The sequence below is a fragment of the Nannobrachium achirus genome (assembly GCF_963921795.1).
Source record: "Nannobrachium achirus genome assembly, chromosome: 2".
Taxonomy (NCBI): domain Eukaryota; kingdom Metazoa; phylum Chordata; class Actinopteri; order Myctophiformes; family Myctophidae; genus Nannobrachium; species Nannobrachium achirus.
The window spans coordinates 74,131,367-74,275,545 of record NC_137811.1 but is presented as its reverse complement, the minus strand read 5'-3'; the positions used below and the strand labels follow the sequence as shown (position 1 = coordinate 74,275,545).

Genomic DNA, 144,179 nt, shown 5'->3' with positions numbered 1-144,179 from the left:
TTAGTAGGAGGAGGATAGAGCAGGCAAATGTAAGCTTAGGTCCATTGTTGAGGGGAGGGAACGATTAGCCCATAACAAATGTTAAAAGACAAAGAATACTAAACAAATAGAACACACTAGCTTGTATGACTTTAGGCTCAATTTAAATCTACAGCAATACTGTATCACTTTCACAACCTATTTTGGGCATTTCATAGGGGAATACACTGGGGAAAATACTGACTAGCTGGTTATGGTAGCGAAAGCCTACAGGGCTAGGAGACTTAGCCTCAAGGTAGTGAAATAAAAACTTCACGCAAAAACGTAGTTTCTTGCGGTCTTGTCCTAGTCTACGATCGTAAGCGTCTCGTGGCCAGGGTTATCAAGCCTGTCCTTGGTGAGACTATGTTGGCTATACGACCGGAAAAAGATGGGATGAGATTGTAATGTGTGCTTAGCTCAAGAAACTAATTGGAACTGACATGAGACCAACCCTGACACAGGAGTATAGCCGGAGGGCGGGGCCTCCGTTGGTCAGGTGAGTGTTGGATAATAATAATAATCCAACATCTAAGATTATCCAGAAGTGTATAAAGGTAAAGGTGATCCTGTGTTCACGTCAGAGGGCACTCTCATTTAGCAGTACATGTGATCTTACCAGGCTTCTCTGTGGTTGACAGCTGTGGTTGGTGTTGTTTGATAGCATTGTAAAACGCTGCTCTGACAGCTGTTCCACCAGGACCTAGCACTTTGGAAAACACTTGTCTCATCTGGCTCTGTCTGGTCTTCTCAGCTTCAATCTCGGCATAGATCTCAGGGTGGACCAAGGACCCTAGACTGTCTACTAGAGCCATGACGGTGGTCGCCTCTTGAATCAAGCGTGCCTTGTTCTGCATCACAAACTCTGCTGCTTGCAAGAGAGAGAAAATAAATACTGGTTGTGATAAATGCATTACAGAATCATAATAGAATTTCATTATGATTATTAACAATTAACAATGCAAATATAAAGCTCTGTGCATCTCTATATCCTCTGATGAATGAGTAATGTAACCACTGCTACATTAGTAGTTTTGTAATAAGATGCTGAGGTTGTAATGTATAACCTGGTAAACACAAGATAAAACCAGCTAAAATCCTCCTCACTGGTTAAACACTGAACTGTATTAAGGACAGAAGGACGGAAAGAACTCACCTTTTTCTGCATCATTTAGTTCTGAAGTCAAGCCGTCACCAGCATCCTGTTGTAAACCAGCATGTTAGAGCTGATAGTCAACACTATAAACAATAGGACATCCTACCATAGAGATGTAAAAACAACTTTTCAAGAAAAACAATTCTGGGTTCTTTTTGGTGTGTAATCTGTGTTCTTAGATGTTTTAGTATTTCATGAATCGCTGTGTTCGACTGCATTACTACAACTACTAGCATGCTTTGTGTACCACCATTGTAAAACTCCTCCCACATTTCCAGTGTCATGACATGAAGTAGGAGGAACGAGGACGTTTTCTCCTCCTGAGACTCAGGACCAGAGTCTGAGAATAACTAGATGCAATTGGAAATTGCAAGTGTGGTTGTCGTGACTATTCTGCAGCAAGTTAACTGTCATGTGAAGCTCAACCAATGCTTTTTCCATTTCCAATTGCATCTGGTTTCGATCAATTTACACTGGCAGTGGAAACGTCTACCCAGTGAAAGGTTTATCCAGAATAAAGTTTCCCCAGAACTTTCCCTTCAGGCAACCACACTGATAAAAACGTTGGTAGATCTCTGCATAGGTCATGTGGTGCTCCCATGTGTTGCCCAGGATTCTTCGCAGACAGCGACTGTGGAGAGCCTCCAAGGATCTCATGTGCATGTGCCGCATGTATGGTGTCCAGGCTTCAGAGCCATACAGTAGTGTGGACATACATACTGCCTGGTACACTGCTGCCTTGCCCTTCAGGAAGTTCAGGTTCTTGTTGGTGAAGACCTGTGACCTTAGGCGACCGCATGTGGCGGAAGCAAGATTGATTGGATTGAATGTCTGCATCAGCATTGCAACTGTCTGATAGGATATTGCCGAGGTACTTGAAACGTGGTACTGTTTCCAGAGGGGTTTTGTCAATGAAGAAAGTTGGTGTGGGAGTCTGGGTAGAACCTGGTTGGTGGACTATTTGTTTCTTCTTGATATTGACCTGAAGACAAACAGCTCTTTACGATGTCCGGGAGTGCCGGTGACCACACTACGTCAAAGTGACTACTGGCCAATGAAAGTGTGTCTTTTCCTTGACTTTCCGGGTCAATTCAATTCAACAGATGTTGCGTGAATCAGCTGTTCTTATAGTGGCTGCGTTCGAAAAGACCCGCCTCCTCAACGTCCGTGACAGTGACGCACATAGAAGTGGGAAACGACCGGTCGCCGAGTCCGCTTACGCTTATGTCCCAGAGCCGAAGGTCCTATTTTACGTGGGCGCCGCCTCCTTTTCTTGATTGGCCTTTGATTTGGAAAAGAAAAATCTGTGGCAACGCCCCTCTAGCCCACGTATCAATGTGAATACAGTATTATGCCTTCACAGTATGATGCCTTCAGGTTCTTGTTGATGAAGATCCGTGACCTTAGGCGACCAAACGCGGCGGAGTTGAGGAAATATGAGGTGCCAGGGCGTGTCCACATGGCAGTGGGGCAGTGGTTGGTGGGGTGCCAGGGGGTGTCCACATTGCACACCCCACCTCTAGGGACCACTGCTGCTCTGAGATCATGGACTCCACGACAGCTGGAGGTCCCCCTCTACTGCAACCTTCCTCCACCTTCACAGCCGTTCCCACTGGGCACAAGAACTATAAGATAACTATATTTCACCGTTGTAATCGTTTCATAGTTGGTGTGAACACTATGAACACTGCTATGCACTTGACTTAGAACAATTTGAAAACTATCATTTGTATAGCTATAGTGCTCAGTGTGAATGGCCCTATGGGCCTCTTTAAGTCTGACATCATTTTGTAGGCGGAGGAGAAATTCTGGTGCCAAGAGGCACCAGCGCCCGTGAATCTTTTTACTAGAAGCTAATTGTCTCCACCAGCCGAAGGCATGGGGGAGAGTATGTTTTCCCCTCCGTCCGTCCGTGTGTCCGTCCGTCCGTGTGTCCGTCCGTCCGTGCGTGCGTCCTCGCAGTTTGTGTGCAGCTAATCTCAGTCACCGTTGGCCCGGTCGCTGCCAAAGTGAGCACACACATTCCCTGGATGCCAATCTAGAACCTCTGCCCTAAATTTTTCAAATGGGCTTTTTCTAGCGCCACCTAGTTGTTCTTCTCTTTCTTGCTGACAGGAAAGTGGTATAGAATTATACTTAGTTGTTATTTTTGTCTCGGATCTGTTGAGGGACACAGCACTGCCCATATTGACAATAAATCTGCTTGGCACCTGACTACAAAATGATGTCACGGCTTAAGAAGCCCATAGTCCTTACATATAAAACATGCAGGCATATCCTATAACAACCAAAACATATGCTTTATGATGTTATACAGTATAGAGACAGACTATGCATACAACTTGTATCAAGACCATAGATATGTTTTATTAAGTCTGACTTTTACTTGTGTAAATATCTTAGGCCTATAGATACAAAGCTATAAAACACTATACAGTACATCTAAGATAGTCTTCATCCAATGCTAGTATGTGTATGCAATATCAGCAGTTTTCTTATGCCACATCGAATATTCAGCTAATTGATTGCGACCGAAGGTCGCAGTATACCATGAGAAATGTCGTAGCTTGTCTGTCTTTCCGTACAGGAAGTGATGTCACGTGTCTTTCTGTACAGGAAGTGATGTCTCGTGACATCACCTCATCAAAGACCAAACCCTGGATATTCATACTGTCACTGTGACATCACAGGTGATATCACAGTGACAGTCCATATATGGGTATCCCTTCTATGCCCATATATGAAGAACCCTGATGTCATTGATATATATCACTGGCCAGATGGCAAAGGCATGGCCCATATCTGTGTGGCTGGTTCAGATAGGGATCTCCATGTATGGGCATAAAATACATTGTATGTATATGGAAACATATTATTATTAATAAAGGATAAAATAAAATAAAAAGGTATCTATCAATCTACCCCCTTATACCCATATGGACATCCCCAGGCATCAAACTAATTAACATACGTTTTATGCCCATATATGGAGATTCCTATATTATCAATATTAACTCATTTAGTGCCACCCTAGTCACCACTAGAGGGCGCCCAGTGGCCATAGAAAATCCCATAGAGATATGCTGGTATATGCAGAAGCCCTGCAGCCATGACTTGCCTGTACACTTTCCTTTGTGCATGTACAGGAAGAGGATGAAGTTAGCTTGAAGTTAGCTATTGGCTACCAAGCATTTTAGAAGCCTTATTTTCATCAACTTAGCCATGATTAAACCTTGCACACCTCATGCATGGGAAAAAAACAGAGAAGAATGAGCTCTAAAAAATCCAATGCAATCCTGGATTGCATTGGAGTGGATTTGTGCAGTTTGTTCACAGCTTTCAAACAAAAAAATCCGATTGGAAATCCGTTCAGGCATTCTTGAGATAATCGCCATTATGTTTTACATGTTATGTAAACAAACATGGCTGCCCTGTATGTTAGATGGGGTTGTATGGGGGTGGAACATGCAAAATCGCGATTGAAATCATGTTCACTAGATTTGATGGGGTCCAAAAAAAAAAATTCAAAAAAATTTTTTTCAATTGTTTTTTTTTTTTTTTTTTTTTTTTTTTAATATCCCGAACTAGTTCGGGATAGGCACTCTGGGATGCGATAATATATCCCGAACTAATTCGGGATAGGCACTCAATGAGTTAAGGACATTATTAAGGATATTAAGTTATCAATATTAAGGACATATCTGGGAATGCCCATATTTGGTAATGCCGATATATGGGGATGTTTTGACATAACATTGTTGACTATCATGCAGGGGTCTCCATATATGATTAACTGGCCCCATATACATCACTGGCGAGATGGCCAAGAATTGGCGCGACCTCGACCTTTAGGGTGAGGTCGCATGTCACCCTGAGGTGTCTTATTAGTTACTGAATACAATAGATAATATGCAAGAATGTCTATTTTCCAATAAAAAGACAGTAAGACAGTAATACACCAAATGACATGCCACATACAGACCGAATCATCACTATGTCTAGTAAATGGTAAATGGCACATTTATATCGTGCCTTTGCCCAAGGCGCTTTACAGAGATTGTGCATTACATTCACATAGTAGTAACATTTTGGAACACATTTGTGGTCATGTAACCATTATATTTTGAAGCCCCTCCAATTTCCCCCTTGCCATGAAGGAGAGGACCTCATGGTGCTGTGGTAAACACGCTTTTTTTCACAAAAATATGTAGAAGATGTCGGTGCCTACAATGTTTAGACTACTTACTTCAAAGGCAACCATCCAGTTAGTTGTTCCAGAAGCTGTTCTAGTGCTTGTGTTTAATGTGGGTTGTTGTGGTTCAAAGAAACCCCTGTGTTGTTTATGCAGTGTATGCTCTGTTCGTGTGGTGTTGTTAGCAGACTTCATGTACAGTAGAGCTCTTCATAGGTCCAAAAACATTTCTTCCAATTTCGACCTGTTCAGAAATAATAATCGAATGACAAAACCAAACCCGAGTGGCCCGTACCGGTCTCGTCTGATTTTGTCCCGTTCCGACTTTCTTTAAACAGCAGAAGTTAAACACACTTCGGTTCAGTTCATTCATTGTGTTTCTCTCTGTGCAGCAGCGCACGCCGGCGCACACACATGCATCGATTGATTGCTTTATTAACAGTTTGCAAAAAAAAGCACAAAGTACACACACGTCACACACACACAGTACGGGTCTTCTCTTCTCGGACCCACTCAGTTAATACACATAATGATAAACAGCCCCGAGTTCTGAGGTAATGCGACCAAATCCGACCCGGCCCAGAGAGATTATGATACAACACTGACCGAAACCCGTACGAGTCTCTCATGTCTTCGTAGCCCTGAAACATGGCGGTCGTTGATAATCTGACGTACGACGTCATGGGTCAGGATTTTACGACGTCATGGGTCAGGATTTACCTGCGTTGGTGGTCCTTGGTGGAGGTGAATTCAAAAGCCCATACAAACTACACCAACAGTCAAATTTCACAAAGTGCTTTATAAAGTCACAACCAGTTATAAAGCTTGGCCGGCATTGTATAATTACTGGCCGGCATTGTGTTTGTTAATAATAAACCTTTTTATCAGATATATTTCTTTTTTCCCATGAATTTCCGGACTTTTGTAAGGCCACGCCCACATCTCAGTGTTCAATAGATGGGGTTGGTGCGCATGCGGAACACCAGGAAATGCAAGGGAAAACATAAAAAGATCTGATAAAAAGGCTTCTTATTAACAAACACAATGCCGGCCAAGCTTTAAAACTGGTTGTGACTTTATAAAGCACTTTGTGAGATTTGACTGTTGGTGTAGTTTGTATTGGCTTTTGAATTCGCCTCCACCAAGGACCACAAACGCAGGTAAATCCTGCCACATGACGGTCGTACGTCAGACTATCAACGACCGCCATGTTTCAGGTTTAGTGTCCTCGGTTAGTTTCGTAATCGCGGATCCTGTGAAGAGATCTAATGTACAGTACAACTGAACTGACTGCGGGGGTGGGGAAGAAGGCTGGACTGAAACTACACTGAAAGCCTGTCTCTCTTTTCAAATGACTACATTTTCTAAAAACAGCAATTAAACACCCCAAAGAACTCAGGATTGTGTTTCTTGTCTCCCAAACAACATTATAATAAGGTTTTGTTGTCTCAGGGGTGAAATGTCCCTTTAAATTGTAGTCGGATTAATTTAATATTATTTTCAGCAAGTAACTTGTAACTGTAGGGGAATACTTTCTGAAAGTAACCTTCCCATGCCTGCATTTGGAAAGGTTTTGTGAGTGTATTTTTTGACTTGGTGTTGTTCACACATGTGTTCTGTGTATCTGGGAAGCATTTATTAACAGCCTACACAACATATTGAGGACTTTAAGAAAAGAAACCTAGTTAACATCACATGGTCAAAAAAATAAATGGGCATCACATTTCTTCCACAATGTTTACGGCAGAGCAGGCCTCTCATTCTGTGGACCTTAATTGTCAAACTAATAGAAACAACAGTAAAATTATAGCATCCTGATTTATTTGTTCATTCTTCATTTTATTTGTAGATGAAGTCATTTCATATAATTTTCATTTATTTGTTTATTTCGACGGGACAATGCTGAACAAAGGCAAAGCAATGTAAATACACTGGATTTAGCAAGATGCAAATTTTCGTCTGTAGTCCCCAAAATCAACAATACTGGTGTACGTTGAATACCTTAGATGTGGAGTCCAGTCCTGTTTGATGTTCCTGAGCTGACTGACCACTGGAACCCTGAGATATCTGCTGCTGGTCTCTGTGGAGGACACACACACACACACACACACACACACACGCATGCACGCGCGCGCACGCACGCACGCACGCACGCACGCACGCACGCACGCACAGACACACACACACACACACACACACACACACACACACATCATTTTAACACTTTCTGTAGACTTTTTTAAAATAAAAATCTTCCTCCAAGTATAACCATAATACCTGATGATTATGTTGTAGGGGGAAAAAAACACAACACCCCATCTTTAAGGACCACAGCCTCAACGATATGTCGATAGTCATTAATTCTCCTTCTGAGTCTCCTACTGACCTATGACCTATTGACCTACGACCTGCTCATCACATCACTGGCTCAGGAATGAGATAAAAACTAAAACATTCATAGATTGATAGAAAATACATATTTTTGGGGGTGAACTGTTCCTTTAAGCCATATCTATATTGTGTCTTTGTGTGCTGGTGTCAAGCACTGAAAATAGCAGATCTACAAGCTCACTAATTCAAAAGAAATATTCTATATCTATTATAAGATATTGTTGATAGATATATTCAAGTTTTCTAATGCGCGGGGACCACCGCTGCCCGTCTCTATGACTCAGACATAACCCCGTCACAGCATCTACTGATGACATCAAGGTCCATATACTGTATATGTCCATACATGGGCATAAAGGGACAATGACTGACAGATACAGAGATCTTATTGCGACCGTAGGGAACATTTACTATCAAACCCTGCAGAACCTGTCCATCAGTGAGAAAGTATGTCAATGTCTGTAGCTGAACTGTTGTGACATCACATTGTTGACCCATATCTGGCAATGCCCATACAATTTACAATTTAGACATTTAACAGATGCTCAATCCAGAGCAATTTACAACGAGCAAGGTAATAAATAGAAATACATCAATACAATAAGCAAGGGAATAAATCAATGCATCAACATCAGTACATCAAATGCATAGAAATATCAATCTAGGAAAATAAATAAGTTATATTAAACCTAGAAAAAACGCTATCTAGCTTTCATGTATGGTTATTGAGGGTAGGCGAGTGCTAGGGTAACTGCTACAGGCTTAGGTGGAGTCTGAAGAGTCTGTGACCTCTGGTTTAACAAAGGTGTTTGAGAAACAGTAGTTTATTGAATTGATCACTAACTTACCCTGTAGTTGGTTGACTAGGATCCATGTAGAAACAGTAGTTTATTGAATTGATCACTAACTTACCCTGTAGTTGGTTGACTAGGATCCATGTAGAAACAGTAGTTTATTGAATTGATCACTAACTTACCCTGTAGTTGGTTGACTAGGATCCATGTAGAAACAGTAGTTTATTGAATTGATCACTAACTTACCCTGTAGTTGGTTGACTAGGATCCATGTAGAAACAGTAGTTTATTGAATTGATCACTAACTTACCCTGTAGTTGGTTGACTAGGATCCATGTTGCTGCTGTGATCTTGTCCTTATGGTCATTCACTCTGCTCTGATCAATGAAAACATTGGAAATAAGACAGAAGTTACCCACATTAAAACACAATATGGAGATAGTTGTAAGAGTTTAGACTCAGACAAAATACTTGGTGTGTGTGTGTGTGTGTGTGTGTGTGTGTGTGTGTGTGTGTGTGTGTGTGTGTGTGTGTGTGTGTGTGTGTGTGTGTGTGTGCACACTGAAGACAGTGCTTACTGTTCATCCCTCCATGGAACGTCAACAGGAAGTCCAGGCTCTCACATCTGGAGGCTCAACATCCTGCAGACTGAATGAAACACATGTTGTGTCAATCACCTGTTGTCACGGTAACACATCACACATACAACCATCATGATGTGTCAATCACCTGTTGTCATGGCAACACATCACACTTGATCCACTGAGTTCTCTCATCATCAAACTACGTACAGTATGTTTCACCTTCTGCCTTTCTGTCTCTGTCCGTCTCTCTACCTGTCTGTCTAACTCTCTGTCTGTCTGTCTGTCTGTCTGTCTGTCTGTCTGTCTGTCTGTCTCTCTGTCTGTCTGTCTCTGTCTGTCTCTCTGTCTGTCTGTCTCTCTGTCTGTCTGTCTGTCTGTCTGTCTGTCTGTCTGTCTCTCTGTCTGTCTGTCTGTCTCTGTCTGTCTCTCTGTCTCAGGTTGAGTGGTGCTGTCTACAGTACACAGCACACACTGTAAGATGTTGTCTTCACAATACACTACATAGACAGGTATTATTTAAAATCAAATTTAACGTATCCTATCAGCTATGAATATGTTAGGCATTTTCTGTTATGCCATCCTCATACCAGTGGTGGAAAAAGTACTAAAATATTTTTTTAGTGAAAGATTATCCAGGAGCCAACACTGTACAATACGTCTTGATATGATCTCTGCTATGCACAATACATTGGATATGTTTATATCCAATTAATTCTTGTTAATTGGATATAGTTAGTTGTAGTTAAGTAGAAGTATGAATACTGCAATAGGCCTATAGATATATTTTACTGCAATAATGTATTGAATATATATATGTAGGTATTCAAAATGTACTTGAGGAAAAAGGTATCAATATCAAAATGTACTTAAAGTACCAAAAGTAAAAGTACACTTTGTGCAGAATGTCTCATTTCACAAGTAAAAAAATAATTAAAAATAAATAAACAATCTACAAGCTCTCAATGTGTTGCACCACAACGCATTGTAGATCTGCTATTTTCAAATGGCTGAAACATATGAAGGGCTGAAGTGGTTTGTGTGTTTTGTAATAATAATCAAATTCTACAAAGTAATTAGAAACTAAATAGTTCATATAATTGTAGTGGAGTAAAAGTACAATGTTTTACACTGAGATGTGTAGAAGTAAAGGTTCTGACGTTTTTAAATACTGAAGGTAAAAAATAATTCAAGATGTTACAGTACAGAACTTAAGTACATGTACTTAGTTACCACTTAGTAACACCATTGGTACTCAACATGTGGGCCGAGGTCCTCAAATTATTTTGGGGGGACCCCAGACGATTAACTTAATGTGCAACATTGTTTTTCTCACTCAACAGTAAACAAAGTTTAAGTGTATAAAGGGTATCTACACATTTCTAAAGTAACAATTTAAGGACCTTTTAATACCTCTAAAATTGCAAATTGACATCGGCCAAACAGTCAAATATTAAAGGCTGAAACTGTGAAAATAGCAGATCTACATGCTCACAACGCCTCACAACGCATGTAGATTTGCTAATAGAACCGTTTTATAAAAAATGTCATGCCCCTGTTAAAACATGATTATTTTGGCGGTCAGGGCCTGAAAATGACGAGAAGCACTGCTTTACAGCACTGCCTCATACAGCCTATAGATCTAGCAGATACATTCATTCCCAGATCATTATAGCCCATGTTGTCTCACACTCATTCCTTAAGAACTCTCATGCACTCAATGAGGACATCATCACATTCACAGTTAAAGCCAGACTCAACCTTTCCATGTGGTTCCCTAACACTCAGCTCCATCATTACCTGCATCACCACACCACAGAACAGATCACTGAAACACTGTCACACATCTCCAATGGCTGCTATGCATACAGAGGGATGTACAGTACATAGCAGCACGCCACCATAGAATAGTGGAACTCATAGCAAAGCTGCAATGCTATTTATTAAATTAACAGCAGAGGTTTTCCAGTGCAGACTCTCTTCTATTCAGTGTTGCCAACTTAAGGGATTTGTCGCTAGATTTAGCTACTTTCCAGACCCTCCTAGAGACTTAATTTGTGAAAAACATCTAGTGACAAATCAAGCTACTTTTTCTGGTGATTTGGGGACACATATTGTTGACAGGAGCCAGAGATAACGCCCACATTTTTCTCCCTTTTCCCTCTCTCTGCCTCCACTTGCTGCCTGCCTGCTCCTGCGTGACGCGTGATTGGAAATGACACCCGAGCTCCAGGGAAACCCCGCCCACCGAAGCTTTTGATTGGCTGAAGCGGAGCTAGGGAGCGCTCGATTGTAGTCGCTTGGACAGGGCGTTTATCGTGGGCTTGCCCAGGCCTTACGGCCTGGGCATAAATATAATGATTGCATTCACCACGGCTTCGTAACTCGCGCGGCACTCCGCCGGCCGCGCGGCCCTGGCCCGCCCAAGGTCCGCTGGCCTTCGCGCCGCTTGCAGTGTCGTGGACAATCGAGCGGCTCGGGTGTCATTTCCAATAACGCCTCCGGGACACACACACAAACGTGCACGCCACGTCTCTCTCTCTGGCTTCCTCGCCTCGGCTCGGTTCCTCCTCCCCCTCTCTGTCTCTCTCTGTCTGTCTGTCTGTCTGTCTGTCTGTCTCTCTCTCTCTCTCTCTCTCTCTCTCTCTCTCTCTCTCTCTCTCTCTCTCTCTCTCTCTCTCTCTCTCGCGCGCGCGCGCGCGTGCACACACACACACACACACACACACACACACACACACACACACACACACACACAGGGCCTGGCCTCAGCAGTGCTCACTCACTACTGTTTGTGTGGAGTGAATTAACTTCCTCCCAAACAGGTAAGACAACTTTTTATAGTTACTGCCACAAGCTACTAGCTTCGCCACTTGCTACTTCCCTTCCTGCTTCTATTCTATGATACGTTTGCTTGTCTTGCACTGGGACAGTTAGGACCAATGGGAAGAAAGTCCCCAGGACATTTTTTGTGTTATCCTTTTAGCCTAAATGTCTTACTGTACCACCTCTCTGTTTACATTTCTGTTCAATCAATGGATTAAAGAGTCCAGAGAAGTGTCTGTATTAGAGATAGCAACTTTGACCCTAGCCTATAGTGCAGGGGTGGGCAATTATTTTTTCCATGGGGCCACATGAACAACAGAAAATATTGTGGAGGGCTGGGCCAAAAGGCAGTGCTCCCCGCAAACTAAACACCGACTTCAGTAAATAAATACCAATTTTTGTTGAAAACGCGGCATTCGGCATTGACTTTTCTTTTTTTAGCCACTTTAGCCATTTTTGATGGGTAAGATAAGGCAGGTCGTCTTGACCTGTGACCAGTCTGACCACCTGCTTGTTATTGAGACAACATCCAATGATCAACACACATGCTGATGTACGCATTGCGTCCATATGTACTTGAATAAAAAACTTCTAAATAAAAGCAATGCAGCTTTAGTCCATGCCCGATGTAAAATTAGAAAATGTGTTTATTTTGAAGCCATTAACGCTACACGGTCCGGTCATAGTGAACCAAAGGGCCGTACAGTGCCCAGGGTCTGCGATAGAGGAAGCAGCACCACATATGGAGGAGACACTTCCTTAAACCATAGAGTACTGAGTGACATGTTTATTGTATCATGAAGACATGACATGATTATATGAATGTAACCAGAACATCAATCTGTGAACATGCAACACAAAGCAATGTGACATTCACTCATTTGCGTGCACGAATAATTACAATTTGGCATGTATCACGCACACACGCACACGCACAGTACACACGGATGGAGATGTGGATAATTACTTTAAATGTATCTCAATATAACATTGAGATACTAACACTAGAATGCACTAAATCAATTTGATCAAAGTAATTTTAACAATTTATGCATCAATAAGTATTTGCACATCACTCAACTCCAACAAATTCACTCACAATTACAACGATGCACAACCCAGGTTGAATACCAGTAAGACTCTCTCTCTCTCTCTCTCTCTCTCTCTCTCTCTCTCTCTCTCTCTCTCTCTCTCTCTCTCTCTCTCTCTCACCGACACGAGCCACTGCAAGCAACACCAACCGAAGCACTGAAATGAAATAAACAAGCAAGCAAGCGAGCGCACGCGGGAGACAGACAGACATATTTTTTGTGGTTTTCTTTTAACTTTTTGATGTTGCTGCTGCTTTAGGTTCCACCTTCATTTGCAATTAAATTAAATTCTAAAACATTTTAATAACAATGTCTAATTGTTCCTCCATATGATAGGGAGAGCTAATCCCCACTATCCCACTGATACCATCAGCCGGTCCTGCAAATTTCTTACCTGGTGTTGTTGTGTTGCAGACAGTCTAAACCCACTACGCCTGTAGTGTCTCAGTGCAGGTATAGATGTCTCAGTGTAGTCTAGTATCGCTACGCCTGTACGCCCTCCCTCAGTGCAGGTATGTAGAAAGAGTCTGAACTGGTCTCCACACAGCTGTGTCAGGACATGTCAGCGCCTGCATGTGCATAACAGGAAAAACACGTTCTCATTTGAGGAAGACGTGGCTTCTATGTACTGTACACACATATCTTGGTTCCTCCATCTCATGTTCCAGTTACTTATAGTTCTGTTTTGATGACCACATAATGTAATGTAGACAGCATGCTATTTAAACTGACGGAACCGTAGACATGGTTACTAGGCAGTAAGGCTGTCAAATTAATATTCAAATATCGGATATTCCTCGAATATGGGGGGGGGGGGGGAATTACATTCGAAGCAAAAAATGTACATTCAAATATTGTGTGTGTGTGTGTGTGTGTGTGTGTGTGTGTGTGTGTGTGTGTGTGTGTGTGTGTGTGTGTGTGTGTGTGTGTGTGTGTGTGTGTGTGTGTGTGTGTGTGTGACACTGCAGACAGTGCTTACTGTTCATCCATCCATGGAACGTCAACAGGAAGTCCAGGCTCTCACATCTGGAGGCTCAACATCCTGCAGACTGAATGAAACACATGATGTGTCAATCACCTGTTGTCATGGTTACACATCACACATACAACCATCATGATGTGTCATTCACCTGTTGTCATGGTTACACATCACACTACAACCATCATGATGTGTCAATCACCTGTTGTCATGGTTACACATCACACATACAACCATCATGATGTGTCAATCACCTGTTGTCATGGTTACACATCACACATACAACCATCATGATGTGTCAATCACCTGTTGTCATGGTTACACATCAGACATACAACCATCATGATGTGTCAATCACCTGTTGTCATAGCAACAGCCTATGCCTGGACTCTTTACATTCATCTTTTGTTTTTAGTTTTTCCACTTGACTCTCAGTCTGGGAGACTTCTATTTGAGCCTGATTTCTGAACGCATTGATTTATGTCTATACTATTACTGCTACTGTATTCACCTTATTCCAGATAGAGTTAGGGTTGTATTTACTATAGTGCTGCTACTGTATTCACCTTATTCCAGATAGAGTTAGGGTTGTATTCACTATAGTGCTGCTACTGTATTCACCTTATTCCAGATAGGGTTAGGGTTGTATTCACTATAGTGCTGCTACTGTATTCACCTTATTCCAGATAGAGTTAGGGTTGTATTCACTATAGTGCTGCTACTGTATTCACCTTATTCCAGATAGAGTTAGGGTTGTATTCACTATAGTGCTGCTACTGTATTCACCTTATTCCAGATAGGGTTAGGGTTGTATTCACTATAGTGCTGCTACTGTATTCACCTTATTCCAGATAGAGTTAGGGTTGTATTCACTATAGTGCTGCTACTGTATTCACCTTATTCCAGATAGAGTTAGGGTTGTATTCACTATAGTGCTGCTACTGTATTCACCTTATTCCAGATAGAGTTAGGGTTGTATTCACTATAGTGCTGCTACTGTATTCACCTTATTCCAGATAGGGTTAGGGTTGTATTCACTATAGTGCTGCTACTGTATTCACCTTATTCCAGATAGAGTTAGGGTTGTATTCACTATAGTGCTGCTACTGTATTCACCTTATTCTAGATAGAGTTAGGGTTGTATTCACTATAGTGCTGCTACTGTATTCACCTTATTCCAGATAGAGTTAGGGTGGTATTCACTATAGTGCTGCTACTGTATTCACCTTATTCCAGATAGAGTTAGGGTTGTATTCACTATAGTGCTGCTACTGCATTCACCTTATTCCAGATAGAGTTAGGGTTGTATTCACTATAGTGCTGCTACTGCATTCACCTTATTCCAGATAGAGTTAGGGTTGTATTTACTATAGTGCTGCTACTGTATTCACCTTATTCCAGATAGAGTTAAGGCCCATTCCCACTGGACACAATAAAGATAAAGATAAAGTTAACGATAATAATCTGACGTCATGACGTGATCCAAACAATATTGTTTATGGCTATCGTTGTCTGTGGTGTGGATGCTGCCTTCCACTTCAATATAGAAAGATATTTTTGTACGGTATTTTCATCTTTATCACACCCAGTAGGAATGGGCCTTTAGGGCTGTATTCACTAGTGCTGCTACTGTATTCTTAAAGTGTAGTTGTCCCTTATTCAGCTTTGCATTTATTTTATTTTATTGGTTCCCACATTTGTTCATGTCAGATTAATATGTACTTGTCAACAGACTCCTATCTGAAGACATTTAGTGCCTGGCACCACCCCATACAAGATTTGTGTTGCTCATAAACTTTTTTTTTTATTATTGAAAAATGCCTAAACCTAAACCTTAACCAAACAAATACCAGAACGCTCGGCCCAAAACACAGACGCCTCGGGCATGCTGGGATATTCCACTTTCAAAACTAAAGCTTACAGTGGAAGGGCTTCTCTCTACATACACACCCATTGTAACTTCAAACTCCATTTTAACCATGATAGATTCATTAAAAACACCCATTATTCATTCTGGTGGCTCATACTACCCTCCTAATACGTGAGCCATAACTTTTATCCATAACTTTTTTCATTAATTTTTAATAATTATTTGGGAAAATGGAAAAAATGAAATACAAAAAATAATTATTATAAATAAATGAAAAAAGGTTATGGAAAAAACACTGTCTGCTCACGTATTAGGAGGGTAGTATGAGTCACCAGAAAAAATAATGGGTGTTTTTAATGAATCTATCATGGTTAAAATGAAGTTTGAAGTTACAATGGGTGTGTGTGGGAAGAGGCCCTGGGCCTGGAGGGCTTGGTAACATTTAATCAAATATCTAAATATTGAATCAAGCAAATTAAAAACTGTTCAGGGTGTTTATAAAAGCCTGATTAGACGATAAAATTACCAAAAGTTTTTTTGAAAGTGAAATATCCCTTTAACCTCAGTAAACTATGTCTAAACCTAACCTTATTCCTAAACTTAACTTATATGTCTAAACCTAACCTTATTCATAAACCGTCCTTAACCTAGTAAAACTATATCTAAACAGTTAAACTTAATCTTATCCTCTGTAAATCTTTGTCTAACCCTAAACTTATTTCATCTCTAAAAATCGGCATTGCTCATAGTTTACAAGAGGTCTACACAATTAAAAGTAATTAAATGTAGATATTATTTTGATCAGCGTTTGCCTGTTGTCTCTCCTATTGGTACCAACATCAATACAGCATGGAGATGAGAAACTAAATCTCATCTCGAGTTTTGGGTCTAATGCTGCATTCACACTGAGAGAAGCCAAGCTAATGGTTGGCTTGGTAATTCAATGTATTCTCTATGCAAACCAGCTTTAAAAATGTCCAAGCTGGAAAAAAAAGCTTGGAAATTTTAAAAGCTGGTTTGCATAGAGATTACATTGAATTACCAAGCAAACCATTAGCTTGGCTTCTCTCAGTGTGAATGCAGCATAAGAGTCTAAATGTCATCAAACGGTGTTCTGTGGCTCAAATGCAGAATAAATAATGGACCTTGATATGAACAGTGTTGAACAGCACAGATCAGTGCAGAAGGAGCAATGCTGACTCACTGCTAACCACAGCTGGAGAACAGGAAGCACACACACACACACACACACACACACACACACACACACACACACACACACACACACACACACACACACACACACACACACACACACACACACACAGAATAGTAATTATGATAACCAGAACTAGACTGCTCTCTGTCGAGGTGCCAACTTGCATTCTGCACCAGCAGAGCGTGCAAGTACTGTGATGGGTGCTGCTTGGTGCTGTCTGTATGTATGTATGTATGTATGTATGTTTGTATGTATGTATGTATGTATGTATGTATGTATGTGGGCAAGATGTATGTATGTATGTATGTGTCTGTATGTATGTGGGCAAGATGGATGTATGTATGTATGTATGTGTCTGTATGTATGTATGTATGTATGTATGTATGTATGTATGTATGTATTTATGTATGTATGTATGTATGTATGTGGGCAAGATGTATGTATGTATGTATGTGTCTGTATGTATGTGGCAAGATGGATGTATGTATGTATGTGTCTGTCTGTCTGTATGTATGTATGTATGTATGTATGTGTGTATTGTATGTATGTATGTATGTATGTATGTATGTATGTATGTATGTATGTATGTATGTGGGCAAGATGTATGTATGTATGTATGTATGTATGTATGTATGTATGTATGTATGTATGTATGTATGTATGTATGTATGTATGTATGTATGTATGTATGTATGTATGTATGTATGTATGTATGTATGTATGTATGTATGTATGTGGGCAAGATGTATGTATGTATGTATGTATGTATGTATGTATGTATGTATGTATGTATGTATGTATGTATGTATGTATGTATGTATGTATGTATGTATGTATGTATGTATGTGAGCAAGATGGCCACAATGTAAAGCGCTTTCTTGAGTTTAAATCCTCTTAGTAGACCTTGTATCTGAACTTTACTGTCCTGCGCTTTTCCTATGCAAACTGCTAATCAAGTATTCAACCAAACAACCAATCAATCAATCAATCAATCAATCAATCAATCAATCAATGCCCCCACACATACAGTACAGTGTCTACAGCAGTGCAGTGGTCAGCTGCTCCTGTTACGGCCCTTTAAGTTTGGCTCTCACACCAAAGGGCTGCAGCATAAGAGGACCCAGTCAGCTCAAAGTACAATGACGTTTATTTTAAATGTAAAACAGTCTATGGACCCTCCAGAACTGTGGTGCTCAAACTGTTTCACCTCAAGGACCCCCACATGGATACATATTAGCCAGAGGGACCCCCTGTTTGAAAAGATATGTCTGCATGGGACCCCCATAAAAGATAATGTCCGCATGGGACCCCCATAAAGGATATGTCTGTATGAGACCCCGTGAAAGATATGCATGCATGAGACCCCATAAAAGATAATGTCTGCATGGGACCCCCATAAAAGTGATGGAGGTGAGAACAGTGATTTACACCATGTTAATTTAAAGGACCATTTGATATGCATCAGGCTACGGACCCCCATCTACACTGTAAAATCACTGTTCATTTAACTCGGAGTACTACAAATGTAACCAAATGGACCGTTACAGGTCTGTAAGTCTGAGTGTACAATTTAATGGAACCAAATGCCAAATGGACCGTTACTGGTCCATTTGGTTCCATTTGTACACTCACACAGACAGACAGACAGACAGACAGACAGACAGACAGACAGACAGACAGGCATTATCACAGGGTTAATTCACTCATTCAACAGTGATGTGACTTGCAAACAACTAACGAGTGATAGAATACCGATTGCACAGGTGTCATCATTCATTTCACAACAGACACGTGCAAACATAGACATCAAAGGGGGCTAGAGCCCCTGCCCTTTTATCCGTCTGTAAAAAGTGCCCTGTCCAGACCAGGAATGCAGTTTTTACTTTGGTGAAAGAAATGCAAATGCCCCTCTTTCCATGTCATAGTTGATAGGACATACCGTATTTTCCGGACTATAAGGCGCACTTAAAAGCCTTTAATTTTCTCAAAAAACTACAGTGCGCCTTATAGTCCAGTGCGCCTTATATATGGATCATTCATTGACATTGACATTCCCTTTAGCACAGCTCCATCTGTTTGATGCATAACGCAACGGTAGCGTCTATTATGTGCGCCTTATAGTCAGGTGCGCCTTATATATGAAAACAGTTTGAAAATAGACCATTCATTGACAGTGCGCCTTATAGTCAGGTGCGCTTTATAGTCCAGAAAATACTGTACTTGAAGGAAGCATTCAAGAGAATTGCCTTGTTAGTCCGGCTGCCAACTTGGCTTTTATGGCATAGGTATTGATTGATTGATTGAAGACTTTATTAGAAGTTTGCATAGGAAAAGGTACAGTTTCATGACGGTACAGTTCACTGGTACAAGGTCTACTAAAAGGAGATCCTAGAAAAGACTACGCTTATTTCCACAGGAAACCATTAAAGTATCTCATATAACATTGAATGACAGACGAATAGAACACAGTACTATGCAGTAATATGTAAAGTAAAGAAAATGAAAGAACCCAAAAAAAAGAAAGAAAGTATGACATTTGGTATATAATTTTTTTTTATCTGCCTAACATGTTGTCTATATATATATTCGTGAAACCTTCTGCTGACCGCCTGTCAGCAAGACTCAGCATTGAGCAATTTTTTTTATATGGGGTAAAAGTTTGGGCCCATTCAAAAATCTGCTTTAAGTAGCATGTGAGGGGTCAAACTAGGGGTTTTTAATTATTCTGAATCCATTGCAAGCATTTGTTTTGCATGAAAAACATTCCTTGGGCTAAAAACGCTGACAACACAATTGTGAAAAGTGATGACTCATCACTAACCATAGATTTGTGCGGCTATTTTTAGGCCAAGGAATATTTTTCATGCCAAACAAATGCTTGCAATGGATTCAGAATCATTAAAAGCCCCTAGTTTGACCCCTCAGGCCCTCACATGCTACTTAAAGCAGATTTATGGGGGTATTTCTCTCCTTTATAGTATAGTGTATAGTACGTAAGTGAATAGGCCGCACACTTTTAGCCCCATAAAATAAATTGCTCAATGCTGACAGGCAGTCAGCAGGTGGAATCATGAATGTATTGCATATAGACAATATTTTAGGACAATATTTTAGGTTTCACTTCCTCCCAAGTAAGGAAGTGACACGGAATTGTCTGTTGCCAGATTTTGCCAAAGAAATAAGCCCAACAGAAGCAACTAGGCTATACTACTTTACATTTACAATTGAAAATAGCAGATCAGCAAGCTCACAAAATTGAAAATAGCAGATCAGCAAGCTCACAATGTGTCACATTGCGACGGGGACGTATCTCCATTCCGACATGTCTCCATTCCGACATTGACTTCTGTAACCCATTGCGACACATTGTGAGCTTGTATATTTACTATTTAAAAAATATTGAGGGGGGAAAAATTGAATATCTTTGAAACATTTTAACAACATAAATCTGTGTGGAGGTCCCTGGCACCACATATTTTAAGATGGGGGTCTGCAACTGTGGACAAATATGTTAATCTGGGGTCCTTGATATGAAAAGATTTGGGAACCACTGGTTTAAAAAATATTAGGAAGTAAGCCCAATAAGCAACTATACAATTTTTTTTTTCTTTTTTTGAGACACAAATTGCGTATTATAAGCAGACATGGCAACCCAGGTACATCCAGAGCCCAGAGCCTAGAACGCCAACTACTGACACTTTAATGCAAGGACAACAGGAAACCAAATGATGTTTTTCAGGCCAGCTTTTTCAGCCTCCGCCTCTTTCAGGATATGAACAGGAAGCCGGGGGCGGGGCCAGGAATAACGTGAATAGTGTATAGTAAGTGATGGGCCCCAAACCTTTACCCCCTATTAAATAAATTGCTTAACTTTTTCGCCGCCGTTGACAGTCCTCACCGTCATTGAAAGGGTTAATACCATGGCGCCGTTGACGGTGAGGACTGTGAATCTTACTGTATATACAGTAAAGATATTATTACTTACTTAATGTCGCTCCGGTCCCGCTCGCATCGGTAATGTCGGCGATTTGTTTACAACGCACGTTGGGCGTGCACGCGAAGTGAAGCTCCTCAATGTTAAGTCAATGGAGAGGCCCATAAAGAAACTTCATTTAAACAAAATAGCCATTTTGAGACATTTTGCAGCAGATCTAAATGTAAACAAGGCACAAGGCAGGGCGCAGCCATCTTGCCTCTTCTTGTCCCACACTGTCATGTGACTAGATGACGTAATCGTTGCCGTCAAGTGATAATCCAAAAAAACAAAAACAACCCCCTTCCGGCCCTTCAAAATAATAGCGGCGGCCGACGGAGGAAACGACGTGGCGCCGAGGCACCAAGCAACCTTCAGATTAAGAGGCAGTAGATGTGTTAATGCTGACAGGCCGTCAGCATATGTCCAAACTCTCCTGAACTTGAAGCATCTTATGTTGAAATTGCCCTCTCTGTGTAGAAATCCATGCCGTTACGCCACATCTTCAGCATGGTATCACGCACCGAAAATAGCCAAACTCCAAGCTCACAGCTTGGAGGTCGGCTATTTTTGTCATATTCACCAAAAGGCCCTTATAGAAATTCCAGCCCCGGCTTCTCTAATATTCTCTGCACGTCCCTGTTTCACAATTCTAGACTACAATAATAATAATCATAAAAAATATATGAAAGAAAATGCTGCCCTAAACATATGTTGTACTAGGAAAATGACTGGTTCTCCATATGGACGAACCGGCCCTGCTAATGTATTTTGTGCAACAGTGAGTTTGTAAATTACCCAGAGTTCAAAGTGGAAGTAACATCCGTGGCGCAGCAGTCGGTTAGACGACTGAGCGTTGTTCTTCCTGAAGCCTGAATCTGTAAGAATGTGGTTTATTTTACTCAACTTGATCCGCTGAGTTCTGTCTGTCTGTCTGTCTGTCTGTCTGTCTGTCTGCCTGCCTGCCTGCCTGCCTGCCTGCCTGCCTGCCTGCCTGTCTGTCTGTCTGCCTGCCTGTCTGTCTGTCTGTCTGTCTCTCTCTCTCTGCACACTGAACTGAAAGTCCCTCAGAAGGATTGTCTTCCTGATGATACTGTAAAATGATTGGATGATCTCACTTTAAAGTTTTCTCTGTTCCTCTTTTAATATAGCGAGGGTTCCATTTTGTTTCACCCTTACGGGTCCATTTTGTTTCATTATACGCTCTCAAGAGTTACATTATTGCTAAACATCTGCATTACTTCATTTACAAGAAGTATACACAATTAAATGTAGAATAATTGTCATGTTGATCAGTGTTTGCCTGTTATCTCTCCTATTGGTACCAACATCAATACAGCATGGAAATGTGGACACAATTTAAGGTTTTGGTTCTGAGAGTCTAAATGTCATCAAACTGTGTTCTGTGGCTCAAATGCAGAATAAATAATGGACCTTGATGTGAACAGTGTTGAACAGCACTGATCAGTGCAGAAGGAGCAATACTGACTCACTGCTAACCACAGCTGGAGAACAGGAAGCACACACACACACACACACACACACACACACACACACACACACACACACACACACACACACACACACACACACACACACAGAATATTACCGTGTTTCAATCCGAGCTTTTCTTCTCTTCCTCTTGTTTGGACAGTTTAAATCAATACTTTCACAGACACCAGGTTCTGTTTGAATGAAGTAGGCTGTTTGTATTGCATTACAGAGGACTGCTTTCTGCTCATGATCATTCTCAAAGGACATTCTGCATTCCAGCACAGTCTTTCACTCACAGGCAGGCCTGGAATTTCATCATTTTAGGGGCGTGGCCACTTGGCCTTTGGTGTTGACCGTTTTGTGAGGGCACAAAGGCCAAATGCCAGTACAGGAAGGCCATCAAATAAAACACGATTTTAGTCCATTGAAAGCATTTGTTGAATTTGTTAGGGATGATAACCTAATCTGCAGTGAAATAGATAAATTATGGTATTTACAATCTGATCCATGCTCAGCCCTGCACCAAAGTCACTGGTTTGTTTAAAAGATGCGGACTCTGGGGAGTTAAGATTTCAGAATCTCAACAGATGACACTGGTGTCTACATGACAAGAAAGAGACACCGGTGTCTACTGTCTATATATTGACAAGAAAGAGACAGAGGAGAAAGCGTTACTGTCAGCTGGGGCATTAAGGCCACTGTGGCCTCAGGTCATGCCATTGGTTTGAGGGTCACAAGGCCAACGACGGCCATGGCCTTCATGGCCTCCATGAAATTCCTGCCCTGCACAGTACACAGGTAAATCATTTAACACATTTTAGTGCAAATGGGATTTGTCAATACGCGTGTCGTGTACCATTTAAGTAACAAAGAACAATGAGAAGGCAACAGGAAATCCTTTGTGCCAGGGACCCCCTTACAAGATTAGTGTTGTAAAACATAAGCTATTCTCATTTGGTTCAATTTTTTTCAAGATTAAAAAAGGATCAAAGTCTCAAGCTGACAACGTGTCACGATGCAACACGTTGTGAGCTTGTACATCGGTTATTTTATGGTTATGTATTTTAGGGTTTAAAGTGATTACACTCATCCAATATTAACTCATTTTGCTGGGGACCCCCTGGAACCCCCTGAAGGACCCCTGAGGGTCACCGGACCACACGTTGAGGAGCACTGCGCTATGAAGGATGTCATTATAAATATACACCAGAACCAGACGATTAATCAATCTTAATCCTTACTGTAGCTTCATTAAAATATGATCAAATGTGTCCAAACCATGATTTCTGTCACTAAAAACATTACTGAAAGTCCATTTGGTTCATATGCATCCCACTTGCACTGAGTAATACTATTTCAGGATGCTGAAATGAAAACTATTACCGTATACAGACAGAACATTATTCATGTTAGATTTGACTAGAGCAGTGGTTCACAAAGCTTTTTAGCTCAATGCTGGTGGGGGGGGGGTGATGTGATGACATCATCAAACGATAAAGTCGACTTCAACTCAACTTTTTACTGAGTCGAGTCGACTTGCAAAAATCACAAGTCGTTAATGCCCTACTTTGCCCTAGTGTGTGTGTGTGTGTGTGTGTGTGTGTGTGTGTGTGTGTGTGTGTGTGTGTGTGTGTGTGTGTGTGTGTGTGTGTGTGTGTGTGTGTGTGTGTGTGTGTGTGTGTGTGTGTGTGTGTGTGTGTGTGTGTGTAAAGGCCCGGTGGGGCCTGGCCACGTTTTGTCTGTTTTGGTTGCACCTTTTTAGTTTATATTTCATACAACACTCACACAGCACATTCCACACTGCATACATGTCTGATTATTGACATGTTCACACCTTTTACATTCTTTTTCTTTAAATCATTTTATTATTACTATTTCCTATCATTCTAAGTTAAATAAACATATCGATTTTTACTTATGTGTGGACTCCCTTTTTGCCATGTATTCGCCCAGTACACACACTGTGTGTATATCAGTACATGACACTACACACAGCTGGGCCCGATTCATCAATCTGGTTGTAAATATACTTTAAATAAAGTGAGAGAATCGTTTAAATATTTTTGTAAAAGTCTAAGGCCATGGCTACATGGAGCTGGATCTTTCAGGTAACAGGTAGACTCGCCGAATGTCGGCGACCATTCGGGGCGACCTTCATTTCGGCGACTCTACTGGTATTCATGTCATTCCCAAAATAGGGATGCACGTTGAAAGTATGGTAAATTAATTAATGGTTGCATTTAGCAATTAAAGGCTTGTCTGAATTATAACACGTGTCACATGTGGTATGGACATGTATCGATCGGGATAAATCAGATTAATTAGCTTGTTGTTTACATAGTGTTATTTTTAAATATTATTGAATAGCTTTGGAGTGACTTGCTCAGTGTCATGTCTCCAGTTTAAATGCCCTTTCGTCTATGACTAAATTAGGCCAGCAGAGGGCACTGTTCTACTGTCTAATAATGGCATGGCAAACCCTGACTCTCATTCCTGGGTACGCCACTGTAACGTGCTTTATTGGGTTTAAAATAAATGCTCTTTAAAAGCAGACCCTGAATTGAACTGTACTGTCCCGTGCTTTTCCCCCTTTCGAACTGCCAATAATTAATCGATCAAATGGAGTGATTCTCCTCCTCACCGGATATCCGGTTGTTGACTGTGGAGCGTTGTTTTTGGAGGTCTGATCGATCGATATTGTAAACACATGATGATCGTGCTGTCCTGAAATACCGTGGCATCGATCAAGATGCAGGGCTGGTCGGTTTATGATCTACATGTAGGGTAAGATATGTACATCGTCATCATATGGTTTGGTAAACATGTAATATGTAGCTCGCTTGGTGAAAACAAATAGGCTAACTCTCCACTGCTTTTAGTAACATGGCATCATCATCTCCAGGCTTTCCCCCACTACTATCCATTATTCCGTGTCGTGGAGAAGCCTGGTTCCTATTTACTGCTCAGAGTTCAGATCCGGTCTAGAGCCCGCCTACTGTATCCGGTCTTGTTTTCCCACTGACGAAAATAAAACCACACCGGCCGTTTCCGTATCCGCTCCCGACCGGATACGCAAATATAAACTGCAGTGGCAGTCTTGTCTGGAAACACCGAAGCAAGCAACAAGCTAACATTTTAGCTTTCACTAGTAGTTCAAGGCTGTGTCGCTCGTCAAAAAGAACAAGCGACACCGATTCCTACCGAGTAGTGTTGTTTTTGTTTTTGTTATTGTTGTTTTTAACGTGGCCAGAAAGAAAGCTTGCCGTTTAGCAACTGCTGGCTGTAGCCTAGCCTAGCTGCTAAAGTAGCTTCCTGCTGTAATGGAAATAACGGCGTTAAGCTAACCATCCTGAAGATGGGATGTTATTAGTAACAACACCAAGCACATAATAGGCCTATGTTATAAGTATGAAGATGTTGTTTAAAATCCTTCTGACTGGCATTACGATGACTAGGTGTGCATTAGATTAAAAAAAAATCTAGTGTTGCAATTTACTCCTTGGCTCCTTCATCATGTGTGACACTTTGCCTAGAAATGCCTGGTCTGGTCTGGTGTCATGTGAAATTGTAGCCTTTTTATTTGATCATGATGACGAGCGTGTGTGTTTTGGGTTTGATTACAGGGTTTTATCACTTACAGGCAGCAGCCGTTCGCAACTGGTAAAAAAAACTAACCAGCCCAACCCTACCCTCCCCTGCCCCTTCTTTGTATATACTTACTTACTTACTGTTTAGACTCTTTTTTTTGTTCTCTCATTTTTCTTTTCTTTATATATTATCTACTGCATAGTACTGTGTTCTATTCGTCTGTCATTCAATGTTATATGAGATACTCAAATGATTTCCTGTGGAAATAAGCTTAGTCTTTTCATGGATCTCCTTTTAGTAGACCGTGTACCAGTGAACTGTACCGTCATGAAACTGTACCTTTTCCTATGCAAACTTCTAATAAAGTCTTCAATCAATCAATCAATTGATTGAAGACTTTGATTTATTGAAGAGTTTGCATAGGAAAAGGAAACCTACATTTTATTTTTTTTATTTTATTTTTTCATTTCATGACAGTACACAGTTCACTGGTACACGGTCAACTAAAAGGATAGGCTACACCCAAAAAACTTGACTTGTTTAAATTATGTTATTTTATTTTATTTTATTTGATCAACTCACAGTAGCAGGCATACATTCATACAAGTCATACATCCACAAAAGGATGATCAAAAGGAATAGGCTGAAGCCTAAAAAAAGGCTTATGTTTGCCTATCCTACGTATTCATGGTTTAAAATACATTAATATTTTATAAAAGTGTTCAAATTTACCATATAAATAAAAAATAAAATAAACTAATTACAAGCCCAAAATACATCAGCATAATAACAAGTCAAAGAGTGCCTGTCCTACATATTCAGAGCCTGACACTCAGCCTGAATTGACATTTCGTTTAAATTTTACAGGGTCTGGAACTAGGCTAACATATTCATGGTTTAGAATGCATTATTAGTCTATGTTTAGTTTATGTACAGGTTCACCATATAAAGAAAAGAAAATGCAAATAAAGGACAATTAATAAAGGGAAAAACCCATATACATCAACAATAGCAAGTCAAAGAATGCCTATCCTACATTTTCATGTTTTAACATACATACCTATGTTATAAGAGTATACAAGTTCACCTAATCATATGCGATTTGACTGACTCATAACATTAAATGACAGACAGATACAGTACTTACTATGCAGAAGATATCAAATAACAGTCGTAAAACAATGCAAAATAAAGGCTTTGTTTTCTTTTACCAGTTTAGAGTAGCAGCCTCCTGTAAGTGGCTTTTCAGTGCCGTTTTAAAGGAAGGTAGGGATTTACACTCCTTTAAGGCCTTTGGTAGGGCGTTCCAACAATAAGGTGCAGTGATGTTAATAGGTTTTTAATGTAATGAGTCCCCAGGACCCACAAAGGGTCTTTCGGATGAGTCCCAGGGATATTTTATGGGTCCCACAAAAATTCAACGCGTCATGTCATTTTTGACAAAGTGCAGCATTTAACTTGAATTGGTTATTATATGGTTATGTTCATGTTACGTAGAAATGTGTCTGAAAGAAATGAACCACAATTCCAAATCTTACAATTTTAATACTTCCAAATAGTCATGTGACGGTTTGATTTTTTTTATACCGAACCGGTAATATCGGATGTTGACCACTTGGGGGCGCAGATAGAAGCTTTTACCGAGTCTTCATAATCAACAGCCACCTGTTATTTTATATACATCGATAATATATGGATCTTCTCAGTGAGATGATGTCTCCTGTTTGTACTGTTACTGCTTCTATGGAATGGCGTGCTTGTGTTTGCTCTGCTGTACAGAGAACCAGTGGACTGGGTCAAAAACAGTGGATTGGGTTGCTTGTAGATCGGCTACTTTTGTTTTGAACGGTTGATCCTAGAGGGACGTGCCACCCCTCTATGGATGCGGGAGGGCAAGGCACAGGCGGCCGCGGTGGTACGCTGCCCCGGCGGACCACCAAATGGACGGCGCTGCCACGAAAACGCTATAATCAATCAAACAGTTAGACAGCCTAGGCTACATACATAGACTGTCTCAGATAGCATACATGCTAGGCTAGCTTGCTTCCTCCGTGTTGTAGTTGAGCCAATAAAGGTTATTTGACCATGTTCACCACAACGTTAATCGTCGCTATTGTTGTAAAGACGCAATGAAGACCTGTGTGGCTTCTAACACGTTGTCCAATGTCCACCACATCTATAAACAATAGCGCGTGTACTGTATATCCAGTTGTTATTGAATGAAGGGGAAAGGAGGCGGGTCGCTGTCTGAGCAGTGAGCTGCAGTGTAGAGACGTGACGTCACGTTTCTGCGCCGTGCTACACGTTCTGTGGGGGAACCCTTTTCGGTGTATCACCTAACACGCTGTGCCACTATGGTCAGAGAGCGGCCCGGTGCTACGCTAAAACTCAGGCACCCATTGAATTCTGTGACCAAGCGCAGTCGCACAAAATGGCGTCGTGGATTCAAAACACACACAGTCTTAGTTCTATCGTCTGTTTTAAGACTTTCTACGCGGATTTCATTTGTGTTAACGTAGGGTCAAGTAGCATGCCTTCACCCATGAACAATGGTGGCGTCTGTGGACTTTTTAAAATATTATTTTTTTCGCGACGTGGTAAATTATTTTAACGTGGACACCAATGGTCCATGGAGGCGATGCGTCCGTGGGACCCCAGAACAATGACGTGAATGCGTCTCTAGGCAACGTGAATGCGTCAGAGACGCGGGACGCGCACGTATTGACGTCACTGAAGGTGGTATTGTTTACACGATCAAGACTGGATCAGTCCAAATATATGTAAACATAATCAATCGTTACAATCTTCTAACAAGGTTTCACTGAGTTGATGTTGACCATGAGGTTAACCTTCATCAAACAAATCTACATTGTTTTGTGTAAAAAAAATATATGTCCCTGATATTAGAACTCTCTGCATAAACTATAAATTAATGAATGCACCGAGCCTGGTTCCATGAACAACAAGTGGCTGTCAATTAAAAATCAATCAAGCACAAGCTTAATTGTAAAGTGTCAATTGCTAAACAAGGCTTTGTATTCTACATAAGACTACCGGTAATATGGACAAAACCTTTTGCTCTGAAATCGTAGCCGATAAAGATTACTAGGAAAGCACATGTATGTTTCCTCTTTGTGTGCGCACACGTGCAATAGAGAGAGACTGGGAGAGAGAGAGAGAGAGTGTGTGTGTGTGTGTGTGTGTGTGTGTGTGTGTGTGTGTGTGTGTGTGTGTGTGTGTGTGTGTGTGTGTGTGTGTGTGTGTGTGTGTGTGTGTGTGTGTGTGTGTGTGTGTGTGTGTGTGTGTGTGTAAGAGAGGGAGGGGGAGAAAGAATGGTGTTTGTGTCTGTGAGGAAGAGAGGGAGGGGGACAGAGGAGTATGAGTGAGGGAGAGAGCGAGTGAGTGAGGGAGAGAGAGCGAAAGAGGGCCGGGGGGAGTGTGTGTGTGTGTGTGTGTGTGTGTGGGTGTATATCTGCGCGGGAGAGAGGAGTGTGTGAGATAAAGGCATGTGGATCTCTTAAGATGCAGCCTAGAAGAAGTGGGACCTTTCCGGTCTGTCCGGTCTGGTGTATGAGCTTAAACCAGTTGGATTTTCCCTGGACTGTCTGAAACGGGAAACTTCATTACGAGACAGCCTGGCACGTTAAAAATAGCCTTCAACAGCAACCGATGCCGACAACCTTGTGTTTACTTTGTATATCTTTAGTAATATGCTTGTTTACATAAGGAGCCGTGCATCTGGCTTAGTTGGGAATCAGTGTCGTATAGTGCTGCCTGTGGAGGGTTTTGTAGGCGACTGCCATCGCGGTAGTGTGTGTTGTTAGTTCAAACTAACTTATGCAAAGCAAGGACTGACTACTCAGAGCTGACCGCTCACAACAAGGAGGGCTAGAGGATACTTACTGTATCAGGCTTCCCGTTTCATCTCCCTTTGACCCCACCCTACTGGGAAACCCAATCCAGGTCAAGACACAAATGTAACGCAGAGGATTTCAACGAACCTGGGTCTCCCGCGCGTGAACTGAAGGGACACTAAATCCAAACGTTTAATCCACTAGCCTAAAGGGGAAATCCCCCTTTGGCTGGGGAAATAGCTGGCGGTTGGTAGAGACAGTTTGTCACTCAGTCTTTGCTACATGTGCATAACTGTAGTCCCAGGTTTCTACAAGGTTAGGGTTAGGGTTTCCTGATCTACTCCATACATGAAGTAGCTTTGTTTGAATGGCTCGGTAGCACTCGATCAAATTAAACTGTATTTAGAAAATGAACCAGAAAAGATAATGGGTATGCTATGCCACCTTCTAGAAACGCTGGACTACAGTTACTCACAGAGTCTATTTGGTCCAAGATAGAAGTTCTCCTGGAAAGTAGTTATAAGAGTGTGACGTAAAGAGTGAGTGGTTTCTTTGGATGACATTGAGAAATACCACCAAGGTGCTTCTCTTCCCATTCATATGCCATCTCTTCCTGTCCGGTTAGGTCTTTTTGTCTTGTGCTTGTTTGCTTGGATGAAATTCTAATTATGATTCTTTCAATCATTCGCAGGTGCTGATGTAACCAAGAAAATAGCAGCGGCGAACTGAACATGAAGATTGGAAGTAACCACCCATGGAGCCATTCCGTAATTACCTCCGAAATACGCATTTGAAGTTTAGATACAACCTTGAGGACCAATAAATTGCCAGCATTTTCAGACAGACTAACTCCAATAACAAACTAAACGGGTGTCTACGAATGCCAAGGGTTACGGAAGACTATTAAGGATTAATGCCATCAGCAAGATGGAGAAACAGAACACGACGAATAGCGCCCCCGCTCCGCCGCCTGAGGGAGAACCCGGTGCCTTCATCTGCACCGAGTGCGGCGAGGGCTTCTGCCACTTCCCCAACATGCTGAAGCACATGGCTAGCCATGGACCTCTGGAATCTTTTCCACTTGATGGTTCAGCCAATGGATTTGAAGTCCCCAGAGAATATGTGCTACAGGAAAACGGAATACTGACAATTGTAGACGGATATGAGCCGTCACCGTTGGCCCCTGGCAAACCCACGCTGCCGCCGGCTTTGCCGACGGATGCCCCTCCTCCTGCCAAGCCGGTGTCTCCACCACCACCACCACCACCACAGTCATCGCCTCCTAGAGAGGCCTTGAAGCCAAAGCCAACATATTCCAACCTGAACCTGAACAAATCCCAGCAGGGCCACTACCGGTGTGAGATATGTAGTAAATCGTTCGGGAGCCGGCGGGACTTAAATCACCACCAGCAATATCGAAACACAGAGCGAGGTTACAAGTGCACACTGTGCTGTTCTGTCTTTGGCAGTCGATGGGACCTAAAGCAGCACCTGAAAAACCACGCACCAAAGCCATTTCTCTGCTGCGGGCAATGCGGCAAAAGATTCCTGAAAGCGGACGCGTTGAACACTCATCAAAGAGAAAATCACCCGTCCTTCTTAAAGGGGCAGTCCGCTCAGGGCAGATCTCAGATGAATCTGGAGAAAGTGATGGAGAAAACGTATCACTGTAAGAAGTGCGTGTTAAGTTTCTTCTGGATGTCAGATTTCCAGATACACACACAATACCAATGTAGAGGAAGCGAACCGGGTAGGCACTTGGCATCAGAAAAGGAACTGACCTCCAGGAAGAAGCCAGAAGAGACGTTGCATGAGAAGAACCACAGCAATGGCCCATCGGTTGATGCGAAGGGTTCTGATGCCAGCGCCATTAAAGATCCTGGTAATCCGGGTGACCATGGAGAGCCTGCTATGGCCTACAGATGTGGATTATGCGGAGATAACTTTCAAAAGTTAGCCGATCTGAAAGAGCATCATCTCACGCATCAAACCCAGGAAGAAATGGATATGTTGAATCAAGAGTCACAGAAACCAGTCGAGCGAAGGGTGAACAAAACGCCAATGAAAGGCAGAAGGAAGAAAAGGAGGAGGAGTAGTCCTGACAGCAAACTGTATGCTTGCAAATTTTGCCCTCGTGTATTCAACCATTCTAGCAGTTTGTCTCGACACATGAGATACCATAAAGGGACTATGCACACTTGTGTGTTATGTGATAAAGCTTTTTCCGAGCGCTGTGCCGTCAGAAGGCATATGGCCTTGTGGCATAAGTCTGAGTTGGAGAAGAAGCCGTGGCTGAAACACATGGCACCGCAAGGAAGTGCCATACCCGACGACTCGGAGACTCAGGACGGCGATTTCGAGTGCGAAGAGCGAAAACAGCCACGAAGGGTAAAGCTAGCGGTGAAGAACAGGGTGTCCTACGAGTGCCAAGAGTGTGGGAAGAAGTTTGGGCTGTTGAGTGTCTACCAAAGGCATCTACGTTATCACAAGAAGGAGCCTGCAAATTCACACAAGTGCCCCAAATGTCCAGCTCACTTCAAGACTAACTCTGACCTGGTGGAACACCTCGAGAATCACCCGAGCACAGATGACACGACTATGGGACAAGCGTCTGACACCACTGGTGCCAGCCAGGAGGAGGACACTGGTCTGGAAAAGAACAACTTGGAGAGTAAAGGAAATAACAATATCCGTTCAGGAAACGCAGCAGATGCTCTCTACGAATGTACCGAGTGCACCCAGACTTTCTATAACTTGGAGTTGTTTCTTGAACACCAGAGTTCTCATGGTGCTGAGAACTGTGGGTAAATATCATGTTGCGCCTCATCTTTCCATGTCAGGAGTTCTGGGTGGGTGTTTTTTCTTTTTTCTTTACGTATGTAAATAATGGTGGTACCGATTGCTGTAGATGTCTTTTCTTTTGTTGTTTTTTTATCTTTGATCTTATCGTACAAATCCAATATGGACCAAGAAGTACTGACTGGGAGCACACAGAACTCTTGAGATTTGTAGAATTCATGTTCGTTCAAGGTTGTTTGAGAAAGCGCCAATCAAACCTGCTGTTCCGACCTCTACCAGGTAATGTTTTAGTTTACTTCAGTGACACAAGAGTTCTAATTTGTCATATTTTCTCTACTATGTTATCATTGATCTTATTGTTGCATCTTGCATACATTTACCCATGTGACTTGACTTTTTGTATTCATCCCAGTTGATTATCCTTTATGAGCCATGACAATGCCATTCAGTAGATCGAGTGATTTTTCATTAAAACTGAAATAACTGAATACTGACTTTTTTTTGGCACATTGTAGCCATATCCTATTTTTGTCCTTTTCCGTTATGAGTATTCTGTCACAGTTGAGGGGCCCCCATGACCCCTAGTGCTCCCTAGAGATCCCTGCCTACTGATATATCTGAGAAAATCTAAACTCACTGAACGGGCTTGGACACCGTAGAAGACCAGCGCCAACAAACCTACGCCCACTTGCTTTGAAAACAAATCCTGATGCCATCCCATGATATGGAATGTTCCATCATATTATGAAGGAATGTCATAAAAGTCTTTGATTCGGTTTTTAAATGTTGTTTCCAAGCAGTTTTAGCCCATTCATTGAATTTAGAACAGACAGACATACAGTAATCGGTAGGTGGAGATCTATGATCGTCTGGCTACCAGAGACTAATCGTGATATGATTTGCCCTCTACTTATTTTTCTGGTATGTCAGTGTGCGTGGGGTTAAGAAAACACGTTATTTGGAATCGCACATGAGTTCTGCGCTAACCCCGACCACGGAAGCTTCCGATTGGCTGAACTGGAGCTAGGGAGCGTTCCTTTGTGTTCCCTTGGACCGGCCGACCACCAAAACCTAACTGTAACCCTAACCTCAGTAAAACTAACGCTGATGAATTCTAACCTTTTGAAACGCTAACCTGCCGACACTGGTGAATGCTAACCTGCCGACACTGGTGAATGCTAACCTGGTGAATGTTAACTTGCCGACATGGTCAATAGAGCGTCTCTGCCCAGAACTCCTGTGCGATTCATGTGCGAAGAAAACTCAAGGTATATCAGATCAACTTTATTTCAGACACTATCAGTAGAGCCCAGAACAGTAAAAAAAAATTAACTCCAGTGTTTGTCTGGTACTGTTTATAGTTGCAAGAGGTTAAAAAACACTGCTTTTACAGTAAGATCTGAGAATTCTGCCCCTTTTGGGGCTGTGTTTCATAAATGTCTCTTCAGTGTCTGTGAGCTGTTCCTCTTCTGTAGTTCAGTTTGAAGTACTTTTGGAAATGAAGCACAAGCCTCCTCTAATGACCTCTGATAATGACAGTGATATAAGTAGGATGATGATGGTCTTTAATTCCACTGCACTCGTGTCACACAAGAACCTAGCCCCATATAGAACCTCACCCGTCGCTTGTGCTCCGAGATGAGGTCCTAAAAAGATGGCGTAGCGATCGCTGGGACTGCTGCAACAACGAGTTGGAAAACACTCAAAACGACATTTTATCCAAAAAGTAAAGGTAGTTCCGAGCTCACAGACTGTGGTTTACCTAACCTCGGTAAATAAAACATCAACCACGGCGTTGGGAAAACTGTATCTGCTACAATGGGAAAGATGCAGTACTTGCACCTGCCGCCGGGGGCTTTTCTGAATTTAATGAGACTAAACAAGCCATTTAAACCGTTTTCCCAACGCAGTGGTTGATGTTTTATTTACCGAGGTTAGGTAAACCACAGTCTGTGAGCTCGGAATTACCTTTACTTTTTGGATAAAATGTAGTTTTGAGTGTTTTCCAACTCGTTGCGGCAGTCCCAGTGATCGCTACGCCATCTTTTTAGGACCTCATCTCGGAGCACAACAGTATGCAGCGACGGGTGAGGTTCTATATGGGGCTAACAAGAACCAAAAGTTTCTCCAAAATAAAATATAGGCTAATGGGAAGGAAAAATGTAAAAGAATCCACTTCACTACGTTACTGAATGCATGGTCACTGATACTAATCCGGGAGAGCATAACATGCAGATGTTCAAGTGTACCCCGTTCCCCTCCCCCACAACCAACCAGTAATAACAATAACTCCACCCCCTTCCACCTACCTCTCGTCTCCACCCACCCAACAACAAACACAGCTTATTGTGTTAGTTTGAGCGCCCAGTCAAGCCAGAGGCACCACAGCTGAGAATCAAATCTAGAGCATAGAGCTTTAAACCAAGACTGGGGAAACGGGTATACATCTGAATGTATACCCGGCACATGATTCAGAGATCCCGCATCTGAATCATGTGCCGATTGTCCGGATTTAAAATGAAGCAAACACAGAACTGAAAGTTCTTTATGATTGGCCACTAGTTGCGCTGTTCTGGTACCAGAAGCAACATAGGATTCCATTCATTTCCCCCGAACTTTTACATTTGATTTTCTTACCTTAATAAACATTGTCATAAATACTTTATGGTTCCTGTCGCTAGTTTAAAGCCTCGTTTCAATCACCATGATATGCGTTTTGTGAAAATATGGTCCAATTTATTTTATAATTGATGTTAAAGCAGGGTATGCTGTAGGAGGGGCTTGTGTTCATAGGCCTGTGATGATTCTTCTTCGTGTGTTTTATTTTCGGCAAGCTCAACACCACATTCTCCCAGGTATCCCTGTGGTTGCACGTGACCATTGGCAGCCAGTAGCATTCGAGATGGTACCATTTCTACCAATGAACGTTGATTTCTACAATGATGGCGGCACCCGTACAAGGACCAAAAAAAGGTTAATTTTCGCAGCATAGAGTAGCTCCCCTACTGGGCGGGGTTTCTTTCTTGGGGTTGGGCGTTGTCCTATTCTAGTACAAACCGAATGCCCATTTTGGCACTGACCTCAGTGGCTTGCCTCGCTAATCACCACTCTCAATCCGTGCACCCTGGGTTCGTATCCCGCTTGTGCCACTGTTTTTCTGCGCAATGCGGACAACTTTTTGGGGGGCAGATAAAGTATAGTTATTGACCACGACAGAGGCACACCGTCTTAGCCGCTGAGAAGGTCGCGTGAGTCAGCGGCGTTAGAAGTTGGGCCAGAATAGTAATATTGTTGTGGCGACTGCTGTTGCGACCGACTGACGCTCAAGGGACTAGTGGGTTAGACTGCTGCATGCAAGGTTTCCGCCTCTCATATTCCTGTTAGGAAGAGTTGCCGGATGATTTGTTATTCTGGTGGTTCAGTGACCTTTAATGTCTGACCTTCTCCTTGAGCTTGATCCCTCTTTTCTCCTCCTGGCGTTAGCATACATATGGGTGATCAGATTATTGGATACAGGGGGAATTCTTAGTGTCCAACTATGCATCCACCATACAGAAGCTCTGGTCACACTTTATAGTCTAGTAAATCTAGGGGAAAAATACACTCAGGTTGGACAAAATTGTATTATTTAGTTTTTCAACTGATTCTGTTAGAAAATTAGGTCTACTAGCCAGGATAAAAAATCTACCATGATCTGCTCACTGCAAATACCCACAGTGGCCAAATCAAGTTGGGCTCCCATCGACTTTCTATACAGGAGGAAAATACCCAGAAAAAAGATCAGCTTTAAGTAGGATGTGAGGGGTCTAACTAGGGGTTTGTCATGATGCTGAATCCATTGCAAGCATTTGTTTTGCACAAAAAACATTCCTTGGGCTAAAAATTGCCCCAGAAAATGATGGTTTAGTGATGAAAAGTGATGAGTCAGTTTTGTTGGTGTTTTCAGATTTATTTTCTGGGTATTTTCCTCCTGTATAGAAAGTCGATGGGAGCCCAACTTGATTTGGCCACTGTGGGTATTTGCAGAGAGCAGATCATGGTAGATTTTTTATCCTGGCTAGTAGACTAATTTCCAAACACCATTTTTTTTTTCTTCTTTTTTTTTCTTGGAGATTGCTCTTGGAGATTCCCATTTCTTGCATAATGAATGAGGTAGTGTCTTTATAAATTTGGTTTGTAAGAAGTGTTTTTATTTATTTATCTAGACTACAGTTAACAGTTAACAGACTATATTTGATTATTTTTAGCCCAGCCAGGATGCATGTTAATGCCAAGCTGTGTATATTGGGGCCTATGGTTGCTATAGGGCAGGGTAAGCGTATCTGCTCGTCTTTCCTTGGCGTGGGGTGTTTTGACACTCTTCCCAGAGAGCTGTGTTAATGTGAACACCTGATCTGTGTTGGGTCTGTTAACGCTTCACACTCATGGCAAGCTCATTCTGTGTCAGTTTGATGATGGTGAGCAGCAGGCACATTAAAGCTGAGGAGAAATATCTTGCTGAATTAGTCGATCATGACTGAAATGCTGTTACAGGTGACGGTTTCTCCTTTGGTTTATCTTGTAGATAGATACCTTTATTATCCCAAGGGGGAAAATCAGTTGCCCAGAGGCAGCACAGCAGTATAAAAACAGTATAAAAACAAATCTTGTGCTTTGATGCAATAGGGAATCCCTGCCTGACCACAACTAAACCTATTGTAGCTTGTGATTCCTGTCAGTCAAAGCTGTCATGTGGGATTAGGCACAGGCACGCTCTTAAAATGCATGGCCGATCCACTGCTCTAAAGATCATCTGTGAGGATTATCTTTTTGGTAATTTTTGCTTTATTCTGAGGAGACGGAAACAGAGAGACGGCCTGAGAGTCATGCAGTGAAGAGCCTTGGTCAGATTTGAATCTGGGTCAGCTGTGGGAGGGAGGGCCTTATTGATGTGGTATTCACTCTTACTTGGTGATCCACCAGAGCGCCCCCTAAAGGCCGTCTTTAAGAAATGTACCTAGTTCCTGCTGGTAGTGCTCATGCTCAACTGTACCTTTGTCTGCAGTTGTGCCATAGACATAGAAAAGTAGACGCCTCCTTCGGTTTTTAAGACAAGCTTCCGGAATTCAGAAGCACACTTCCGCGTGTGTCACAGTAGGGGATGTTCGGTAGGCCAATCAGAGCCAGGAATCCCTTTTTCCCAGAGGCACTTGCTTTGGCAATGTAAACGTTTGTTTTCTCGTGCCAATAAAGCTACTTTGACTTGAATTGAAGTCCCGGAAAAGACATGCTGTGATTGACCAGTAGGCACTTTGAGTGGCAGCACGTTTGCACTTCCGCCTATCCTTTTTTGCCAGTCGCTTCAATGAACTCTTTCTATATCTATGAGTTGTGCAATGCTATCAACTACTGTAACTCAACTCTTTGATGTATGTTTACCAAGAAAGGCATGGATTGTGTTACTGTGCAAACCAATCTCGTACTTAGCGTTTCCACCAGCAAGATGGTGGAATCTCTTGGTGACATTGTGCTGCTGCTTCTTTTTCTTATCGCTAATGACAAGAGGTGGTAGATGCAAGAGGCAGTGGGAAAGTTGGAAGTGTCAGGTGAAACCTGTCAGTGGGAAAGCAACTTTGATTGATTTCCAGATTCTGTGCAATCTCTCAAGACTCCAGTTAAAATGTGTACTTAGGAATGTAAACAAAGACATGGACAGGAAGTGGAGGGCTGAGGGCGGACCAAACCCAAGAGGGCGTAACAGACCCGTACTTCCCGTTTCTGCATGACGTAGTTGGATACCTTTTTAGGAGGCGGAAACATGTTTGAACACAGAGCGAAATAATAGTTCAGAAGCTATGGTCACTGAACTCAATATTGGACCCGATCTTCACAAGCCACATAATATTAACAAAATTGCTAAATTACTAAAGTGGCTTTTTTCAGCAACACAACAAAGGAGAGAATCAACTTTATTATTGCTCTTTAGCTGTCCCAGCAACACACTCTCGCGGGATCTATAGCACCAGTAAACAGGACGTGCGCGAGATTTGCTGTCAGAGCCGGCGCCCACTTAGGAGGCTTTCTGTAGGATTTGTGTACCATGTCACACTCTAGTGGATCCAATGTTGTTGAGCTATCTTCATAAATTAAATATCTTTGACCAAACGGGCCAACATCCTGTCATCCACATTCTATTGGGCGTGGCCCCAGAGGCAAATTCAGAGCCGAGGGTGCAGTTTTTTCTTTGACTATGGGTTCCCAGATTGGTATCTGTGTGACGTGGGTGACCGCCCCTTTAGGAGACCAGAAGTAGGTCGCGAGGGTTTTAATTCCAATGGAATTTGAAAGCAGTGGGGGATGGGAAACTATTGGGATGCGGGCAGGGAGAGGCAACCACGGCCACTTATAATGAGACCATTGTGTCTACCTTTGGTTGTAATGGGATTGGCTATCTTGGTATTTTAAGGGTCTTTGGTTCAATGTCCTTTATTTCAACTTCAGTAATTCACAGTACAAGGTTGTCAGGGTGATAGAAACAGTTACATGTTGATCCAAACTGCTCTAATCCTAATGCATACTAGTTTCCTTTGCTAAATGCGGGTTAATTGACAGGTTGGGCTGTAACATCATCGTTTCAGGAATGATGCGTAGACCTATTGGGTTGTACAGACGGAGATGCAAAGCCGGCGTCTTCAGATTTATTCACTCTTGGAGACGGTTTCAACAATTTGCATATTCAGGCACCCAAAACGCCAGCTCTGCGAGGCAGAAAGGTCTAAACGATTAAAAGCTTATGCTGATTCAACTAAAATCAACTTATCCCTTGTGCTAACTTATGCTAACTCGACTGATTCGCCTAGCTACTAATGCTAGGCTAGATGCGCAAAGCGTGTCAGCGGCTATTTGCCCCGTGCTACTATTTGGAAATATACATATGCATACATAACTTGAAAGTCCTGATCCAGTAGGAGGCGTTATTCGGGTACTGTCAAGAAGTTCTGATCTTGTGTTTGAAGGATCATTGATCCATGAAGATTCCACATGGAGGGTAGACAAGGGGTTAAATGAAACACTCAACCTTTTAGGAGACGGTGTGCTCAACAGCCAGTAACAAGAACACATGCTAATTCATAAAGAGACAAAGTGACCACATGGCCATTGTTTTGTTTGTGTGTCACATCTCTTTGCATACACTGCCATGATAGGCTAGAAGGAGCATTTTAAGCTACAAAGGCAGAGTGGATCGCCAATGCCCTTGTAGAAAAACAATTGGAGTTGAGATTTCTTGTGGACAAAGTCCAGGTCTGACTCGTATCAAATGCCCTCTCTCTCCTCCTGTCTGCACTGTGCTACCTGATCTGCTGGAAAGATAACAATTCCACACCGTTTCATGTGCATTGGCAACCGAAGGTTTCTTTTTTTTCTACTGGATTTTCCCCCTCTGTGTATGGCAACAGCTTTGTTTGATTCTGAAGGAGTGTTCCAACTGCATCGATGGGTCGCCTCCAGTTTTGCACAACAAAGTGATTATTTCTGGTGAAGAATGCTTGCTGCCCCATTCGCCGACTCAACGTAAGACAATTGACTGACGACCAAGTCCTTTCCGAGGGATTCAACCACATCCCTGCTCAGATTCCCCAATGTTTTAGTTAAGCTGAGGCCTACAATCACACCCGGGAGCTGACTAGTGTTTACTCTCTGCCCAGTCTCGGCAGAAATTAGGGCGGGGCAGAAGGGCCTAATCGCAACCATCGCCCGGATTTCCCTAAAAGTCTGGGGATTCGAACCAGCAACCTTTGGGTCATGCACCTGTCACTGTGCTTCTACTGCTTTAATTCAACTGTCTTTACATGTGTATAATGGAGCAGACCCAATGTTTTTTTTCCCCTGAGCAAGCATTGATGGGCAAGAGAAAAACTCAAGAAGAACAAGGCTCTCTGTCTCCACCATCCATGTTCGGAAAGAGAGAGAGAGAGAGAAAGGGAGAGATTCCCTAAGAGCTGTAACGTATCACATTTTCACCCTTTTTGTATGGTATTGGAAGTCTTCAAATGTCTATTCAGAAAATGACTACTTCTTTGAGTGCAATAAAGGCACTTTACACAATTTAGGTATTTCAGTTAAACAATGGAATTTTGCTGAGCTCAAGTTGACCCCTCCCCCCTTCCCCCATTCCACCTGTGATATGATCATGTCAGACCACAATAACTAATGGCGTGATTTTAAATGTTCCTTTTATTCATGTTTCTTTTTCTCTTTTTCTCCCAATTTGAGTCATTATGGCAATTCCAAACTTATCTTGAGGAAGATCCTGCGTGACCATCTTTTAATCAATTCAATACTGCAGTGTTCCAGTGTATGCCAGGCATTCTTTTTTTTCTTCTTTTTGGTACCCAGTGTAATCACTGTCACTGCTGACCCCTACTGGTAGGTCTCGGGTAAGGCATAGACAACAAGGGCTGTGTCTTAAATTAAATCTTATTTCCTACACTTGCATCCTTTCCTTTTATGTGAGGAAACACAGAAGAGGAGAGAGGAAAGGATGAACATTTGTTTTGAGAAGTGGGACGTCAATTCCTCTGAAGTATCATGTCTATTTTTGACAACATCACAGGTGTTTGACCAACTCTGCGTTGTATTGTCAGCTGGAGGGGCGGAGTAATCACTCGTCATGCTGCTCAGCTTGCAAACACTTCCTTGTAGGAAGCATCAAGCTTTCCTACCTCCTCATTAATAAGGACCCGAGACAAAGCCTACGTCTCCTCCAATCACCAGACTCTTTCTTTCCCACCTGACCACCTCACTGGGATTGCGTGTGCGGGGAACATGCGCTCAGTTCAGCTCTCAACCTGTAGGAGTCGCTAGAGCAGCAACAGAGATGGGTGGGGTTGGATGACATTTGATAATCCTGTGAGGGAAATGTTTCAGCTTCACCCGTCTGATGGCTGCTCAGGTGGTCATCATGATGAGCGCTCAGAGAGCCATCAAGGGTTAAGTATCTTGCTCAGGGACGCTTCGACACTTCAACATCGATGGACGGGAAGGCGAACCGGCGACCTTCTGATGACCAGGCGCGTAATAGTGAATCGTAGCAGCATGCTGGCAAGTGCCGCCCTCCCTGCGTTCTCATTGGCTGAATGCAAGACTGAGAAAACATGGACGCCGCCATTAATTTTTTGAGAAAACGAGGATAGTTACTGACTTAACCGCAACGGAGGCGTGCCGTCTCAAGCGGACTTGACGAGTGAGCTAAAGCGAGTGAGTCACCGTGTCGAGCGCTGCTAAGTCAGCTTGAGCCGACTCATCGCCGTTCAAGTTACGTCCCGATAGGGACAGAAAAGTACATGTTTGGGGGTGAAGCGTCACTCAACGTGCCTCTGGCCAATCACAGCGCGTCTTTTCCGGGACTTGCCTGACAGGCGCTATCTTCCACCATCACGCTGACCTGACGGCCTCTCCTATGGCCGTCCCTAGATCACCATCCCTAACTGGCTTCCCATCCACAAACAGACAATCGTTTGTTGGAGTGTCGGTCAAGCCAGATGCACGGTGCAGGGTTCGAATCCTTGTCTCCACAGTGGCGGCCAGGAGCTTTATCCTTGCACCACCTGGACTCTGCATGACATTTTCTTCTTACGATAGCAAAAGCCCACTTTTGAATTGGCAACCAAAGGGTGCAAGTTGCTCTTCCAAGCTTTTTTGGGGTGTTCGTTCCCGGTTCGGTGGGGTGGGGTGGGGGTGGGGGGGAGGGTGATACAGAGCCAATTCTCTGTGTGTACTGTGGTCGCTGCCAACCTCAACAGATGGGCTTGGCTCCTCCTCTGATATACCGTGGAGTTTCCCTCACTGAACAGTAGGAGTCGCCAGTGCAACAACATGAACACACATCCCTGCTGACTTATAAAAAATTCGATATTCTCCCGCGTGTGAAGCCAAACATCTACGTTAAGGCAAGAGGGAAGCCCCCCCTCGGCAAAGGACATGTTAATGCTTTTGGGCTTCAGACAGAACTACTCTGCCACATCTTCAGAACCCCCCTCCCCTCCCCCCCGGTTAACACAATCCGGGTCACGGCACCAGTTTAACACCCGAGACTCAAATTCCGCATAGGAAACCAAGCATCTACCCCCCCCCCCCCCCCCCCCCCCCTTAACTTTTGGGCTTCAGGCAGAGCTACTCTGCCACACCTTCTCGCCCGCAAATACTGTTTGTTGAGCTGCCAGTAAGTGTGACCCTGGGTCACTGCCATGGAGTTTCCTCTATGGTGCATAAGGCACTGTAGTTACAACCGAGACTGAGACACTGTAGTTACAGCAGTAACTGAGGCAGGTTGTTGGAAAAAAAACAACAAGCCAAACAACAGGTGTCTTCCATACGTGCGAGTCCGTCCCGCGTTAGGTCGCATTTTGACCAGTCTGGCCTGTGACCAGAGAAGAGTTCGACACCTCTGCACTATGACGGTGGTTCTCAAAGTGGGGTTCGGGGACCCTCAGGGTTCCTCGAGGGGATTCCGAAATGGACCCTTACAAGTCTGTAACTCTTGAGAGTGTATGAACGGGAAGGAACCAAATGGACCATTTGGTTCCACTCGGTACACTCAGAGTTATGGGGTTATTGAGAACCGGTGCTCGACGCCTACCGGACACCGCTTGCTCCTACAACCAAGATCAGAACAGAAGGAGAGCCCAGTCATCAAGTTTGTTTGCATTCTTGGCTTGTAGAGCCCTCGCCTCCCATGAGGGGGGCAGTGTCAAACCACTGTAACATCAATGAACCCTAACCCTTTTCCACAAGTTGCTCTCTTTCCCTTTCTCTTTCTGTTAACCGATTACCTTGAGTCAAACTTAAATCTGGAAATAATTGTTTGGTATTAATTAGCAATGAATTAAAGCTTCTCTCATGTAGGCCTAAAACATGAAAGGACCTTTTGGGGAAAAATTCCCATGTGCCAATTTAAAATACCTCCAATACATACATACAGGAATACAACTGAATAAAAGTTGAGCAACTAAGCCCTTTCACCCGGCCCTTCCAACAAAGTAATGATACACATTTTGAATATACCATTTATTTTCCTTTGAAGTCGCTGCCGCACCACAGCAGCTGAGACAGTGCAGGGTTCCTTTCAGTTCAGGCAGCACTTCAGAGGAGCAGTGGAAAACAAACCACCATCTTGTATCTGCCGCCTGCTTCTTGCTCCCTCTGTGTTCTTATAGTCGCCTCCAAAATGGTGGATCTGTGGCTGCAGCTGCAGCAGCAGCACGCGGCAGAACATTAACCCTTTACAACCACGTGGTGTCTGTTCCACAGGCAGCGCTGAGCGGGGCTGAAGAAGTGGAATGCGCCAAAGTCCAGACTTATATCTCATATCTTACCCCCCCACCACCAACACCACCCCCCCAAACATCAGAATGAGGTGCTACAGACTGAGACAGACACCGGAGGAACCGTCCCAGGCAGAGGCAGCCATTGCACCCCAGGCCAGCAGTCGTCCTGCAGTACTCATAGGACGCCACCAGGGCACCAGACCAGCTCTGGCGCGCTCCCCGCCCGGAAGAAGCAGAGGGTCGTGATGATGATGATGATCCGGGATCCGGTGTGATCCAGAAACCAGCCGTGCGTCGTCAGTCGCGTTGCTGTGACTGACAGCCATAGAACGTGGAGGGGCGGGATCAGCCGAAGCTTCTCCTACCTTGTTATTGGTTATATTGGCGCTGTTGTGTAAGGCACAGACCCGAATTATTCGGGCGCATTGCTTAGTAAAAAAAAAAAAAAAAAAAGAGAGAAAGAGAAAGAATCCTAAAAAATACAAGGGACCTTTTGTTTCACCTTTTTTTTGTTGAAAGAGAGGTTAATAATTATTTAGCAGAGAACACATCATTCAAGAACCACATTGTCGGATACAACATCTAAACCACGGCCAGGAACCACGGAAGAAGCAATATTACCTGGTAAGAGGGTCCAAGCTATAGCCGAAGCCATTATGATAGTTAGTTGTGCTAGCTGGCTAGCCTAGCCTAGCCTAGCTACATGCTAGCTAGCTTCTACACATGTAGCTGCTGGGTGCTAACGGTTAGCCACCGCTACATTGTGTCCTGTTCCGCAAAACGCGCCACATTGTGTCAGATTGGCGTGTTGTGGTGCTGTACACAACATGGTACAATAGCAACAATGTGTTGTTTAGCAATTAGCCTCGGGGTTCCCCGTTATGTGGTGTTTGTTGTTGTTGTCTCCTATGAGACCAACAACCTTCTGGCTAACGGTAGCAGCTAGCTGGCTAACGAGCTAAACATAAGCCAACATCATCATTCACTAGTTTGTTACAGATGTCATTGTGCACAGATTAATGTCAGTATGGGGTTTAAATTGTCTCTTTCAGTCGTGTGTGGAGTTGGTGGTTGTTTTGCAAACCGTTTTGTTTTTTTACATACAAATATAATACGCAGTGTATCAATTATTATTAACACTAGCGAGGTGTGATGATAACATCAGTCTTTTTTTATTGTTTATCGTTGCTTCGTGTGCGATTGTCATTTAAACATTAGTATAATTATATTAGAAATGGAGCATTAATTGAACAAAGAATAGTAGACATTTACATAAATAACTGTGGCAAGGAAGGCACGCATCGTTTTTGCATGGATATTTGAATGAATCACACAACGTATAGCCTAGGCTAGGAGGTGCAGTGTGGTAACATGAGTAATAATAATATCAGTTTACTGAGTTCAGTGTATAAGTGACAATAATATCAGTTACAGGTTGATTGTTGTGTAAGTAAAATAACTTTACTTCAGACAGAGATCAAAGTTAATTCATGAGAGGAGAGGGGATAAGTTTCATTTATTTAACCTTTATTTACATGAATCTCATTGAGACCTGTAGTGTTATTTTCAAGAAAGACATGGTTTGGGCAACAGTTACAGTTGGTTACTGACACATACAGTAACACAGATATTACATTCAATACAATTTACAATGTAGGCATAAACACAATCATCACATGCATAGAGACAGTGTAATACCTCAGTAATAATCTAGGATCATTGGTAAACCAGCCTGAAGAGTAATAATATAATTTAAGACATTTGTACATTAAATACAAACTATATTATGCTGGGTCAACAAATTAACCTAACAAAATAACATTGATTGATTGATTGAAGACTTTATTAGAAGTTTGCGTAGGAAAAGGTACAGTTTCATGACAGTACAATTCACTGTTACAGGGTCAACTAAAAGGATTCCTCCTCAAAAGAGCTTTTGGGCTTGTTTCAATTTAGGTCCTTTTTTAACTCGTATAACATAGAATGAAAGATAAATATAGAACACAGTACTATGCAGAAAAAAACACAATGCAAAATAATACAGTACTATGCAGAAAAACACAATGCAAAATAAATGGTATTCACACTAGAAATGTCAGGGGGAGGTAAGGATAGGCTTTGTTATCTTTTACCAGTTTCATCACATTAAAGTGCTTAAACGGAATTAAAAACTGCTAAGTTCAAGTGCAGCCCGCCTGCTTACATTTTGAATCACGAGGTAGACGGCTTGTGTTCCTTCTGTAGCTAAAGATAACACAGGTTTTAGCATTTGTAAATAAAGTCAAACTTAGTTTGACATGAGGGGGTTGGAGTTGGCGGGGGGTTTATTGACTAGTAGAGCTACTGCTGGGTCAAATGAAGACCTGTTGAAACCTGTGTGGGTGTGTTTTATGTTCTAGGACAGGTCACTGTTTCCCAAACAGTGGGTCGGGACCCATATGTAGGTCGTGGAGAAATGTTTATGGGTTGCAAGTAAATGTCTCCTTTTTTTATTATTATTATTATTTTATTTTTTTACGGTTCCTACATTTAAAAAAGGTTTCAACGAAAGAATCCCAACTTGTCATCAATTCAAAACAATTCCAAAAATTTTCAAAAGTATTTGATGCATGAAATGAAAAAAATTCAATAATTGCCATAAATACACATTGTGCACTGAGTGCTGCTCCAACTGAAACGTGCACATTGTCCAACATAAAGCAGTTTTCCTACATTTAGCTGAGCAGTCACCTCCGACAGATGCCCGGGTGTCCCTAGGATTGTTCCAATATGTGTCACGTAGAAGAAAATAAATCATTACAGCAAATAGAGGGAGTCACAACAAAGGGCACATTGATTGCGTTCTTAGCTTTTTGGAGAACATGTAGCTACCACTTTGTTTTTAAAACCATTGTTTGTGTTTTTACTATTGTAATTGACTTCCTAGATGCTCATTTAATAAAACACACTTTGTTCATTGTCTCTTGCAGGCTGACAGGATCGACAGTCATTCAACATATCAAAGTTTGGATTAAAGCGGATGCTTGTTGACAATAAGGTAAAAGAAAATATATACAGTATGTTTTGCCCTTTTTGTTTGTGGTGCGTTTTTGTGGTACTTGTCTGTTTGCATGATGGGTAGTTTGATTGGGGATTAAATGGATGTGGACATGAATTATTGCGACCATAGGTCTCAGATTAGTATGTGAACAGTCACAGCTTGTCCGTATGTATCTCTGTCTGTCTGTCTGTCTGTCACGCCTGACACTGTGGTTCTATGGGTTTGTTGCTCTGACATCACTGTGATGTCAGAGGAACCACTCTTAACAAAATGGGTTTGCCACTCTGACATCACGCTCTGGCTTCACTGTGATGTCACACTAACAGAATCCCTTTTAGGGAGGTCGCATGTCGCCCTGAGACGTCTTACTTGTTAATGAGATACTACAGGTTTGACTTTTGTTTTGACCATAATTTGGATAAGCTAAGACTTTCATTGATCCTGTGACGTTAAGGGATGATTGATCCTGTGGCCGTGAGGGATGATTATTATCATAATTTTTGGAGAGTTGATTACCAATATTTTGTACTAAAGAAAACATATCAAATTACCAAAATTGCCGATCTACAAGCTCAGTGTGTAGAGCAGGGGTGGGCAACTTTGATGATGTAGAGGGCCACTACATTTTCATACTCACTCCAGAGGGCCACAATGCATATACATAGTAAAAATAGCAGATCTACAAGCTCAAAACGTGTCGCAGTGTGACATGTTTTGAGCTTGTAGATCTGCTATTTTTGAATTGGAATTCTGAAAAGTAACCTTTTTTTTTCTTCTTGTTTTTAAATTTCAAATACATTTATATTTTCTTATGTTAACTATGTATACAAATACATTGGACATAAAAAAGTACAATAACATTTTAATACTAGTCATTTAGCTACTAATATAGACTGAAGTAGCTGTCATTTTTCCATGTTTGGAATTGTAACAGCTGAAATCAATAATATATCAGTATTTTTATTAACCTGCGGGCCGCAATAAGTGAAGGTGGGGGCCGCAAGTGGCCAGTTGCCCATGTATGGTGTAGAGAGATGCAACCCGTTGTGTGTCTATTATTTGGTGTATTTTGATGTTTTAAAACAATATTAAATTACATAGCTCCTCAGATACGATGCGAATATGAAACTGTGCCATTGTCTCTTCTCTGCAGGCTGACGGAGGACGGACCAAGACGCTCTACATCTCCAGATCTGGACTGAAGTGGAGGCCTTGAAACAAGGTTGGTGTGTTTGTCATTTGGTTTGGTTGTAGTTGTTCTCATGCTTGATTGTTTGGAGGATTGGCATTATGACATCATTGGGTCATAAACTAGAGGTGCACACAGTTGGTAACAATGCGGGCTGTTATAGTGATCCGGGGAGCCAGCAAGGAGGCAAGTTGGCAAGGCAACCTTTTTATTTGTATAACACCTCAACAAGGCAATTTCATAGTGCTTTACATATTACCCATTTAGGCCTAGAATTATTGAATGCTTTAACCAGTGAAAAATAGCAGATATACAAGCTCTCTGCGAGCTTGTAGATCTGCTATTTTTATTTTTTTTAAGTCGTGAAAATGTGTGCAAATCTTTGAATATACAGTATGTATTTTCAAAGCGAACGTTTGTAACTCAAATTTTGCTTCTGGGTGGTCCCTGACTCCCTGGAACTAAATATTTTGAGATTCGGGTTCTTCGGCCAAATACATATCATTTTGGGGGTCCTTCACATGAAAAGGTTTGAGAACCACTGACATAGTAGTCTCAAGAACAGACTAACTGAGCTCCAGTTGAAGTGAAAAGGACCTTTTCTTTGACGATGGCTAAGCCAGATTGCTGACATCGGGTCAAAATTCAAATTTTCATGATTTTTCAAAAATGGCAGATCTACAAGCTCGCAGCGCGGCACTCGCGCTGTAAGCTTGTATATCTGCTATTTTTCAGTAGTTAAAGCATAAAATAATGATACACAGTAAGGTGTACCCGTTCTAAATGGGTTAAGCATTAAGACATCAATACACAGAGCAGCAAGAGAGTGCAAAATAAATCCATTATCCACAAGTTTCCAGCGCCCCATCGTGCATTGCGCAGAAGGTGGCAGTTCCGGGTTAGCAGCTGCGTCGCAGCCGAGCCGAGTGTGACGTAATCATAATCAGCCAACGCATTCGCTTATATTAATAACAATACCCGGAGGTGTCCCACACATAATTCGACAGTAAATTCCTGTGGAAACGGGTGGATAAAAAAGGACATTTTGAGGCCGTTTAAAATCACAGTGCAGATGAAAGATTAAAAAAAAAAACAATAACAAGCAGCGGCAAACAGAAAAGAGAAACAAAATAATACATTTATCATAAAATATCCTCTCCACCATCTTTGTGTTTAGTTGCAGGCAGCAGACCTGCAGTTTTCTGGGAGGTCGTTCCAGATAAAAAGCGAACTCTGGTACTCCACGTTTAGTTGTGATTCTGGGGACAGAAAGTAGACCTGAGTGGACTGGATGGTTCATGATGGACTTCAAGAGATCATTTAATTTGGCCCAAAGCCACTCAACGCTTTAAACACCAACCGTAGTATTTAGAAATCAATGATTGTACAGACATTGAGCCAGTGTAAGAAATGGAGGGATATCGCCACTCCAGGGAGGGTAATGCTCCAGGCACCTTGCACAGAAGGGTGGTGTTCGGTTCAATCCTGTCATATTGACCTGTAGTTCTAATATATTAAGGTACCTCATACACTATTTAATATAGCAACCAGGATTTTATCCAGAGCTATATGCAAAGTGCAAGGTTTAAATACATGGCATGAAGCCTAGTCGACAAACGAGAAACTGTAAACGGTCAGGTAAACAGTGCAATGACAACAATGAAGAGCTACAAAGTAACTAGGATACCAGGTAAACATCAAACCTAGCATCTGTCTAAAACTCATCTTAATAACGTTCTTAGTTATTCGAGAAATGACACGAGGACAGAGGAGTGCAAGAGGTTGAGTTTTCAGACTGGTGTAAAATGGGGAGAGAGTGCTCTGCACTGCAGTCCTGACTGAGAGGGGTGTGGCATTGTACAGCTTGGGAGCCAGGAGAGAGGAGGACGTCCTTGGACGCTTGGAGTGTTGGCTAGGCTGGGGTATCGTAAGGAAGGGAGGGACAGACCAGACCTCCTGTGTTGTTAGCTGATAGATAAGTGGGAAGGGGTGGATCATGTACTGAAGGTACGGGGGTGTTGTGTCATTGACTGCCTTGTAGGTCATCTCCAGTGATTTGAATTTGCTGCAGGCAGCACCTGAAAGCCAGTGAACGGAATGCAGAACAGCAGAAGGGGTAGACAACGTGTGAAAATTCTTTAAAGTCCAGACGAGCTGTGATTAATTCTGGATCAGTTGAAGGTGTTTGAGTGAGAATTCCGGCACCCCATAGTGCTTGTCTTCTCCTCTATCCTCTTGTCACGGTTTTCTGATACTAGTTTACTATGCAGATATATCTTGGTCAATTGTTATCTACATTTCTGACTATTGACATGTTCACTCTGCTTATTAGTGTGGATACCACACTGTCCAGGACCACTCCCAGGTTCTTGGGAGTTTGAACAGGGTTGTCGATACTAGGGTTGGGATCTGGAATCTGTTCTCATCACATTTGGAACCGTTTTTATCTATACAGAGCTGGTTATGTGGACTTCTCACTGTACTATCTGTTGTCAGTTCAGTACAGTCTAGACTAGTCAGACCAACAGTGCAGCTCTAGGACTTGGTTGAAGGAGTTAGCCACGCTTGTTAGTAGGAGAAATGCGTTGTTTGTCTTAGGCAATGTTAACAATTAAAAGACTAATAATGGCATTGTGCAATGTGTAGCTATGAGTAGCATGTAGGCAATCTACAAGCTCACAACACATAGCAATTTTGAAAAGATTCACCTGAACGTTAACACAACCCTTTGGACTTCAACCCCCCTCCCCACCAAGTTTGATGAACTGTTCCACCCCTGGTTTTTGTGAAAGGAGCTTAATTGTCCATGATGGCTAGGAGTTTGTTACTCATCCTCCTATTGGCCACCTCCTCCCGCCACCGTGTTCACGGTTGTACCGAGGACAGAACCAGCATTTGGGGCGGCTGTGGCTCTGGCTCAGGAGGTAGAGCAGGTCGTCTGATTATCCATGGGTCAGCGGTTCAAATCCTGGCTCCTCCTTTTCACATTGAAAAGTGTCCTTGGGTAAGACATTGAACCCCGTATTGCCTCCAAGTGAGGACGCTGGCGTCGACAGTTCGCCACTTAACCTCCTAATGTATAGATGAATGAACCATTGTAAAGTGATTTGAGTACTTGGGAAAAGCGCTATAAAAATGCTAGAAAGGTGCAATTCTGGGAAATTGCAAGTGTTTCAAGGAATCCACTGGGAAATGAATCCCGTCTTACCATTTATTCGCTTTTCTCTTATGCAAAGGTTAACAAAAAGCAGTTTCACTTTGTAGGCAAAAAAATGTCTGACCTAGAAAAGTAGTGTGTTGCCTACATCAACCACACTTATCCATATTCATTGATTCATAATAAATATTCCAATAATCCAGTTCAGCCTCTCCCGGCATACCACTGCACACACTACTGCACCGGCCACCACTGACTGGTAGAGCACGTTCAGTCCTGCACACGCCTCCTCAGGAAATAAAGCAGAGTTTAGCCCCTATCCAGCCCAGGTTATTGTTTAAAGTGTCCTTGTAGCTGTGGACCACCTCCCCATCCTCTCTCTGGATGGAGACATTGAGGACCCCAGTCTTCCCTGAAGTCCACCACCACCCTCTGCTTTGTCTTGTTGCTGTTGTTCAGCTTACACCACGCGGAATTGTTAGCGTATCTCTAAAGATGGCAAGTATTTGTGTTTTGCCTGAACAAGAATCAGCTATAGCCTGATAAACACGTGAATTCCCATCATCACATGTCTTCTGCAGACCGGTCCGGCCCCAAGCGCTGTGTGGGCGGGCGTTTTGCAGAAGCCAAAAAGTGGATGGGCCAATCAGCGTCTTGTAAATCACAGGGTGCTTAGTGCATATGCTGATTGTCTCTTCCACTTTTTGGTTTCTGCAAAACGCCCACATAGTGCTTGGGGCCAGACTGGCCTGTAGAAGACTGCATGATAATGTGAATTCACATGACCGAGATGGTTACCACGTCTACATTGTCGCATCACAAGATTACAGGTGTAAAAGAGTGGGTAAAATCAGTTGTGTGTGTGTGTGTGTGTGTGTGTGTGTGTGTGTGTGTGTGTGTGTGTGTGTGTGTGTGTGTGTGTGTGTGTGTGTGTGTGTGTGTGTGTGTGTGTGTGTGTGTGTGTGTGTGTGTGTGTGTGTGTGTGTGTGTGTGTGTGTGTGTGTGTGTGCGCGTGTGCGTGCTCTCAATATTTGCACAGTAAAGGATAGAGGCTGATGAGGAGGGCAGTCAGAACTGTGAGCTGGCCTGGGTGGCAGCAGCACAGCTCTGTCCACCCAGTCCCACACTCACCCCTGCATCCTACAGACACCCAGTCCCACACTCACCCCTGCATCCTACAGACACCCAGTCCCACACTCACCCCTGCATCCTACAGACACCCAGTCCCACACTCACCCCTGCATCCTACAGACACCCAGTCCCACACTCACCCCTGCATCCTACAGACACCCAGTCCCACACTCACCCCTGCATCCTACAGACACCCAGTCCCACACTCACCCCTGCATCCTACAGACACCCAGTCCCACACTCACCCCTGCATCCTACAGACACCCAGTCCCACACTCACCCCTGCATCCTACAAACATTAGCCTGTTGGTCAGGTTTGTAATCCATAAAACAATGCGGGAGGGAGTCCACCTGCTTTGCTTATCTGAGAGAAGGGCATTTTTATGACCACATGAAAACTAGTGTCCCAGTTCTTGGGTGAAAATGGATCTACAAGTTCACAGTGTGTCAGATCGTGAGCTTGAAGATTGGCTATTCTTTGCTAAAGAGATTTATAGTAGAGGGGGGAAAAATGGAGTGACCTTATCTGAAAGGGAGTGAGCTGAGCTCTCTCTGTAGCAGGTTAGATAATGGCGTCAGGACATGCACACCAATGTCTGCTTGGTCACCTGACAAACTGCATGGGGTCCAAGGCTGTCTCCACCAGGGCCCTGTTTGTGCTACACCACGGTCGGGCACGTATCAATATTTAGATGTGCCGCTGTTTCGAGCGGCCAGTAGACCGAGGCTAACGCTAACCTGCCGATGCAGGTGAATGCTAACCCAAAGCCTAAACTTTATTCCTAACACTAACCCTTACCCTAACCTTAACCGGAGTACTGGAAATTCGAAAGCAATTGGACATGGAAATATCTAGATTTTGCCCCATGGTCTCCATGGTGTTCAGAACACTGGGGGTTCCTTTTCTTTGTTACCTGGTGTACCGGGTAGGGATGCACCGACTAATCAGCCAAACATCGTTATCAGACGATACTCTGCTTGTTGACTGCCATCCGAGTGGCAGAAAATACGATGATGACAGTGACACTCGCCGATAAATGGACGATGTCTATCATATATTATGTGACTGAATCTGTGCTTGTTTAGCTGAAAGATTTTGAAACGGATTTTGAAAACTCTTAAAAGTATTTTTTTTTTCTTTCCTGGCACCAAAGGGGGGATGCGTTTCCCCAGCTCTCTGTTCACCTGAGACACATACTGATGATGGAGCTGCTGGGCTGCAGGCAGTGGTGTTGAGAGGAAGGGAGGGGGGGGGGGGGAGTGGTCTGAGGGCTGCTGAGCAGGGCTGGAGGTGACCGCAGTTTTCCCGGTGAACCTAAGCACAACGGTGGGGGCCGATGGGCAAGGAGTGTCGCGAGCTTATGAGAAACGACTAAAACGAGACCTCACTAGGCTACTAGCCTTAAAACCTGGCGAAAACAGTTGCGTGCAATAGCGCAAGATTAGATGAGGACAAAGGAAATCATTAAATGGAAAACATTAAATTAACTTCTGAAAAGGGCTTCTAAAACTGGTAGGACCGCGATCTTGCCACACGTGAATAATTGTGGTTGTAAACTAGCCTAACATTAAGACGCTCCTCTTAATGTAAGGCTAGTTGTAAACAATAACACAGACAATATGAATCCTTAGTCTAGTAGTGGGAAGAAGGGGTTATCATCATGGCCCCAAATAACTATTAAATATCTTGCAATTGGCTCTTAGGAAATCGGCAAGAGTGCCTCTCATTACATAAAGCTATATAACCTCTCCATCATTGGCAATAGTCAGTGGTATTGTGTTCCCCACACTCCCGTGCCCCCACCGTTGCGCTTAGGTTCACCGGGAAAACCGCGGTCGCGGCAGACAGTGGTGTTGAAGGGGGGGGGGGGGTCTGAGGGCTGGAGCAGCTGGGGGGAGTGGGAGGAGGATGGAATGGAAGGTCATTGGAGGAGCAGGGGGGAGTAGACGGGAGGACATGCTAGAGAGAGCGAGTCACTGGTGAAGCTGGGTGGGGGGAGGGAGACGCAAACACAAGCAGCCAGAGATGAGCTGGAATCTGAGTGAAGATGAGGAGGAGTGACAGCAATGTGTGAAGCATAGGCCTGTCGTTCCTAGTGTTGCCGGCCGTGTCTGATGATAGAATGTGGGGCGGCATAGCTCAGGGGTAGAGAAACCGTTATTAGAGCACGAAGGGTTCCCGAAGGGTTCCCAGTTCGAATCCGGGCTCCCCCTGAGTTAATGTCGAAGGGTCCTTGGGCAAGACTCTGAACCCCACATTGCTCCCGGTGAGCAGGTTGGTGCCTTGCATGGTTTCCTCCGCCACCGGTGTATGAATGTGTGTGTGAATGGGTGAATGTAATGCACAATCTATGTAAAGCGCTTTGGATAAAAGCGCTATATAAATGCACCATTTGCCATAGAAGATGTTTGGAGTCTTCTTCACCAATAAACCTCAGCTTTAGAGCTCGTTTTGGCTCATTCATGGTGCTACACATCATCCTGGCAGTGTTATTTGTTCCAAGCCGGTTTGGTTGTTTGTGCCAATCTGAGTGGCACAGCACAACTAGAGATGGACCGATTGCAAAATTCTTGGCCGGTACCGATCCAGCGGTTTTATGAAGGTCTGACCTGCCAAAACCGATTTTTCCGATACCGATTTCTTTAGCTAGAATGTATTTAACTAGAAAATAGGGTTGCTCCAATACCCTTTTTTTCAGGCCAAGTAGGCCTACAAGACATACTTCAATGTGAGTACCAATAAGCTAGAAGAACACTAATGCCAAATCAATCACAATAGTACAATATCCAAAATCATAGACAATATCCAGTCTAATATGACCGTCTGGAAAGCAGATTACACATGCTTTTTTCCCATTCTTTTTGGAGACGACATTGACACAGGATTATGGAATATATCCTTACATTGCAAAGCACCATCTGTATTCTGTAGGCTGCCACTAAGTAGACTGGCTGCTACTTGCTATACTTTAGTCACAGGACCAGCGCATCATGCTGTGCAGTGCCATAGACACAATTGGCCTAAAACCGGTATTTATGTCAGTGACCTGCCGGTCACCGATTTGGCCGGTTTGATATCATACCTGCCGATTTTTGATATTGGCCGATTCCGATGTCCATCCCTAAGCACAACCCTGCTTTACTTTCTCTAAGAATCCTGAATCTAAATGTAGGTTATAGTTGTTGAAATGCTGTTTTGGTAGCGCTTCTACGATGGTGAGACGGACAAGGTTAAATAATTCAGCCTCAAAGTTCATCCTTCTAGGTCACCACCGTATTGCTTTCTTCCATCCACTCTCTGTCTAGAGAGCGCACGCTATTGACCACTGCCATAGACCTGTCCTCTTGACAGCACATTTGCTTGCATTAGCATATCTTACCTTGTATGTACTTTAACTTTAACCCCTTTCAACCCAATCTATTAAATCCTATTTGTTATGGCACAATCAATTGGCTTTAATTGTCAATCAGAGTAGCGATCACATTGTAAAAGTGGTGTGTCTGGTGTGGCTGTATGTATCATGTCTTTCTACATTAAATATTTAGGCATGAGTTTGGTACTGCGACTGGCCACTGGGTTTCTGCATTCATAGATCATTCTCCTGCTTCCCCAAACACCTTGTTGTTGTGTCCAGTTATAACAGTGCAAGCCCCACGTATAGCTCCCTATGTCATGCACACCACTGTAGGTCTCACCACCTTCTGAACCCTGCTCCTATTTCTAGTTTCAGAGGCCTAGGCCAGACTGAGCTGGATATTTCATATATCTCAGTTTTTCAGATATCCACATAGAAAAATATCTAGGTCCACACGACAAAGATATCTTGGTCTAACATAAGTCCCCAGACAAGCACACACACAGTAAAGTCTTCAGAAATATCTGGGTTCCATGCCTACACGGATCCAGTGAATCGGATATTTGTCTCCACCAGCCGAAGGCTGAGGGAGAGTTATGTTTTCCCCTCCGTCCGTCCGTGCGTCCGTCCGTCCGTGCGTCCGTGCGTCCTCGCAGTTTGTGTGCGCCTAATCTCAGTCGCCGTTGGCCCGGTCGCTGCCAAAGTGAGCACACACATTCCCTGGATGCCAATCTAGAACCTCTGCCCTAAATTTTTCAAATGGGCCTTTTCTAGCGCCACCTAGTGGCCGATGTTCGCAAGACACATTTCTGTGCACTACTCTTACAGATTTTGTCCAAAAATCATACAAATCGGTAGGCAGTATCTCGACAGTCATGTGATTGACACGGATCTGTCCGATTTTTCATATTCCATCCTGATTGGCTAAGATTGGCTTCCAAAGTTTGTAGGATCGAGCCGTTTTGAACAAAATGCCTCAAATCACAAACGCAAAGTGCGATTATCATGAAATCGCGCACACACGTTCCCACTAGGCCGAGGAAGAAATGCCACTTATTTATTTTTTAAAATCAGCCTCATGGTGGCGCTATAACAGGCCGATTTGTGGTTTTACCTATAACTCCACCGATCAGTTTCAAACTTTGCAAGCACACTCCCTAGAAGCTAAGGATAAACCTTTGCCCTGCATTTTTCACATAAGCCTTTTATAGCGCCACCTTTGGGCCGACTTATGTAAAACACATTTTTGGATATTACTCCTTGAGATTTTATCCAAAAATCACGCAAATCGGTACACAGTATCTCTATAGTCATGTGATCAAGTCCGATCCGTCCGATATTTCATATGCCATCCTGATTGGCTAATATTAGCTTCCAAAGTTTGCCTGGTGGAGACCTGTGCTCGGAAGAGCACTGCTTCTAGTTTTCAATGTCTTCACTTATTTATCCGGTTTAAAAAATATCCAGTTTCGCGGCCGAAATATCCAGCTTTGTGTGGCTGCAAGCCCCAACCGCACAAAGAAATGTCTAGCTTCAGAAATATCCAGCTTCATGTGGCTGCTAGCCCCAATAGCACAAAGAAATGTCTAGCTTCAGAAATATCCAGCTTCATGTGGCTGCTAGCCCCAATAGCACAAAGAAATGTCTAGCTTCAGAAATATCCAGCTTCATGTGGCTGCTAGCCCCAATAGCACAAAGAAATGTCTAGCTTCAGAAATATCCAGCTTCATGTGGCTGCTAGCCCCAATAGCACAAAGAAATGTCTAGCTTCAGAAATATCCAGCTTCATGTAGCCGGCACCAGAGTGAGCCCTGAGGCTGTCCAACTCCTGTTTCTGCTTTGGGTCATTTAGATATTGCCACCAACGCAGGTTTGTCCAGCATTGGTGTCCAACTCTTTGGTCAACATTTAGAATGCATGGTCAGCGTGGTGACTGTGGTGAACATTTAGAATGCATGGTCAACGTGGTGAATCTGCCTGGTGGTTCACAATTCTGTCAGAAGCTCTTTCTGTGATTGCTGCCAATACAGCATGACTCTTCCTCAACATATTTCTAAAGGTTTTAGAAAGATTACTTTAAGCTGTTGTTTTCGGGTTGTCGTTTTATTGTATTCCGAAGATGCCAAAGCTAAGTAAGGTAGAGTGGCACAGGAGGTAGATTGGCTGTACTGCTTGGGAATCAGAAGGTTCTAGTTTTGATCCCAGTCCCCCCTGCTTTAGTGTCAAAGTATCCTTGAGCAAGACACTGAACCCCTAGCTGTTACCAATGAGAAGGTCTTGCATGGTGTCCTCTGCTGTCGTGGTGGTTTGTGAATTCATCGTCTACCATTTTACTGAGAATTGTTACGGGAACTGCAGCCATGCTTTGCCACCATCTGCTCTGTTTTCCTGTGTACTAGCTCATGCTTCAGTATAACCATATTTGGCAAGACTAGCTCAGCTCTGGACCAATGAGCGAGTTGAAACTCGACACAGAGAGATGATTGCCCTTGGCTGCGCCTCTCATGATAAAAAGGAGTGGAAGTACAGAGACGGAGGCTTCAGCTTTTGAATTGTAACATCTTAAACCATATATACCTCATTGACCGGGGTCCCCCAGGGCTCTCTACTTGGCCTCTCCTCCTTTTTCCCCTCTACACCAACGGTATTTGCTGAAAATAGCCGATCTACAAGCTCACAACACATCACGTTTGCGACAGGGTTGTGAGCTTGTAGATCTGGCGTTTTCGCTGATTGTTCGGCTTTCATGACGTGCCCGGAATATGGACGTCGTTGGGGTTCAATCGGTGAATGTTTATTTATACAGCAAGGAAACCTTTTGTGCTAGGCTTTATCACTACTGTATAAAGAATTATTACTGTATTTCCTGCCATGCTCAAGTCTCTTTGTACCCAGTGTGGTGAAGTGACTGGTCCTCCCTTAAGGAGCCATGTTAAATCCCTGGAGGAACAATGGATCACTAGTTACTATGATTTCCATAGAAAGGGAAGGGGACAGCAAGTAGGTGCAGATCTCAGCCTTGCTTTCTCAGAAAGAAAGCCCGGGGAATGTGGCAACAGACAGTATGGGCAGGGCCTTGGCAGAGGAAGGGCAGGGGGGGGGGGGAATCCAGATTCTGGTTCTAACACTACGTCACCCGCTCTCTCACAGTTAAAGCCACGCCTGACAGAGTGAGCCGCTCGCTGCCTGCTCTTTCTGTCCTCCATTTCCAGTGTGAGGTTCCCCAGACCTCTCTCCCTCCCTCCCTCCCTCCCTCTCTCCCTCAGCTCAGAGCGGAGGGAGACTGCAGGGCTGGCCTCCTCCAGGGCCGGGCCTCAAGGTGACACGCATCACAGGCGGACTGCGGCAGTCGGTTGGTTGCCTTGCCTGCAGAAACCCCGGGACTTAACAGCTATGACAGGAGGGAGGGGGGAGGGGGAGGAGGAGCTCTCTGCCAAGAGCTGAGAAATGTCTCTTTGTGTGGAAAGGAGAACCTGATGATAATCAGAAATACCGGGGAGAAGGAAATGAGAAGTCGTTTTAAAGCGGCGTTTGCAGCCGTTGCAGCTGACAACTATTAGGCTGTCTCTCTCTCGGGAACTAGTACATCAGAACCGGAACATCCTGCGTCAGTGGTCCTATTTCCTAAAACAAAAAAAATGCTATAGAGTACTGAAGTCCAGTCCCTGTTGGAAAATAACAATCATCCTCTTAGAATCATCTCATATTATTGCCGCCTGGCTCTTTTGTTGTTGGGGGGGGGGTTGGGCGTGACCCAGGTAGGATGCATAAGTTATGTCCGTTTCGGTGCTCCATACCTACCCAGGAAGCTGCTCGCAAATGACTCTTTGTCTATTGGTTGGAATGCCCACATTAAACTTCTGCATTTACCCATAACCAGACCTGTTCGGAACTGGGAGGCACAACACCATTTGTAACGTGCAGGTGTAAATGATGGCCAAACCGTTGAGGCAGAGCCATCCCAGTTGGCCTCACTACAGCCACGTTAAAGGACCTACACCATGAATTTTCACTTTTTCTATTTTAAAACCTTTTTTTGGGGTCCCACTGGCACCTTCTATCCTCACAAAGTCCTATTTCTGACCGTCTTTCTCTGGTTTTGGGCAGACAGAGATGAAAAGCTTTCCACGGGTTCTCAGAACAGTGCTGTTCTGAGAGTTGACGAGAGTGACGTCACTCTCGGATTCCCGTTTTTTTTTTTCAGAGTAAAAAAAAAAAAAAATTCAAAAAAAAATTTTTTTCAAAAAACTTTTTTTTTCAAAACTTTTTTTTTTTTTTAAAAATGCAATTAATTAGTTTTTTTCAAAAACAATTTTTTTCAAAACTTTTACAAAAAGATTTTTTCAAAAAAAAAATTCAAAATCTTTTTTTTCAAAAACTTTTTTTTTTCAAAAAACTTTTTTTTTTCAAAAAACTTTTTTTTTCAAAAACTTTTTTTTTAAAAACTTTTTTTTTTTCAAAAAACTTCTTTTTTTTCTGGAAAAACCCCACTAGATGCGCCCCTGAGCAAACAGAGGCCGTTTTGGTATTGCAGCTGGAGAGCCTCATTATAGTAGAGCTAGAACAATGGTCAGAGTGTTTTTTGAGGGTTAAAACCTGTCTAAGACTCAATTTTGAGCATATATTTATACAAAAAATATAGTTTTAAAAGCATGGTGTAGGCCCTTTAACATTAACCCAGTTGTCTGTGGTAATGCAGGCCCGTTTCTATCTTGTCCAGGCTCTCTGCCAGGTTGGCTGCTGTTCGGGGCATATCTGCCTGGTATGTTGTTTTCCAAACAGCGGTACCTCAAGGACCAGTGCTCTACCAGATGTAGTTGACGTTAACGGTTGCTTCCCACTGAAAGATAAACCCTCTTTCTATTCGCTTGAATTTGAACTTTAATCACGTTGTGTGTGTGTGTGTGTGGGGGGGGGGGGGGGGGGGGTTGGAGTGAACGTTGCCTCTGTTGAAACATTCCAGCTGGAGTGAAAGTACAGTGGCGGCAACTTTGCTTTGACTACTATGTAATTGCACTGCTCAAACAAATGTTTCGCCGGGCCTTCATGCTGCATTCACACTGCCAGCTACAAAGACATTTTCAATGGAAGGCAGCGACACGAAGATAGAAAGATACATCCAATGTTTGTAGCTGCTAAAATCGCTACTAAGCTACAAAGAACAGTTGAGCTGCTTTCAACTTATGATACAGAGATACAAATATTCTGTATTGCTTTTGTATCTGCAAGTGTGAACCCAGCATCAGACTCATGTAAGGCACTAAGGGGTCATGTAAATAGTTAATAGTTGCACCACAACAAGGGGACTCAGTTGGTGTGCGGGGGTAAAGGTGTTGACCAACAACACAGCGTCTAGCGGTTCTAATCCTCCGTGGTGCCTCTGGCTTGGCTGGGCATCATAATTGGTCCTGTTTGTTGAAGGGAACCCGGGCAGAGATATTGATCTGTTGCTGCACTAGTGATTCTTACAGGTTGGTGAGAGCACCTTCGCTTAAAGCAATAACGTGTTCTTACATTTCCAAAGGACAATTGGGTAGAGGTTTGAGTTGTGGATTTACCCTTTTTACCTTAATAATTTATGAATTGGACTCAAATTTACATTTTTTTCCATGTTTCCTATTTAACAATCCCCATTTTCCCTTTGGCATACTGTATGTCTGTGAGCATCCTATGTAGGTACTAGGGATGCGAAGATATACCGGTACGGATCGTAATCGCGATACAAACGTCCGCGATACGGTTGAATTGGTTCATTCAGTGTGTACCGGTACAATAGACGGCCGAAATCGTGATGGATCGTACCGTGAGTGTCTGGATCGGTACATTCCGCGATTGTATCGGTTCTTCCATATAGTATTTCATTCTATCCTGTGTTTCCGAGGCGCCATGAATGCACCATCATCAGCCGTTCAACCCCCTCCCCAAAAGCCAGTCTTTAACGCGAGCTGCGACTCGGACAGACGGACAACATCTGCACTCTGCATGCAGGCAACCAGGGAGACAGACAGTGCAGCGAAATGCGAGTGAATCAACAGACGAACTAGCAGCCCCACGGGTTAAAAAGATGCAAGATTAGTTGTACAGTACTTAGCTTTATAACATCCAAGTCCGCTGCGCTGATTGTTGTCACAGAGTAGCACAGGCTGATCGAGTGATATGTAATCAACAGCCGTTTCTTAGCGAATCTCCGACGGACAATTGATTGAGATCATCTTCTGCGCTATATTAACTGCACACACACAACAACAATGTTGCTGGGTGTTGTAGGACTACTGCTTGCGTTTAAAACAAAGTATTTGTCACTGTTCTACAACTTTCCTGTTGATGCAAGCAACTCTCTCACTTTCTCTTCTGCTAGTTCTGCTCTGCATGGGAAAGAAGCCTAATTTATACATCGCAGTACAAGGGTGTCGCACCTAAAATAGCAGACCTACAAGCTCACAATGCGTCGTGGATGCGACGCGCTGTGAGCTTGTAGGTCTGTTTTAAAACATTTTGGCTATAAAAATGGCAATCCTGGATTAAATATAATATAATATAATATAATATAATATAATAATACAAACCAGGGAGGGACTTGTTTTTCAGGTCAAGGACCCCTTAGCTCAGACAGAGATCAAGCAGGGACCCTCGCTGTAGGCTAGGCATTATAGCCTACTGTATCACACAAATATTTGGCAGGCCCCCTGTAATAACCCTGGATTGGGGTCCCTGACTCCCAGTTGAAGACATATAGGTCTATTAATAATGACATAGGCCTTCTATATGATTAGTTATGAAACAATTCTACAATAGCCAGCAGCTTTGTTTTCTCCCAGAATACTATAGGCCTATATTGGGTTGTTAGACAGAGCCTAGTACTACAGTGAAACAATAAATTGGCTTGAATTTAAATTTCATACATTTTTTGTCGCTATGTTTTGTAAATTTTGGGATTTGGGCTTGAATCGTGGTGAATCGTGAATCGTATCGCATCGTATCGGGAACAGGGGTGGATCGCGATGTATCGTATCGGCAGGATTTCAATGTATCGCAATTATATCGTATCGCTGGCAGTGTATCGAGGTCCGTATCGTATCGCCTCAGTGGTCGAGATTCGCATCCCTAGTAGGTACTTGATCAAGTTTATTTATTTATTTTTTAACTAGACTCAAGCTCAAGACCGATCATCTCCTTATGTCTTGTATCAAGTTTAGATTAAGAGACTAAATCTGAATGCCTGTTGTTCTAGGTTTCTGTTGGCGATGTAACCCCCATCTGCATGGATCCACTTCAACTCAACTTCAACTCTGGATGTGGCCCGTGTACGACCATGTAGAAGTGGTGAGCATCTGGCTTTCCTGTTCAAAATCTGAATAGACGTAACTCGTCTTTACGTTGTGTTTGTGATTAGGTTTATGTTGTATTCATTGCAGCATTATTAATATACACTCATCCCATCAACATGAATCTGTCCCATATAGCGCCACCTTCAGGCCGATTTTTAAAAACACATTTTTGGACACTGCTCCTACAGATTTTGCCCTAAAATCATGAAAATCACTACACAGCATGTCTACACTCATCTCATCAACATGGATCAGGAAGATTTTGGAAAAACACATTTTTGCCCTATTTGTGGAGATAAGCGACCTACGGTCGCTTATCTCCCGATTAGGGAGTCTTACTGGTTAATATTGTCTTTCTAAAATGTTGTTATTTCGTGTGCTTGTTTTCTCAGGTGTCAAAGAAAGGAGTTAAGCCCCGGAGTTCAGCCCCTGGAGACAATGGCGCATGGTTGGGATTCTTACTTTCATAATCTTGCACCGCCTTCATCAGACGCAAGCACCTTGAGAGTCCCTTTAGATGCTGAGGGGAACATATCCCCGCATATAGACAACTTGAGTGGACATCATGGCTTTCCCAGCATGGTGCCTTCTCACGAAGGCCCTGCAACGAACATGAACTTCGGTACAAACTTTTACTCTGACTCTGGTCTTAACACATCAGGTGCCGTTTACCCGAACTACTACGGGAATGTCCCATGGCAAGCTAATCAGCAACAACCGGTCAAAGACTATAACACTCCGACCTTTGCCCCTGAGGAATTTCCCCCTCCACACCATTTTGCCACTCCAGACCACTCTGCGTTTGCAGCGGAACTTAAGCAAGAGTATGGATTGCTCAATTCACCTTTTCTCGAGGAGTACTCGGACGCCAGTAACTGCTCAGAAGCAGATCTCGGTGACCTTAGGCCATCCTGTAAATTCACAAACAGTCATTTGGTAAAATCAGCCTATCATGCTGATGTTGCGAAGCACCACAGCACTTCACTATGGCCTTCAATGTCCACTGGCCATGTTCAATCTCCCATGAAAAGTTTGTGCAGTGGCAGGACATCAGGCACTCCCTTAGCTGTACAAAGTCGGTATCTGTCTAATACTGAGACAAAACAAATGCTGTCGGGTTATGTACCGAATAGGATGGTAACTACAGAAAATGTACAAAGTCGGTGTCTGTCAAAGACTGAGACAAAACAAAAGCTGTCTGATTTTGGACAGGACAGGACGGAAAGGGCAAATAATGTAGAACGTCTATCTCTGTCAAAGACTGAGACAAAAGTGTCTGATTGGGAACAAGACAGGACAGACGCTACAGAAAATGTACAAAGTCCATCGCTGTCAAAGACGGAAACGAAACAAAATCAGTCGGACATTGAACAGAACAGGATAGAAACAGCAGAAAATGCCCAAAGTCTGTCTCTGTCAAAGACTGAGACAAATCAAACATTGTCCGATTATGAACAGGACAGGACACAAACGTCAGAAACTGCAAGAACGTCCTTAGGAAATGACCGATTCCCAAACCACTCTAAAAATGCGATGGCTTCAGAGAGTGAAATAATGTCGCAGGATGGCATTGAGCATATTAATGCATGTCAAACAAACACGGAACAAAAGAATGAAGTAGTGGAGAATAAAGATGGGGCCGTCTTGCAGGAGAAGCTGATGGGCGGCCATTTAACCGGTCGTGAAAACTCTGACGTAGTGGAGGAACATCTAGATGGTCATCAAAACTCGTCTGATGTTGTAATGGAGGAGGAGCTAACAGGCCATCAAAAGTCATCTGACGATGTAACAGAGGAGGATTCTAGTGGCCATCAAAAGTCATCTGAGGTTATAATCGAGAAGGATTCAAAAGGCCATAAAAAGTCATCTGATGATTTAATGGAGGAGGATTCTAGTGACCATCAAAAGTCATCTGAGGTTATAATGGAAAAGGAAAAGCCATCTGAGGATTTTATAATGGAAGAAGGTTCTAATCGCCTACCAAAGTCATCTGATGTTATAATGAAGGATGATTCTACTGGCCATCAAAAGTCATCTGAGGTTGTAACAGAGAAGGACTCTAATGGCCATCAAGAGTCATCTGGGGATGTTGTGGTGAAGGAACCATCTGGCCATCTCAAGTCATCTGATGATCTAATGGAGGAGGACCCAAATGGCAAAGAGGAAGAACAGGTATGCCGTCCACAAAATAAATCCCAAGAGACTACAGTAGTTTCATCAAATAGTATACCTGCTGATGTTGGTGATGGAGAAGGTAAACTAATTGATGCGGTTAAAGGAAATGACAAAGAAAACGAAGCTTGTGATGTAGAGAAAAACCTGGCCCCAAGTCTTACCTCCACAGTCAGTGCCTCCATAGTCAGTCAAGATAAAGACAATGTTACAGTGCAGTCTGTCTCAGAACCCATGTCACATTCTCAAGATGCTACTGATACGCTGAAGAAAGACACTGCCCCTAACTCTGACATTCATAGTTTAGAAAGCAGCAATCAAGATGATGAAAGTCGTTCACAGGACAACATTCTCAGTGATCCTCCCGGGGACAAAGTTTGCAATTCTGTTGATGATGGCGTAACCCCTAAAGAATGCAATGTCAAACCTGTACAGCCCTGTTTAGACCTGAAAGACGCGATCACAGAACCAAAGCCCTGCTTGGAAAATGACATGAGGGAAACGTCCTCTCTCGTGGACAAGGAAAATACAACACAACAGAGCCCAGTGGCCTCAGACCAAGAGAGGCCCATGCAACAGAACCAAGTGGCCATGACCCAGGAAAAGCCAGAGCAAAAACAAAATCAAGAGGCCGTGTACCAATCAAAGTCACCACAGCAGAGCCCACTGGCCGTGGACCAGGAAAGGTCTAAACAACAGAGCCCGCAGCCCATAGACCAAGTAGATCCGTCACAACAGAACCAAGTGGCCATGGACCAAGAGGAACCAACATCACTGAGCCAACAGGCAATAGACCAGGTAGAACCAGCGGAAGAGAAACAAGTGGCCGTGGACCAAGAGGAACCAACATCACTGAGCCAACAGGCCGTGGACCAGCTAGAAGCAACACTAGAGAACCAACAGGCCATGGACAAAGAAGCAACACAAGAGAGCCAACAGGCCATGGACAAAGAAGCAACACAAGAGCGCCAACAGGCCATGGACCAGGTAGAACCAACACTAGAGAGCCAAGAGTCCATGGAAAAAGTAGAAGCAACACAAGAGGCCATGGACAAAGAAGAAGCAACTCAAGAGGCCATGGGCAAAGAAGAAGCAACTCAAGAGGCCATGGGCAAAGAAGAAGCAACTCAAGAGGCCATGGGCAAAGAAGAAGCAACTCAAGAGGCCATGGACAAAGAAGAAGCAACTCAAGAGGCCATGGACCAAGAAGAACCAACCCAACAACAGAGCCAAGTAGCCATGGAGCTCCAGAGTGTTGGTGACAATGTTCCTGATGGAGAGTCACCTCAAGAGGCGGATGGAACCTCTGAACAGGAGCAGCCTGGTGACTTGTGGTACGGTGAACCACTGTCATCAGGAGATGAAGAAACGGACACTGAATGTGGTCCACTTGAGTCTGATCCACTTGAGTCCAGTCAAACCACAACAGAGCCGCCAACTCCTCTTCTGAAGAACTCTGTTCAAATGAGGAAACGCCTTCAACCTGTGGTTGTCTTGGACCTCTTAGAACCCAGAGACAGTGTGAAGCAGACGTATCAGTGTGCAGATTGCGAGCTCACTACGGAAAGCATGGATCATTTAATTGAACACCACCACCGTAGGCATTTCAATAAGAAATTTCATTTTTGTCAAACCTGTGACACCTATTTTAACGGCCAAGCACAAAAACACACGTGCTTTGCTAGTGAGGAGGCCACCGAGCTCCCATGTGACACTCCCTCACCAACGACATCAAAAACGACATCTTCTAAAAAGATTTGTGGATTCTGCAAGAAATGTGACACCTATTTTAACGGCCAAGCACAAAAACACACGTGCTTTGCTAGTGAGGAGGCCACCGAGCTCCCATGTGACACTCCCTCACCAACGACATCAAAAACGACATCTTCTAAAAAGATTTGTAGATTCTGCAAGAAATCGTTCGACAACCTGAAAATGTATGAGTATATAAGGCACATGCGAATTCATACAGGCAAAACGCCTTACAAATGTCGTGGATGCGGTTGGTATTTTGCACAGGCAGGTACCCTGCGAAAACATGTAAATATGGGTCGGTGTATGGGTCCAAATGCTGAACGATCAAAGCCAGATACAATTAATTCTGCAGTGAAATCCACTCTTAAATCTAAAAACCTGGCTGCCATTAACAGCAAATCGAAACGATCCAAGCGGAAGGACACTGTACACGTCCATGAATGCTATGTGAAGCTTGTAGATTTTCGCGCTTCAAAAACATGCCCCGGTTGTTGTCAAAGGTTCCCCACTTTAAGGCAACGCCAGAAACACGAGTACAATGTGCACAGAAGAAAGAATGGGAACAAGTATAATTTTCAGAAGTGTTATTCGAAAGAGGAAAAAAGTATCTCGAGTTCATTTTCAGAGACAAACAATCTACTTGAGAATAAAACTGAAAACGAAGAAAACGCAGGAAAGTATAAATGCCCTCTCTGTTCACGCAACTTCATGTGGTCTTACAACAGGGCTCGACATCTGCGTGATTGTGTCCGAGATTTGACATTTGGTGGCAAAGGAAAAATTGGAAAAAGATTTGGATGTCCCTTGTGTCGAGAAACATTCTCATTTGCGCCAAACAGAAAGAGACATATAGACAACTTTTGCCTAAAGGAATTTGTCTTAAAACTGGCGCGGAACATCAAGGTCGATCACAAGTCAGATAAATTGCCTCGAATGGCAAAGACAAATGGAAACACCAGACGCCAGGCCCAACAAAGATCTGAGCAATTGCCTCTAACGTCAACTTCGCTTGAGGACGAGTCACCACACTACCAGTGTAAGCATTGCCCGGCAGTTTTTGCTCATGCTTCTGGGAAATACAGACATATGAAGAAACATGAATTATATAAAACGACGGGCAAGTTGTTCAGGTTCAAGAACACGGCAGGTTCATACGTCTACAAGCCAAGGAAAGCAAACACCAACAAGATGGAACAAGCCAAGGATTCAGACCCTGATCGCCGCTACCGCTGCAATCTTTGCCCCGCTAGTTTTTTCAATGCTTCTGCAAAATATAAGCACATGGTAAAACATAGAACTGGCAAACTGAATATCAGCAACAGAGATTCAGCCCCGAAGCAAACAAAATTGAACAGTGAAAAAAAGAGTGTGAAACCTCAAAGAAGCTCCCCAAACGAAACTGGAAACAGCCTATCTTTCACGTGTCACTTTTGTGGAAAAGGTTTTGATAACGAAACCTCACTGACGAGACATCGACGCAGTCACACTGGTGAGAGACCATACCGTTGTTTGGAGTGTGGGAAGCGGTTTCTGAATCGTCACCATCTTTCTTCTCACAAGAAAATTCATCAGCGAAGGATACAGTGCACTACTTGCAAAAAGATCCTTCCGACCGTTGAGGATTTGGTTGAGCACAGAAAGGGCCATACCAAAAAGGGAAAGCTCAAGTGCCCAGACTGCCCGATGCAGTTCCAATTCCCTGTGTATCTGCGTAGGCACATGGCCTCCCACAGGAAAGCGCCAGAGAAAGGGCAAAATGAACAAAAGCAGGCCCAGTGTTTCTTATGCAATGAAGTGTTTCCCGAAGCCCAATCTCTCGAGAGCCACCTTCTGATTGATCATGGTGAAGACGAATATTTTCCCTGTCGTGGCTGTAAAAAAACGTTTTCAACGAAACGTGAACTTCACCTTCACCGTGGCAAATGGACGGGTTCAAGCAAATGTCCAGGCATGAAAGGAGGAGGAAGAGCAGGAGGAGGAATGGGAGAGAGTAGGAAAACAGTCAAATGTACCTACTGTCCACGGGTCTTTAAAAGAGAAAACCGCTTTAGAAACCACCTCAAAGGCCATAAGAGCAACTCCTTGCGGTCGTGCCCAAAATGTGGGCAGTTCTATGGATCCACAAAGCTTACACCACACATGAAAAACTGCAGTGGAGAGCAGGACCAGGACCCCACCTCTGCTTTATCATCTAGCGAGCATAGCGGTGGAAGCTCTGTTCTCCCGCAACATCTCACCACTCACACTGGTGACAAGCCTTATGCATGTATGCACTGTGGAAAGGGATACACCTACCAGCACATGTGCTTTCAGCATGAAGCTTTCTGTGATGGCGTTTATAGAGAAGGGCATTCAGTGGCCAAGAGTCGGCTACGAACAGAGTTGTTGAGATCATCAGGTGTAAAAGACCAAGGTGACGGGCAATACAAATGTAATATTTGCACAAAGACCTTCGTGAAATCGCGGAACCTGCGACACCACATTCTGACACACACTGAAGTAAACCCATATCGATGTAAAATCTGTGGCAGTTGCTTCTCAAGGCATGATCATATGGTTGTGCACCAGAGTCGCTGTAAAGGGCAAAGGCTGCGGTTACAGGTTTGTGTACCCAAAATCAGTTTGGATCATGTCGGACAAGGCTGGAAAAAGCTTGAGAAATCAAAGATGGAAGAGGAAGAGGACCAGAAATTTGAGTGCAGCGTCTGCTTTAAAATCTTGTCCAGTCAAAGTAATTTGGCCAGACATTTTGCCATGCTCCACGAGTCCGAAAAATCCTTTATGTGCAAACGCTGCGGTGCGTCGTACACCACGGAAAAATCTCTGAAAAGACACAACACCATGGTGAAATGCCAAAGACCGAGAGCAAACGTGACAAAACCACAAAGAGGAGCGACAAGTCGATTGTTGCAGCGCATCCAGGACTATCCTGACAAAAAGAAGAGATATGCGTGTTCATTTTGCCCTCGATCCTTCAGCACCGTCGGGCAACGGCTCTCGCACACCCGTCTGCACACAGGAGAGAAACCGTATGGATGTGACCGGTGCGGCGAGAGATTCATCCGGAAAGATTACTTAGACCGGCATTCCAGTAAGTGCCACGCGGCGGTCTCAGAAATGTTCTCTGTGCTTTGTGACCGGTGCGGAGGGGTTTTCTCAGAAGACAAACTCGAAGCCCATCACAGGAGTTGCAGGACCGAGCCGAGCAAGCAGAAGCGCAACCAAAAGCCCGCCCCTCAAAGCCCACCAAAGGGCTTCTCCTGTGCTTATTGTGGTTCCCGTTTCCTGCTGTTTTCACAGCTCCAGCAGCACTTCCTGAGCACGCACAGGCAGGACGCCTCCAAGGAGCCGCCCATGGCCACCGCTCCCCTGCAGCAGCAGCTGTCCAACATGGTGAGAATCAAGGAAGAGCCCATGGACTTGGAATATGGCACAGAGCTGGTTGGTGACGCTAACCCCTTGTTTGAGCCAGACGCCGGTTTGGATTATGAGGCGGAAAAGCCTGTCCCGTGCCCTCAGTGTGACATGCGCTTCGCGCACGTAGGAGCGCTAAAGGGCCATTTACGTACACACTCGAAGACTTCTCCTTTTGCCTGTAAGACGTGCAACAAAGGCTTCTGGAATAAATCTCTACTTCGCAGACATAGCACTAAATGCACAAAACTTAGAAATAAAAGCGCCTCCGTCACGGCAGACATGGATTTAGCCCTGGCCCCGGTTCTGGTATTCAACCAGGGTTGTCAGACCACAGGCACGGGGGTTCTGCAGACCAACTTTAAATGCAAAGACGAACCCGACACGGACACGGTGGCAGAGAATCCAGAGCAAAGAGTTTTACCCGCCAGGAAGAAGCCTACCCGCTACCAGTGTTCAGAATGTGATAAGAGTTTCACCGATGGCCTGCTGCTCATCAGCCATCTGGAAGACCACGGCAGAGAAGAACAAGAGAAAAAAGCCAGACGTTGTAATAGGTGTGGGAGGACATTCACCAGCCACTCTTCTCTTCTAAAGCACATAACCACAATGCACGGAGGAGATGGAGTTACCGCCAAGAGATACTGTTGCCCCGACTGCACCAAGGTCTTCTATTCCCAGTCGGATCTCGACATCCATCGAACGAGTCACGATCCAAACAGGCCTTACAACTGCAAGATGTGCAAGCAGAGGTTCTGGAACACCCGGGCATTAAATAACCATTGCATTGAAAGCCATCCAGATTCTTTGCACGCGTGCCATTTCTGTGACAAGAGCTTTTCCTTAAAGAGATCACTCGCCAGACACTACAAGGACAGGCATGGAGGAATGCGGCCAGATCCAGATGAACCCGTCTCTGCTGCAAAGGAGAAGAGGAACGCGGAGAAACCGTACAATAGCATAGAGGTCAGTGTCACGGGGGAAAGTGACACGGATGATGAAAACAATGTCAATGTTGACGCCGACGGAGATGGAGACAGTGACAGCGATAGCAATGATTCGGACACGGCACCCTACTTCCCCTGTCACGTCTGCAGCAAGACGTTCCCCACGTTCGAGAGCCTCGAGGATCACCAGCGATTTCACCTCGGCGAAAAGCCCCATGAATGTGCAGAATGCGGAAAGTGCTTTTTCCAGCCAAACCAGCTGATAGCGCATCAGCGAATGCACAAGTCTGAGTTCCAGTGCCAGACCTGTGGCAGGGGCTTTGTCTCTCTCTTTGCGCTGCGCAAACACAAGCATTCCCATGGGAAGAGTCGTCCTTACCGATGCTCCAAGTGCAGCCTGTTCTTCCCCGGGGCTGCGCAGATGGCAGAACACATGGCAGCCACCCACCAAGAAGAAAACTTTCCGTGTGACATATGCAGCCGCTCATTTCGTTCTAAGAGCAGTCGAGCTGAGCATCGGAAAAGCCACAAGGAGTTGAAGAGCAATCAACCTCCTCCAGAAAAAACAAAGCCGCTCAGAGCAACCCCCGCTGAATCCCCTCCGGAAGCCAGCCAGCCAGAGAGACTGTCCTGCGGAATTTGTTTTGAGACTTTCGACGGCCCTGTCCAAGTCTTGGAGCACGGCTGCAAGCCGTCCATAGATAGACCATATTCATGTCCAGACTGCGATAAACATTTCGTATTCGCGTCTCACCTGAGAAAGCACAACGCCATCCACCAACAGTCACAACCCTATGCATTGGAATGTAGTCGGTGCCGTATGAACTTCTCCTATCGTGCGAGCTTCGTCAGCCATTTAAAGAAGCACGCTGAGGAGGACATAAGCAAAGGCAGCATCAGTGGGACAGAAGAAGATGAACATTTTTACAAATGCCCAGTGTGCCCCCGACAGTTCTCCACTCCCAACAAGCTGGTGGATCATTTTTCAGGGCATTCTGAGAACACCCATGAATGCAAAACGTGCAAACTGACATACGCCTCCAAGAGCGAGCTCGAGGAACACGAACGCTGTCACATGACCGCAGCCACTCAGTTTGAATGCACCGAATGCGGCAACAGTTACTTGGGAAGCGACGCCTTCCGCCAGCACCGTTGCTCTCACCGCCGCAAAGCGTCGACAGACGCCGGACCCTCAAACCCATCGACTCAACCCGCCGCCGCGGCGCAAGCATCGGGGGACGAATCGGACGTGGACGTCACCGGGGACGACTCCTACGACTGCACGCTTTGCTCCAAGCAGTTCACCTCCAAGAGCAGCCTCTTGGAGCACCACAACAGACAGCACGGCGCCGAATGCCCCTTCAAGTGTCAGTACTGCGGGAAGGGCTTCGCCCTGAAGAAGTACCTGAAGGAGCACGAGCGGAGGGAGCGCCTGAAGATGGCGCCGCAGGAGAAGACGGTGTTCAAGTGTTCGCAGTGCGCGCTCACGTGCCACACGGCGCGGGAGCTGACCGTGCACATGAGGAAGCACGCGGAGAAAGGCGCGGGGGACTACCGCTGCTTCATGTGCTACAAGTCCTTCAACAAGATGTCCCTGCTCCGGCAGCACGAGGAGAGCCACGTCGGCCAGGTCGTGTACGAGTGCCCGGACTGTGACAAGGCCTTCGCTTTCCCTCACCTCCTGGAGGAGCATCAGCAGACCCACGCGGGGCCTTCCTCCTCCGCCTAGCCGCTGCTTAACCCGTTTAGAAACGGGTACACATTATAGTGTATTATTATTTTATGCTTTAACTAATGAAAAACAGCAGATATACAAGCTCACAGAGCTTGTAGATCTGCTATTTTTGAAAAATCGTGGAAATTAGAATTTTGACCCGACTCTATAAGTGTCTTTTGAATCCTTCTTAAGGTTTTTGGGGAAAAAAAACTGTTTCTATGTCAGCAATCTGGCTCGCCATCGTCAAAGAAAAGGTCCTTTTCACTTTAACTGGAGCTCAGTTAGTCTGTTGTTGAGAGACTACTATGTCAGTGGTTCGCAAACCTTTTCATGTGAAGGACACCCAAAATGATATTTATTTGGCCACGGACCCGCATCTCAAAATATCTAGTTCCAGGGACCACCCAGAAGCAAAATTTGAGATACAAACGTTCGCTTTAAAAACACATTATGTTCAAAGATTTGCACACATTTTCACGACTTTTTCAAAAATAGCAGATCTACAAGCTCGCAGCGCGGCACTCGGTGCTGCGCTGTGAGCTTGTATATCTGCTATTTTTCACTGGTTAAAGCATTCAATAATTCTAGGCCTAAATGGGTAAACTACTTTCAATAGCTTTGTACATTATTATTATTCTGACTAATTATGGTTGGAAGGAACCCCCCCCCCCCCCCCCACAAGGAACCCTGAGGGTCCCTCGAACCCCACTTTGAAGAAAAAATATCAAATTGAACTGAGGAAATAAAACAGTTGGAATAACAGTTCCATTAGTGTATCCTAGAAAGGAATCATCTCATTATGATTTTTTCTATCTTTTTTCTTTTTTTATTTGTATGCAAAACAATACTTGCCACAGCCATAGACGTGGCTCATAAACTTGTATGATATTGTACAAAGGTATGGAATATCGTGTGGCGAATACAACGCATGGTGTTTCTCTTTAAGGGATCAGCCTTTTTGATGGCGTCAGGCGCGAGTGTTAACTGTGACATTTTTTGATAAAACCTTGTTCCGCGTTTAAATAATGTAAAATTTCTCTCACTGTAAAGGCTTTGTAAATTCGACGGGGCTTTTATTTTTATTTGTATTTCCCATTAAATGTTGTACGTTTTGTCGTTCAACCTTTTCGGTAAAAAAAAAAAAAGAAACATTCTGCATTATTCAGTGTCCTGGTCTTGTTAAGATCTATGACAGACAGGACACATTTCATTGTAGTGTTTAGCTGTTAATGTCTTGTACAGATAAATGAAAAGGGGTTTGAAGAGGATGTTCTTTAAACAACTTAAGGCATATTTTTTATGGTTGACGTTTTAGTTTGTGCATTCATATAAAAAATAAATGTGTCAACCGAATCTTCGCAGTGCTGTCTATTTTGTTGATTTGCTGAAATGCTGTACTAGGTATAATGCATACCATGCAATCCACAAGTGTATCTAGAGTTGTCTCTGTAATTATCTCATTGATATCCCTGGAATAAATTAAATACGTTACAAGTTTTATTACATTACACAGCCTGCAGGATTTTGGTACAGGTATGCAAGCTTTCCTGTCTTTTACGACAGGCTTAAGGTACAGTATATGCACATGGCAAAGGCAGTATGATTAGAGATTCAAATCAGAAACTGAACATCTGAAATACAATTAAGGTGACCATGCTCTTTGGGCCATAGCAACCATCCCTCTCTGAGAGTGGTTTTAATGCAAGATCTGTTGTATATTTGGTGTAGTTTTCAATAACATTTGAAATGTTCATAAAGTTAACTGTAATCACCTCTACTCCACACTACTGAACAGAATGAGGCTCTTATACACATCTTGAGCTTGTAGATTGTTTATTTTCTAGAGTGAAAGTGGTTAAGTCTGTCTGTGGGTATACATTTTGAACCAATGAAAAGAATCTGCAGAGCTTGTGACTAATTAATGACTACATTGGAACACAGGTTCTTTTTATTTTATTTTTCCTGAAAAGTAACTTACTGAATTTCCCCCGTGGGATAATAAAGGTATCTATCTGGTATCTATCTAACTGTTTTGGACAGGTTTCCACCTGACGGTGACTTAATGTAGGGGCATCAAACACTCCTCACGTCACATTGAAGAGTTTCTTGGTATTTAAATATGACTTTGTATGAACTGTATCCTTAGTATTTTAATGTGGTTTAATGCTACATGCTACAGGTGAGCCAAATGGTGTTGATCAGCAGTTTTTCCCCACGATCAGGAGGATGCCTTCCATGGACTACTTTACTTAATCTCTACAGCAATGTTAAAGGGGGTGTCAGTGATGTTTTTTTTGTTAAATGGCTCCATGGTCCCTTAGAAATCATTGCTAGAGTGCAGGGGTCTGCTACCTTTTTGACATGCAGTGTCAGGTTTATCTTGCTTGTCTGTGTCATAACATTAAGTTTCATTGTGACACGTTGTCAAAACACATTTTTATTGTCCATAAATATTAGGATCTAGAAACTAACTATCTTCTTTCACATCAGGATATTGATTGTAATGATCATTAAACTGCAATAACCCCACCTATATCTCCCAGACTGCCTCCCCAGTCAGAGTTTGAATGAATGTAGAATTATGTGCAAGATGTAATTTGCAAACAGATGTGAGGGGACTTAATTTAATTGACAAATGTTTTAAAATGTTTTATTTTAAACCAAATATCCTCTCTCACTCATGTCAGTGTGCCAGTGATCACCCTCCCCTGTGCCATTGATGGCAACCATGCCTAGGGTTGCCTACCCCTGCTACTGTATAGTGTTTGTCCAGTCTGTCCAACTCATTAGTAAACAGAAAATACAATTTGTATTTGTATATTTTGTTGAGATAACGCAAAAGATACAGAATAAACAAGTGTAATTGGAAGTCATGAGCAGACACATTGTCATGAGCAGACACATTTGGAACCAAAACACTATAACATTGAAGCTGATAAATAAGACCTCTCCTTTAGATCAAATTGATATCTTGACCTGACAATGCATTTCACTAAAGAGCTGTCACTGAACAAACACTCCGTGGCAATCAGAATATACTGTACAGTTTTAACTTTTTAACTAAAACATATTTTCACAACATTTTCAATTTCGCCACATTCTAAGGCCCTCTGGAAGTGCAGTTGGCTACAGTATGTTAGATTGCCCTCCTCTAGTGTGTGTGTGTGTGTGTGTGTGTGCGTGCGTGCTGTAGAGGGACCAGTCTACAGACCATCTGCCATCTCAGCCAACGGGCATTGGGCAGAACGGGGCACACACACTCACATGCATTCAGTTGTCAGCACATGTTTAGAGCAGAGAGCTCTTTGTGGTTGCAGACTGCATGGCCATGCTAACCTACCAGGAGAGTAGCTTTGTGGACAAAATACAGTGACATCCATATTGTGTGACAATAATATTGTGCTGTGACTAGATCAAACTTTTCCCCCGTCCCATACATTCTTGAAGTCTGTGAAAACAGCCGATCTACGAGTTTACAGCTCACGTCGCTTATTTTAGCTGTTAGAGTGAAAGTAGGTTTTATAAAAATGTATGCTTATATCACAATGTTTTAATACATACCCAAAATCCCAGATTGGTTGATTGAGATTTTTAGTGAAGAAATACATGTATATAATATAATACTATATACAGAACATCTCAAAGGGAAAAAAAAAACTCGATAATGTCTGACAGTTTATTTCCATTGTGGTTTCTTGATCAGATATTAACCCAGCCCTGTAATGATTAATATTAATTATTAATCATTACAGTTACTGGTGTGAGCATTGAGTCATTCTCTCATTGAGTCATTCTCAATTAGATTACACAGCTGGGCAATATATAAATATTATATCTGATATTGTGAGAGTGGATATGGTAATATTGTGATATGGAATAAATGCTCTTATTTGCCTGCTTTTAAAGGCTGTGTTACAATATAGTTACCGGTAAGACATTTTCGGAACCGACCTGTTATAGCCGTTAAGATTTACCTTTACCCACTTCATCATCATATAGGCATTACTGATGATCATCTAAAGTCTTCTTATGTGTGCATGTTTTTGAAGCGGTGAAAGCCGCTTCCAAGGAGTGGCTTTGTGTGTCCCGTTCATGTCCATATATGGTCATTCCAGTCCAGAATGAACAGGTTTTATCTGTCCCGTACATCCAGAATATGTGTGTCCCGTTCATGTCCATATATAGTCATTCCAGTCCAGAATTAACAGGTTTTATCTGTCCCGTACATCCAGAATATGTGTGTAACATCCGTCCCGGTCTGATGATTGGATGATTAAAAATGTCCAATGAGACCATACTTTGAGGATTGGTCAAGCTTCACATGACAATTCGGCCCTCCAGATAAAATCATTCATTCATTCAGAATTGAAGAATGTATAGATCACAGAGTTCATAGCTCTAGAACACATAGAATAAAAGTTCACCGCTTCACTTCGAACCGAGGTTTGATTTTTGTAAACAACAATGGCCTTGGCTGTCCATGTTGCCCAGCCCATCTCCTCTGCTGACACCTGTACAAACAGGTGGGGTTACAGTCATCAACACACTGGCTACCCAGGCGTTTAGCAGGCTGAGCTCTTATCCATGCAGATAGGTTGAGAGAATGGTGCATATGAATTGGAGTAAAAATTGCATGAATTCTATACAAAAATATTCAAATACGTGGGTCCAGTTCTTCATTCGAAATGACGTTCATGATTGACAGCTAAAGTGATGCGTGTATCTTATAGCCTAACTCAAGGGGCCGACACTTTGTTTACATCCTAGTCTATAGACTAGAATGTAAACAAAGTGTCAGTCTGACAATGGCCAAAATGATTATTTTATCATTATTTTACACTTTTTGTAGTCATTTTTGAATAGAAACACATATATGAAGCATATTTTTTATAAAATATTTTCGAAACATTATTTTTATTTTAGCATTCGTTTTTCAAGAAAAAGTTGACTATAGCTCCTTTAATTCATCACACAAAAGATGAATTAAATTACAACTGAGTTGAGTTATAAGATACACGCATCACTTTAGCTGTCAACCCTGGGAGCTGTGTTTGGTTTAACTTACTGTAATGATATCCCCTGAGAGCGTTCCAGGTGAAATGCCTCAATGTAAAATAGGGGCTGTTAAGTATGACATCATTTTGTAGGCAGAGGAGAATTTCTGCCCCCAGTTTCCGTGAATCTTTTTACTATTTACACATTTTTCTTCTCTTTGTTGTTGAAAGGAAAGTGTTAGAATTATACTTTAGTCGTTATTTTTGTCTCGGATCTGTTGAAATAGCAAGGGACAGAAAATGCTCTGGGGGCAGAGTTCTCCTCTGCCTACAAAATTATGTCACGGGAGTGTATTCATTGCTTTGGGGTTTAATTATTTTAATCAACATAAAAAAAAAAGCTATCCTTTATTTTTATTTTCTTCATGTTTTCCTTTTAATGTAACACTTTGAGATTTGTTTCAAATATAAAGTGTGTTGCAAATAAAATGTATTATTATAATTTGTTAAACAACAAACTACGCTATTTGCATGCTCTCTTTAAGATTTAAGATTTAATATGAAAATCACTATTGCATTCCATAACCACTTTAATCCCTATTGTATGACTAATATCTACCAGCTCTGCTATTTTGTTAGGGTTAGGGTTAGGGTTAGGGTTCGGGTTCGGGTTTACAATATAATGGACGGTCAAGTGAGCAATACGTGGTTCAGAGGACATGGAGGAGCCAAATTTCAATCAACCCCATTTCCAAATCAAGCATAATTTAGGCCTAACAGTGTTTCTTAACCTATAACTCTGTTCTTAACTTTTAACTCTCAATTTCAAGCACTGCACTTGTGACTTTTTCAAAAATAGAATTCAGGTTAGTATAGATGATATTGTTCTTTTCTTCTTATTTATTATGATTATTAATATTATTAGTTTATTACAATTCCATTCTTTACACCAGATAGCATTATTCTCATCACTATCAGCAGTAGCCTACTGTTCCTATTCAATGCTCAGTACTCAGATCCGGTGTAGACCACCGCCTAGTGTATCCGGTAGCTTTCAACGCACACATACATGGAGGGTTTTCGAGCCGTTTCCGTATCCGGCTTTAGACCGGATCTTCAACCCGTAACGTGAAACGACCGGTATTAATTTTAACTCTATGGAAATCATAGGGAAACGACCCGAGTTTATCTTCAACGGTGCCGCTTGCTATGTCACCTCTGCGCGTGCTCATCACGCCCACTTAGCTTAGTTTGCGCGCGACGGCCGAGGCACAGTGTTGCCAAGTCTGCTTCTTATAAGCAACCTTGGCCTTGTGCTTGTCCCTTGCTGCTAAACATGTTTTGAAAACAGTGTATCGGCTATTTAAATGGAAATGGAAACAAGCTTAGTCTTTTCTAGGATCTCCTTTTAGTAGACCTTGTACCAGTGAACTGTACCGTCATGAAACTGTACCTTTTCCTATGCAAACTTCTAATAAAGGCTTCAATCAATCAATCAATCAATCAAAAAAATATCTGGAATATCTTTTTAACATTTTAACCACACAAATGGGGTGGGCCAAATACATGTTTATTTTTTAGGGGTATTTGACACGAAGTTTGAGAACCATCTGCTCTACGTTTGACGGAGGCCCTTTTGGTTCATTCGTTCATCAGTGGTTACCAAAACCTTTCAGGCCGAGACTCGAAACCCAAAAGAGAGATTAGACATTTATTTTCACGGAAAGCTTCTTAGTTATTATCATTTTATATATTTTTAATTAATGGAATTTCTTTGATTTGTTTGTTTGTTTGTTTTTAAAGTGTATAAAATGATAACATATTTTAAATATACGAAACAATATTTTTTTGAAATATTTAGTCTATATTTGTTTAAATGTAGGAATATTACAGGCCTGTCAACATTGGACTGTCAGAATCCAGGAGATTTATTTTTTGGGGGTTGTGCGGAACTCCCAAACCGGAGTCTGGGGGTCCTCCCCCCAAAACCTATTAACAGATATATATATATTTTCCTGTGTTCTGTAGAATTTAGTGCAATTTCAGCCTTAAAATGCCAAATGTAGGTGTACAGATTTGATGACTGAAGCAAAGTAATACATCTTTAATAATTACTTCTCATCTTTAAGTCATTACTTAAGTGAATATCTGTTGCATTGCCCCCACCCCTAAAGTGGGGGGTCTGGGGGTCCTCCCCCAGAACATTTTTAACATAGGCCCTAGTAGATGTAATTTCCTGTGTTCTGGTGAATTTTTCGGAGTTTGATACCAAATCCAGGAGAAATCCAGGAGATTTGCCAATCCAGGAGACTCCCATGCAGGAGATGGGGTCAAAATCCTGGAGACTCCTGGGAAATCCAGGAGCGTTGAAAAGCCTGGGAATATATAATAGCCTATATTATACAGTATATTTTGTGTGCTTATTTTGGGGCTTTGATTTCGTGGCTTCCTCAACATCTGGCAACAGCAGGAGGCCCCGCCCCCTGGCACCGCTCTGGCCCCGCCCACCCCAGAGAGAGAGAGAGACAGCAGAGCAGAGGAGCGTGGAGTGGACAGAACACAACCCAACACATCTCCATTACCAACACATTAATGTCACCATTCCTCTATTTAACCTCGTTTTATCCTTTATCAAACACTTTATCAGCCCCAACTCAACCCCGAACCCCTGCTGTTTGGACTGGGCTTTAATTTAACGGAAGAACAGGAGGACAAAACGGTAAGGTTTGTTCTGTTGGTTTAATAATAACAATATTATCTCTGCTCTCCTGGGAGGCTAGCCTAGTGGCTAGCTCTGTTAGCATGCACTTAAAAGTCGTCGGTTACGTGTTAATTATGTGTTAAGTTTATCTTATTTGTGTTGTGTTTAGAGATTCTGTAAGTTAAAGCATGAGCACTCGACGCGGACAGAGACACACAATAGCTGTGTATGTGCTTATTGTGCTAGCTGTAGCAGCTAGTCGGTTAGCATGCTAAGCTGAACGTGCAGCAGTGTAATGAAGGCAGATGTTTAAACAGTCAAATCAACACAGAAGCTTTATTTATATTATATATCACTGGTTGTTGCTTTAACGTTCGTTTAAAGTCGAGCTGTTGCGCGTCTGAAAGCCTCAATCGGCGACACGGGGAGTTCTACACGGCGGTACGAGGGTGTCGCTTGTCAAAAAAGCAGATCTACAACACTCCATGGAGGAGGGCGTGTAGATTGGCAAGCGACGCCCGTTGTTCGGCCGAGTCAGACAGACATATCATTGAGCTGAAAGCTGTCTTCTTGGCTACTCGTTTGACATTTGACACATTTCCCTGTTCTCTCACTAACATCATTGGATGAGCTGAGGTGTCACTCATAATGTAGGAATAATATCTGCTCCACACATTTAGAAATGTGTTTACATACCGTCACACCGTGGACATGTGCTCTGTGCGTTGTTAACCGTTTCATGGCTCACTGTGACCTGTCATTGAGGGCTTTTGCAGGGGTCTTCAACGTTTTCAGGCCAAGGACCCCTTAGTTGAGAGAGAGATGAAGCAGCAGGGACCCCCCACAACCTGTTCATAGATTCCATATTGTTTCATTGTTTGACAGCACAATCGTCAGTGTAGCCTATGTCAATTTGTGTTTTCAGATATTTAACCACTTGAACTGTCAACACTTGATATTTCACTCTGTACTTAGTCTGCTCTTTTTTCCCCTCTACACTAAAGCTCTTTGTCGAAAATAGCCGATCTACAAGCTCAATCAGAATATGGACACTAGGGTTCAAGTGGTTAATATAAATAAGGGGGAAAAAAAACGTTCTATCACTCAAAGATTTGGAGGAACCCATGTAGTAACACTGCACTGAGGACCCCCTAGGGGTCCCGGACCACCTGTTGAAGACCCATGGGTTATTGTATTATTTTAATAGAATTATTTTCAATTTAGGCCATTTAGCAGACACTATTAATCCAGAGCGATTTACAACAAGCAAGCAAGGACAGCAGGGGTTGGGGGTTATCACGGGTGAGGGGATTCTAGTATCACAAGGTTTCCAAGGACTTGTATTCTGAGGACTGGACAGCAATTATTTGAGGTTATCTTGAATAATAATAATGGTTGATTTGACTAAGATTCATTACACTGCTGCATGTGGGTCGGGTCAAGGCCTAGCTAAGAACGTAGGCAAAGGTCTGAGCTATCTGTGTGCGAAATTTGGAGTCTGTAGCACCAAACATTACCTTGCTAACTAGACCCCTTAGCTAGGACCCCTTAGCTGAGAGAGAGACGAAGCAGGGACCCCTTAGCTGAGAGAGAGACGAAGCAGGGACCCCTTAGCTGAGAGAGAGACGAAGCAGGGATCCCTTAGTTGAGAGAGAGATGAATCAGGGACCCCTTAGCAGAGAGAGAGAGACGAATCAGGGACCCCTTAGCAGAGAGAGAGATGAAGCAGGGACCCCTTAGCTGAGAGAGAGATGAAGCAGGGATCCCTTATAGCTGAGAGAGAGATGAATCAGGGACCCCTTAGCTGAGAGAGAGATGAAGCAGAGACCCCACCACTACATATTGGATTCATGTTAAATGTGTGTTTTTAGATATTTAACCACTTAAACCTTCAATACTTTGTAAACTTGACCTTTGGCTCTGTACTTGGTCTGCTCTTTTCCCCTGTACACCAAAACTCAGAAAATAGCTGGATATAAAAGCTCACAGCGTTGTGAACTGTTGTGTAGATCTGCTATTTTCAGCTAATGTTCCCCCCAGAATAGGGACGCTAGTAGGGTTCAAGTGGTTAATGGAAAAAAAAATATATATATATATATATATATATATATATATATATATATAAGATAAAGATAAAGTCCAAATCAGAGAGGGCACAGTGGCTCTATAGTCCCCCCCTGGCCAGCCAGGGTGCCTGAGAGAGGGGAAAGGAACTGGTGGGAATAACATGTTCCTTCCACGTGCCATGTCCTACCGGGGAAGCTCCCCCTGTCAGGTGTTAAGAAGCGGCCTGCTCATTCCTCATGCATAGAAGGAAGCATGAGCTCAGTTCAGGGCTCTCCCCAGGTTGGCAGAGGGAGAGTAAAACATTTGAATAAAAGATAAAGTCACACAACGATTTGACAAACTATCTCTTGTGGACCCCCTGTTGAAGAGCCCTGATTTAGATTGATTAACCCATTCAGAATGGGTGAAAAATAGCAGATATACAAGCTCACAGCGCGGCACAGAGTGCCCTGCTGTGAGCTTGTAGATCTGCAATTTTCTTTTTTTATCGTGAAGATTCTAATTTTGACTCGATTCTATAAGTGTCTTTTGAATCCTTCTAAGGTCTTTTGGAAAACCTATGATTCTATGTCAGCAATCTGGCCAGCCATCGTCAAAGAAAAGGTCCTTTACTGTTTAACGTCCGTGGTTCTCAAACCTTTTCATGCGAAGGACCCCCAAACTGATATGTATTTTTCCACGGACCCCCATCTCAAAATATTTAGTTCCAGGGACCCCCCAGAAGCCAAATTTGAGTCACAAACGTTCGCTTTGAAAATACATATATTCAAAGATTTGCACACATTTTCACGACTTTTTCAAAAAAAATAGCAGATCTACAAGCTCGCAAGCGCGGCACTCGGTGCCGCGCTGTGAGCTTGTATATCTGCTATTTGTCTATAGCTAAAGCATTCAATAATTGTAGGCCTAAATGTGATCAGGTGTGTTTGCAGCATGGATCATAATGCCTACATCATGGTTGTGTTTATGTCCCATAGGTGTCCATGGAGGCTGCAGGCTGCATGGATCATAATGCCTACATCATGGTTGTGTTTATGTCCCATAGGTGTCCATGGAGGCTGCAGGCTGCATGGATCATAATGCCTACATCATGGTTGTGTTTGTGTCCCATAGGTTCCCATGAGGCTGCAGACAGCATGGATCATAATGCCTACATCATGGTTGTGTTTGTGTCCCATAGGTGTCCATGGAGGCTGCAGGCTGCATGGATCATAATGCCTACATCATGGTTGTGTTTGTGTCCCATAGGTGTCCATGGAGGCTGCAGACTGCATGGATCATAATGCCTACATCATGGTTGTGTTTATGTCCCATAGGTGTCCATGGAGGCTGCAGACTGCATGGATCATAATGCCTACATCATGGTTGTGTTTGTGTCCCATAGGTTTCCATGGAGGCTGCAGACAGCATGGATCATAATGCCTACATCATGGTTGTGTTTGTGTCCCATAGGTTCCCATGAGGCTGCAGACAGCATGGATCATAATGCCTACATCATGGTTGTGTTTGTGTCCCATAGGTTCCCATGAGGCTGCAGACAGCATGGATCATAATGCCTACATCATGGTTGTGTTTGTGTCCCATAGGTGTCCATGGAGGCTGCAGACTGCATGGATCATAATGCCTACATCATGGTTGTGTTTATGTCCCATAGGTGTCCATGGAGGCTGCAGACTGCATGGATCATAATGCCTACATCATGGTTGTGTTTGTGTCCCATAGGTGTCCATGGAGGCTGCAGACTGCATGGATCATAATGCCTACATCATGGTTGTGTTTATGTCCCATAGGTGTCCATGGAGGCTGCAGACTGCATGGATCATAATGCCTACATCATGGTTGTGTTTGTGTCCCATAGGTGTCCATGGAGGCTGCAGACTGCATGGATCATAATGCCTACATCATGGTTGTGTTTATGTCCCATAGGTGTCCATGGAGGCTGCAGACAGCATGGATCATAATGCCTACATCATGGTTGTGTTTATGTCCCATAGGTTCCCATGGAGGCTGCAGACTGCATGGATCATAATGCCTACATCATGGTTGTGTTTGTGTCCCATAGGTTCCCATGGAGGCTGCAGACTGCATGGATCATAATGCCTACATCATGGTTGTGTTTATGTCCCATAGGTGTCCATGGAGGCTGCAGACAGCTTGCTGAGCCGCTGTGGGCGTTGGTGAGTGTCCAGCTTTTGAGCCTTTCACTGCTGTTCTCAGAGCGGGGGTCCTTGAGGGGATACCAGAGGGCCCCCCAGCTAAAAAAAATGATACAAAATATATACTGTATCCACAACTTTCCAACATCCCATTGTGCATTGCGCAGAATGTGCAGGCAGCTTCCGGTGCCGCAGCAGAGAGTGATCTACAAGCTCACAACGGTTGCATCTGTGACGTGACGTGAGCTTGTATGTCTGCTGTTAACCGGAAGGGTCCCACAAATAAATGCTACAGTAAATTCTGGTGGAAACAGAGGTGGATATATGTTTTCGAAAAACAATTCTTATGGTGCAGAACATCTTATCCAAGGTGCTTTACAGAGATTGTGCTTGACATTCACCCATTCACTCTCACATTCATACACCGATGGAAAACCATGCAAGGCATTGGGAGAATTTAGAGTCCGGCGTCTTGCTCAAGGACACGGTAACTCTGGGGGAGCCCGGGATCGAACTGGGAACCTTCCGGCTGCCAAGCGGCCACTCTACCCCTGAGCCACTGTGTTTCTATATCAGTGGTGTCAACCTCCTCATGCCAAGGACCCCCTAGAAGTACAGTATATGTATTTGACAGTCGATCCCCATCTCAAAATATCTTGTTCCAGGGACCAAGGGAAAGAGAGATTTGTGTTAACAAATGTTTGCTTTAAAAATATAAGATTTGCAAAAATGTTCACGATTTTTCAAAAATGGTCAAAGCATAAAATAATAATACAGATACGTTCCACTTCCAGGTCTAAATGGGTTCATCTCAACGTTTGGACAGCCTGGTGACCTGGCTGTGAAAGTGGTCCTTTTGTCTGCTAGTTAGGGGTGGGCGATATGGTGATAATTATCCTTGAGACGATACAATGTCTCCACGATACGCCTTTTCAGAGGGATCATATATATCGTGATACAATTGAGGGAACCGGCTTGTAAAAAATCCTGTTTAATCGTTAATACAGAGATTCATTACAGAATTCAATTTAAACCTGCATTTTAGTCTAAATCAGCAGTTCTCAAACTTTAAAATGTCAAGGTCTCCACTCTCCACTTAACTCTGACAGTATACAAATGAAACCAAATGGATTTGGTTTCATTTGTATACTGTCAGAGTTACATACTTGTAAAGTTCCATTTAGACCTCTAGTTTTTGTCAAGTAACTTGAAAAATAACCATAAAAACCAACGTGAAAAAGAATCGTGATAAAACCTTGTATCGTGATACAGCTTGAGAAAATATTGTGATGTTGTATATTTCCATATCGCCCACCCCTACTGCTAGTGCAGCGTTTGATATTTTGGGAAGGCCTGCCTGATGCCAGTGGTGTGAACAGACTGTGGCTGTGGTGGTGGTTGGTTTGCTTGATAGACTCAGCCTTGCAGTGGCTGCTGCTATGTAATGCACCGCTTAGCCTTCCTGGAGGGAGGGACCACAGCTCACCTCCCATGTGCTGTGGTCCACAACACCACCTCTGCAGGTCCAGGGGTCTGAACTAGTTTATAAAACTTGGCTAGATAGGAAGTCATAAGAATGATTTTTCAATCCCCTGGTGGATGAATTTGTTAACGCTCTATACCAGGGGTTCTCAAACCGTTTTAGGCTGTGACCCCCAAAATAAACATATTTGAACTGGGGACCCCCACCCTGACATGCACTTGGAATTGTTGGTATTACATTTAATGTGACTCGGTTCCGCAGATAAATATTGTGAAAATAGCAGATCTACATGCTCACAACGCCTCGCAACGCGAGGCGTTGTGAGCATGTAGATCGCCTATTTTCACAATGTTCGCCTCTTGCTTACTTAATATTTGGCCAGTTTGGCCAGTCCTGTCGAATATTCGACTATTCGAATACTTTGAGGTTGAATAATTCGAATACTAAAAATCACTATTCGTGAATGCCCTAGTCCACACCACCTCTGCAGGGCCAGGGGTCTGAACACAACCATACAGATGATGTGTTTCATATTTTATCCATGAGCAGGGTCAGGTTTGTGCTGTGTCTCATCTGACCATGAAACCTTGTCCCACATCTTAGCTGGGTCATGCTCATGGTCCCTGGCTGGCAAACTCCAGATGTGCTTTGAAATGTAATTTTTTTTTCCCAGCCATACTTCCACAAGCCAATTTTATGCAAGTCTCTTTTTTTGTATCCACAACTTTCCAACATCCCATCGTGCTTTGCGCAGAAGGCGAGCGGCTTTTCCGGCGTCGCAGCCGAGTGTGATCTACAAGCTCACAACGGTTGAATCTGCGACGCGACGTGAGCTTGTATGTCTGCTGTTAACCGGAAGTGTCCCGCAGATAATGCTACAGTAAAGTCTAGCGGAAACAGGTGGATATGGTATATTATTTTGAGTAGCCAATTATTTTGTATACCCCCTTTTTTTCTCGCAGTTAATGCCTGTTTGTGTTTATACCAATGAATTCCTCCTACTGCTATCCTACCTACTGGCTCACCTGCCAAATCAGAAGGACATGGTGACTCTGTCCTACCCTCAGATATAAAAAGCTAGATGCCTCGTTCGCCTCTGCATTCACTGGAGTGACGAGCAACAATTGTAGTCTGGAATTTCCTGGAAAAAACCAAGGGATAGCTGCCAGTCAAAGTGACTACTGGCCAATCGCAACGCGTCCTTTCCGTGACTTATCAATCCGTCCATTTCCTGATGTTGCGTGGCGGCATAGCTGTTCTAACAGGCTGGGTACGAAAATACCCTCCCCCACACCTGCCTCTGATTGGCCTTCCAACGTCCGTATGTGTGACGCATGTGGAAGCGATGCACACGGATTCCCTATGGTCCTACCCCTTCTGTTCCACTTGCCCTCCCTGCTGACAGCCACCGCCTCAGCCCCAGCCCCCATCCCTCAGCCCCCATCTCCCATCCTCCAGCCCCCAGCCTCCAGCCTCACCCCCATCCCTCAGCCCCCATCCTCAGCCCCATCCTCCATCCCCCAGCCCCCATCCCTCAGCCTCCAGCCTCAGCCCCATCCTCCATCCCCCAGCCCCCATCCCTCAGCCTCCAGCCTCAGCCCCATCCTCCATCCCCCAGCCCCCAGCCCCCATCCCTCAAGCCTCCAGCCTCCAGCTGTACGTGCAGTGACAAAGATCAGATCACACCCTCCCCTCCCCGCTTGGCTTCCCTCCCCTGCCAGCTGTGCTCCTATAGATGCTCGGCCAGCCAGATGCACCGCGCAGTGGACCTGAACCCCTAGACTCTGGTTGTAGCCAGCACTAGACAGCTACTCTACCCCTGCTCCACCAGAGCGCCACATGCAGGACTCTTGATATGGTTGCCTGCAGGGTGGAGCTCCACTCCACTCCACTCTCAGTCTCTGACTGCATTCTGTAGCTCCTTTAAGAGGGACTGTTGTTGGGTAGCTCCGCTTTGGTTTCCCTCATTGAGTATGTTTCTAGGAAAGAGTTTTTAGATATTTAAATTGAAGTCTAAATCAATCAAACAGATCGTGATTCAGCCGCGTTTGCGACGCGTTGTGAACCAAACGCGATAGCCGATCTACAAGCTCACAATGCGCCGCGTTTGCGACGCGTTGTGAACCAAACGCGACGCGTTGTGAGCTTGTAGATCGGCTATTTTTTGGCAAATGTTCCCGCCCCAGGATAATGGATTTTGATCATTGCGATAATATGGTAAATCGCGATTTCTTTGCTCACAACAATCGTGATATGAAATTTTCATATCGTCCCATCCCTAGTCCTATGCTGTATTGTTTCTGGGGGGTCCCTGATACATAATATATTCAGATGGGGGTCCCTGATACATAATATATTCAGATGGGGGTCCGCAGCAAAATACATATAATTCTAGGGGGTCCTTGACATGAAAGGGTTTGAGAACCACTGACATAGAAACATTTGTTTTCAAAAACCTTGTTTGTGAAGGATTTATAATAATATAATAATCTTTATTTATAGAGCACGTTTCAGACATAAATGCATTTCAAAGTGCTTTACATTCAGGTTTAAACACAAAGCAAACAAGAAAATAAACACTAAGAAGTTAAAAGACGAAAAAACTGAAAAAAGTAGTAGTTAAAAATTAGATCATTTAAAAGCAAGGTTATAAAAGTGGGTTTTTAGCTGCCTCTTAAAGTCATCAACTGAGGTTATCAGTCTAATTTTAGGGGGAGTATCTTTGGTCCATAGCTACCAAAGCCTCACCATATTTCTTGCCATTTATTGATGGCTCCGTCAGCAGTCCAGCACCGAGTGACCTGAGGGGGCGGGCTGGGACATACTTCTCTAAAGAATCTTTCAAATATGAAGGTGCTAGGCCCATCAAGGCTTTAAAAACAAGTAAAATAACTTTAACTTTAAAATCTACCCTAAACTCAACAGGGAGCCAGTACAAAGATGCAAGTACAGGGGTGATGTGGTCCCTTTTCCTAGTGTTTGATAATATTCTGTCAGCTGCATTTTGGATGAGTTGTAACCGCTCGATAGTTTGCTTTGGCAGGCCTGTAGAAGACATTTGTAGAATCGGGTCAATATTTCAAAGACTTGCACAAATCGTCACAAACAGCTAAAGCATATCATAAAACAATGCTTAATTAAAGTGGTTCAAGTCTTAACGTGACACAGATGGCGTTCCAGGTCTTAATGGGTTAATAAATGAATAATATTATCCAAGCAGGGATTATTTACTGGACTGTGGAATAAATAAATAAATAAGTCGGTTGTGCAGAAAGTTGGCATGGAATCAGATTTCACATGTGTTGCTGCAGCAACAGCAAGCTGTTCACAGAACTGTCTTTTGTTCCATACAAACTGACAACGCTCTGCATTTGGGCCGCAACAGCTAATTGAGATCATTATGAACTAATTTCTATCGATTTTAATACATTAATCAATTTTTTGGGCAGTATACTGAATTCTTTCTTTTTCAAAAACAGTAAAAATGGAAGATCTTGAAACTCACAACACAAATTGATTGTTGTGTTTCATAGATCTAAACTCCAATACATCTGTTGTAAAGAATGTTAGGACGTTATCATAAGGGCAAGCATGAATAACATCCTATACATCCTATATTCAGGCCACGACCCCCAAAATAATCATATTTTAACTGGGGACCCCCCACCCTGACGAGCACTAAGAGTTGAGGCATTACATTTTGTATAACACGGTTCTATTGTGAATTTCTGCCTCTAATATTTGACAATTTGTATCGTATCGCCATGAATGAACCAATATCGTCCATGTATCGTATCGTCAACCATGTATCGTGATGCGTATCGTATCGTTGTTAAAATGTATCGTTACACCCCTAGCACCCATGGTGCGACGAATCTGACGGTTGGAATTGCGAGATAGCTAAAGGGGCATGGGTGTCTTTCTCTTTACCTCCCTATTTACCTTGTATTTACTATTTAATGATCACTCTTTTATACTTTCAATAATGTGAAATCGTGACCTGTTGTCCATTTCATTCATTCGGTATCTTTTATTTCCTAAAGCGTTGTGTAACTGCATGCGTGTGTTAAACTTCAACTTGGCGGCTGTACAAGCGTAGTAAAACACATCATAGAAAACATTTATTTCAGTCATCACTTGAAGGTGACACTTCCCTCTCTGATTGACTGCCACCGACAGGCCTTTCAACTATGAGGGGCAGTAGGAGTCGTAATAACTGCCATTAGCATAAGTGATCTTTATTTCAGGGTGATAAATATCATAAATATTTAACCCATTCAGAACGGGTACACTATATTGTGTATCATTATTTTATGCTTTAACTATTGAAAAATAGCAGATATACAAGCTCAAAGCGCGGCACCGAGTGCCGCGCTGCGAGCTTGTAGATCTGCTATTTTTGAAAAATCGTGAAAATTTGAATTTTGACCCGATTCTATAAGTGTCTTTTGAATCCTTCTAAGATTTTTTTTGAAAAACCTATGTTTCTGTGTCAGCAATCTGGCCAGCCATCGTCAAAGAAAAGGTCCTTTTCATTTAACTGGAGCTCAGTTAGTCTGTTCTTGAGAGACTACTATGTCAGTGGTTCTCAAACCTTTTCATTTAAAAGGACCCCCAAAATGATATTTATTTGGCCACGGACCCCCATCTCAAAATATTTAGTTCCAGGGACCACCCAGAAGCAAAATTTGAGTTACAAACGTTTGCTTTGAAAATACATATGTTCAAAGATTTGCACACATTTTCACGACTTTTTCAAAAATAGCAGATCTACAAGCTCGCAGCGCGGCACTCGGTGAAGGCATTCAATAATTCTAAGCCTAAATGGGTTAAGTAACGATGTTGGCGTAAGCACAGGAAGCGCGGTGGTTCTAAAAGGGGAGTCCAGGGGATTTATGTACCGTAGACCTGTTTGACAACTAGCGTAAAACCCCAACCTGTCCTGAATGCCATCCAACTAAGCAGAAGTTTAATTAAAACCAATGGTTTCACTGCACCGCCTCCAAGCCACCGCATACTTCCTGAAAGACGATACTTGATGCTGTTTAGCAAAGACTGTTTTAAAAATATGATCCTTTATTATTGATATTGTGTGTTGACATATAATGGGGAAGTCCCCTATTCTCTAGCCTTTTTATTTTTAGTTAGGGCGCGTTCGGAAATGCGCACTCAACGCACTGGTGTGCCATGTTGTCGTTCGTTTATTCGGTGCACTTGGTGCGTTGTCGTTCGGAAATCCAGTGCGCGGCGCACTGGTGTGTTGAGTGCACGCACTCACCAACCATACTCAGAAGATGGGGTTAGGCGGTGTGGTGCGTCAGTGTGGTGTTTTGATTGGTTGGTTTTCTTCGCCGTGTCTCGAGCGCTTCTCAGCTGTGAACAATGGAGGAAATGACCGCAAATGCAGCATTTACAGCTTTATTGGTCGTTTGGGCTTGATAGTTTCACACGCATCAACATGTAAACTAACAGCAGGTATGCCAATATTATGAATTACATCTCCTTTCAATATCAACGTTACGTTAGCAACTGCTGCTTTTAAGGAAGTTTACCTTCAGAGTTCAGAGTGAAAAAGCACACAGCTGACTCTTAACTGGTCGTCCGTAAATAAGCCACACCGAACGCACTCTCCAACGCCACGCCCACTGCACTCACTACACTGAGCACACACCCGGTGCGGGTTTCCGAACGCACCCTTAGTGTGGGTGTGAGTGTGGGTTGTTTTGAAGTAGTGTACAGTAGGTGGTCAAATGTACAGCTGCAATTATGTTATTTGCGGTTATTCTATCGATTACTTTTTCAATTTATCAAGTATCCAATAACCTTTTTTGGGAATTAGATACGTTTATGATCCCACGGGGGAAATTCAGTAAATTCCCTGGGGCTAATACAAAAAAATTATTATCAAGGAATCGACTAAAAAACACTGGTTTGTTTATGAAAACCAGTTGATGGGCCAATCATGCAATGCTCTTACTGTAACCTAGGATGGTGAATGCTGTCATTTTAGTCATTTGATGGGAAAAAATAAGTCTCCAACCAAAAACTGATTCTTACAGGGTTCCCACGGTCATAAAATTCCTGGAAATATTTTGAAATTAGAAAAATATTTGTCCAGTACTGGAAAAGTTTTGGAATTGATCAAGGGTCCTGGAAGGTCCTAGAAAAAATAGCTATGCATTGTCTTTGGTTATTGATTTTGTTAATACCTCTGAAATGACAAATTAAACATTGGCCAAATTGTCAAATATTAGAGGCGGAAATTGTGAAAATAGCAGATCTACATGCTCACAACGCCTTGTAGATCAGCTATTTTCACAATAAAACCGTGTTATACAAAATTCCTCAACTCTTGGTGCTCGTCAGGGTGCCGGGGTCCCCAGTTCAAATATGATTATTTCGGGAGTCACGGCCTGAAAAGGTTGAGAACCACTGGCATACGCTGCCTGTCTTTAGGCATTGCGCACAGGAGTAAGCGACTCGCTATTCAGCTGAATTATTGTTATATAGTCCTGGAAATCGGGGTTAAATATTCTGGAAAAGTTTTGGAAATGAATTGGTAAAGATGTGTGGGAACCCTGTTTTTAGATGTTGTTCTCTGGTGCACACACAGAGCTCCTTGTGAACGTGTGTAGCTCTAAATGCCATCTCTTCTTCTCCTGTCTTCCAGTTCTGTCGCTGATGGAAACACCAGCGCTGACACCACCTGCTGACGGAGCGGGCTCGGTTCGACCAGGCCTCCAACGCTTGTGGACCCCCGTCCAAGAGTCATCGCTTTAGGTATTATTACTGTGTGGACCCCCGTCCAAGAGTCATCACTTTAGGTATTATTACTGTGTGGACCCCTGTCCAAGAGTCATCGCTTTAGGTATTATTACTGTGTGGACCCCCGTCCAAGAGTCATCACTTTAGGTATTATTACTGTGTGGACCCCCTTCCAAGAGTCATCACTTTAGGTATTATTACTGTGTGGACCCCCTTCCAAGAGTCATCACTTTAGGTATTATTACTGTGTGGACCCCCGTCCAAGAGTCATCACTTTAGGTATTATTACTGTGGACCCCTGTACAAGGGTCATCACTTCAGGTATTATTATTATACATTCCACAGACCAGAAGACAGAGCGCTGTGGCCACATTCAGGTGTTTAGACACATATCTGGTGTCAAGACGAGCACATGCCCGGGCAACCTGAAAGCAAACTCCACCTGGCCCAAAGTATTATTTAACCCTTAGTGTCATAAAGCCTGTGTTTTTGTTAATATAAGTGTTAAATGGCTCTATTGCTATACAGTCGTGGCTAAAGGTATTGGCACCCTTGCATTTGTTTAAAAAAACACACAACACACAATGGTCCAGATTGTGCACAGTGAAGGAACATCAAGGTCTCTGGAGATGGACTTGGAGCCTTCAGATTGTCCATGTTTGGCTACGATCTGACCTCTGACCTCCTGACAATTCTCTACTTTTTCATTTGGTCCATGCTCAGTGTGTGACACAACACAGCAGAATGAGGGATTTACTCCATTTAAACTGGGTGGATTAGTGCTTACTAAAGATTAAACTGGGTGGATTAGTGCTTACTAAAGATTAAACTGGGTGGATTAGTGCTTACTAAAGATTAAACTGGGTGGATTAGTGCTTACTAAAGATTAAACTGGGTGGATTAGTGCTTACTAAAGATTAAACTGGGTGGATTAGTGCTTACTAAAGATTAAACTGGGTGGATTAGTGCTTACTAAAGATTAAACTGGGTGGATTAGTGCTTACTAAAGATTAAACTGGGTGGATTAGTGCTTACTAAAGATTAAACTGGGTGGATTAGTGCTTACTAAAGATTAAAGTCAACCTGGACTCGCCACAGGTGAGTTCCAGGTGAATAGCCTGCTTGAAATGCATGTACAGTGTATTTAAGTATTTATCCACATTTCTGTGTAGAATGAGCCAGGATTCTGTATTTATTCTAGTTTTATGTTGTGTTCCTCTGCGAACCAAATACTGTATGTTGATGCAAAATATGTTTTCATTTGCCAAGCTTCTGGAAGATCTTTTAGTTTTTTTTCTGTTTTACAAATGCAAGGGTGCCAATACTTTCAAAGTGTTAGTTCAGTAAGAGTCTACCCGTCTCCAGCTATTAAATAAACATAAAATAGATTTTCAGGGATAAAAAATCTCATCCAAGCAAGTTGAAGCAACTGAGAGAACTCGCACAATAAAGGATAAAGAAGTCATATTGGAGGTGATGAGAGAAGAGACAGAAAAAACAGACAATTGATGCTGATAATTGGTTTCTCTCTTGATTTGATTGAAATTGGTGACCCACCAGAAAATTTATTTTCTGATCATTTAAGAGTTGGAGAGGCGGGGAGACGCTTGTTACAGAACGCACTGGCACTGGTTAATATCAGATTATAAAGATGTATTGTAACTTATTAACAAAAACCTTGTTATATAGCCAAACAATATCTCTTAGAACACCGAGGGCCCTATTATGATCCAGGTCTTATGCCTTAACTTCTTTACCTTTTTTTCACGATTTTGAAAAACATTTTTAAATACTTCAAATGCTGATCTACATCTGCACGTTGTGAACTTGCAGATCAGCTATTTGAAATATTTAAAAAACAAAAACAAAATAGTAAAAAAAGGCAAAGAAGTTAAGGCATAAGGCATAAGACCTGGATCATAATAGGGCCCATAGTGGTTGACACAGAGGTTGACACACACTAACTGCCCGTGGCAAGTTAATAAAACATTCAGGCAAATGGAGTTTGCTTGGCAAGTGCCTCTGAGACCTTCAGGGTCTCCATTGCCTGGCTCCAGCCCATAGACCCGCCCACTCTCTAAGCGGACAGCGCAGAGTCTGAAATCAGGCTAGGATCCCCACGGTCATGAAAATATTCCTGGGAAAATTTTGAAATTAAAAAAGACTTTTTGCAGTCCTGGAAAAGACTTTGAATAATTTACCTAAGGCCCTGGAATTCATCAAGGGTCCTGGAGAAATACGTGGCTATGCATCGGTTTAGTTAATACATATTTTCCAAAACATGTATAACATTAAACGAATCACCATACAGTACATGCTGCGTGATGGCAGCCTAATGTATACTGGACGTGACAAAAAGGACAGATCTACAAGCTCACAACGTGCTGCAACAGTGATGCGTAGTTAGCGTGTAGATCTCATAACTCGTTATTGTGATGAATGATCGTTATATAGGCCTGGAAATTGAGTTCAATATTCTGGAAATGTTTTGGAAATTCATTGGTAAAAATGTATGGGAACCCTGGACCTTAGTGTCAACCCTTGAATGTTACCAGCCTTCTACTGTGCGTTCACTCACTCGTTCGTTCCCACAATATAAGTCAGGACTTTGGGCTTTAGTCTGCCTTGAAAGACAGACTCCCCTAACCAATCAGCGTAGCAAAACATCTCTCAGCCAGTCGGAAGAACGGCAAACTAACACGTCTTTTAGGCCAATGAACTCCGCTAGCGCATACTCCTGTTTAATTGTTGTAATTGATTCCAACTCTGAAAAAAACTTCACTTATTGCTTGCTTTATTGTTTCAGCGTTAACTGTTACACTTGTTGCATCGAGGGCAGCCATGTTGTTTTGAAAATGCTGCAGCAAGCATCTACGTCACCATCTACACATGGACCAATCAGGGGAAGCTTTTCACTTGTTGTGCGGACAGCAGTTGAAACGCAGTCACTGATTGGCCCCGATCAGAAAATGATGCGGGCCAACTTCTCATACTCGGTGCCTATCTGCTGAAGTCCAGACCTCATACTGTGGGAAGGAGGAATGAGTGAACGCAGTATGAGGGATGGCCCACCAGGCTAGCATTGTGCACCTTGTGTCCGTGGACTTTGAGTCTGACACAGTGTTGTTTTTGACAGCAAATTTTGATTTAGTTTTAGTCATAGTCTTTTGAATAAAATGTATTTTGGTTTTAGTTATAATTTAGTCTCCTGAAAAGTTTTAGTTTTAGTAAAATTTTAGTCGACTAAATATCATGAGATTTTAGTTGACTAAATCTACAGTTGATTTAGTCAACTAACATGTATTTTGGCAGGCCTTGATGGCATCGTAATGACTGATTTTACATTTGGTTTGCATGCTGAAAATAGCAGATCTACAAGCTCGCGACACGTTGTGAGCTTGTAGATCTGCTATTTTCAGCAAGCAACACCTGAGAGCAACCAAACAACGAAAAAATGACTCTCTTCTCCACTAGTCCCTCCCTAACGTTTTAGTCTAGTTTTTATTTTGTTGACGAAATTGTCAATATATTTAGTCTTAGTTTTAGTCATCACAGCTTAGTTTTTATTTTGTTTTTATTTAGTTTTTATCAGTGAAAAAAACGCAGTCGACACACATTCTTCATCATAGTTTTAGTCGACGAAATCAACACTGGTCTGACAGCTGTGTTCTTACGTTTGTTTGTTTGTTTGTTTTTCCCAGGATCTTTGCAGACAGACAGCGAGTGACGAGGTGGACCTGGGCTCCACCATGCTGGGTCTCCAGGGCAGCTCCTCATCCTCCAAGGTGTATCGCTGCATGGCGTGTTCGGCCACCTTCACCGGCCTGTCCTCGCTGCTGGTGCACCAGGCCACCCACGCCGCCGCCATCTCCGCCCCCGTGCCCGGCCTGCCCTCCAAGCAGCACGAAACGATGGCCGTCGCCCACAGGGACCTGTCGCAGCATCAGCCGCCTCCCCCCAGCTCGGCGATAGTCTTGTTCGAGAGCCCCTCGGATTCGCTCTACATATGCGACTGCGGCGACGAGTTCAAGGACTTCAATCTCATGCTGGAGCATAAAAGAGTGCACCTCTCCAACCCGCACCTGCTCCAACCTCGCGATCCCAACCTCGCCGTCCACTCTGTTGGAGAGAAGAGCCATCAAGCAGGCCCTGCTCGACAGGAGAGCCATCAAGCAGGCCCTGCTCGACAGGAGAGCCATCAAGCAGGCCCTGCTCGACAGGAGAGCCATCAAGCAGGCCCTCCCCTACAGCAGTCGCTCGGGTCAAGTGACACCCGGCCAGTTTTAGCCCCAACGTCGTCCCCAGCTCCTGAACGGCACGCTATAGCAACTGCTGAGCTTCAAAGTGTATTGTTGCCAGACACTACAACCGGGGTTGACGCTGGTGCCGTGAAGGATGCTACTGCGGTAAGTGCACATCGAGAACAAAGTGAATCCCCTCGACGGCCAACAGGGAAGGAGTCGGACAACTTGTCCACAGTGGAAGAGCCATTGCCTGCAGGTGTAAAAGACATGTCTGAGGTCATACAAGATATGACTGAGGCCATACAAGACATGCCTGAACCTGAAGAAGACGTGTCTGAGGACGTACAAGAAGATGATCCTTCCTGCAACGACGGAGGCGAGTCCGTCCCCGGCATGAGTTCGGTTTCAAAGGGTGAACATTTGCCCAAAGCCAATAACTTCATGAAGCTGCTGGCGACGGCCTATATGCGCTTTCAGCCTTCTCCATCTGAAGTAGCCGTCAACAAGCCGCTCCTTCCCAAAACTGAAGTGGTCCCCGTTGAAATCACACAAGAGGCCAGTTCCGAGGCGCCGCTCAACACGGATCCCTCCGTCTCACAGTTGAGACAGCTTCTCAAGAAACCCGCCGTGAAGACCAAGTCGCCCGGCGTGGGCCGGATCCTGGACTCCAGCACCAAGAGCATCGTGTCTCTGACCAAGACCTTCTCCCCCGTGGTGCTCCTGGAGACCCGGCAGACGCTCGTGGACCCCACCAACGGCGGCGCGCCGGGGATCTATCAGTGCGGCCGCTGCCGCCGCGTGTTCAAGGACGTGGACGCGCTGACGGAACATCACTCCATGCACAGGAAAGAGAGGATCAAGTGTTGTCGTCACTGCAAAAAACTCATCATCGGGAAAATGCCCTTTCCGGACAATCACGTCTGCCCCCAGCTGTCGGGGAAGGCCGCGAAGCAGTCGAACTACCCAAAGACTTGGCTGCCGCAAGCGAAAAGCGCTCAGTCGTTCAATCATCTCAAGCAGCAGAACGCAAACCAGAAGAGGGTTTTCTTTTGTCCGACGTGCAAGCACAGCTACGCGCGACGGTACAACCTCAAAATGCACAAGTGTCACGGCCCCCGGGCTGCTGCCCCACCTCACAACGCTCACAACGCTCATCAGAAACAGACGCGGCTAGCGTCCATCCCTAACGGCAATAGAATAGCAGGTGTCGCAGAGATGCCTATATTAGGCATTTCCAAGAACGTTGCCGTGGGCACTGATAAAGTAAAGATGGAGCCAAACTCAGGTTCGGATTTGGCCTGGTCCGGTACGGCCAAGAGTTTCCCCCCTTTCTTCCCCCAAGTCCCCGTACTGGAACAACTCATGGATGCGTCTCAGTCCACGAGTTCAGCGCTGCTAGGAGAGGCGAGCCTCCAGTGGGACGCGGCTGTGGATCCCCAGGTAGGAGGTCTCGCCGACGGCCAGTGGACCGTGCCGCTGGGCGAGGAGATGGAGGCTCTGAGCGAGACGGACCTGGCCGACATGGAGGACGACGAGGTGGAGGAGCTCGTCCCGGAGGGCCTGGAGAACTCCCCGGCCAACGTGCGGCGGCTGCCGTTCTTCGTCAGCAACGGCGTGAGGCGCTACCCGTGCGGCCGGTGTCAGAAGACCTACAGCCGCCAGGCCACTCTGAGGCGCCACCTGATGCTGTGCGGGACGCGGCAGCCCGGCTTCGGGGCCGCCGGACCCGTGCAGCACTTCTTCGGAGCGGTGCCGTACGAGGGCAGTAAGACACAACCACCACCACAACAACAACAACAACAACAGATGTTTGACTCCATGGCGCCAAAGGTCAACAAGAGCAAACCCATGTTTGACTGCTACGTCTGCGGGAAGAGCTTCAACCGCAAAGACAACATGCTGGTTCACAGGAACAAGTGCGAGTTGAACCGGACCGTGACGGGAGGCCAGGGGTGCGGCGGCGGCGCGGCGGCCAAGCAGAGCTTCTCGGGCGGCCCGGCGGCGGCGGACGCCAACAAGAGCCAGAAGGAGGACGTAGACGGGAACAACTGGGGCATCATGTCGCTGCCCTCCGTGCTGCCCCGCAGGGTGACGTGCGAGTGCGGCCTGGGCTTCACCTCGCCGCGCCTCCTCCTGGAACACCTGCAGAAGCACGCCCAGGAGAGCTACACCTGCCCCACCTGCGGGGAGACGGTGGGGTCCTGGGCCGACTACGAGGTCTGTGGTGGAAACGTTTATACACTGTCAAATGTGTGTTTATCCTACCAGGGTTCCCACGGTCATGAAAGTCCTGGAAATATTTTGAAATTAGAACAAATATTTTTCCGGTACTGAAAAGGTTTTGGAATTCATCAAGGGTCCTGGAAGGTCCTGGACAGAAATAGCTATGCATTGTCTTTGGTTATTGATTTTGTTAATATCTCTGGAATGACAAATTAAACATTGGACAAATTGTCAAATATTAGAAGGCAGAAATTGTGAAAAAAATTCACAACGCCTCGTTGTGAGCATGTAGATCTGCTATTTTCACAATAGAACCGTGTTATACAAAATTCCTCGTCAGGGTGCCGGGGTCCCCAGTTAAAACATGATTATTTCGGGGGTCACGGCCTGAAAAGGTTGAGAACCACTGGCATACACTACCTGTCTTTGGGCATTGCGCATAAGAGTAAGCAACCTGTTATTGAGCTGAATTATTGTTATATAGTCCTGGAAATTGGGTTAAATATTCTGGAAAGGTTTTGGAAATGAATTGGTAAAAATATGTGGGAACCCTGTCCTACTTATATTCACCTTCGTAGAACTTAGTCTAAAGCAAATCTCACAGACTCACACTCATTTAGATTTGCCTGCAGCTGTCAATCTAACAGCTAGTTCTCTCAGCATATAATCTGTCTGTCCTAAAGTCAGACTACTATTATATGGTCATGGCTAATTTAACCAATCAGCCTTATTATATACTGTATGGTACTTAGGATTAAAGGACAGCTTTGTTTTTTTACAACAAGGGTTCATATTTTAGATAGTAATTAAAGAATAATTAAAGAATATAAAAAATGAGCGTTAAAATGTTTTCATTTACTCCTTTCTTTCATTTTAGAGATTTTCATTATTTTGATTTCAGTGGTTGGGGGCATGCTTACAAGTGGCTAAATATGTCTTTTTACACAGAATAAGCCCATTCCCAAGATGCACTGCAATCTTTCATGGGCACATGTGACTTCTGGGGTTATTGTACATATCAATAAAGACATTGCAGGCTTATTCTGTCTAAAGACATATTTAGTCACTTGTACACACATGCCCCCATGCGCACGCATGACCCCACGTTTTAGCCTGCTAGACATGCTAAAACGATAGAACAAAGTAAATGAAAACATTTTAACACTCACTTTTTCTTTTCTCTAATTACAATCTAAAATATGAACCCTTGTTGTAAAAAACTAAAGTTGTCCTTTAAGGCTGGGCAATATATTGAAAATATATTGATATGGAGGTATCAAAATGCGAGGTATATATATCGAGGAAGACTGCTTGAAATGAGGTATTTTTGTATGTGTGAAATTAATTAACAAACACACTATAAATGCATGTAGCACATGCACAAAAGCAGTCCATCTGTAACCAGGTGTGGTTATTTCAATAAAACCTACCTAACCCTTCTATGTGTACTGTGCAGTGTGCATGCATGGATATGCTATTCATTATCTGGCTTAGGCAGGCAGTGGACCTAAAGCAGAAAAACATTAAAAACTATATAACGCCCCAAGGGGCCCAAGCTCTGGCCATGGAGGCAAGAGCTCTGCATGCAATGTCTCTGTTGCCGAAATCTTGGATAAATGGTCAACTTCACCCTAGTCTCGCGTAGCCAGACAACTATTCCACAATCTCCGAATGCTATATAGAGTCTGGAACGGCAGCTCCCGAACGGCGAGTATCGGAAGTAGCCACTGCTGCACGGAACTGTAGTCCCATTGGAAACATACTGTAACAGAAGCACACTCGCACAGACGAGTGTACAGAGTCATTCGAGCGGCCTATTCTTGTTATGAGTGTATAGTTTAAGAAAACATTTAAAAACATCATGGAAGTAACACCAACAACACCAGAGAAAGACGAAATAACACCACCAAAAAATATTGAAAGGAGACATAACGCTTCCAGTAGGACATGTTATTGCTACTGCACCAAGGGAGCGGTTGCGTCACATCCGCTTTATCTCGCACTCATCGTTTCTATTGCCGTGCCCCAGACTGTTGACGGGAGCATTTGCAAATCGCGGAGGCAACAGTCTGGCCACGCGAGACTAACTCCAACCTGACTGGATACTGATGTGTTTCCATCATAGGTCCACCTGCAGATCCACATGCATCCTCACCACCAGCTCTACAAGGGCCTGCAGCCCAAGCGCTCCCAGCCTCTCCTGCTGCGCTTCCAGCAGCAGCCGTCGCCGCCGGCCAGACCGCCTCCTCCACCCAGACCTCATCCTCCGCCCAAGCAGCAACAACAACAGCAGCAACAGCAGCAGCATCATTATCGTCCTCCTCCCATCCTGAAAGCCCCCGCCGTGCAACAGCTGAGCACCAGCAACAGGGGTAAGGGTTAGGCCGGGCATTCACAAATAGTGATTTTCAGTATTCGAATTATTCGACCTCAAAGTATTCGAATATTCAACTGGACTGGCCAAACTGTCAAACATTGTGAAAATAGCCCATCTACATGCTCACAACGCCTCGTGTTGCGAGGCGTTGTGAGCATGTAGATGTATTTATTTATCTGTGGAACCGAGTCACATTAACCTACAATTCCAAGTGCTTGTCAGGGTGGGGGTCCCCAGTTCAAATGTGTTTATTTTGGGGGTCACGGCCTAAAAAGGTTTGCGAACCCCTGGTATAGAGCATTAACAAATTCATCCACCAGGGGCATTGACAACTCATTCTTATGACTTCCTATCTGGCCAAGCTTTATAATAAACTATATATTTTTTAAAGAGAAAATTAAAATAAGCGAATATTCGACTTCGGTGAACAACGTTGAATAGTGACTTTGATATTCGAATATTTTGGTGAATGCCCTAGTAAGGGTAGGGTTGGGCGATATGGTGATGAATATCATTCTTTGGGACGATACACTGTCTCCACGATATTCCTTTTCAGAGATATCGGACATATCGTGATACAATGAGGGAGAGCCTTATAAAAGATTCATTGCGGAATTAATTTAAACCTGCATTTTGGTCTAAATCCGTAGTTCTCAAACTTAACAATGTCAAGGTCTCCCCTTAACTCTGACACTATACGGTTGCATTTGGTTCCATTTGTATATTGTCAGAGTTACATAAGTTACCCTTACAAGTTAAATAAGTTACTTGTAAGGGTCATTTTAGTCCCTGGACCCCACTTTGAGGACCACTGGTCTAAATGGTCTGTTACTCCTTTTTCTTTTAGCTTTTGTTACATTGTAGGTGATTGTACTGTCAACTAACTAGGAAAAATAACCATAAAAACCGCTATGAAAAAAGACTTGTGATAAGATCGTGTATTGCGATACAGCTTGGAAAAACATGGTAACATTGTATTTTTCCCCCTAGGTAAGGGGCGCATCACGTGCACCCGCTGCAACAACACCTTCTCATCGCGCTGCTCGCTGCGGAGGCACGTGTCGCTGAACCGCTGCAAGGGCGCCCCGCGGGTCCCGCCGCGGGGCGTCGCCAACCTGCCCAACAAGAGCAACCGCTGCTCGCGCTGCAACGCCGACTTCCCCAGCACTGTGGCCCTGGTCTTCCACCAGCGGAGTGGCGCCTGCTGCAGGCCCACCAGCAAGCCCATGCGCTGCCCCGTGTGCGCCCGCTGGTTCGGCACGGTGGAGGGGCTGCAGCGCCACCTGCTGACCCACAACAACCAGACACAGTCACAGTCACACCACCACCACCAGGCGTACCGCTGCGACGTCTGCACGGGCAGCTACCCCAACCTGAAGTCGCTGAAGAACCACCGGCGGAGGGTGCATCGGATCATGGCCGGGGACGTGGTGGTGCCGAGACCCAAACTGGAACCGCTGGACTCCTAGGGAGACTTGACCCATTTAGAAACGGGTACACGTTATTGGGTATCGTTATTTTATGCTTTAACTATTGGAAAATAGGAGATATACAAGCTCGCAGATCTAGCTTGTAGATCTGCTATTTTTGAAAAATCGTGAAAATTTGAATTTTGACCCGATTCTATAAGAGTCTTTTGAGTCCTAAGATGTTTTGAAAAAAACGATGTTTCTATGTCAGCAACCTGCCTATAGCCATCGTCAAAGAAAAGGTCCTTTTCACTTGAACTGGAGCTCAGTTAGTCTGTTCTTGAGAGACTGCTATGTCAGTGGTTCTCAAACCTTTTCATGTGAAGCACCCCCAAAATGATATTTATTTGGCCACGGACCCCCATCTCAAAATATTTAGTTCCAGGGACCACCCAGAATCAAAATTTGAGTTACAAACATTCGCTTTGTAATTACATATATTCAAAGATTTGCACACATTTTCACGACTTTTTTTCAAAAATAGCAGATCCGCGCTGTGAGCTTGTATATCTGCTATTTTTCACTGGTTAAAGCATTCAATAATTCTAGGCCTAAATGGGTTCATTAGGACACAGGGAGACCGTAAGACAATAAGACCATGGCCTCTAAGAATTTATGAGAACTTCCTTTTTGAGAACACTTCGTCATCAGCCCCCGACTCTGGCGGCCGACTGGCTTATGGTTGTTATTTTTTACATATTTTTTCTTTTTATATGTGTAAAGAAAGACATGTTTTTACGCTTTGTTTTAGATACTGTAAGTCTGTGTTCTGTTAGACGGAGAGCGCTTCATCGTGTGAGACAAGATGGGAGTCGGATTTGAACCCCCGCGTCCTCGCGCTCACGAGGAGCATCATGCACAAAGTGACCAGGCAACCACGTCTAAAATCTGTTTAAGACCTGAGAAATACCTGAAGACGTCTTCTTCTAAATCCTTGTGGTTTTGTGAAAAACGTATGTTTCTATATCAGTGGTGCTCAACCTTTTTAATGTCAAGGACCCCTAGAATTCTATGTATTTGACCGTGGACCCCCTCATCTCAAAATATTTTGTTCCAGGGACCCTGAGAAAGAAGGATTTGCGTTACAAATGTGTGCTTTAAAAATTCAAAGATTTGCCCCAAAAAATAAAAAAAATAAAAAAATGGCAGATCTACAGGCTCGCAGCACCGCGTTGTGAGCTTGTATATCTGCTATTTTATAATTAAATCATAAAATAATGATTAAAATCTATAGAGACACAGGTGCGTTTCAGATCTTAAAGGTTTAAGGCATTCAGACTATTTTAGACGGGGCTCAGAGCGAGAGGTTGAAGTGTTCACAATCATTTTGAATATCATACAGTAATGTCTGTTTTATTTTATTTCTTGTGCCATAATGTGATTTTGGTTGAACCTCAACTATCATAACTGTTGCCACTTGTAAAAAGGAGATACAGTAAGTCGTTTAGATTGTTTTGTTGCCACTGTAAAAAAAGATGCAACTTGTTTTGATTTTTTTGGGCCATATGGTTAAACCATACCGTACAGAAGACATAATCTCTTGTAAATATTTCTGAGTAGCGGCTCAGAACGTTTAATAGCTAAAGCAGACTTTATCATAGACGTAGTAGCGTAGCTTGTGTTTGCTTGTTAACAGGTTAATAAATATACAACTTTGTGCACTTTGTGTCTCCTTCCATTTTGTTTTCTTTCGTTGAAGAGCAAAGATTTTTGTTGGCACTTAGAGGTTTAAGATAAATACATTGGCCCTATTTTCTTTTTCACTTTGTATAGCTACCTGAAGTAGCATTTTATCTTTACCCATCTCACCAGATGAAAATGGATTTAATGAAGTCTGTTTTGTACTAACTACCTTACTTTTTAAATTGTGTATAACTGTACAGCTGTTTTATATTTCAGGGAAGGTGAATTCTACCACATCTTGTGCTTTTTGCTGTAGTGCTTTGAGATGGAAATGGAAACATTTTAGCAGTTTGCTCACCTCAACTATTTTCCTTCCAGGTGTCAACAGGACTGTAAATAATACAGATCCAGGCATTTTGGCCTTGGAGAGCTAACAATTTATTATCCGACGTTTCACTGAAATAGCCGATGAAATATGCTCAACATGAAAAAGATGTTCTGCTGATGTAACTACCTAAGAGAACAACAGCAAGGCACAGTTATTTTTAAGATTTGTTTTTTGGGGGCTTTTATGCCTTTATTGAGAGAGAGATGGGGAGCGACACGTTGCAAAGGCCGTCTGGAACGCGACTCGAACCCGCAACCAGAGCCCACCCGGCACGCGCCCGCACAGCCAGGCACCAGAGCCCACACGGCACGCGCCCGCACAGCCAGGCCAGCGGGCGCCCCGGCAAATGCACAATTATGAAGCACTTCATATCTTGAGTCGATAGTTTATACTCCATTACCACTTCATTTTATTTTATTCATGTTTGTAGATAATTGTCCCTGTCACGTTTTAGCAGCCCTTTGGGGCAGAGTGGATTTGATTAAAATATAACATGATGTACTTCAAGTGGCTCTTGTATCTCTCGTGTTGTCTTGAAGGGTATATTCATTTTAGAGTCTCTTGATGTAAAACAGTAAACTTTTGTCCAGTAGGTGGCATTAGACAACGCTTGCTTGAAATGAAATGGCCCCAATCTCATCATTGACTGAGACTGTAGCCTACTTATGAAACCAAATGGATTTTATTTTATTTTTTTATCCCAGTTTAATGCATTTGACTGGACCGTACCTATGTTGCCCACTTAGGCCTACCACCTAACCCTAACCTTAACCCCCTTAACCCTAACCTCAGTAAAACTAACGCTGGTGAGTGTTAACCCGTGGGGAACACAGGGAGGACCCCCATTTGACCACAGTCCACAACACAGCAGACCTCTGTTTCGTTAATGTAACTCTTGTGTAAGAATGGTACCCACAAGGGTCCCTCCGCTTCCCAAATATTCAAACATTTAGCTCTGGGCCGGGTTCTCAAGTGTAGTCCGGGAACCCCCTCAAGGGTCCTTGAAGAAATACATAGATAGGCCTGATAACCTTTGTTATCCCAAGGGGGAAATTCACCCAGAGGCGGCACAACAGTTAATTCCGGAGGTGACCAGAATTGTACTTGTAATAGAGTATTTCTATATTGCAGTTGCAGTATTGATACTAACATTTTAGTACTTTTCCCATCACTAATCATCATCAGCAGCTCCCGTCCGGCAGGTGGCAGCACAACCCGGCGCCAGGCTTTGGCGGCTTGAGGGCGAAAACGCGCCAAAAAGGAGCAAGAGCTTTGCGCAGCACCCGTGGGAAGCCTCGGTTCCTATTGCCAATCAGCCGGTGTGATCCGGTCTAGAGCCCGCCTACTGTATCCGGTTTGTTAGCACGCACACATTACGTGCAAAGACGCGTTTCCGTATCCGGCACAGACCCCCAGACCGGATCAGCAAGTTGCAAAGCAACTTGGTTCCGGCGAGTCTGGTCCATCTGTAGCTGATGTGTGTGTGTTGTGTGCGTGTTATATTACACCGCTGTGTATGTGTGTGTGGTTGTAGCTCTGCAGCTAGCCTGTTAGCTTCCCGTTAGCCTCCTGTTAGCCGGCCACACCGCACAGCGCACCGCTAACGTCATAAAAACACCAACATAAAGCTCCTTATTATTAAACACAACACACACCGTCTGGTCGAGGACTGGTATGGTTAGACTGGACACTGACCGCACTGGACACAGGTAATCAGGCTCCTTATTCAACCCTACATACAACCCACTGTGAGCTAACCATGCTAACCGTGCTAGCAGCAGCTGTAGCACATTGTGTTGGAAATGTGTGTCGTTTAAAATAAACTTCCTTCCTCGTCGTTTCATTTGTGTTGCTTTCCACTAAACGACCGTTAAAGTGTTGGCTTTATGTTGTTGGTTTAGGGTTTTGGTGTTGGACGAGAAAAGGACGTTATTTGTTCAAACTAACCCCTCCAGTGAGATGGATTTGCTAAAAAAAAAAGAAAGAAAGAAAAAAGAGCTGTTAAAAGCTGTAATTTCATCACACTAGACTAGTTATTAATCCTTTGACGTTTCATAAAGGCAATAATAACGCTGTAATAATGTGTGATATGTATTCAAGTGTAACTGGTGTCAAACTGGCACGTTTTAGATACTGTAGCTGATGTATGTATGGATTATATGTCCTGTCTTCATCAAATCATTGTCACATCACCGTTTTACAGGTGGTGTAGCCTACTGTAAGGGGAGGGAGTGGGTGACACATTTGATCTGTTTCGTACAAGCTTCGAAATTCGTCTGTCATTCAATGTTATATGAGATACTTTAATGGTTTCCTGTGGAAATAAGCTTAGTCTTTTCATGGATCTCCTTTTTAGTAGACCTTGTACCAGTGAACTGTACCGTCATGAAACTGTACCTTAAAGTCTTCAATCAATCAATCAAAGCTCCACCATTTCCATCCATCCATTGAAAGTTATCAGGAAAGGGAATTGGAATTAGAGATAGAAAAATACCCCCCCACCCTTAAGAACAGTGGTTCTCATAAAATGGGGGTACCTTGAGGGGCTTCTAAAATGGACCCTTACGGTTCTGCCTGTACACTTTGAGGCATTTTAGCAGACAGCTCTTTTAATCCATAGCGATTTACAGTAAGCAAGGTAATCATCTGAGTAGGGATGGGGCGATATGAACATGTCATATCACGATGATTGTGACGAAAGAAATTGCGATATTATTGTGATATTATCGCGATAATCAAAATCCATTATCCTGGGGCAGAACATTTGGCAAAAAAATTGCAGATCTACAAGCTCACGACGCGTCGCGTTGCGACATGTTGTGAGCTTGTAGATAGGCAATTTTTTTGGTAAATACATTTGCTAAAGAGTGAAAAAAAAGACTATCAAGTACGTATATTTTATAAGAACCTTTTACCAATTACAGAGGGTTTAAGTGGTACCGGAAATGCAGCTCGGCTAATACAAGGTTAATTGATCCCAGTGCATGACGGAGGACGATTTCACGATAAATTAAATCTCCACGATACGATTATCGTGAGTGTTTTTTTTTATCGCGATAAAACGATAATATAGTTTATTGTCCCATCCCCAATCATGAGATAATACAAGAAATGCATAGAAATGGTAATCTAGGACCATAAGGTAACCAAACTGTAGAATATCTTAAAGAAAATCTATACTCTCTTTACATTGAAACTATACACTCTGTAGAATGCATGCAGGTCCATTCTGGTTCCATTATGCACATCTCTGAGTTACGGGGGTCCCTGAAATTGAATTGATTCAACCAGCTCAGTTGGAGCAACCGCCCTGCGATTGAGAGGTCGGGGTTCGATCCCCTGGCTGTGCAACCAATGGGACCCGGTGCCTCCCTGCTCGACACTCAACATCATCAAGGCTAGGATTGGTAGAAAGTCCCTGTGACATTTAATACTAGCGTCCAGGGGGTGGACTTGTTTGTACAGCAAGCTGCCACATGCTACAGAAACAGGAGACTCAATGGGCCACATGATGGATTACTCAAAATAAAATAAAAATCACACCTGGTGTGAAGTGAGTGGCGCTAGTTAATTTCGTTACGCGTCCTGCGAAGCTTGGCCAATGTGCCCCTAGGCCAGGGGTGCCCAAAAGGTAGATGGTGATCTACCAGTAGATCACCAAGGGTGTGCAGGTAGACCACATGACATGCCTCTAAAAATATACAATTAAAATATTTAAAGAATATGTCAATATGACATCAAGAAGGGCCTGTCAGCTCCCTTCATGGCTTCTAAAGTAGGCAAACCTCCAATGCATTACTTTGTTCAAGAGTCAGTAGCATTACAAAGAACCCCAAAACCTACCACTTCCATACAGAATGGGATGAAGACATTTCCCCCAGTATTTCCCATTTATTTCCCCCTTACAGTAAGTGTGTTTGTCTAAAACGTAACGCCATTGCTGCTATTACAAAGCTTTGTGCCAAGATGTAGGACAGATGTTGTAGGCCACACTTCAAGTCCCTGACAAAGCCAGATGCTGGAGAGAGAGAAACTTAGACCAAGGGTGTTTGTGTGATTCCTGTGCTAAAGATATTAACTTCTTTTCTCCGTCCGTAGGAAAACAAGACAACAGTGAAACCTCGGTCGCTTGGACAGCAGTGAAGAGCCAGCGCTTCGTGTCGCCTGCCGCCGCCGCCATGTTCAGCCAGTTCAGCGTGGGAGGAAGACCCAAGTCCTCCCAGAGGCCCCGGGTGGGCCTCACCATGAAGGTGATGAAGGACCAGCCTCAGCTGTGCTTCAGCTGCCAGCAGATGTTCCCCAGCCGCGAGCGCCTGGAGGAGCACTGCTGCCCCGCCGCCGCCTTCATCTGCTCCTGCGGCGCCGAGTTCCCCGTCTACAAGGACATGCTGGAGCACAGCCAGACGCACGAGCCGGGCGCCTCCTGCGGCGTCCAGGATCCCAAGTCCGTCGTGCGGCGGCGCTCGGTGCAGATGCGGCAGCACGAGGAGCAGCTGCGCAAGCTGGCGCGCCCGGCGCAGCAGACCCAGCAGGGCGCGTGGAGCCTGCCGCTCGGCGCCGGCGGGTCCCACCAGCCCGGCCCGGCCAGGATGGCGGCCGGCCAGTACATGATGGCCGGGAAGATGAACGCTAGCTCCGCGGGCGTCAACGCCAGGCTCCCGCTCTTCGCGTCCAAGGTGCTCCCGGCCGGCATGCTCCCCTCGGCGTCGACGCAACAAGGGCCCGGCGGGCTGCAGAACCCTCTCTCGGCGCTGGCGGCGGGCCCTGCGGCGCCCACCGCGGACCTCTGGACCCTCTACCAGCCGGTGGTGGTGGTGAGGAAGGAGGAGGTGCGCTTCAACAAGGAGCTTCGCTTCATCTGCGGGAAGTGCGAGATGCGCTTCAGGACGCGGCGCGAGCTCACCACGCACCTGGTCAACACCCACATCACGGACAAGGTGTTCGGCTGCATCGGCTGCGGCGTGCTGCTCTCCAGCAAGAAGTCGGTGCCTCGCTACCACCAGTGCAACTCCCACAGCTCCTCCCTCAAGATGAGACTGATCACGGCCCGGCCGTTCAACGACAGGAAAAAGGCTCCGAACAAGATGAATTCGGCCCGGGCGAACAACAACAACACTAGGATCGATCTGACCAGGGCTCACGACTCCGCCGCCTCGTACAGGAAAGCCCAGCAGCACCGGCCCGCCGTCGCGGTCGCCGCCCCGAGCCCCAACCCCAGGCCGCTGCAGACCAGCGCCCGCATGCAGACAGAGTTCATGTTGGCCAACCTGGTCAACAAGCCCGCGGAGATGACGGCCGGCGTCGGCAACAAAAAGAACAGCTTCACGTGTCAGATCTGCCACATAGAGTTCGAGGCGCTGCAGATGCTCCAGAGGCACAAGTGCGCCAAGGCGCGGGAGTTTGTGGAGCAGCAGCTGCAGCTGGGCAAGCTGCCCAACAGGTTCAGGAAGCTGACTCAGCCCTCGCCCGCGGCATCGGCGTTGCCGGCGGGGAAGAAGGCGGCGTCGTCGTACCCCGCGCTGCATCTGAACGGGAACAGTAAGCGCAGCTTCGCCGCCTCCGGGAACAACGTGAAGGCCACTTTCGCCCCCGCCCCCAAGTCGCCGAGGCTGGCGGCCCGGATGGCCATCGAGGCCAGCAAGGCGGACATAGACGATGACGAATGTTTCATAGTGGAGAGCAGCCCCGCACCTGTGGCCAAACCTGTGGCCACACCTGTAGGCAAACCTGTGGCCACACCTGTAGGCAAACCTGTGGCCACACCTGTGGCCACACCTGTAGGAAAACCTGTGGCCACACCTGTGGCCACACCTGTAGGAAAACCTGTGGCCACACCTGTGGCCACACCTGTAGGCAAACCTGTGGCCACACCTGTAGCCATAGTGAAGAGCAGCCCTACACCTGTACTCAAACCTGTTGCCACACCCGTGGCCGAACCTGTACCCACACCCGTACCCACACCTGTACCCACACCTGTGACTGAACCTTTAGCCACACCTGTAGCCACAACCGTGGCCGAACCCGTACCCACACCTGTGGCTGAACCTGTACCCACACCTGTGGCTGAACCTGTACCCACACCTGTGGCTGAACCTGTAGCCACAACCGTGGCCGAACCCGTACCCACACCTGTGGCTGAACCCGTACCCACACCTGTGGCTGAACCTGTACCCACACCTGTGGCTGAACCTGTAGCCACAACCGTGGCCGAACCCGTACCCACACCTGTGGCTGAACCCGTACCCACACCTGTGGCTGAACCCGTACCCACACCTGTGGCTGAACCCGTACCCACACCTGTGGCTGAACCCGTACCCACACCTGTGGCCGAACCCGTACCCACACCTGTGGCCGAACCCGTACCCACACCTGTGGCTGAACCCGTACCCACCCCTGTAGCGATGTTCCAAGCGTTGAACTCGGAGGGCAACACCGTGGCCACACCTGTACAGTTGTTCCAGGCCTTGAACTCGTCCTTCAAGATTATTCAGATGTAAACAAGTCCCGTTCCGTCCGTCCCCCTCCCGCCCCCCTCCCCAGAAAAAGTGTGTAAACAAAGATGACATAAAAGATGTCTCCACATTTGAAATGTTTTATTCTATCAATAAATGGCCGCAAATGCTCAACAAGCATTAATTCTCCAAAAGAAAAATAATTGGCTATGGAAAAAATATAGAATATATACGGTATGTTAGGGCTGCACTATTATGGCTAAAGTGATAATCTCGGGACTGTTTCTGCTTAATGTAACCATGATTATTAATCACAATTATTGGTAATAACAATTTCGTTTTTTTGTGTAATTCTTTTTTTTTTGTTGGTGTCTTTGTTTCTCGTTGTGCTTATGGTTGTCATAAGCCGTTTCATTAGCATACTATTTATATGTAACGGCCTCTATGATTTTACTCTACGCCTGATGGGTGTGAAGATGGCTCTTCTGTGAGGTTGGGGAGACCCAGGAAAAAAGCTTCCAACAGCTGACCAAATCAATAACATGTTTGGACTCCCATTGAAATAAGGAAAAAAAACTAAATGTTTTTATTTATTATATATTAATTGTGCAGCCCTACTGTGTATATATATATTTTGTTCTTTGCTGAGGGTAGAGAGAGAGATGTGAAATGATCTCCAGCCAAGAACTGAATTGATGCAGGATTGAGGTTCTGAATCCAAATGTCCCCTGCAAACCTGATTTATACTTTGTTCGCACGCCGTCAGCGGCTGCTACTGACCAAGCACCACAACGGCACGTGAACTGAAGTACAACTGAGGCTTCACAGGGTTCTCTAAGGCTGTGTTCATCTCAAATACGTTTTATTTTTTCAATCAAAATAGTCTGAACCGCAAACAAACCCACGCGGAAGCGAGATTCGTGTGAATCGGTTTTGAGTCGCATTCTTTTTAAACCGACAGGACTCCCAATCGGGACACCTTATGAAACCCAAGCAAACCTTCGTTTTATAACTGTAGAGCTAAGTGGTAAAATTGGCCAACAAAGGTTTTCTCTTGGGTAACCCATTTCTTCCTTTATTTGTACAGTTCGATGCACAAGTCAAAACCTCTGTACATAATTTAAAAACACACTAGGTTTGCATAGATATACATATTGTAGGGATTTAATTGTCTTTTTTTTCTTTTTTTTTTTGTAAATGTGCTTCTTTTTTTACCTGGGTTCGTATGGTGTGAGGTTGACCACAATGCCTTGTGTGCTCCTACCAGCTTTGTCAGGATTTACAGTAAGAAAATAAAAGCTCTATTTTCAGGACCACTATTTGTGTGTGTGTGTGTGTGTGTGTGTGTGTGTGTGTGCGTGCGTGCGTGCGTGCGTGCGTGCGTGCGTGCGTGCGTGCGTGCGTGCGTGCGTGCGTGCGTGCGTGCGTGCGTGCGTGCGTGCGTGCGTGCGTGCGTGCGTGCGTGCGTGCGTGCGTGCGTGCGTGCGTGCGTGCGTGCGTGCGTGCGTGCGCGTGCGTGTCGCATGCCGTTGTGTGTTGATGAAAATGCAACGCAAGATATAATTAAGGTTCAAGGTTGTACTTTATTGTTACGTCTTTTGTACAGGTACATAAGAGTAAAACGTATTTTTGTTCGGCTTCCTTAACAGACAATGAAGTGATATATAGCAGAAAAACAGAAAACAACACATCTAAAGATAAAATAATAAGTAATAAAGAGTAGGGATGGGTATCGTCTGCGATACTTTTAATGGTATCGATTGCATGACGTCAATACTATCGGGTATCGGTTCACGTAAAAACGAACGATACCTCGTTTCGATACTCTGGAACGCACCCCTGGCCGGTCACATCTGTAACAGTTGGGCTATTGAGAGTTTAATGACTGCTTTAGTAGGCTACACTCGTTACTGTGGAAAATAGCCGGCAATTTATCCAACGTCTATACTCTCCACTCCGCCACACTGTGTGATCATCATCATCACCTCTGCTCTACTGCTGCGGTAGAGCAGTTAAACTTAAATAAAAAGTATCGAAAAGGGTATCGTATCGATTCCCAGGTATCGAAAAATGTATCGTATTGATTCAAAGGTGAATGATACCCATCCCTAATAAAGAGAGTGCAAAAGCAAAAGAGCAAAGAGAATGAGAAAAACATCTCAGCTGTACATGTGCATAAAGTTTGGTGCATTTTTTTCCCGTAGTAGCTATTGTACTAACTATTTGTAAACAACTTCACAGTGTGTTCTACAGTATGTGCAACAGGTCGGTATAATTAAAAATTTCACAGTATATATATTTATGTACAATAGATGCAGATCAGCTCACAGTATCTATTATGTACTGTAGGCCATAAGTACTATTAGGCTCTATAAAATAACATTACTCATAGGGCTGTCACAATTACTACATAATCGTCTAATCGCAATTATTTGACATAATCACAATTAGGATTTTGTGATAATCGTCATAATCGTTTCCATGTTGAAAAATGTTTATATGTTCAAACTTTAAGAAAAAATGGAAATAGAAGATCTACAAGCTCACAGCAGCTTGTAGATCTGCTATTTCCACTATCAATGTTCTTTTTAAAGTATAAAGTTGTCAAATATGTCAGTAATTTCTTTGTAGGCCTATATTTAGGTTATGTGTCATATCTGCCATGTGTAATTGCAAAGCATACAAGCCAAACAAATGTAATTGTCAACGACAAAAACACAATTAAATCGTTAATCGCAATTATTTGAGTGACAATTAATCATTATGTAAAATGTCATAATCGTGACAGCCCTAATTACTCATTAAAGGTAGGGCAAGATATTTTTAGGCTAAAACCTAAAGACGTTTTTGGGCAAAATTCATGGCCATGGAGTGTTTGTTCAGTAACACAAGCTCTCTAATAAACGTGGAACATTTTCTGGCGGGCTGCCAATTTCAGCCAATCAATCAAGAGAAGGTACCCATTTCTCAGGTTAATTTTTAGAGGGTAAAAGACAGTTTTAAGTTTTTGTTCACTTTTCTTCATTGAAGACTTTAAAGTTTGCATAGGAAAAACTACAGTTTCATGACAGTACAGTTCACTGGTACAAGGTCTTCTAAAAGGAGATCCTAGAAAAGACTAAGCTTATTTCCACAGGAAACCATTTAAAGGGGAAGACCACCCATTTTCAATATTGAACTACTATGTCATTAATATAGGCTACCTTAGAGGAGTTGTGTGAAAAAAAGAAAAAAAAGTTCCCCTTCTTCTGTGTTGCCTAGAACTGGAGGATTGATTTTGGGGTTTGTATGGTAAAGTACAATGTGTGATGTCATCAAGTTGTGATTTTCAATACAAACCGCAAAATCAATCCTCCAGTTCTAGGCAACTAAGAGGAGGGGGAACTTTTTTTAAAATGTCCACACAACTCCTCTAAGATATATTAATGACATAGTTCAATATTGAAAATGGGTGGGTGGTCTTCTCCTTTAAAGGGGAAGACCACCCATTTTCAATATTGAACTGTGTCATTAATATACCTTAGAAGAGTTGTGTGGAAATTAAAAAAAAGTTCCCTCCCTCCTGTGTTGCCTAGAACTGGAGGATTGATTTTGGGGTTTGTATTGTAAATTACAACTTGATGACATCACACATTGTACTTTACAATACAAACCCCAAAATCAATCCTCCAGTTCTAGGCAACACAGAAGAGGGTGAACTTTTTTTTTATTTCCACACAACTCCTCTAAGGTATATTAATGACATAGTTCAATATTGAGAATGGGTGGTCTTCCCCTTTAAGTATCTCATCATCACTTACAGTTTCTTTCTTGTTTTATCCCCTTTCCTGTATCTCCATTCTGATTGGAGTAGGATATAATGATGACATTTACAGTTAATTATACCATTATTAATGTATGGTTTTAATCATTTTTCAAACCACAAACACTGCTCAGCTGTGTGAGGAAGATGCTGCAGATGATTATATAAAGGCTGATCTGATCTCTCATTGCAGTCACACTACTCTCACATGACCAGCAGATGGCAGCTGCAACAGCTACCATGTATCTATGCTATGTATGTGTGTGTGTCCACTACTTATTATAACTCTATGGTCCACTGGGGTCATCAGAATCAGACCAGTAACCCTATTTTATCTGATTGATTAAATAGTTTGCCAGTTTGAAAAAAAAGTACTGCAGGGTAGGATTATATAATGATGCTGAAAGGATGTCCTGGGCGCTTCTTTCCATTGTGGTCCAAGACATACAGAGACCTGCAATACATTCTATCTATGCACGATGTAAGCCATTTACCATGAGAGGGAGTGGGTTGTTGGCTGATTTACCACTGTTTCAGGGTTGTGGCACAACCCTGAAACAGTGGTAAATCAGCCAACGACCCTCAAATGGTAAATTGCTTTTCTACCACTTCTACCATAATAAATGAAAGAAAACACAGCTGTAACTTGCAAGGTTATTTAGTTACAATCATTGATTGTTTCAGTGGGCGGGGTCCATCTCTCAAGAACAGAAAAGTAACAAAACAGGCTGTTTTTCCCTTTTCTTTGACGATGGTTAGCCAGATTGGCTAATGGCAGACAGGTGCTCTTTTTATTATTATTATTTTTTTTTTTAATAAAATAAAAATTTGAATAAAGATTATTTGGCAGAAAAGCAAAACAAGCAAACAAAAAGCAAACAATACAGTTGAACAGTGTGTATTCTATGTAAATATGAATAGGAAAGAGAGTCTATGTGGGAAGGTATCGGAAGACCTGGGGCAGAGTGAGAAATCAAAACATTTATATTTGAGAGAACAAGAGTGAATTGATCCATCAAAATTGGTATAGCCGGAGTCCATCTTTTAACCGATTTAGGCCTAACCTATAGAATAGGGATAAATCAGAAATTAGCCTACAAAACAAATATGTTGCTACATACTGTACATGTACTGTAAGCCCCTCCCAAACAGCAAAATGTGTTCCCGGCCTGAACAAGTCTGATTGGAGTCTTAGGGCATAAGTAATTTGTTCAACTTGATAGATTTCCCGCACTTTAACCATCCACATATTGTATGTTGGTGGGTCCGGTTTCAACCACTTGATGAGGTGCTCTTAATTTTTTAAACCACGATTTTGTAACCCATTTTTCACCCAGTGCCAATTTGCCTAAGCTGTAATCCTGGGCTCTGCTCTCTCCCTCTGCCAACCTGGGGAGAGCCCTGAACTGAGCTCATGCTGCCTTCAGTGCATGAGGAGTGAGCACGCCGCTTCTTATCACTAGAGCCCGACCGATGTTTCGGTCAAACCCATGTAACCCCGATGTCGGCATCGGACATCGGTCATTATCTCCCTGATGTATCGGTCATTTTTACAAGTAACATTAGACCACCATTTGATGACATTTGGCCACTCAGACCCAAAACTTAGAATATATTGTCATCGCCCGAAAGGATCCATTTGGTTTAATTTTACACTCATGAGTTAAAGATCTTATAAGGGTACATATGGTTACCAAATCTCCATCATTTAGCTGGGGACCACCTGGAAACCCCTCAAGGACCACTGGTAGTCCCTGGACCATTGAAAAAGAAGGAAAAAAAGGTTTTGAAGGCAAGACGTTTTTAAAGTTTAGGCTATTTATTATTATTTTATAGGCCTGTTATTACAAAACATGGGTTAAACATCGGCAATCGGTGGTCTAGCACTCTCCATCGGCAAACATCGTCATCAGTCCAAAAATACGGCATCGGTCAGGATCTACTTGTCACCTGACAGGGGGGAGTTCCCCTGTCACTGTTAGGAGACAGCACTACCGACCGTGCCACCGTAGCCTCGTAAACCCAGGCTTTATTTTGGCGATAGTGCCACCATGCCCTCAGACTGACTCTTTTATGGCGGTTTATAGTTTGACTTAAAAAATAACACCTAGTAGACCTGATGTAGACCAGATGTAGGACATATCTAGACCTGATGTAGGCCATATCTAGACCTGATGTAGACCATATCTAGACCTGATGTAGGCCATATCTAGACCTGATGTAGGCCATATCTAGACCTGATGTAGGCCATATCTAGACCTGATGTAGGCCATATCTAGACCTGATGTAGGCCATATCTAGACCTGATATAGACCATATCTAGACCTGATATAGACCATATCTAGACCTGATGTAGACCATAATATGGTCTATCAGGTCAGACCTGATGTAGACCAGATGTAGGCCATATCTAGACCTGATGTAGACCAGATGTAGGCCATATCTAGACCTGATGTAGACCTGATGTAGGCCATATCTAGACCTGATGTAGACCTGATGTAGGCCATATCTAGCCCTGATGTAGACCAGATGTAGGCCATATCTAGACAAAAAAAAAGACATTATCAGATCTACAAGCTCATAACACCTTGTGAGCTTGTAGATCTGATTTTTGGAGCTGTGTGCAGCTCCCTATACGTGGCTGTGTGGGTCTGTCTGTGTGTCTGTCTGTCTGTGTGTCTGTCTGTGTGTGTGTATGTAGCCTGAACTTCCTAAACTTCGGCACGCCACTAGTCCCACAGTTTTGCCACCACACACTCGCGCCATATGTCAAATCGACCGGCTTACTCGGGAATCGTGTGCTATTACTTTTCTAAGAGAAAAGTTGTATCGTTTAATTGATATTAATTTATTAGTGAATTAATTTTCCCCATTGACTTATAATGGGAATCGCAAAAACTCACATTCAATTATTTGTCTCTCGCAAACCATAGGGGCTAGAGTTTCAAGACTTGGAGAGGAGGTTCATAATGATTTCAAGGATTAAATAAAAAATAATTGTGTCATTTGGCCGCATGGTGGCGCCATAACACCCCACTTTACGTTTTGGCCTGTAACTCTTGAACCGTAGGTCAGAAAATTAAAAAAAAAAAATCCCTGGATTCCTTGGGTCATGACGCATCTCCCCATATAGGCCACACCCATTTGCGCCATGATAGATTTTCCGCCATCTTGAATTTTCTCCAAAACACACTTTTTGCTCCTTTTCCTACATATTTTCTTCAAATGTCACAAAAATCGGTACACATGATCCACACACACACACACACACACACACACACACACACACACACACACACACAGCTCCACTTCACACGGGTGTGATTTTTTTAGACAGTTTGAAAACATCTTGAAGAGGGGAAAAAAGTGATACAGTATATATATAATATTGTGTTATTACTTTTTTTTATAATATTAATATTTAAAACATATTAAAAAAAGATATTATTAATATTAATATTTTATTGTATATTTTACATTATGTTTTCTTTTTTTTACATCTCAAGGCAGTATTTTGATGGAATCGTGCACTTTATGAAAGAAGCATGAAATTTGGCACACAGTTAGAACATGCCTTATGGAACAAGTAGGAGATGTCTGCGCGCTTCAGCCAGCAGTCAGGTAGAAGGACTCGTTGGTGCTCAACAAGGACGAAATGTATCAAAAAGACATATTACCTGGGCACTTCAAAAATGACTACCCAGGTAAAAAAAGATGGAGCACTCAACTGGTCTGCACGTTCATTTATTAGAGCGACAGGGTGACTGACGTTTCGACTTTTCGTCTTCCTTATCTGACTCTGAGGAAGACGAAAAGTCGAAACGTCAGTCACCCTGTCGCTCTAATAAATGAACGTGCAGACCAGTTGAGTGCTCCATCTTTTTTTATCTGGGTAGTCATTTTTGAAGTGCCCAGGTAATATGTCTTTTTGATGCCTTATGGAACATTTTTGGCTATAGGGGCATCGCAGATTTGTCTTGGGAGTTGGGAAACTTGTGGGAGCCAATCAAAGTTGGGCTCTCATAAACTTTACTTTACTTTTAAAAATAATAATAATAATAATAATATTATAAATAAACTAGAAAAAGTGCTCTTCCGAGCACATGTCTCCACCAGGCCACGCGTCCTGGTGGTGCTATAATAGGCAAATGTAAAAAGGGTGGCATGTGTTCTTCACCAATCTTAGACCTTTCATGGCGCCACCATGAGGCTGATTTGAACATTTTGTAGTGTAATTTCTTCCTTGGCCTTTTGCGAATGTGCGTGCAAAATTTCATTACAATTGCACGCTGTTTGATTTGAGGCATTTTGTTTGAAATGGATCAATCCTGCAAAGTTTGGAGGCCAATCTTAGCCAATCAGGATGGAATATTTAATATGGGACAGATCCGTATTGATCATATGACTGTAGAGATACTGTGTAGTGTGTACTGATTTGTGTTAATTGTGGGTAAAATCTGAAGGAGTAATATCCAAAAATGTGTCTTACATAAGTCGGCCTCCTGGTGGCGCTATAAAAGGCTGATGTGAAAAATGCAAGGAAATGGTTTTTCCTTGGCCTATAGGGAGTGCGCTTACAAAGTTTGAAACTGATCGGTGGAGTTATAGGTGAAACCACAAATCGGCCTGTTATAGCGCCACCATGAGGCTGATTTAAAAAATTTGAAATAGCATTTCTTCGTCGGCCTAGTGGGCACGTGTGTGCGCGATTTCATGTTAATTGCACTCTGCGTTTGTGATTTGAGGCATTTTGTCCAAAACGGACCAATCTTACAAACTTTGAAAGCCAATCTCAGCCAATCAGGGTGGAATATGGACAATCAGACAGATCCATGTCGATCACATGACTGTAGAGATACTGTCTACCGATTTGCGTGATTTTTGGACAAAATGTGTAGGAGTACTGGCCAAAAGGTAGTTTTGCACAAATTGGCCTCCTGGTGGCGCTAGAACAGGCCCATGTGAAAAATGCGGGGCAGAGGTTCTGAATTGGCATCCAGGGAGTGCGATTACAAAGTTTGAAACTGATCGGTGGAGTTATAGGTAAAACCACGAATCGGCCTGTTATAGCGCCACCATGAGGCTGATTTCCGAAATTTGATGTGGCATTTCTTCCTCGTCCTAGTGGGAACGTGTGTGCGCGATTTCGTGATAATTGCACTCTGCGTTTGTGATTTGAGGCATTTTGTCCAAAATGGACCAATCTTACAAACTTTGAAAGCCAATATCAGCCAATCAGGATGGAATATGGACAATCAGACAGATCCGTGTCGATCACATGACTGTAGAGATACTGTCTACCGATTTGCGTGATTTTTGGACAAAATCTGTAGGAGTAGTGTACAGAAATGTGTTTTGCAAACATCGGCCTCATGGTGGCGCTAGAACAGGATGAAGGGAATATCCGCACTCTCTTGAATGATGACTTTTTTAAATTATTTATTTATTTAAGCATGCACAGCAGCAGCAGTCTATTTAGAGAAACGGACGCGTTTCGGCCTACTGGCCTTCCTCAGCGTTTCAAACTATCATGAGTCAGTCAGAACTGACTTATATAGCCAAGCAATAGGTTGTACAGCTGCATCTCATCAAGGGGAATTAATTACCCACATTTCATACATATTCATAGTTACAAAGAGTCTATAATAAAACAATTTCGAAAATATACAATGACATATATAGTTTCCACAATCAGTGCAGTCAAATATTTCATTTTACAAAAAACTTTCATTTTACAAAAAACAATTCAATAATAATTCTTCGTTCATTCCCTTAGGAAACTCTGTATTCAGAGCATGGATCCAGTAAGCTTCCCTTTGGAGTAGTAACTTGTCCCTGTCTCCACCTCTTCTTGGGGAGTTAACAAGTTCAATACCTTGAAATCTCAAAGTGCAAATATCATGCTTAACCATATTAAAATGCCTTGCAACAGGAGACTTCTCGTCATTATTTCGAATGTTACTTTTATGTTCTATTATTCTTGTTCTCAGCTCACGTTTTGTTTTTCATACATAGCAAAAACCGCAAGGGCATTTTAAAAGATAAACCACATATGTTGTCTTGCAAGTAATCCTACCCTTAACTTAAATTTTTTTACCTGTATGAGGGTGTGTAATGGAGTTACCAGTAATCATCGCATTACAATTTATACAGCTTTTACAAGAAAAGTTACCTGAAGGTAAAGTATTTAAAAAATGTTTTGGTTTAATGAAAATGTAATTTTTAATTAGTTTATCACTTAAATTCTTTGCCCTATTTATTAGCAAAGATTGGGGGCGTAGTGAATGCTTTTCCCACCTCTGGATCACTGGACAAGATATGCCAGTGTTTCTTGACAATCTCCCTAGTTGACTGAGAGATGGGAGAAAATGTGGTTGTCATGACTACAGGGTTCTTTTTGACAACAAATGAAGATTTAGGAGCCAAGAGGCTATTTCTATCCAAGGGGTTAACTTTTGACTTACTTTGAATTAACACTTGTTCATTATAACCTCTATCTCTGAACCGCTTACACATCTCAGTAGACTGATCTTCAAAATCAGATTCAGTGTTGCAAATTCTTTTGAGTCTTAAGAGTTGGCTATATGGTAATCCTCTTTTTAAGCTAGAAGGGTGATAGCTGGAAAAATGTAAATAATTATTTCGATCAGTTTTCTTGCGAAACACTGTTGTCTGGATACCACTAGTTGTCTTTTTGCCAGACCCATGAAATGGGTAGGCCTACATAAGCAAATGTCGGTCTGTCCGGGTTTTCTATATAAAGGGTATATATGATGATGACATGATGATGACATGCCTACAAAAGGCATGATGTCATAAATGATGATGACAGACAGGGGGTCTGGCACAACCAGGTTGACCTGGTCTAGTTAATGCATACATCCAAAAAAGAAACAGTTTCTAGACTGGCTTCCAAGGTGAACTTGATAGAGGGTAATTCTTGTTGCCAAACCTGCCAAAAGTCCTGCTGTTTGTTTTTGATATTATAATACATTTTGTCCAGAGGGGTGTAGCTGGATAGTTCATTTAGCCAATGTGACACTGTGAAAGGGATAGATGACTTCCAGTGTATGGTGATGCATTTCTTTGCTGCTAAAAAAGCTAAGTCCATGTATTGCATTTGGTGTCTGTTCCCACCGTGCTCTCTGCCAGTGCCGAAAAGGCACAGGCGAGGGGAGTAGGGGACAGAAATCCCCAAGCAGGACGAGACAGCATCCAAAACTGCGTGCCAAAAAGATGACACAACACTGCATGTCCAGAACATATGAAAGAAAGTCCCCCTCTGTTTCTTACACCTCCAGCAGAGGAAAGACATCTCACTATTCATCTTATGCAGCTTCTCTGGTGTATAATAAACTCCATGTATAGTTTGGAATTGGGATAACTTATGACGGAGGTTATAAGAGCAGGTATGTATTTTAGCACATACGTAAGACCAATCTTCTGGGCTTATCTGAACTGAGAGGTCTTGTTCCCATTTTTTCTTAGTATTTTCTGTGTTGGCAGGCAAGGATTCTAGAAGGCCCTTATAAAATCCAGAGATCGATCTGAGAGACTTTACTGGCGTCCTTAACAGTAAGTCGACTTTAGATGGTTTAGGTTCAACAAGAGACTGTTGCTTAGACTGGACCATATGCCTGGCTTGAAAGAAACGAAATAGATGTGTAGAAGGTATAGTGTACAAATCTTGCATTTCTCTAAAGGAGAGAAAAGAGCCATTTCTGAACAAGTGATTTATTTCTTTAATGCCTGTGTCATACCAGGGTTTGAAGGTGTTATCATTAAAAGATGTCGGAAGAGAAGGGTTGTTCCATATTGGAGTGAATGGAGAGAGTAAGTCCTTATGTTTGGCAAAACTGTTGATGTCTTTACAGATTTTCCAGCTATTAAATATGATGGGATTGTCAGTGATGCGTTTGACTGCTGCAGAATCAAAGTAAAGAATATATTTTAATTTATAAGGGGATACATCACAAGATTCAATCCTTGACCAGGCACTTGACATGTTTGAGAGCCATTGTTTGGTTTGGTTTAATTGACATGCCCAATAATAAAGTTTGAGCTTAGGTAAATTTAAACCACCTGCACTATAAGGTAAGTAGAGGACCTGTATCCCTACTCTTGGTGACTTATTATTCCAAATAAAGGAAAGGAATTTTATTAAAGAAGGAGGTTGAAATAGGTATTGGGAGGTTCTGAAATAGATGAAGAAACTACTATACAGTACAATAATTAAAAAAAATCGCACCTGTGCGAAGTGAGCGGTGCAAAAATATTTAGGGAGTATGATATATTGTGGACTTCGATTTGCAAGCCTTTTCTTTAAATAACTAGACCAGGTCAACCTGGTTGTGCCAGACCCCGGTTCTGCCAACCCCCTGTCTGTCATCATCATTTATGACATCATGCCTTTTGTAGGCATGTCATCATCATGTCATCATCATATATACCCTTTATATAGAAAACCCGGACAGACCGACATTTGCTTATGTAGGCCTACCCATTTCATGGGTCTGGCAATCATAAATGCTTTTCCCTTTTAAATTGAAGATATTAAATAATATCTTTATTATTACACACATTACATATAAATATGGTTAATGTGTGTGTGTGTGTGTGTGTGTGTGTGTGTGTGTGTGTGTGTGTGTGTGTGTGTGTGTGTGTGTGTGTGTGTGTGTGTGTGTGTGTGTGGCCATGATCAATACATTTGCCAAATTCAACACTAGCAGTTTAGTATTCACAATCAACAAGTCAGCAGCATCGACAAGTTAGCATTCACAATCACTAGGTTAACATTCACAATATACATTATCAATATAAACCAATTCTATTCAATCATGTACACATGATGTCATGTCTACATCACAATAGATGGTATATAGTAGGCGAACGAGGCATCTAGCTCTTTATATCTGTGGTAGTTACTGGGAGAGGAAACCAAAGGGCAAGGTGACCATGGTGGAGCCTTGGAGCAGAGGGGAAGCGTGTTTTTGATTGATTGAAGAATTTATTAGAAGTTTGCGATAGAAAAAAGTACAGTTTCATGACAGTACAAATCACTGGTACAAGGTCAACTAAAAGGAGATCCTAGAAAGCCGAGGCTTATTTCCACAGGAACCACACTTTAAGTATCTCATATAACATTGAAAGACAGACGGATAGAACATAGTACTTTATCTAGGATAATATCAGTTTCAAAAGCATAACATCAAATACAAAAGGCAGAATACAAAGAAAAAGGGGGGGGGGAGCATGGGGGCTTAGTCTATTTACAAGTCACGGGTAGCTGCTGTCTGAAGGTGACTTTTCATACCAATTTTGAAGGAGGCTAGGGATTTGCTCTCCTTTAGGGCTTGTGGAAGGGCGTTCCACATGTTGATGGTATAGCAGGAGAACGAGTTAACGCCTTGTTTAGTGTTAAATCTACGCTGATGATGATTAGTGGAGCTGCCTCTGGTGTTATGATCGTGAACATCCTTGACCTTTAAGAAGTAGTTTGTCAGGTACATGGGAATCTTGGAGGTGTAGTGTATCTTGTACACCAGGCCCATTGCAAGATGCTGTACTCTGTCAGCTACTTTGAGCCACCCCACGCTTTCGTGGTGATGCTCGGTAAGGTGGGTCAGAGGAGGGAGACCAAGCACAACCCTAATTAGTTTGTTTTGGGCTGTTTGGAGCTTTAGCTTTAAGGCAGCTGGGGCGTCGCGATACCAGACAAGGACTCCGTAATCAATGAGGGGCCCAATAAGAGCACCTCCTAGTGTCTTTCGGGATTTAATATTGATCAGTGGGGCAACTCTTTGCAAGAAGCGAATTCGTTGATTGACTTTATTGATTACCTTGGTGGTCATTTTTTCACTGGATAGGTTAGCCTCCAGGATGCAACCCAGGTAGCAGATGTGGTTTTTTCTTTCTATCACAGTGTCACCTACTTTAATTGTGAAGTTCTCAACTAGGCTAAGTTTCTGACTAGATCCAAAGAGGATACATTCAGTTTTGCCTAGGTGAATTGAGAGTCTGTTGTCATTGAGCCAGGTGCAGATCTTGTTAAGTTCACAGTTAAGGGCCTTTTCAACCTGCAATATACTGTGGATACTTATCTTTTCCAAAATAAGTAGAGCTACAGAGAGTCGATCTCCAGAGAGGCCAGAAGAGGCCAGAAGATGAATATTTTAGTTTTTCAAAGTCTGTTCATTTGTATATTAAACTTGTATTAGCTGCCTGTCATTTATAACCTGTGAAATTATCCACAGTCTGTCTAAAAGTGTGGTTATTTTATCGCTTATCAGTGATATTCATCTAATACAATGGCCTAAAGGGTGAACCAATCGGGTGCCTCCGTGTCTATGACTATTGTTTTTTATGACGTGTTTTCTCCGGCCTAAACGCGTTCTAAATCAGGGTGAACCAATCGGGTGCCTCTGTGACTATGACATCATGGACAAAGCAACAGAATCGAAGTGTTTCATTGGTCTAGCGGACTCATGTCATCATCATTAGTGACATCATAATCTCAAAAAATACATACAACAAATTTTTGTGGCGGCCGTTTCTCGGAAAGGAATGTTTTTCGTGATTCAGAATTCCGAATAACACCTAGTTTGACCCCTCACATGCTACTTAAAGCATATTTATTTTTTGTATTATTTGACTCTACTAGCCCTTACCCGTTCAAAGATATGAGCTCCAAAATGATGTGCAGTGTGTGGGTTATGGGATGTGCACTGTGCACACAGTATATGAGGGATGGAAAGTAACTTTAACTGGTGCTTGCATGATGTAGGAGCATCAATGTAAGAAACCTGTTTCGTTTAATGGCTACAGAGATACTGTTCCCGCCTGCACACACACCCGCCTGCCTGCACACACACACACACACACACAGAGCTGGTTAAACATTTTGCCAGATATGAGCTCCAAAATGATGTGCAGTGTGTGGGTTATGGGATGTGCACTGTGCACACAGTATATGAGGGATGGAAAGTAACTTTAACTGGTGCTTGTGTTACATGCCCCAGTCTAGGGGTACAAGGTTATGCAACATTAGTAAGGCAAAGGGTAGGTGGAAGAAGTATTTTTATTATAACTTCTTTTAGGTGAGTATTTTGGTGATGTAAGGAGCATCAATGTAAGAAACCCGTTTCGTTTAATGGCTACAGAGATACTGTTCCCCCCCCCCCCCCCCCCCCCAGCCCACCCGCCTGCACACACACCCGCCTGCCTGCACACACACAAACACACACACACACACACACACACAGAGCTGGTTAAACATTTTGCCTCAAGCTAGATGCAGAATAGATGTGCCTCATGCTAGATGCAGAATAGATAGTAGATACACCATAAAAATGCTAATATACAGCATACGATTTGTGAAAGTGACAAACGGGCTTCACAGTTATGTCAGGTGTGTTCATATGCTTATGGTGATGCGATTTCAGATCAATTGCTCCAGCCACTGAGGAGAAACGCTGTGACAGACACTCAGACACTCACTCAGACACTCACTCAGACATTCGCAAAATTATAGTATAGATAGTAAAGTCTATGAGAGCAACTTTGATTGGCTCCCACAAGTTTCCCAAGACAAATCTGCGATGCCCCTATAGCCAAAAATGTTCCATATGGCATGTTCTAACTGTGTGCCAAATTTCATGCTTCTTTCATAAAATGCACGATGTTTGCCTGAAACGCTAATAAATATATTTATTAAGACTAAGTTTTACATTTTTTACACAAAGACAGTTCAGCAACAAACAAACAAACAAACAAACAAACAAACACAATTGACATAGATAGATTATTGTTAAGACAGGTAAAATAATATATATAGGCTATATAAGTATTCTCTTATGGGGGAGGTCCGTGACTCCACATGTTCCAACGGGGGGTCCGCAGCCAAAAAAGGAGGAAATGAATGTTGTTTTAGTGAGAGAGAGAGAGAGCCCACCACCACCAGCTCTGCTGTAGCAGCGCACTGCTGTTTGTATTGAAGTGCAGAGAGAAGGGGAGGGGGAGCGGCTACTACACACATGCTGCATGCACTGACTGCACTGCATTAGCCTGCTGGCTAACTAAACCTAAACCTTAACCCTAACCTAAACCCAGCACCAGCTTCCAACACGCAGCAGATCCTCATGGATCGCATGGAGACGGTGATCCGGCAGGTCAGTGACGGGCTGTAGAAGGGATTCAATGTGCTGTGTTGGTTAAAATAACGTGTATGTTTTACACTGATCTGGCCTGTACTGTAGGCTACTGCTATCTGTATGTGTGCTGCTGCTGCTGCCCAACGCAGCTGCATGCATTGTTATGGTGTCTGCATTGCATTGACAACATCTTAACTGTTCATTTACGCATCAAGAGCACAAAATATAGTGTCTTTATTATAGACACATGCACGACTTTATCCGCCCGGGGACCCCTTGGGTGCTGTGCTGCAGGCAGGCGTGCCCTGCACGGACCCCCGACATCATCCATTCAAAAGCCTTGATATCAATAAGCAGATAAACAGCGCAGTTATGCCATCATAACCCAGTGAGGACGGTTGCAACAGTGTTGCAGTGATGTGATAAAGACTGCTTGTTACACTATAGCCAGGTTGTTGTGTTGACTGACTGATAGAGGCTGCTGCTACAATGTATCAACATCCTGCTACACTGCTGGCCATGGTCCAGATGTTCAGGAATACATTGTGCATGATGTAGGCCAGGGGTCCTCCAAATCTTTGACTGATAGAAACTTTTTTACCCTCCTTTTTCATATTAACCACTTGAACCCTAGTGTCTATATTCTGAGAATCGGCTATTTTTTGGCAAAGAGCTTTCGTGTAGAGGGGAAAAAGAGCAGACTAAGTACAGAGTAAAAGGTCAAGTTTATTAAGTATTGACGGTTCAAGTGATTAAATATCTGAAAACATAAATGGACATGAATCCAAAATACACTGTTACCCACCCAGTGTCCTCTGGTTAAAAATATACTTTAACTTCTTCTACTCCACTACATCCCGGATCCAAATATTGTACCACTACCGTACTAGTTACTTTGAATATATCAATTATTATATTGCAAAACATACATTAACCACTTATTTAGCCCTATTTTATGCAGAGGCTATTTGAAAAGGTGTCAGGCATAATCGCCTATAACATTTTCGCCAGGTCTTTTCGCGGGGCACTTTTGCCGTGGAGGAGAGTCTTTTCACCTACCTGTCTGAGCCATTTCGCCTACCCTCAATTCTGCTGTCAGACTGTCCATGTTTTCATATTATCTCTTTGTCATTTAAATATTATAGTGACTGTGACAGTGGTGTTACATGTCAAACCTACACACGGCTATCCTATGCACTCCATAGTAATCACATAAATACAGAGCTATTGGAATCAGGTGCGCCCAAATAATTAATTAATCCATGTCCCGATACTATACATTCTTTGGTGCAGTATTGAACAGTATTGTAAAATGAACAGTATTGTAGGCCTATATTGTTTTAACATTAGGCTATACAAAATATATATGTAGGCTATTAGCCTATATAGGTCTATAGCCTATAGAATCAACCTTGCCTGTCAACAGGCATAAAAAACTATTTTGCCATTTTTTAGGAATAAAATGTGATGTAAATAATAAATGTCAAGTAAACTGTTAGATTCACTTCACCACTGTCACAGTCACTATAATATTTAAATGACAAAGAGATAATTTGCAAACATGGACAGTCTGACAGCAGAATTGAGGGTAGGCGAAATGGCTCAGACAGGTAGGTGAAAAGACTCTCCTCCAAGGCGAAAATGCCAGGCGAAAGGACCAAATGCGTGTAGGCGAATATGTTATAGGCGAAAGTGCTGATGCCGATCTACAAGCTCACAACTTGAGCTTGGAGATCTGCTATTTTCAAAAATGTTAGTACGTTTACTTTTGGTACTTGGTAAGTACATTTTGATATCAATACTTTTTTGTACTTTTATTAAGTACATTTTGAATTCCGGACTTTTACCTGTAAGGGTGCCCACACACCAAAATACCTAGAGTGGAATCCGCCAATGCATTTCAATGAGAATGGAGCGTTTTTTGCCAGTAGAGGATTTCTGCAAAAAAAGCTCCATTCTCATTGAAATGCATTGGCGGATTCCACTCGGTATTTTGGTGTGAGGGCACCCTAACAGAGTATTTCTTGTTACTTTTACTCGAGTATAACATTTGATACTTTTCCCACCAGCCACCACTGGAGCCCAGTGTTGCTCAACTATTCAGATTTCAAAGGTCTCTCCTTAACTCTGACAGTGGACAAATGGAACCAAATGGACCCGGGAGGGTTCATTTGGTTCCATTTGTACACTGTCAGAGTTACAGACTTGCATGGGTCCATTCAGACACCCATAAAGGAACCCACAGAGTCCCTGGAATCCACTTTGAGAACCACTGAGGTAGCCTGCCTATCCACCTGTTTCCGCAAGACTTTACTGTAGCATTATCTGCGGGACACTTCCGGTTAACAGCAGACATACAAGCTCACGTCGCGTCGAAGATGCAACCGCTGTGAGCTTGTAGATCACACTCGGCTGCGGCGCCGGAAATGCCGCTCGCCTTCTGCGCAATGCACAATGGGATGTTGGAAAGTTGTGGATAAAGATTATTTTTTTCTTTCTCTCCCAGTGTTGTCTTTTAAAGCAGTCGTTCTTCAAAGTGTGGTCCGGGGACCCCCATATGTCCTTGAGAGAAGGGGGTCCCCAGCTAAATTAGTTAATCCCGTGGCACCAAAATCATTTGACTACTTTAACTTTTTGTCTCTATATTATGAATTGAATACAAAGGACCCCCATGTAAATAAGCTGTAGAGCTTTCTTGAGGTTTAAATCCTACTAGTAGACTTTGTACTGGATCTGAACTGTGCTGTCATGTGCTTTTCTATGAGAACTGTTAATATAAAGCATTAAATCAATCAATCAACCCTATTTGAAAATAGTAGATCTACTCTTCAAAAAAGCTTAGGGAAGAATGTGGAACACTTTTGAAACATTTTAACAATGTTGGGATATGGGGGGGGGGGGTCCCTGCCACATATGGGGGTCTGTGGGCGATTAATTTGGGGGTCCTTGACACAACAAAGTTTATGAAGCACTGTTTTGACTGCCTGACAAGTGGTTGGTTGGTTGGTGTTTATGGAGTTACTGTTTAGTTTAGTCTTGTTCTGTTTGTGTGTCTCTGTCTGCAGCTGTTAATCTGTCCTCTGTGACATTTGAACTCTTGTTGGAGGGCCTCCACGTGGAATAATTAAAAATACAAATAAACTTTAATGATAAAAAAAAAAAGGGAAACCGCTGTTTTTAAAGTGGCGGAAAAATAAAATGCTTGCATTTGGATGGGTTTTTCATAACAAACATAAGCAGATGGCGTCGAATATGATGAATTACACTAACTGGACAAAGACAAAACGCTAACTGTTTTAGACGGGGGGGGGGGGGCACATATTGCAGTGCTCCTCAAAAAAAAGAAAAAAAAAAGTTTATTCAAAATTCCAAGTTTCCATATATAAGATTTTGTTAAATTGACAATAGTGTTAAATAGCTCTATATTGTGACAGTAATCATAATTGCTATAGAGTGTGTGTTCAGTAACAGTGTTGAATAGCTCTATATTGTTACAGTAATCATTGCTATAGAGTGTGTGTTCAGTAACAGTGTTAAATAGCTCTATATTGTGACAGTAATCATTGCTATAGAGTGTGTGTTCAGTAACAGTGTTAAATAGCTCTATATTGTGACAGTAATCATTGCTATAGAGTGTGTGTTCAGTAACAGTGTTGAATAGCTCTATATTGTTACAGTAATCATTGCTATAGAGTGTGTGTTCAGTAACAGTGTTGAATAGCTCTATATTGTGACAGTAATCATTGCTATAGAGTGTTTGTTCAGTAACAGTGTTAAATAGCTCTATATTGTGACAGTAATCATTGCTATAGAGTGTGTGTTCAGTAACAGTGTTAAATAGCTCTATATTGTGACAGTAATCATTGCTATAGAGTGTTTGTTCAGTAACAGTGTTAAATAGCTCTATATTGTTACAGTAATCATTGCTATAGAGTGTTTGTTCAGTAACAGTGTTAAACAGCTCTATATTGTGACAGTAATCATTGCTATAGAGTGTTTGTTCAGTAACAGTGTTAAATAGCTCTATATTGTTGTGACAGTAATCATTGCTATAGAGTGTTTGTTCAGTAACAGTGTTAAACAGCTCTATATTGTGACAGTAATCATTGCTATAGAGTGTTTGTTCAGTAACAGTGTTAAACAGCTCTATATTGTGACAGTAATCATTGCTATAGAGTGTGTGTTCAGTAACAGTGTTAAACAGCTCTATATTGTGACAGTAATCATTGCTATAGAGTGTTTGTTCAGTAACAGTGTTAAATAGCTCTATATTGTGACAGTAATCATTGCTATAGAGTGTGTGTTCAGTAACAGTGTTAAACAGCTCTATATTGTGACAGTAATCATTGCTATAGAGTGTTTGTTCAGTAACAGTGTTAAACAGCTCTATATTGTGACAGTAATCATTGCTATAGAGTGTGTGTTCAGTAACAGTGTTAAACAGCTCTATATTGTGACAGTAATCATTGCTATAGAGTGTTTGTTCAGTAACAGTGTTAAATAGCTCTATATTGTGACAGTAATCATTGCTATAGAGTGTGTGTTCAGTAACAGTGTTAAACAGCTCTATATTGTGACAGTAATCATTGCTATAGAGTGTTTGTTCAGTAACAGTGTTAAACAGCTCTATATTGTTACAGTAATCATTGCTATAGAGTGTTTGTTCAGTAACAGTGTTAAATAGCTCTATATTGTGACAGTAATCATTGCTATAGAGTGTTTGTTCAGTAACAGTGTTAAATAGTTCTATATTGTGACAGTAATCATTGCTATAGAGTGTTTGTTCAGTAACAGTGTTAAACAGCTCTATATTGTGACAGTAATCATTGCTATAGAGTGTGTGTTCAGTAACAGTGTTAAACAGCTCTATATTGTGACAGTAATCATTGCTATAGAGTGTTTGTTCAGTAACAGTGTTAAATAGCTCTATATTGTGACAGTAATCATTGCTATAGAGTGTTTGTTCAGTAACAGTGTTAAACAGCTCTATATTGTGACAGTAATCATTGCTATAGAGTGTGTGTTCAGTAACAGTGTTAAACAGCTCTATATTGTTACAGTAATCATTGGTGTTGTGTGCTGTTGAATCCGCAGAGTGCTGACATGAGGAACAAAGTCTCCTTACAACACAGACAGCATGCTGTCCCATCCTCTGAGAGGACACTGGGTGGCCATCATCCTCCTGTCCCATCCTCTGAAAGGACGCCGGGTGATCAGCATGCTGTCCCATCCTCTGAAAGGACAATGGGTGGTCAGCATGCTGTCCCATCCTCTGAGAGGACACCGGGTGGCCATCATCCTCCTGTCCCATCCTCTGAAAGAACACCAGGTGGCCATCATCCTCCTGTCCCATCCTCTGAAAGGACACCTGGTGGTCAGCATGCTGTCCCATCATCTGAAAGGACACCTGGTGGCCAATGTGTCCAGTATCGTCCTGTCCCATCCTCTGAATGGACACCGGGTGGCCAGCATGCTGTCCCATCCTCTGAATGGACACCGGGTGGCCAGCATGCTGTCCCATCCTCTGAAAGGACACCGGGTGGCCAGTGTGTCCAGTATCGTCCTGTCCCATCCTCTGAAAGGACTCCGGGTGGCCAGTCTTTCCAGCATCCTGTCCCATCCTCTGAAAGGACGTCTGTTCCATTGTGCGGTCATGCCTCTAGGGGCTGCATGCAGGTATAGCAGTCAGTCTGAAAGTCTGTGCTTAACTCATTGAGTGCCTATCCCGAATTAGTTCGGGATATATTATCGCATCCCAGAGTGCCTATCCCGAACTAGTTCGGGATATTAAAAAAATAAATAAAAAAATAAAAAATAAAAATTTAAAAAATAAATTTTGAAATTTTTTTTTTGGACCCCATCAAATCTAGTGAACATGATTTCAATCGCGATTTTGCATGTTCCACCCCCATACAACCCCATCTAACATACAGGGCAGCCATGTTTGTTTACATAACATGTAAAACATAATGGCGATTATCTCAAGAATGCCTGAACGCTGAACGGATTTCCAATCGGATTTTTTTGTTTGAAAGCTGTGAACAAACTGCACAAATCCACTCCAATGCAATCCAGGATTGCATTGGATTTTTTAGAGCTCATTCTTCTCTGTTTTTTTCCCATGCATGAGGTGTGCAAGGTTTAATCATGGCTAAGTTGACGAAAATAAGGCTTCTAAAATGCTTGGTAGCCAATAGCTAACTTCAAGCTAACTTCATCCTCTTCCTGTACATGCACAAAGGAAAGTGTTCAGGCAAGTCATGGCTGCAGGGCTTCTGCATATACCAGCATATCTCTATGGGATTTTCTATGGCCACTGGGCGCCCTCTAGTGGTGAAAGGGGTGGCACTAAATGAGTTAATAACTCTTACAGTGCCAATCCCGAACTAGTTCGGTTTTATTTGTCCTTTTCAGAGTGCCGATCCCGAACTATTTCGGTTTAAAAAAAAAAAAAGAAAAAAAAAAGAAATTCGTCATCTGTTTACACGGCCCACGAGAGCGCCGCGCCGCCGATATTTACCATCCACTCCAATGCAATCCAGGATCTTTAGAGCTCATTTTCTCTGTTCTATGCATATCCATATTCCATGCATGAGGTGTGCAAGGTTTAATCATGGCTAAATTGCCGAAAATAGGGCTTCTAAAATGCTTGGTAGCCAATAGCTAACTTCAAGCTAACTTCATCCTCTTCCTGTACATGCACAAAGGAAAGTGTTCAGGCAAGTCATGGCTGCAGGGCTTGTGCATATACCAGCACTTGACTATGTAGCATTCTATGGCCATTGGGCGCCCTCTAGTGGTGAAAGGTGGCATTGAATGAGTTATTAAAGGAGTAGTTCACCCCCAAAATGACTTTTCTTTTTTCCAATGATTACTCATGCCATGGAGACTTGAGTTCAATCATAAGTTTTTTGTCACATTCCTAAATTGATTGCAACAAATGTACCCCCATTGATTCCGAATGGGGACCCAAATGCCTTTGGGTCCCCATCCGGAATCAATGTGGGTAAATTTACTATAATTACATTTTTGTCAACGCAGCAAATCCAAAAATATATTATTGAACTCAAGTCTCCATGGCATGAGTAATCATTAGAGAAAAAGTCATTTTGGGGGTGAACTACTCCTTTAACATCATAATATAGATAGTCCTATACCAGTAAGACTCCCTAATCGTGAGATAAGCAACCACCAGGTCGCATGTTTTCACGCAGCCTCATTCTGGCGCTAGAACAGGGACATGTGCAGGTAGATGTGATAGATAGATACCTTTATTATCCCAAGGGGGAAACTCAGTTACCCAGTGGCAGCACAGCAGTATACAGTTATATACAAAGTTACAGAGAAGTAAGAAAAGGGTATAGGAAGAAACAAGAACAGTACTGTAACAGTAAAGAGAAGGTGCATCAAGAGAGGGGGGGGGGTGAATAATATATAAATATATATATACATAAAGTGTCTTGGGGCAAAATAGACCTGAAAAGAGAAAACCCTTCTGGGCTGTCAGAGGAAGAGGTGCATGCGTACAAGTAGCTAGAAATGTCTTTTTAGACACAATAAGCCGACTATTTCTTCATTACTACAGTATATACAGTAACACTACTAGCCCCCAGAAGTCACATCTGCCCTTGAAAGATTGCATCTTGGGAATGCCAACACTTGTCTTTTCTTTTCTCTAACTACAATCTAAACAGACGGCTGAGGAGAAGACGCTCAGCCTGGACCACAGCAGACCTGGTGGAGACGTCAAGGAGACGTCGCGATCTTCAGCGGACACACGCCTCTCACCGGGGCCCCGGGGACCCCCGGGGCCCCCGGGACCCCCAGGGCCTCTGCACGGCCTCTCGTCCACACCTGACCCCGGCCGTCTTATCTTCCAACAACACGGCGTCCGCGCCAGGACGGAGGCAGCGGCGGCAGAGGACGTGATGAGAGACATTTCCGCGGAGACGTCGGAGTTCACCGTTCCGGCCTTTTCGGCGGACGCCGGCGAGAAGGTCCGCAGGAAGCGCGGTCGACCGTTTAAGAGAAAGAAGGGGCAGGGCGGAGCGGTTACTGACCCAGAGAGAGAGAGGGGGCAGAGCGGTGCTCGTTTCAGTGCACGGATTCAGTTTGCGACGACGGATGCTCTCCCGGCGACGCCTGTAGAACACAAACCCTCTAAAAGGAGGAGGAGAAAGATGGAGACTGTTAAAGATCTGGTTGAATGTGAAGCTGACGGTGTTGACTTGCAACACAACCTCTCGGTGATGGACATGATAGCAAGCACTACTGGAGGAGCCTCGTCACATGACGTCCAGGCCTCTTCCATAGACCCTGCAGGGCAGCCTGGGAAAGCTCGTAGGAAACCCGGGCGTCCGTTTAAAAGAAGGTACCAGAGAATGCCGCTACCGTTAGCTGACGCGGCCGTACCGTTAGAGTATCCGGAGACGCCCGGCTTCGTTAAACCTGAAACGGATGGTGTTCACTCGCACGGTGTCCGCGCGGTGGACTACGTGATGGACCACTCCGGGGAGGCGTCGGAGAACGCTAAGTCCTTTTCGACGGACGTCCCGGTGAAGCGTGGGAAGGCTCGCAGGAAACGCCGTCGACATTTCAGTCTCCCTAGAAGGAGAAAGAGTCAGGCGCTGGTCTTTCAAGATCCATTTAATGCTTGTTTGAGTGCAGTTAAAACGGAGGATTTGCCAGGGGGCGATGCTGCGGGCCGCAAGATATCTAGAAGGAAAAAGAGACAGGCCAAGGTTGTTACAGATCCAGCTAATGTTTGTTTTAGCGTAGGCAGTTTAGATCCTTTGTCAGAGTTTAAGATGGATGCCTTACCAGCACCCGATGCAGTCCAGAAACCAACGAAACGAAGAAAGAGGCATCCCAAGACTTTTTTGAGTTTGAGTGCAGGCAGTCCAGATCCTTTGGCAGAGAGTAGCATAGACACCTTACCAACGACGCCTGTGGTCCAGAAACCACCTAAAAGAAGAAAGAGACAGGCCGAGGTTGTTACAGATCTGTTCAATGCTTGTTTGAGCGCAGTTCCCGACTCCACGGATCCTTTCCCAGAGAGCAACGCAGACCACAAAGCACCTAAAAGAAAAAAGAGACGACACAACGAGACTGTTCAACGTGCAGACGATGCTTGTTTCGGTGCAGGTGAGACGGAGGGTCTGCCAGAGGGTGTCGTAGATCCTCTGCCAGCCACCCATGCACCGCCCGAGGCGGGGGCGCGGTGTCGACCGGAAAAGAGAAGGCCGGGGAGGCCGAGAAAGCGCCCGCTCCCCGAAAGACCGGAACCAGACGCTGCAGTTGCAGAACCAGACGCAGGCGCTGCAGTTGCAGACGCAGACGACGCTGCAGTTGCAGACGCAGGCGCTGCAGTTGCAGACGCTGCAGTTGCAGAACCAGATGCCGCTGCAGTTGCAGACGCTGCAGTTGCAGAACCAGACGACGCTGCAGTTGTAGCTGAGGATCACATAGATCAGGTCAGGGTAGATGAAGCCAAGCATGCCGTGAGAACTCTGCGCGGAGAAAGAGGTAGGTTTATCAGTAACAATAATCAGCCGGCCGTCAAAAGGCAAGGCTGCAAACCGTCCGACGACACCCCGGGCTGTGGCGCCGATGAGGCGGCAGCGGCGCCACCGCCCGGCGGCGAGGAAGAGGGAGCGCCCGTTCAGCCCCGTTTGGCCAGGAAGCGGCGGCGGAGGAGGAGGATAAGGTGGAGCAAGAGGCGTCCTCAGACGGACGCCGCCGTGAAGGTGGCGCTGCCCCGGCGGAGGGCGGCCGCCCGCCCGCGGGCGCAGCCCGTCCACCCCGACCACGACTTCAGCAGGTCGCCCAGCGCCACCGACACGGCGCCCTCGCCCTCGCCCTGTCTCTCCAACGGCAGCTCCGAGCCGTTCATCAAGTCGGAGGAGGTGGAGACGGAGCTGGACAGTTTTGACTCCTCCCTCTCGCCACCGCGTCGCTCTCTAAAGAGCAGGGTGAAGGCAGAGCGTCACCACAGTGAGAGCCAAGCCCCGGGAGTCCGAACGCGAAGACGGAAAGCCAGATGGGGACGCAGGAAACCTCCGCGGCACTCTCCCGGCGCCCTGGAGGCCGGGCTGAAACGGGAGCCCGGCGGCATGGACGACGCGCCGCCGGGAACGGACGGCGGTTATCACTTTAACGGCGCGGCCTCCGGGAGAGGAGAGCAACCATACAAATGCCCCGACTGCGGTCTGATGTGCAGGTTCCTCTCGGAGTACATCATCCACTCTCGCCTTCACTCCGGAGCCAAGCCCTACAACTGTCAGGAATGTGGCCGTGGTTTCAACAGGAACTCCAACCTGACCAAGCACCTGAGGACGCACAAAGACAGCAGGTTAGTTAGTTAGTTAGTTAGTATTATTGTCCACAGTTAGGAAATGTGTCTTTTGTCTCATATACATTTAGACAACATTAAAAAGACAGATAAACAGCAACAAACACTTACACACAAAACATCTTTAACACAATGACTGCCACCTTTAAAAATCGACTTAACCATTTCCACATTCACATTTTTTTTTTATAAATCTTGTTACTAATTCTGTGTTGGTGTGAGATATGTCAAACCATGCACCATATGAAAGATGAGAGTCTCAAGTCTCACACTTCATCGGCCGCCAGCAAATTTACTGCCCCCATTAAACCATTAAATCCCATTGAGTCTCCATAGACTTCCATGTAATTCATAGTGCACGGACCGTGCACGTCCATGCCTAGATCATGCACCACGTGTGTGGAGGCTGTTCCCAGCTTTCAAACAAAAAAATCCGCTTGGAAATCCGTTTTTCTTTTTTTGTGTTTCAACATGTACTAGTGATGCATCATCAGTGATGCGTTTTGCATCATATGATGTAAAACGCATCACTTGTACATGCTGAACCACTAAACTATCTCAAAAAACAGATTGAACTCAAAAAATTACTCGGGATTGTGTTGATCGTGTCCCAGACGACAATAAAATAAGATCTGGTTGTCCCAGAGGTGAAGTGGCCCTTTAACTGTTCTGCTGCCGTTGACAATCCTCACCGTCATTGAAAGGGTTAAAACCATGGTGCCGTTGACGGTGAGGACTGTCAATCTTACTGTATATACAGTATTATTACTTACTGTACGTCGCTCTGCACCCGCCCGCATCGGTAATGTCCGCGATTTGTTTACAACGCACATCGGGCGTGCACGCGAAGTGAACGTCCTCCATAGTAAATCCATTGAGAGGCCCATAAAGAGACTTCATTTACTCAAAAGAGACATTCTTATACAAAGGATGGTCTCCATACTGTACACAAATAGACTCGGGCTGGGCGCAGACATGTTTCTCTTCTGGACCCACACTGTCATGTGACTAGATGACGTAATCGTTGCCGTCAAGTGATAATCCAAAAAAACTAAAACAACCCCCTTCCGGCCCTTCAAAATAATAGCGGCGGCCTACGGAGGAAACGGCGTGGCACCAAGGCACCAAGCAAACTTCAGATTAAAAGGCAGTAATTGTGTTAAGGTTGCTGTCAATTATAGTGCCTAGATATTTAAAGTTGTTTACTATCTCTAAGGTCGTACCAAAGATGCCCCATCTGCCAGATCAACATGGCCTGCTCCGAGTTCTCCGCCCACCTGAAGAGGCACGGGGAGGAAGTGGTGATACCGGACTACGAGAGGACGAGGTTCACCAGACGGAGCCGGAGGAAGAGGGACCTGCACGGCGAGTTTGACGCCGACACAACGTGCAGGTACTGTGGCAAACAGTTCCCCTTCCCCTCCGCGCTGGAGAGGCACGTGCGTGTGCACACCGGGGAGAAGCCCTTCAAATGCGACATCTGCGGCAAGGGCTTCGGCCAGGCCTACTTCCTCCGCGTCCACGAGCTCTCGCACTGGTCGGTGAAGCGCTACAACTGCACGCTGTGCCGGAAGTCGTTCAGCCACATCACCAGCGCCAAGAAACACTCGTGCCTGGCGGAGCGCCGCGGCCGGCGCCTCATGGCGTCCCTGTCGTACACGTGTCACGTCTGCAAGGACACCCTCCACTCGGTGGAGCAGTTCAACGCTCACATGAGGTCTCACACCGGAGCCAAGCTCTACCGCTGCCTGTTCTGCGACAAGCTGTTCGGCGCGCTGGCGGAGTTCGACGCGCACCGCGCTCACTGCAGCGTGGCGGGGAGAGACGGCGCTTCTCTGAGTCGCGCGGGCGGCGGCCGCGAGGAGACCAAGATATCGCAGGAGTACCTGCTGCCCGAGCCCATGCGGGGCGGCCGCGGCTCGCACCAGGGCATTCACTTCCTCATCGCCGACGAGACCGGGGAAAAGAGATCGTCCGACGACGCAGACGCCGGGACGGACACGTTCCGGAGGAGGGACAGGCCTTTCCTGTCGACCGCCACCTGGTCCAAGCCCCCGTCGTTCCTGGCGGCCAAGCTGAACGACCTGGACAAGCGCTCGGACCCCCGCAGGTACTTCTGCCCGAGCTGCGGCCGGATGTTCCGCCACATGGGCCGCCTGCGCGCCCACATGCTCACCCACGGGCACCGCGCCCGCACCTTCACCTGCCAGTGCTGCGGGAAGAGCCTGGAGGGCTGGAAGAGGCTGTGGCAGCACCAGAGGCTGCACCGCCAGAGGCAGGGCCGATTCACCTGCCCCCGCTGCGGGAGAGGGTTCCGCTTCGCCACCGCATACAGGTAGAGTTCACCTCTGGGACAACCAGATCTTATTTTTTGTGTTCAATCTGTGTTTTGAGATATTTTTGTATTTCATCATGACTAGTGATGCATTTTGCATCATAATTATGATGCTTTATTTTATATATTTTTGGGGGGCAAGTGAATATGCTGTGTTTTATATCAAATGTGAGCTTACCATAATAACAGTAATCCTTAATCATATGGCTTTTGGAGAGAAATGAGAGCAGGGGTTTTCAAACTTTTTTGACTCGGGGCAAAATCACACTGTTATTATACATCATATTAAGTGACGTAAACAACACTGAGATATGGTAGGCCATGTCTCAGAGAAATATCCCCTTCCATCAGAACTGACTGAAAATAACTTATATACTATTTTTGGTGAAGAGAGTTTGGAAAAATAACTTATCAAGTACAGTGCAAATCAGGTCTGTTTTACTAAGCATAGTGAAGTGATATTGATGAAGTGATATTGATGAATTACAAATGTTATCCAATTATTCGGATTCACCCCTGGACTGGCATCACGGCACTAGGGCTGTCACAATTATTACATAATCGTCTAATCGTGATTTTTGGACATAATCGTGATTATTTTTCATAATCGTCATAATCGTTTCCATGTTGAAAAATGTTCATATATTTTTTTTTAAAAAAGGTCAAAAATAGTGGAAATAGCAGATCTACAAGCTCACAACGCGTCGCGACGCGTTGTGAGCTTGTAGATCGGCTATTTCCACTATCAATCAAAGTAATTTTTTAAGTAGTAAGTTGTCAGATATGTCAGTAATGTCTTTGTATATTTAGGTTATGTGTCATATCTGCCATATGCAACTTCAAAGCCTAAAAGCCAAACAGAAATGTAATTATCAACCACAAAAACACAATTAAATCGTTAATCGCCAATTATTTGAGTGACAATTAATCGTCATGTAAAATGTCATAATTATCGTGACAGCCCTACACGGCACCCACTTTTCACCCATTTCCCCCGCATCCTTGCCTCCAGGAGACACATGGCGGAGCACCCGGAGGTGCGCTGGGTGGGCGCGCGGCCCGCCAGAGCCCCGCTGCCCTACCAGTGTGAGCAGTGCAGCTGCAGCTTCAGAGCCTTGGACCAGCTGTTCTCTCACCAGATGTGTCACTCTCCCTCACAGGTAGGGCTGTTCTCACTCCAGATGTGTCACTCTCCCTCGCAGGTAGGGCTGTTCTCTCACCAGATGTGTCACTCACAGGTAGGGCTGTTCTCTCACCAGATGTGTCACTCTCAGGTAGGGCTGTTCTCTCACCAGATGTGTCACTCTCCCTCACAGGTAGGGCTGTTCTCTCACCAGATGTGTCACTCTCAGGTAGGGCTGTTCTCTCACCAGATGTGTCACTCTCAGGTAGGGCTGTTCTCTCACCAGATGTGTCACTCTCAGGTAGGGCTGTTCTCTCACCAGATGTGTCACTCTCAGGTAGGGCTGTTCTCTCACCAGATGTGTCACTCTCAGGTAGGGCTGTTCTCTCACCAGATGTGTCACTCTCAGGTAGGGCTGTTCTCTCACCAGATGTGTCACTCTCACTCTCAGGTAGGGCTGTTCTCTCACCAGATGTGTCACTCTCAGGTAGGGCTGTTCTCTCACCAGATGTGTCACTCTCAGGTAGGGCTGTTCTCTCACCAGATGTGTCACTCTCCCTCTCAGGTAGGGCTGTTCTCACACCAGATGTGTCACTCTCAGGTAGGGCTGTTCTCACACCAGATGTGTCACTCTCAGGTAGGGCTGTTCTCACACCAGATGTGTCACTCTCAGGTAGGGCTGTTCTCTCACCAGATGTGTCACTCTCAGGTAGGGCTGTTCTCTCACCAGATGTGTCACTCTCACTCTCAGGTAGGGCTGTTCTCTCACCAGATGTGTCACTCTCAGGTAGGGCTGTTCTCTCACCAGATGTGTCACTCTCAGGTAGGGCTGTTCTCTCACCAGATGTGTCACTCTCCCTCACAGGTAGGGCTGTTCTCTCACCAGATGTGTCACTCTCAGGTAGGGCTGTTCTCTCACCAGATGTGTCACTCTCAGGTAGGGCTGTTCTCTCACCAGATGTGTCACTCTCAGGTAGGGCTGTTCTCTCACCAGATGTGTCACTCTCAGGTAGGGCTGTTCTCTCACCAGATGTGTCACTCTCAGGTAGGGCTGTTCTCTCACCAGATGTGTCACTCTCACTCTCAGGTAGGGCTGTTCTCTCACCAGATGTGTCACTCTCAGGTAGGGCTGTTCTCTCACCAGATGTGTCACTCTCAGGTAGGGCTGTTCTCTCACCAGATGTGTCACTCTCCCTCTCAGGTAGGGCTGTTCTCACACCAGATGTGTCACTCTCAGGTAGGGCTGTTCTCACACCAGATGTGTCACTCTCACTCTCAGGTAGGGCTGTTCTCACACCAGATGTGTCACTCTCAGGTAGGGCTGTTCTCACACCAGATGTGTCACTCTCAGGTAGGGCTGTTCTCTCACCAGATGTGTCACTCTCAGGTAGGGCTGTTCTCTCACCAGATGTGTCACTCTCACTCTCAGGTAGGGCTGTTCTCTCACCAGATGTGTCACTCTCAGGTAGGGCTGTTCTCTCACCAGATGTGTCACTCTCAGGTAGGGCTGTTCTCTCACCAGATGTGTCACTCTCACTCTCAGGTAGGGCTGTTCTCTCACCAGATGTGTCACTCTCAGGTAGGGCTGTTCTCTCACCAGATGTGTCACTCTCCCTCTCAGGTAGGGCTGTTCTCACACCAGATGTGTCACTCTCAGGTAGGGCTGTTCTCTCACCAGATGTGTCACTCTCAGGTAGGGCTGTTCTCTCACCAGATGTGTCACTCTCAGGTAGGGCTGTTCTCTCACCAGATGTGTCACTCTCACTCTCAGGTAGGGCTGTTCTCTCACCAGATGTGTCACTCTCAGGTAGGGCTGTTCTCTCACCAGATGTGTCACTCTCAGGTAGGGCTGTTCTCTCACCAGATGTGTCACTCTCCCTCTCAGGTAGGGCTGTTCTCACACCAGATGTGTCACTCTCAGGTAGGGCTGTTCTCACACCAGATGTGTCACTCTCAGGTAGGGCTGTTCTCACACCAGATGTGTCACTCTCAGGTAGGGCTGTTCTCTCACCAGATGTGTCACTCTCAGGTAGGGCTGTTCTCTCACCAGATGTGTCACTCTCACTCTCAGGTAGGGCTGTTCTCTCACCAGATGTGTCACTCTCAGGTAGGGCTGTTCTCTCACCAGATGTGTCACTCT

At 43.8% G+C, this 144,179-nt stretch overlaps 4 protein-coding genes across 4 annotated transcripts in view; 3 read left to right on the top strand and 1 right to left on the bottom strand.

The window, feature by feature from the left end:
- Positions 1–833, bottom strand: part of LOC308300527 (protein NLRC3-like) — a gene marked incomplete at both ends in the record, with an annotated part of 19,481 nt that extends 18,648 nt beyond the window's left edge. The window contains one exon of the mRNA XM_080744375.1: positions 638–833. Within this exon, the coding sequence (XP_080600501.1) occupies positions 638–833 (196 nt within the window). The remainder of the gene's footprint in view (positions 1–637) is intronic.
- Positions 834–25,255: 24,422 nt separating this feature from the next.
- LOC308295026 (uncharacterized protein) lies at positions 25,256–33,262 on the top strand. Its single transcript, XM_080737966.1, has 2 exons — positions 25,256–25,368; positions 30,718–33,262. The coding sequence occupies exon 2, from the start codon at positions 30,954–30,956 to the stop codon at positions 32,832–32,834; it is 1,881 nt and encodes a 626-aa protein (XP_080594092.1). The 5' UTR covers positions 25,256–25,368; positions 30,718–30,953; the 3' UTR covers positions 32,835–33,262.
- An 11,282-nt stretch (positions 33,263–44,544) lies between these two features.
- On the top strand, positions 44,545–74,684 carry znf1035 (zinc finger protein 1035). Its single transcript, XM_080737945.1, has 5 exons — positions 44,545–44,755; positions 47,101–47,168; positions 48,325–48,393; positions 63,236–63,327; positions 63,725–74,684. The coding sequence occupies exon 5, from the start codon at positions 63,771–63,773 to the stop codon at positions 73,347–73,349; it is 9,579 nt and encodes a 3,192-aa protein (XP_080594071.1). The 5' UTR covers positions 44,545–44,755; positions 47,101–47,168; positions 48,325–48,393; positions 63,236–63,327; positions 63,725–63,770; the 3' UTR covers positions 73,350–74,684.
- Positions 74,685–80,935: 6,251 nt separating this feature from the next.
- Positions 80,936–103,882, top strand: LOC308295016 (uncharacterized protein). The gene is made up of 6 exons (XM_080737955.1): positions 80,936–81,050; positions 85,230–85,276; positions 93,409–93,518; positions 97,205–99,964; positions 102,096–102,342; positions 103,338–103,882. Exons 4-6 carry the CDS (start codon positions 97,253–97,255, stop codon positions 103,814–103,816), a joined length of 3,438 nt encoding a protein of 1,145 aa, XP_080594081.1. The 5' UTR covers positions 80,936–81,050; positions 85,230–85,276; positions 93,409–93,518; positions 97,205–97,252; the 3' UTR covers positions 103,817–103,882.
- Positions 103,883–144,179: the final 40,297 nt, after the last annotated feature.

Bases quoted from the DNA above. Each gene is read 5' to 3' on its own strand.
- LOC308295026 (XM_080737966.1), top strand. From the start codon at position 30,954: ATGGAGAAACAGAACACGACGAATAGCGCCCCCGCTCCGCCGCCTGAG.
- znf1035 (XM_080737945.1), top strand. From the start codon at position 63,771: ATGGCGCATGGTTGGGATTCTTACTTTCATAATCTTGCACCGCCTTCA.
- LOC308295016 (XM_080737955.1), top strand. From the start codon at position 97,253: ATGCTGGGTCTCCAGGGCAGCTCCTCATCCTCCAAGGTGTATCGCTGC. The intron at 99,965-102,095 runs GTCTGTGGTGGA...TTTCCATCATAG, and splicing joins GGTCCTGGGCCGACTACGAG to GTCCACCTGCAGATCCACAT. The intron at 102,343-103,337 runs GTAAGGGTTAGG...TTTTCCCCCTAG, and splicing joins GCTGAGCACCAGCAACAGGG to GTAAGGGGCGCATCACGTGC.